The 144,179-nt window shown below is 43.6% G+C and overlaps 1 protein-coding gene across 1 annotated transcript; it reads right to left on the bottom strand.

Moving 5' to 3' along the window:
* Window positions 1-73,548: 73,548 nt before the first annotated feature.
* On the bottom strand, window positions 73,549-129,646 carry adamts18 (ADAM metallopeptidase with thrombospondin type 1 motif, 18; the record flags this gene model as incomplete). Its single annotated transcript, XM_079217263.1, has 24 exons — window positions 73,549-73,664; window positions 76,314-76,509; window positions 78,272-78,437; window positions 78,582-78,652; window positions 80,111-80,305; window positions 82,592-82,796; window positions 87,562-87,688; window positions 88,641-88,761; window positions 96,260-96,504; window positions 96,801-96,924; window positions 97,247-97,377; window positions 98,363-98,535; window positions 106,070-106,218; window positions 107,639-107,734; window positions 109,667-109,820; window positions 109,927-110,064; window positions 110,465-110,570; window positions 112,297-112,456; window positions 112,553-112,636; window positions 115,333-115,547; window positions 116,415-116,703; window positions 127,363-127,676; window positions 129,129-129,201; window positions 129,545-129,646. 24 exons carry the CDS (start codon window positions 129,644-129,646, stop codon window positions 73,549-73,551), a joined length of 3,750 nt encoding a protein of 1,249 aa, XP_079073389.1.
* Between the last annotated feature and the right edge of the window lie 14,533 nt (window positions 129,647-144,179).

Here is a 144,179-nt window from a genome sequence, read left to right as displayed (position 1 = left end):
ACTGAGTTCTGTCATTTGATGTGATGACAGACACATATTTCCTCTTTTTCACAGAAAGATTGACCTCTGGAAAATGGAATACATGTATATATATTTTATACATGTAAATATGAATATAAATATGTATAAAAGATACAAATATGTATTAAAAGTGATCAAAAGCTTGAGGTTTCATGGAACGGCGTGGAAGTGGTGTGACGACTATTTCATGTGGTTCGTGATCATGCAGCAAGCTGTTGTAACTCCACTGTACTTTCTCACAACTGTTCCAACGTTAACATGCTTTATGAGAGTAATGGCTTGAAGACTTCTGCATGCCAATATTAACTCATAGTCAAAGGACAGCTACGTGTTCTCTTGCTATTCTCAACATCTGCTGAAACGACAACAGGAGACGCTTTCGGCCGAAAGTCGCCAGTTAACATGGTCGCCTGTTTAACCGTAACACCGGGAGTTCCTGTCTGACCCGCGTGTATTGAACACGGCGCGTTCATCCAGACTGTCATGTGTGGACAGCAGAGCTCACTCTGCTATACGGCTGATTTCTTTGCACTATTACGGGCATGGAGGTCACACGGTGTGGACCGACCGCGGAGCTATTTTCACCGTATAAGCGCCAAAGCCCCCCGCGCCTATTCTCGAAAAAAAAAAAGTAAAAGTAGTGAAGAAGGAGTTTTTGTCTTTCTTTTTTCAGCGTAACATGACAAAACAATACATGAATAAAAAAAAACAGCACAACGCAACGCCACCGCAGATGAAACACAAAAAGCAACTCACCGGATGCTGTTCACTTAAAGACAAAGTCCATCCGCCTGTCCTTATTAACGACAAGTTCAGCAACACGGTTGTTCGGTTTACGGAGCTTCAGTTCCAGCAACAGGCGCCATGGACCGGTGAGGACAGCCGAGCCTCCCGACCGCGCCCCGGAAACCTCCACGCGTTCTAGGGCAGAACATATCCGCTCGACAGCAGCAGTCGACGCCCCAAATCCACCACCAAGTCCATTTAAGTCCACCGAGCACCAAAACACGCAAACAAAAAATACATGTCACAACTTCTCTAGCTTCCGCCTGAACCATTCCAGCTCCCACTGAGCTCCGCCCTGTAGACACACTGGCCAATCACAGCGCATGTTAATGGTCACGCTGGGCCACTGACCAATCACACGTCCACGCCACCTCGCAGGCCATGCACGTCAAAGAATCCGCCCAGCTTGTCAAACTAACGATCTGATTGGTTGAAGTTCATGACAATCAACCACAACGTCCACTCCCCGTGTACTTTAATCTGCAAAGGCCTGTTTAAACTGCCTTGCTGGCCTGGAGACACAGGAGAGAAAAAAATCTGATTGGATGAAAGCTTCTCCTTCAAACCAGCTGCAGTCTGATGGCTGAAGACTGCAGGCTGAGCAACAGAGCTGTACAATGTGAAAATAATCTGATAGGGAAAAATAATTATAATACATGTAGTGTATTTGTGAAAAACAATGAAATTATAAAATAGCTATAACTTTGTGATTCTGTTTAGGCCAGCAGAGAAGGCTTAGAAGGCCCTGACGGCCCACCACTGAGGACGAAAATGAAATTGGCCGACTCGTACGGTTTAGAGCATGGTCCCAAGAGAGTTAATTTTAAGTGTATATGTGGTACATACGCCTATCACATATTGTATATCTATGTTGAACGTACTGCGAGGGCTGCTTTGTTGAATTTAGTTGAATTTACCCCTAAGAAGTTAATGGGTCCTTTTCTTTTAAACACAAAGAGATACAAACAAGCTTTTGATATATTGTGATGAAATTGAACCCTTAATGATCCACAGAGAATTTCGTAAAAATCGAAGCCAGCGTTTAGGAAGATTAAAGGAAAAATATGTTTTTATCAAAATTCAAAATGGTGGAAATTCTAATGCCGTGTTCACACCAAAACAGTTGCGTAATATTCGCGCGTCCAGATTACATGTTAAGTCAATGCACAGCCGCGTTTGGTTGCGAAAAAGCAAATTTTTTGCTGGGCGTCGCGATAGAAGCGAAACGGCGTCGCAACGCCGCTTTTTCGCTTTTTCGCTTTTTCGCTGGCGTTCAAATATTTCAACTCCAGCGAATAATTTGCATGACGCGGAGTTGCGAAAGCCAATCAGCGTTGAGAAGCTCCGCCCGGCATCACCGCCGTTACTGAATGAAACTGCTGGTCCTGAAGGAGCGCTGGAAACGGCTTCACTCAGACACTCGTCCTGGAGGAGTCGGAGCTGTGTGTGACTACGGATTATGTCATGAACCCAGACACGGGGCGGTTGATGTTCCGACGTGTGTGGGACTTCCTCAACAAGTATAAAGCAGAACTAGAGGTTATTTCAATGCTGAATGGCGGAAATAGTAAATGTTTTCAAGACACAGAGATAAGCCCCGCCCCCTTTCCCCAGCGATGGTTGCGAACAAACGAATTAACCACACAGAGCGAATTTTTCACGAAGTGGCGTTGCGAAAATTCGCAACTGTTTTGGTGTGAACACGGCATAAGTCGGCGGACTTTAGTGCGACCGCGTACTTTTTTGTAGAGCAGACACAACCGGACATGTGTGCTAAATTCCAGGTCAATTGGTGATAGGGGGCAAAAACTGTGGGCTTTCACAACTCACAGGTTGTCAAAAAAAACATGTTTTTTTAGGGGGCGCTATCTGACTTCCTGTACGGTTTAGAGCATGGTCCCAAGAGAGTTATTTTTAAGTTTACATGTGTTACATATTCCTAGCAAGTTTCATACATGTAGGTCAACCGTAGCGCTGGGGCTGCTTAATTGAATATTTGTAGGGGGCGCTATCGAGCCAAAGTGCCATTCTGAGTCATTCAAATCACATCAGGTAACTACATCTTTGCCTTTAATTGTGTGTGCTAAGTTTAGTTACGTGTCGAGCATGCCTAGTCCCTCAAAAGTGACTTTGTTGTTGTTGTTGACTTTGTTGCCACGGCAACAGCGTTTCACGAAACATCAAAATCTTTGGGGGCTGGCGTCATGAAAATCTTATGTTTGTCTAGAAGTAATTTGATGTCGATCTGACTGACCTACTAAGAGAAGCAAGCCAAAGTATAGAAATGTTTACTTCCTGTTACCATTAGGTGGCGCTATGACTCTAATAAAAAATTAGACTGCACATGTCTTCAGGCCTGGAGGCTGATCAAACATGTGAAACCTGGAAAGGATCTTATCATGTGGAGTCGAGTTACATCGGTTTATTCGGTCATGGCGAAGGATCGAACTTCCGCGATGCTCCCACGCGACGCCGTTCAACGGATCCTTACAATCTTCAAGGTGATGCATTATCAATGTCTTAAGTCTCTTCCGACGCATTTTGAGAGGGATCTGAATAATCTGTGAGGCGCACGGTGTACAAGTTGAAAACATGTAACTTCCTGTTGCCTTTAGGTGGCGCTATGACTAGGATTAAAAATGATCATATGGATGTCTTCCGGGTCAGGAGGTCATGACATATGAGAAATATGGAGCAGATTACATTATGTACGGCCGAGTTAAAGCAACTTCCATTTTCATGGAAAATGGTGTCTCTTTGCCGCTGCTCTGCGCTCACATAGTTTGATATCTTGAAAATCCTTTGATAACTTTTCCCTGCAAAGGTCTCAACATCATTTTGCCCGAATGTGAAATCAGTCGTGTCTAATCTCTAGGAGGAGTTCGTCAGAATACAACGCCTGAAAACAAGGAAAATGCCAAAATTGAGCGGTTCACTGCAGCGCCCTCTAGTGTCTGAATATTATGAAACAATTTGAGTACGTTAAAAGGAAGGTCTCAGTCAAGAGACCTTTAAATGAATGTCAGGTCTATCTAAACTCAACGTGAGCTAGTTTCTGCTCTCCCGTGTTATGATGGTCATGAATAACTTCATCTGAATAACTATGAAATTAGATTTTATGTTTCCAGATTATTTCATCAAGCATTTGCTATGAGAATAGCAAAGGAGATAGTATAGAGCCCTTTACTACACCTTACATTGTGTCGTATTTTCCAGTGCTATGTTTTTGCCTGATTGATAAGAGAATATTGTTCTCGCAGAGAAATGGTTGACCAGTGTGAAAACTGCTTTTTCAAGAATTGTATTGAAAAAAAGCCAGTGGGGGTATGTTTCTTCATAAGTGGCCTGACAATTGCTATTTTAAGGGGGTCGGGAGAGGTGCCTGTTTGCAGGTTCAGTATTACAGGATGCTGGAGACACAGTCTATGACTTCATTGATGAAGACAGTAGGGATTGGATCTAAAGAGCATGTGGCTGTTTTCAGCCAAGTACCAATTTTCTTCAGTTCTGCTTCATCGAACGCAAGTCCTTTGCGTCATCTGATATTTTGACCAAATATTTAGAGAAGTAGCAGTGTCTTGCTGCCTGAACGGCATAATTGTAGAAATACTAATGAATATTTAGTCAGCTTCTCTGCCACCGACAATCAGGGTGCATTCATCTTTCCAGGCTGTCACTTAAGTATTAGACCTTTTATTATTTTCTTCCCGAGCCGCTGCATTAAGTTTCAATCTTAGATTAAAGTTGAATCCATCAACCATTTTGTGGATGCTATTAGGTTTATTTAGCAGATAATTACAGTCGTCCATGTAAAATCTCTGAAAAGGCTGCGTTTGAAGAGTTATTAAAATACTGTTCCCTTCCACTCCATTATCCGAACCTCTTATCCTATTCAGGGTTGCGGGGAGCTGGAGCCGATCCCAGCTGTCATTGGGCGAAGGCAGCGTTCGCCTGGACAGTTTGCCAGTTTATCTCAGGGCTCATATAGAGACAGACAACCTTTCACACCTACATTTAGAGTCTCCAATTTGCCTAAGCTGCATGTCTTTGGACTGTGGGAGGAAGCCAGAGAACCCAGAGGGAACCCACGCTGCCACAGAAGGACCGCCCGGGATCAGGGATCGAACACCGGCCCATCTTGCTTTGGGGTGAAGTGCTAGCCACTGCAAGTTAAACAAAATATGGAGCTGTGATCATGTGGCAGTTTCAGTAACGTGATTATTAAGAACCTAAGAGATCACTTTAAGGCTGTGTCCTTTAATGTGTGTGGGAACTGTAACGTGCTGAAGTAATTCAAAAGAAAGCAACATTATCTTGCCTCGTGTCCGTTGTTTTGCCAAGATAAGAGAATATGGTCTTAGTTTGTAAAGAAAGTAAAGATTAAAAGTATTTCATAGAATAAAGGGTTGAAGGTAATATTATATTCAGCAGCAGAATCAAACAGCTTACTCTTCCTTCTTTCTTTCTGCTTCTGGTCATATTTAAGGTTTAAAACGTCCTATGTGCAAGCTAATGTTGTAAAAGAGAATCTGTGGAGGAGCCAGGCTGTGAAATGTTTGGTTTTAAGAGTGCACAATGCAGCATGAAGCGACATGCAGTAATACTGATGTCAAATGATGAATGTTGAAGAGACATTATTAAACTCAAAAAAACTTATTTCAAAACTAACTAAAGAAACTATAAATCATATAAAGTAGTACCTGTTTGCAATGCTACTGGCTGAAAGAGAGTTTGCTAGCATCATTAGCCTGTTAGCTGTCAACAACCAGCACCCAGATCGGCAACCATGACAAGTAAAGTTGTGCTCCATTCACAGTTCACCACAGTCATACTGCAGAGGTCCACTCTGATGTCCTGCAAATTGCCAATTGCTTGAGCTAAGTTATTGCCAATTGCTACAGCTAAGTTATATCAACCTGAGGCAGACCACATGACTCGTGGGTGAAGAGTCGGCCATTGCAGAGCAGAACCACACTGACACTGAGTGGCAGAGGAGTCGGCCTGCTACAAGCGTTGAGGTTAGCCCTGTGACATTTTACACCTGCGGATAGGATGGAAGAAAAGTGTAGCACTGTTTGCAATATTCAAGCACTGTGTGAAATAAATGACGACTTATTGTTGGCATTTGGAGCTGGCTCCTGACAGGGTTGGGTAGTGTATGATTAAAAATTGTGTTAACTATATCAACCCAGATTACATTTGAACAAAATGTACAATTAGATTATAGTTCACATTGTCAAGGATAAATTCATTCCATTTTGATGACGTGTTTAAAATATGGCAATTTTTCAAACGTAACATAATTAACTCATGAAAGCGCTCCCGACATATGGAGCTTCTTCAACAAGTGCTTCGCTTTGTGCCGGCTATAAACGACCGTTATGGAGCCACAATTGAAGGAGCATGCGAATGCATTTCATTTGGACAGGAAATATTTTTAGATGTTTTAAACATATTTGTAGAAATTATAGGGGATACACACACTTTTATACACTTTTCTCAGACATGCATTAACATTTTCTCACATTTCTCTCTTATTTAAACACTCTCAAAGTTCAAACTTTTGCAGATTTAAAAAAAAAAGTATAATATTAGTGAATGAAACCAAAGATCAAAACCTGTTTTCAAGCCCAAACATTTTTAACAAATTTAATTTTAATGATCAATCTACGAGGTTTGACACATAAGAAATTATTACCAGTAACTCACGCGTATTTCACAGTTCCTCTGACGGTGCCTCTTTGTCCTGGCGCCGCTCCGCTGTAACGTCTTTTTCGCGTTCATACTGTACACTGTAAAAAAAAAACATGCAAAATTACACACAAAAATCTGCGAAACAGCGAGGCCGTGAAAGGTGAACCGCGTTATAGTGAGGGACTGTAATCCAATCGGATTTAGATGATATTAGATATTCTTTTTTTGTAATCCAAAGGATGATGTCATTCATTACAAAAGAATGAATGTCATGTCATTTGTATGTGTGAGCCTCTCCCTACACTGTAACCTGTGAATACATCGTCTCCACTGTCAGGACGCCACGTGCCTCCATCACCACAAGAAATAAAAGTCATACTTGATTTACCTGACAAGGGCTCTTTGAGCTCTCCTTGACTGAAAACGGTGGCGGAGCTGCCTCTGTAGCGAGACGCCGCATTGAAATGTTTCTACTTGCCCTCCCTTGAAAAACGTCCCCTTCCATTTTTTTTTTTTGCCAGAGATCTCCTCTCTATTCGGGCGGTGTCTCTGTGTTTGGCAGTTGTTCAGCTCGGCTTGGTGCTCAATCTTATTAGAGGGCGGAAGGTGGTTCAGAAGGTTTTCGGTGACACTGACGGACCCAAACCACTTACTTCCCCCCTCCGCCCCCTCCGCCCCCTCCTCACTCGGCTTCCTTTTTCTTTTTTTCCCGCTGCACACGCGACTGCACACTTCACATATCCACTGACAACGTAAACACACAGCTAACACGGCACACATGTAGAGTCAGGTTGATATTTCCCCAAGGTGTGCGTAATAATAACTGATTACATGCATATAGGGGAATCATAGTTGGCATGTTGCAGAAACATTTGTAGATCAGTCATCTGTAATGTAATTCACATCTATTACATCTGAACCCCCGTGGCTCCCGGGCCTGTGACCTTGGCTATATGCTCCTCCAGAGGCTCCCTTTCAAAACAAGTACTGTTGACTTGTTGGTCATTTGATTTGCTCAGAGCATTTGCCTTGAATGTGAATGCGAGCTGAAAAGCCGGCGGTGTTTTTCAAGGTTATTTTTTGTCTTTGGGCTTTTTATTTCCCCTCCAGATTTAAGCCATTTATTGAAAGAGCATAACAGCTATGTCATTCCAACGAGAGTAATACAGCACATTAGCACATTAACCATTACCAAAGCTCCGGGGTATCCGTAATCAATAGATAAATGAAAACAAAGGCTGGACTGTGGTAAATAATGAGGCACTGTGAGGAGGGCTTTACGCTGCTAATGCCACCAGTGAAGGCAGCACGGCCACGAGCAGCGACAGTCCAAACAGTCACATTTCTGCCCCCGTGGCTGTTCTATGTATTCAGCCTCGAACGCTTTAATCCACCATCTTCCTATCGCTCAAGAGCCAGCGATGGGTTGTCCAGCTATAATTGTGTTTTATCGATTCTGGCTTTGGTCTGACGCCTGGATATCTGCTGTAAATGGAGCTGCACAGATACAGTGAGTTTACCTGTATAAATATTTCAATAAAAAAGGCTTTGGGTATTCTTTTTTCCTTCTCCCAGGGGTTCCCGATCCTCCGACTCCCCCACACCTCTCTCCCCACGCCGGCACACTATTGATGAGGCCAACTCGCAGACGAAAGTGGACCCACGTTAACGCCTGCGCTCAGACAGGTTAAGAAAAGTTTGGCTCCAGTTGAAGTGAGGAGTAAAAATACACCGGCTTAGTGTTGATGTGTTTATTGAATTTTCCCTCTAAATATATTTCATACCCCAGGCTCCATGCTTAAGTGACAGACAGACGGGCTCTTATGCTAATTCTGGCGCCAAGTACAAAGGTCCTAAACAGGGATAATGTGATGAAATCTGCTTCCAAACAGCTCTGGATTTAATGGCGCGGTCCCAGCCGGTGTGTCAGAGAGGTGCAACGGCTGGCTGCCTTTGAACTACAAGTCCTCTGTTCCCCGGCTGACCGTAGAGATGGACAACAAAGCGAATCGTCCTCCAGTCCTCCTCTCCAGACATGAATTATAAAGGCTATCTCTTCTCTGCGCCTTTTTCTTTTTACACCTTTTATTTTCCCTCGAGTCTTCCGCCTCTCGGGCGGGGCGGGGCCTGCTGCTCGCCGGTGAGCGGGGCCTTCCCCCGTCTGTCAGCCTGTTGGCAGCACGGGGGCTTTGTGCATGAAATGAAGCGAGGAGTCGCCTTTCTCTGCCGGGTCCCAAGATTACTTTTGAACGCCGAGCCACCCACAATGCTCGCTATCGACATCTGCGGGGCATCTGCAAAGTGCCCTCTGCCCGGTGGGAGTGACAGAGAGTAATAAGAAAGGCGCTCAAGAGGCTGGCGCTCAGACGCTTTCATCGTTGTTGTCCGTGTGTACGTGCATGCCCGTCTCAGGTGATGTCTCAACAATGAAGTGAATGCACTTCGGTGACACTTCAGATTATTAATAATGAATTGAAGTTTGGGTTGTCGGACTCCGGTCGACGACCGAGACGGCTTTGCCCCAGAAACTCTCTCAACCACAAACATATTGGCCATCAGCTGCTGTTACCTTGTCTCCTCTCTCATCTTTCAAGAAGGAACAGTGGTGCAATGGAGTTGTGATCATCAATTAAACATGCTCATTCTGGTACAAAACAAAGATTATTCCGAGAGAATGAAACTCCCATTGTTGCTGGTGGGTTCATGGCTAATATTTTGATGCAATATACGTTCAATCTTTTGTCTTTGTTTTTTTTTGCCCGGTGTCATTTGTGTTTGCTTTTGTTTATCCACTCCTTTTGTTTTCCTCCTCATGGCTACATGATGCAAGTATTTCCACACTGATAATCATCTGTTACAGACGTGGCTGAGTTATCCCAGCCCTGCACTTTTGATATGTGTACAACTGCTGCCAAACATCTGTCAAAACCCCTTTTCATTATGTTTACTTTGCTTCGAGCCTGTTCCACCCCTTTTTTTCTCCCCCAGCAGGGATGCTCAGCTCATTTTGAAGAATGAAAATCGGCCTGCTTGGACAGAGGCGCAGCCCCCGCCGTGGGACACGCTGGGCCGGGGTCAGGCTGTGCAGTCAGGGGGAAAAGTGGTGCAGCAGCATAAATTAACACCTGAGCCCTGCGAGGCTGGAATGCACCGTGTCCCGCTGCATCGGGGGAAGAAACGCGCGGATAGCATCTGGCTGCTCAGTGCCCCGGCCATTAGCACACTGGGACAACACAGCAGCGCCTATGTGACTAGTGTGGGAGGCGCCGCACGCCGCATTCTCCATCCCAACGCCTCTCCATCCCAACGCCACCTTCATCTCATGAGGAGGCGTTTACAAATAGTGGACCCGCGTCACCCATCAGCCCCGTTGTGTTTGTTTGTCTGCTCGTTAGTTTTGTGGTTCTCTATTAGCCTCCTTTATGTGTTTCCCAGATTATTCATTTTTTTTCTTTTTTCATTATGCCCATTTTGATGCAACCGACTTGCATGATTCTCCTCTGAGTCATTTCGATGTGGATAATGTTACTCAGGGGTTCCCTCGTATCGACGCGGTGTGCTGGATAGAATTGGTGTTTGGCTAATAGACTATAGGAACACGGGGTAGGTTCTGCTGTTATCGAGTGTTTCATATTGGTAGGAGTAAAGTGCTGTAGGAAGTAATAGACTTGGTGGTTGTTATCGCTCCCTGGGGCTGCAGGAGGCAATCATCTAACTAAATGAGAGCGAGAGAGAGAGAGAGAGAGAGAGAGCGAGAGAGAGACGGGCATCCCTCTGGAAAGACTATTGATGGCTGACAAATCGCTGCTTTTGTTGTACTTTTCAAAGTGTGCCCTAACATCTACTTTCTTTTATTTATACACATTTATTTATTTATTGCATGGTTCTACTAGGACTTTGGATTGCTATCAGAGCTCGGAGAACCGAGCTGAACCCCAGGCCATTCGGAGCAGTGTGCCCGCCCGCCAGGCCTCGTCATTAGGCAGGAATATTTAGCGAGGGCCCGCTTGAGAACTAATTACCGAGCTGTCTCACTCGCGTGCCCCCACACCGATCGCCAAGGAAATGAGGGGCTTCGAGCAGAATGAGTGCGGATGGGAGAGAGTCGGCGGGGCTAAAGAGAGTGAAGTCGCCTTGACATGATAAACACAGAGACAGAGCGGAATTTATCAGACACGACAGGACTGCGTTGTAAATTGCAACGGGCCTCAGCCCATTTACATCGGGTGATTGAAGAAGGTGTCCTTCCCACACACATACAGCTGTCAGTGTGATGTGTGTGTGTGTGTGTGTGTGTGAATACAGTATGTGTGTGTGTGTGGACGGGCGTTATTGACCTGACACTCTCTCAGACACAGCTGACATGTAAAATCTACTCCATCACAGCCAGGAAGAGGAGAGAATAGCTGTTGTGTGTCTCTACTTGATTGTCTGCTACATGTACAGTGTTATATTAAGCAGCACATCTGTCGTCACATTAATGACGATGTTTGCAATATATCGTCCTGTCTATTTGTGTTGTGTTTTTCTTGAAGTCGCAGTGCTCAGGGCATCCACATATAAAATAATGGAGTAGTACAGATGCTGGTCTAGATCAGAAAGTCTATGTTCTGTGTGATACTTAATCAAACAGCCCAATAGCAGTCTAACTCTTGGGGAATAAGTGCTGCACTCACATTGAACATTTCAACAAGAGTAATGTGAATTGATTAAATCCCCACCGATTCCGTGTGTGTGTGTGTGTGTGTGTGTGTGTGTGTGTGTGTGTGTGTGTGTGTGTGTGTGTGTGTGTGTGTGTGTGTGTGTGTGTGGTTATAGGTAAACACCCTGAGTCATGAGACAGAAGAGTGAGAGGGCTGGTGCAGCTGGTCCACAGGCGTCCTTGTGGACGTAGAGGAATGGCTGAACATCAAATGGCCAGATATTATTCCCCAGCCCATTTATTACCCTGTCCGCCTTCCATCTCATCTATTATTCATTACACAATCATTTAACTAAGTGCAGTGATTACTTAAATGTTTAATGCTGCCATAATCAATATTGGCCTGAGCCTTTCAGGTGGACAGAGTTTCTCTAGCATTAAAGTCCCATCACCTATTGAGTCGATCATGTTAAATTGCACATGGTTACAGTAATCGCCCCCATTAAAAAAAGATCCTTTAATCAATGGCAGCGGAGACATGTGGTATGATAATTGTTCATTTCTGCCTTTGCCACTCGGGTTATCGAAGTCAACGTTCACACTGTTTCCACGAGGACGGCGCAACAGGATAATGTTTTGCAGTTGGATGGCAGTTCAACACTATTAATGGCTGCCAAGTCAGTCAAAGAAGAAACCCGTCGTCAGAGAAAGAAATGCCGCACTCCCACATAATGGCATAATGAACATTGCGGTGGTCTTATGAAAGCGATTTTTCATTTTGACGACGACTGTGTTGAGAAGAGGTCTATCAAAAAAGATGTAAAGTGAATTATCTTGATGCATCAACCCACGTATCGCCGGCTCTATCATCCTCCCCCCTGCCCCCCCCCCAAGATTTTTTGAGAATCAAATCAAGATAGCAACTGAGACACGCAGCCAGAGTGTGACATTCACATTCACACTGTGTTCACGTAGATACGGATGCCATAAACATGTGCTTGCCACCTGGATTGTGTGTCAGTGTCAAAGCCTGGCTTATAGCACCTAAATCACATCATCCATATGTAAGCAGTGCCGGCATTGTATTCCCTTTGCATCACTTACTCTCCCTGATAATCCGACCTCAATGAAGGAGCCGGTATGAAATACGGCTCCGTGTCGGCGTCTCGGGCTCGCTGCCGGCACGGATTTATCTCACAGGATTTATATTTCCCTCCCCTCACTCTCCAAAGGCTTTGAGACGGTTGTCGCGTGCCGCGTGTGTCAGCCCAACGCGATGCTGCAAATCAAGTGACGCCGTGGAGCTGGTTCCTCTGTTGGATTGTAATGTGTTGAACTTTGACCTACTGAATGAAGTTTTATGAAACATTTAAAAAGTCAGTCAGTTAGTTAGTCCATGGAAGAGCATGACATGTTGGGATTAAAAGGGTAAGATGTTTTCACAGCAATTCAGAACTACCGTAAAAGTCGGGTTACAAGCCGTTTCTATCTCCGGCGGGTGTCCCCGCTGTAGCAAGCTAGCGCTGCTGCTAGTTAGCGCTGCTGCTGCTACTGCCCGCGTCCCCTCTGCCCGAGTCGGGTGTCAAGTCGGGGCCGGTCCCGCTACCTTCGGTGGTTGTCAGAGAGCCAGCGGAGAGCCAGCGGAGTGCTAGCAGGAGCACTAGCTAGCCACAGCAGCGAGCTAACGGGGACACTGAATGAAGGTAGTAGCGGTTTGTAACCCGACTTTTACGGTACATGCTAGAAGCAGCTTTCACAGAACTGTGATGTGAGAAACCACAATGCAAAAACAAACAACGTAGTTCAGTCCACGTCGATGTGTCATTGGACGTTGGGTCTCACTTGACCCCAAATTGAATGGTCCGGTGCATGAATGGGTGTTAATGGGTGAATGTAGTGGGAAAAGCTCTATGATTTTTTTAAATTAATTTCTGAAAGGAGTATGGGGGTTCTCTCACCGGAAGAGGACTACATTGTTATAGTTTACTGTATTTGTGAAATTTATTAATTTATTAATCTGCTTCACCACACAGCCTTCAAGCTTCCTTGTTCTGTGTGCCAATATATCCAATCCCCCAATATACTTTATAGAAATGTCTAAAAAAATGGGTGTTAATGTGTGCACACTATAATATTAATATTAACGGAAAGACAGACTGCTGGATCTGCAGCTGCTGTTCCAGCATTGCAAACGCTGTGCAAATGTTTATATGAACGATGTCTAATTCATATACTTTTTCAGACCTTCTCCTCATCTACATGTTTACCAAGACGTGTTTATGTATTTAAAGACCACGTCCGTATTCATCCAACACAAACAATGTTTTAAATGCTGATGCTATCATTAAATACACAAATGTAAGATGGGATTTGGCGATTTCTGTTTCGAAAAGAAATGAAAAAGAAATGATGGTGCCAGCTGTGTGTGAGGTCAGAGCCTATGTTGACGAGTTGGCTGTGTAGATGAAAACATGCGTGAACATGACAGCTCAAAACACGTTAAGTTAACATGAATGTGTTTTGTTTTATACTTCATTTGCACTTCACTGTATTTATTTCCTCTGGCCGCCATGCACCCCTGGCTTAGTCTGCACTGGTCCATGGCTCTGAGCGTATAATTACGAAGAAAGAATAGATGACAGATGATGGATAAACAAATTATAGCATCATCACAGACACATTCTACACATAGTGGCATAATTACATTGTTAGTATAAAGTTACTCATACACATTTTTAGGTGAATAATGTGGTGCAGTAACGACTACTTTCCATATAAAAAAAATAAAATACTGCCCAACAATTGGACATGATGCACTATTTCACATTTCTCACGCAGTACCACTAGTGACAATCGGACTGAGCCGTGTTCTCCTCAGCGCTCTGTTAAACTGCTCAATTCCCCGTGTGTATCTGAGCCAGCCCAGTTCGCAGGGCAACCGCCAATCAGCCCCACTTGGCATCAAATAGCTGGCATCCTCTTTTACTGCTGAAGGCTTTGGGCAAGCGTGTTGTTGTCCCACTCTTGGGACACCTGACATTGCAGGCGTGGGACTATCCCCCCCGCCCCCACTCCATAGCGGCCTCTCGAGCCAAGCTTTTTTATGTCATGCATTCATTAAGAATTGATTTCCTTTCTAAGTTACTCAGCAGCACGAAAAAAACAACACTTGTTGTGCCCCAAACGACCCATTGCCTCTCAATGTAACCCGTGTTACGGAGAAGTACAAGGAGTTCAATGCCTGTGAATCCTCCCTGCTGCCTACAGTTGTATCTGTATTAAATGGGAAAAGGACAGGAGAGGAGCCAAAAGTGAAAATGGCATCATACTCGAAACACTTCAAACTAATCGAAACTGTTCTGACAGATTTGTCTGTGAGCTGAGGAGAAGGGAGAGACATCTTTTCATTAGAGGTTGTTTTGTAGCAGCAGGGAGCTTTTCAGAGAGGAAGCTTTTCAGAGAGGACCTGCGGGCACCTGTTGGCACGAGGCGCCGTGACTGTCAGTGTCTTCAAAAGCAATAATGACAAAGTACCTTCGTTTAAAAATCATCACAACTTTACACTGGTACAAATACACCACTTTTGCTTTGATTCAATCAGAGTGTTTGCATTTTTAGCACAAGGACGAATGAAAAGCATGTCCTGGGGCACTTTGCCTCCAGAAAAGCTCTTTGTCTGTTTTGTCACATTGACCACGCAATAATTTGAATGATTCAATCAGACAGCAACTCTTACAGCAAGCTGACTTGCGACCATAAACCCGGTGTGGGTTGAACAGAAGAACTGTGATGTTGGGAAAGGAAGAGAGACAGAAATAATGGCTTTGTGATGTAGACCCGAGCACCATCAGAAAACAGCAATAATTCCCAGTAGCATCTGCAGGCACAGCTGTATGTGCAAACCTCTGAGAGTGTCAACCCTTTATCAACATGACTACAAAATATGAATGTGAATGTGTTTGTGTGTCTGTGTGTGTGAGCATGTCTAGAGGAGTTTTCAGTGAGCCGGTAATGAATGTCTCTCTGGTGGATCAGCATGTAAACACTGGAGAAGAGTGAACTCTGGCAACAGCCATTCCCATTTGGCTCAATTAGGCCCGAAACTGAGACAATCAATGGTGCTGGCCTTTTCTACCGGCCCGCCTGTTGGCAGCGGCGCCGCACTCACTGAAACAAAATGGGAATAATCAAAGTCCATAATTAGTTGGCCTGAGAGGGTGCAGGAGTACGTTTTCACTCTGCTAAGACCGGGCGACAGCGGGCGGCGACTATGTTGGAGACAACATGGAGATGAATGCACACAGCCTGGAGGACTAAAAGGACAAAACAAAAACGCAGCGTAGCTATAGCTGCCCACTGCTGCGCCGAGAGAAGCCCCGCACTACACACAGGCATCGGCCCAAAACTCTGCTTGGCGGCAAATGAAACACCAAGGGAGATGTTGGAATATGATGAAAAACTAACAGTGGCGTATTTTTTTTTTTTTTTCATCAGCGGGATCACTCAGTTGGGCACAGGGACATATATAACAATCTGGGAGAGAAGAGAGAGACGGAGAGAAAGAAAAAGAGTCAAGATAAAGATGAGATGTAAAAGAGAAGAAAAAAAAAAATATATATATAGCAATGGTGTCCTTTAAAGTGCTGGTGGTCTGGGGATTTGACAGCTAACTGGGGAGGGAATGTTGGGAAAGTGGCCCAGATTCTCATGGAGCATATCTGAGAGGTCTGGACGAGGATGTGAGTCTGATGGATGGAGACCTGCAGAAAGATCCACCACTGGAGAGGAATTATAGCAGTCCTGAATATTGCTCTGCAAGTTGTAAGGGCTCACGTTGTTATAGACCCTAGCGTGTGCATCGTTTACTGTAAAACAGATGCAGACCTATATCCCGCCCATGCTGTCCGTCTGGTAGCTCTTTTCCTTGTCAAGTGCCACATAAGAAATTTTATGTTTTAAATTTGGCAGGATTAATAAGTTGTCAATATTAGCATGAAAAACATTGGGGAGAAAATCTAAAGACAAACCACTGTCCTGACAGATGATATAATTCAGTGTGAAGCACCACAGAAATGAGCCCTTTAGCACCAAAGATGGAGACTAAATAAGGCAAACACAGAAATAGAAATGAATCAGCTGCAGTAATATTCAATGTTTAGATGAATGAATAGCAAAACAAAGTTATCAATTACATAATGGTGAATAGTCTGCAGTAACATGATTGTCATCAGCATCATTTGTATTCTATCATGACCTAAATATGGTCCGAACAAATAGTTTCCAAAGTCGTTTCCCATCAGAACGTTTGCCCTGCCATAATCAAATGTTTTTTCATTTTATTTTGACTTGTCCTCATTCAGGTTGGGGTTGAACTTGGCAACTTCCTGTAAATCACTGTCAGCAAAATGCTTGCTGGGCACATTCTAGCAGAGGATGGCACTCGGTGAAACAATGACTATTGACTGGGTCGCGGCGGTGGAAGATGCGAGGGGAGGTGAGGCCGGGGTCACCCTGCCCGGTACTCTCACAGAGGGAGGCCGGCCTAATGATGAGGAAGATTGCCTCTGTGTAAAGCCTGCCAAGTTTAAGTTGGATAGGAGTGAGGTGTGTGTGTGTGTGTGTGTGTGTGTGTGTGTGTGTGTGTGTGTGTGTTTGTGTGTGTGTGTACGTCACTGGGTTGTTAGATGCCTTGGTATCTGGCCTCAGATCAGAGAGTCAGATTGCCAGACAACATCTGTCCAATCCATGCACTCCCACACATTCACACAACGGGCATGCAATTATGCGCACAAACATTCACATGCACACATAAACACACGTGCACACACATGCTATGAGTTGATTTTATCCATACAACTTACAGATAATTGGAAAGCTCTGCACACACTACATGGATGCATTTCGATTTTTGTTCTCATTTCTTTCTCGGATTCAGTTTACGTATATGAGGATAGTTTGAAGATAGGGAAGTTGCCCGAATGGATTATTACTTGCACCCAGTTGGCTATTATTTCTTGCATATCTCTAGCTCCAGCTGACGGTAAAATGACGAGTGATGGACTGTATATCAAGTGCAAGGAGAGCTTTTCAGATCTTAAAATAATGTCCGAATGTTGTTGCCTAAATCGTCTCCTTGTGCCAGCTCTGGTAAAATCTTCATGCAAAAACATAATGAAGTACACATTTTAAATGTAGCACAGGGATCACTGCCTATTTGTCCATTCAAATATACCCATGACCAAGACACACACACACACACACACACACACGCGCGCACACGTCTCTACTGTGCTTCATTACAAAGGTGCTGAAAGGAGAGGACTGCTGAAATCAAAGTCGACCAGCCTTGCATCCCAAGCATGGATCTGTGGGGATAATAGACCCACTGAATGCAGAGCAGCTAGCAATAAGGTGCTACGCCACATGAATAGAAATGTGTGCTCCATGGCCCACTCACGGAGAGGCTGATGTTTCGGTGGGAGTTGAAAAACTGATAATGTGAGATAATGTTGGAACACAGAAGTACTTTCTGCCAGTTCTAGACGCCGTTGAGCAGTGAAACAACACAAACACAACGCCGCGTGAAGCCACATCGATGTGTGAATTTGCCCTGACCTTGCCTCCAGTGTATCTGAGAGGACGCTTGCTTTATGAGAGGACCAGACAGATAAAGGACGTGTTGTTTTCCGTGCCGTCACGTTTGTCTCCCCGTTGGCATGAATAATAAAGGCCATTCACCTTGTTTATCTTTCAATTCAATATTTACTCCTTGTCAGATGCATTTGGGGGCTTTTCATCATCACTGTTCTTAATGTGCACTGTTTCCCTCTGTGGTATTCGTCCTCTCTCTTAATGTTTGATGAACAGCACAATGAAGGGTTGGAGGGGATTGGGGAGAGCTACCTGGGCCACACTTGTTTTTGTCTTCACTCTCTACTGATGTTTATAGCATCTTCCCCGACGTCACGCTTCCTCTCCAGGGACCCCTTCCCTTTCCGGGACTCCCTTTTCCTTCCCTCAAGGTAAATTTGGGCTAGATTGAATTAGGCAAGGGAAAGTAGGTCATTGGCTTTGATCAGTCTATTGCATTGTTACTGTGAAGGTTAAACCTGGCGCTGGTACATTCCCACCTGCAGCCTCAGCCGGTCACACGTTTTCTCTCTTCCTGTTTGTTTCCTACTCTTCACTTTGCTCTGTGAATTATTGTCTCCACCATGTCCTGTATTTTACACCCATGCACTCAAAAACACACATCGTTACTGTGTCTCCAGTTTAATTATGACTGAGATATTTTGACTTTTTTTTCATTTATATATTTCTTGAAATATTTTAGCAATAAATAGTTATATTATTATTATTATATATATATATATATATATATATATATATATATATATATATATATATATATATATATATATATATATATATATATATATATATATGGGAAAATGTCTCCAAATGTAAAGGATGTCAAGCAGTCAGAGCATTAATATAGCAGCAAACAACTATTACCGATATGAGGATACCTGGGCAGAGAATGAAGTCACTCTGCCTTTGTGTGTTTTAATCCCAGATTCTCATTGCTTTGTTGACATAACCAGGCCGGCTTTGCACGATGTTAGTGCACGTGACTGTACCCCGCTGGCGAGCTCATTGTGTGTGCCACGATGACGTAGTGGAAGTGCAGCGCCCATCCTCCGGTTCTCCATCAGGTAAACACTGTTAGCTCTGTCAGCACTGTTAGCGCTGTTAGCAGCTGCTCAGCCGTAGCCTTGTTGAGAGCCGTGGGAAGAGAGCCGAGGCTCTGAATTGCGCCTTTCATTTAGTGCAAATATAAAGGAAATAAATATATAAGAATTGGACTTGGAGATTGCGTCTGTCTAATCCTGGCACGACAAGGGATTTTGTCTTAAATACCTCACGGACATTCCTGACACATCTGCACCAGTGCTGTCAGAAACAATCCTGAGGAGGAGTTGAACATGTTTCGGTTATAATGAAGAGTGGTAAGATAAGACGGGAATAAATAGCACCGCTGTACATCAGCCTCGAGCAGGCCATTGGTGTGAGGAGGGGAACTGCTGGAACACCATCAACAAGCCTGTGGCAGGTCACACACATCCAGGGATTTACCAGGCCGTTACATGGCTGTAGAAAAAAAGAAACGCTATGAGTTTTTAAAATGTGTTTATGCATCATTGATGTAGACTGTTGGACGTGTTGGCGCAAGAAGAACCGAAATCACTCAAATGCATCGCGATGAGGACCTTTAATGTCTGCACTGCCTCTCAAGGAAACCCTCTCAACAGATGCTGCACGGTTTCTTTACGCTGGCTGTGCCTAACATCACTATTCCCCGCACGATAAACTAGTCACGCTGCAGTCCGTCCAACATTGAGATTTCAGACACCTTTGAATCCTCCTCATTGTGAACCTTCCACTAACAGTTTTGTTCCATTGTGGGAACCTTTAAAGGCAATATGCAGTTCACATATTCCACACTTTGAAAATCAAATGAAACAGCAGAGGGCAAATATAGTTCACTGAGTAGAAATGTGGAGGGATTGTGTTCTTTAGATGTTGGACAACACATATCATATCCTGTGGTTGCTAAGTGGCATCTCAGCAGAAGAATAACATTCTACAATGTCGCTAAATCAAACCGCAGCTAAATGGTTATTGTCAGTTTCTGACTGACCATCGACCCTGTACATAAGACCACGTCTCCTTTTATTGTCAACGCGGTCGTGAAAAAAAAGAAGAAGAGAGGACGGGGTGGGGAGCTTGGAGCAGCCACTCCACGGACATGTTGCACGCAATTAGCCAGCTGCAGAGGGACCGTATGGCTGTCATGTCTCCTGTTGTTCCGAGGTGAAGACGAGGCTGTTTCTGAAGGCAGAGTGCCTGGTAAACAGAGGTACCACCCCACCCCCCTCCACACACACACACACACACACACACACACACACACACACATACACACACACGCACACACACACACACACACACACCCTCCAGAGCCGCGCTCTGTTTAGCACATTCTAAGCCAAGACCGCTGCCCTTAAAGCTAAGCAGTCATTGGTCGGCCCCTTTTACTGTCCTGGTGTCAAGCCGTGTCACATTTACTGTGCGGTGGAACCGGGCTGGTTGGCCCACCCGCTAATTGGGTGAGATAGCAGCTTCATTTCATTTGGCCCGTGGCGGCTCAATCTCTCTGCACTTCTCTCCTCCATATGGAAATAACTGCAGAGGCTTTTATAAATATTGGAAAGCTACTGATGTATTGCATATTACAGCTAAACTAAACAATAGAATGCCTCCAGAGCATATTGTACTACCTCGGCTGTGTCGGAAATCGCTCCCCATTTGATACCCATAGCACTATATTTACTTCACGCCAATTTACTTGAGAAAATGTATGGACTATATTATGCCATTTAAAAATCACTCAATCACTCAATTTGTTTCAAATGCATGAAGACTTATTTCTGTGATATACAGTATATGAATCACATCATAGTTCTGATGTACAGATATTAACTTATCTGCACTGGCTTCCTTTAAAATCAAGAATTTGATTTGGTGAGGCACCATCATATCTTAAGGAGCTTATAGTACCATATTACCCGACTAGAGAGCTCATAGTGCCATATTCCCCCACTAGAGAGCTCATAGTGCCATATTACCCCACTAGAGAGCTCATAGTACCATATTACCCCACTAGAGAGCGTATAGTACTATATTACCCCACCAGAGAGTGTATAGTACCATATTACCCCACTAGAGAGTGTATAGTACCATATTACCCCACTAGAGAGCGTATAGTACCATATTACCCCAGTAGAGAGCGTATAGGACCATATTACCCCACTAGAGAGCTCATAGTACCATATTACCCCACTAGAGAGTGTATAGTACCATATTACCCCACGAGAGAGTGTATAGTACCATATCACCCCACTAGAGAGCTCATAGTACCATATTACCCCACTAGAGAGTGTATAGTACCATATTACCCCACTGGAGAGTGTATTGTACCATATTACCCCACTAGAGAGCTCATAGTACCATATTACCCCACTAGAGAGCTCATAGTACCATATTACCCCACTGGAGAGTGTATAGTACCATATTACCCCACTAGAGAGCTCATAGTACCATATTACCCCACTAGAGAGCATATAGTACCATATTACCCCACTAGATAGTGTATAGTACCATATTACCCCACTAGAGAGTGTATAGTACCATATTACCCCACTAGAGAGCTCATAGTACCATATTACCCCACTAGAGAGCTCATAGTACCATATTACCCCACTAGAGAGCGTATAGTACCATATCACCCCACTAGAGAGCTCATAGTACCATATTACCCCACTAGAGAGTGTATAGTACCATATTACCCCACTGGAGAGTGTATTGTACCGTATTACCCCACTAGAGAGTGTATAGTACCATATTACCCCACTAGAGAGTGTATAGTACCATATCACCCCACTAGAGAGCTCTTAGTGCCATATTACCCCACTAGAGAGTGTATAGTACCATATTACCCCACTGGAGAGTGTATAGTACCATATTACCCCACTAGAGAGTGTATAGTACCATATTACCCCACTAGAGAGCTCATAGTACCATATTACCCCACTGGAGAGTGTATAGTACCATATTACCACACTAGAGAGCATATAGTACCATATTACCCCACTAGAGAGTGTATAGTACCATATTACCCCACTAGAGAGCATATAGTACCATATTACCCCACTGGAGAGTGTATAGTACCATATTACCCCACTAGAGAGCTCATAGTACCATATTACCCCACTAGAGAGCGTATAGTACCATATTACCCCACTAGAGAGTGTATAGTACCATATTACCCCAGTAGAGAGCGTATAGGACCATATTACCCCACTAGAGAGCTCATAGTACCATATTACCCCACTAGAGAGTGTATAGTACCATATTACCCCACTAGAGAGCGTATAGTACCATATTACCCCACTAGAGAGCGTATAGTACCATATTACCCCAGTAGAGAGCGTATAGGACCATATTACCCCACTAGAGAGCTCATAGTACCATATTACCCCACTAGAGAGTGTATAGTACCATATTACCCCACGAGAGAGTGTATAGTACCATATCACCCCACTAGAGAGCTCATAGTACCATATTACCCCACTAGAGAGTGTATAGTACCATATTACCCCACTGGAGAGTGTATTGTACCATATTACCCCACTAGAGAGCTCATAGTACCATATTACCCCACTAGAGAGCTCATAGTACCATATTACCCCACTGGAGAGTGTATAGTACCATATTACCCCACTAGAGAGCTCATAGTACCATATTACCCCACTAGAGAGCATATAGTACCATATTACCCCACTAGATAGTGTATAGTACCATATTACCCCACTAGAGAGTGTATAGTACCATATTACCCCACTAGAGAGCTCATAGTACCATATTACCCCACTAGAGAGCTCATAGTACCATATTACCCCACTAGAGAGCGTATAGTACCATATCACCCCACTAGAGAGCTCATAGTACCATATTACCCCACTAGAGAGTGTATAGTACCATATTACCCCACTGGAGAGTGTATTGTACCGTATTACCCCACTAGAGAGTGTATAGTACCATATTACCCCACTAGAGAGTGTATAGTACCATATCACCCCACTAGAGAGCTCATAGTGCCATATTACCCCACTAGAGAGTGTATAGTACCATATTACCCCACTGGAGAGTGTATAGTACCATATTACCCCACTAGAGAGCTCATAGTACCATATTACCCCACTGGAGAGTGTATAGTACCATACTACCACACTAGAGAGCATATAGTACCATATTACCCCACTAGAGAGTGTATAGTACCATATTACCCCACTCGAGAGTGTATAGTACCATATTACCCCACTAGAGAGCATATAGTACCATATTACCCCACTGGAGAGTGTATAGTACCATATTACCCCACTAGAGAGCTCATAGTACCATATTACCCCACTAGAGAGTGTATAGTACCATATTACCCCACTAGAGAGCTCATAGTACCATATTACCCCACTAGAGAGCTCATAGTACCATATTGCCGCACTAGAGAGCATATAGTACCATATTACCCCACTGGAGAGTGTATAGTACCATATTACCACACAAGAGAGCGTATAGTACCATATTACCCCACTAGAGAGCTCATAGTACCATATTACCCCACTAGAGAGCTCATAGTACCATATTACCCCACTAGAGAGCGTATAGTACCATATTACCCCACTAGAGAGTGTATTGTACCATATCACCCCACTAGAGAGCTCATAGTACCCTATTACCCCACTAGAGAGTGTATAGTACCATACTACCCCACTGGAGAGTGTATTGTACCATATTACCCCACTAGAGAGCTCATAGTACCATATTACCCCACTGGAGAGTGTATAGTACCATATTACCACACTAGAGAGCATATAGTACCATATTACCCCACTAGAGAGTGTATAGTACCATATTACCCCACTAGAGAGCATATAGTACCATATTACCCCACTAGAGATCTCATAGTACCATATTACCCGACTAGAGAGCGTATAGTACCATATTACCCCACTAGAGAGCTCATAGTACCATATTACCCCACTAGATAGCTCATAGTACCATATTACCCGACTAGAGAGCGTATAGTACCATATTACCCCACTAGAGAGCTCATAGTACCAAATTACCCCACTAGATAGCTCATAGTACCATATTACCCGACTAGAGAGCATATAGTACCATATTACCCCACTAGAGAGCGTATAGTACCATATTACCCCACTAGAGAGTGTATTGTACCATATCACCCCACTAGAGAGCTCATAGTACCCTATTACCCCACTAGAGAGTGTATAGTACCATACTACCCCACTGGAGAGTGTATTGTACCATATTACCCCACTAGAGAGCTCATAGTACCATATTACCCCACTAGAGAGCTCATAGTACCATATTACCCCACTGGAGAGTGTATAGTACCATATTACCACACTAGAGAGCATATAGTACCATATTACCCCACTAGAGAGTGTATAGTACCATATTACCACACTAGAGAGCATATAGTACCATATTACCCCACTAGAGATCTCATAGTACCATATTACCCGACTAGAGAGCGTATAGTACCATATTACCCCACTAGAGAGCTCATAGTACCATATTACCCGACTAGAGAGCGTATAGTACCATATTACCCCACTAGAGAGCTCATAGTACCAAATTACCCCACTGGAGAGCTCATAGTACCATATTACCACACTAGAGAGCTGCACTCACTTTTTTCCCTGATCCGATGTGAGGTCCTGGGACAGGGATGTGTGTACATATTGTAAAGCCCTCCGAGGCAAATTTGTAATTTTGTGCAATACAAAATAAACTGAATTGAATTGAAGTCAAATGTAGGATGGAAGCCAGAGCTTTCAGTTATCAATCAACTCTTCTGTGGAATCAGCTTCCACTTTCAGTCTGGGGGGCAGACACAGTCACAACATTTAAGAGTAGACTTAAGACTTTCCTCTTTGATAGTGTTTATAGTTAGGGCTGGTTCAGGTTTATAGTTAGAGCTGGCTCAGGTTATAGTTAGGACTGGCTCAGGTTATAGTTAGGACTGGTTCAGGTCTATAGTTAGGACTGGTTCAGGTCTATAGTTAGGGCTGGTTCAGGTTTATAGCTAAGGCTGGCTCAGGTTTATAGTTAGGGCTGGTTCAGGTTTATAGTTAGGGCTGGCTCAGGTTTATAGTTAGGGCTGGCTCAGGTTTATAGTTAGGGCTGGCTCAGGTTCATAGTTAGGGCTGGCTCAGGTTTATAGTTAGGGCTGAGACAGAGGATGTCGTGTGTGTACAGATTGTAAGGGCATTTTAGGCAAATTTGTGATTTTGGGCTATACACAATAAATTGAATTGAATTGAAATATAGACACCAATAGTATTTCTTACATTTAAAATAGTTTTAGCCCCAGAAGAAGAAGAATTATATAAATGACCTTGAGTTGATGTTTCCAGTGTTGGAGACAGTGGAGAATGCGGTTGAAACCACATGTTCTGGTGTCATGCAGTGGCAGGGATTTCATCATAGATCGAGGAGACCTGTAAGAAGATAGAACAAAGAATGGAAAACAAAGTGCATATCTTAAAAGAAATGTACCAAAAAAGCATAGTTTTAGGGAACAACTCTTGTCTGGGACCTTAACCTTAATCATGCAACTGAATCTACACTCGAATGGCTTCTGACAACGAATATGAAAAGTCCTTGAGTCACCCAGCCAGAACTCAGCGTTAAATCCCTTTGAAAATCCCTTTGAATAACTTAAAGACAGACCGTCACAGACGCTCCTTATCCAACTTGAGTAAGCTTCAGCACATCTGCATCTCAAGATGGGAGAAAATCACAAAATTCTGATGTGCAGAGCTGGTGTAAATACTGAAACCCACGACGAGGAGGAAAAGTTGCAAATCGCGACCAAAGCTGCTCCAGCAAAACATTGACCTGAGACGTGAACGTGATCCTATAAAGTATTCATTTATTCATTTAATTTTGTACAAATATGTTTATCAGAACCTTTTTGTAGCAATTCAGAAATCTCAACTCAACATCATCTGGCAAGATTGCTTGTTATTCCAGCAGTGATAAAGGATTTAAAAAGTTACATGTGGAGAGTAAAGTCTCCATAGGAACAGATTATTCCATACAATTAGACAATATATAATGACTATCATCCTGGCTTAGTTAAAACTGGAACAGACGTATGAATGCCATTGTTTTCCTCTACATGTGCATTTGTATAGACATGGAATTTGAAATGGTTTCCTCTAAATGCTGCCAAAGTGGTTCTTATTATGCCATAAATAAATGCAGCCCAACATATAAATCCCCCCCCCCCCCCCCCCCCCCTTTCTCTTCCATCCCTTAGTTGAGATGTCAGCGCTATCTCCAAAGTGACTGTGGAGAAGCAATATGTGGTGTGACAGCCAGCCCGGGTCACAGCACCCTATTTCAGCAAATAGGCATGACTTATTTGCCGGGTTGGGGGCTGTGGGGAGTGCGGCTGGGATGATATTGACAGGATCATTTGCATGTCTGCCAAGTCGCAGGCAGGAGTGTGGCTGAAGGCGAGCTACAAGGGAGGAGATGGGATGCGATGGCTTCTCTAATCTCCCTCGGCCCGATCGTTCCGAGGTGCTGTGCAAAATGATCATCCGCTGGCTGAGGCTGGACGATCAGGCCGGACCAGGAGAGAGCGACGACTTGGACGAGCTCCGACGTGACGTCCCTGTCAACACATGGCAGAATTACTTTCCCTCCCGTGTTAACTCATTATCTGTTTGTGTGGAGAATTGGCAGGGCTCATCGCTCACAAAACAATAAACATTGCATTTTCGTCCGTGTTTTATTCTTTTTTTATTTTTTTTTTGTTGCCACACACAAACCCCAACGCCAATGAAAATAACAAAAGAAATGTTGCCTCCATCATTTGTTTTCATTTGGCACCGAGAATCGCTCAAAGTGTTTCCCAGACAAGAAAAAATGACTTTGTATGTGTGACAAAAGTTCTGGTATAAATTGGAAGCCACGGTTTGGCTTGTAGCCTGATCAGATAAGTATGACTGCACATACATTTGTTTTTCACAGTGTTTCCCTTTGATGCTGAGAGTCCTATCAAATCTATGCTTGTCATTTCTGATACACTTATAAAGCAACTTCATATTCCTGTGTTATGCTATTGCTGCCTTCTGTGACAACCTCTGAGAGATCATTTATTATTTTGTTATTTTTCATGCATTTTGTTTGTAAATTTAAAATTGATGCATGGTGGTTTTGTAAAGCCATTCCTTTTTTTTCTCTTTCCTTTCTCTTTTTTCTTCGGTGCGTACCAAACAGGGCTTGTATTTTATGGCGGCCGTGAGTTTGGCCTCATGCCCCTGAATAGATCCGGTGCCCTGCAGCTGCCGTGACCTTGATGCCCCGCATGAGCTGATCTGGCTGTTTTCTGCTCTTCCTCTTTCCTGTTTATACGGTTTTTAGAGTGTCTTTTGTTGAGACTCTGAATTCTCATTTCTCACCATCAACTGTAACGCTGCACACATAACAGAACATAACCAGATTTCGTACCTGGGGCCAGGCTATATATGACAAATCTTTTGACACAAATGTAATCCCATGTTTTCACCTGCTGCCATTCTGGAGGCCTCCAAAGACATAGACATCCGACTAGAACGTCTCTCCGCTCCGCTCTGATAAAAAATACCTGATTAGTCTACGCAGCTCGTATGTGATGTATGTATATATATATATATATATATATATATATATATATATATATATATATATATATATATATATATATATATAGTATACGAAATTGCCTAATTATGAGGAAAATGTATTTTTATTAACTAATCATTTACAATGGCATGCTTGGTACAACGACTGCTTTTTGCTGAGCAGCTCAAACTACATCCAGTGTGAAAGGCCCTTCAAACACAGCCACAATACAGTGTGGAGATATCTGTTGCTTTCTGACTCTCGGTACCTTCATCAATGATGATAACTATCAATATACTATATACTATTCCAATAGTTGTAATTCCTGAATCAAAAGTTCATGCACACTCAGCCTTATTCTGCACATTACTTAATTAACATCAGCCATAGTATGGCAGGTCTTTATGGCCTCTATATTCACATAGTAGTAGAACATACAGAGAGACAGCATAACCTGCACCTACTCAGTTGTTTATTGTGGACGTCAGTTGGAGTAGAACTCTCAGCTCAACTCTAAATACATCACAACAAAAGGAGGCACCAATTAAATTAATTAAATAAAAAATGTATTCCATGGACTTGATGGCCATGCATTTTAACTTTGTGCCCTCAAAAAAAACAGCAAAGGCAGAGTAAGTACTAAAATGATAAAATAACAGGTCTGGTACCAAATATGAGGAGTATCTAAATTATGACTGAACTCATTTCTAGAACTAATCAGCATTTCCAACAGATGTTGCATAACAATACCCCAAACCACCTCAAAATACCAAGAGTGGGTTGCCTCCAAAAAGCTTATGTCTTATGTTCATCAGTCCCTTAAAACCTTTTATAATACGGGTAGATCAAATCAAGCATTCTGATTGGTTGAGAGTGAGTCACGGGGTGTACTTTATTCAGCCATAAAGTACTGTACAGCCTGTTTACATTTAGAGTGTTCCAAATCAGTGCGCACCAAAATAACAGGCAGATTTAAATTGCGCGACCGTTAGTTGTCATTTCAAGCTTGACAGTTACCTAACATGTTTCGTGTAAACTTTGATATTTTGGGGGGAATGACTTTTGATGAGATGTCAGCGGTGAATAATGTATTTGTGGTCCCTGTTCCTGCTGTACAGTCAAACGTTGATACGGCTCACCATCAGGAGAGAAGAGCAGATAACGCTCTGAGAGAGACTAGTTAGCGGGGAGCGAGTGCATACAACCGGAAACTAAGATGAGGAATGAAAAGGGTTTGATAACAAAATCGTGATAATATCCAGTGAGAGATAATTGCGTCGGAAATTTCCCGACGTGAGGCAAGTTCTCTAAACATCATGGAGGAGAAAAATTACGGAGAAAAGACGGACAGAAGCAACGAGAGCACTTCTTTACATCGGTGGCTGAGTGTCATCCTCCACCCTGCTTCCAACCGACAAACAAGGGTTTGCCGGCCCTCCGCTGAGCGTCGGGCCTAACAACTCCCTTGAACAGTACATTATTGACGATACAGTACTGCCTCTCGTACCTTATTGCTTAATTAAAAACCCTTTCGAGCAGAGGGTTTTGATGTGGTTAAATTGGGCCTTAAAAATGAAGCTGTCTGTTTTTCTTGTCTGTTTTTTACCCACACATTCCTTGAAACTACTGTGCTGTGACTCAGTGAGACGAGATAGCAGCAAGATTGCTGTCAACTGTGTGAAGAAGTTGCTAACTGAGTCCTGCCATGAAGTAAAACAGAGTCTCTTGTATGTCAAACATGTCCCAATAGAGTCATATAGACCTTTGGCTTTCAAACAAGGGTATATTATGGGTATATTCACGAATGTAAAAATATTGATTTACTGAGACTTCTACTGTGCATTGTATGGAAATGAAATTGTTTGTATAGTTTTTAGTTCTGAAAGAGCATAGGAATCCATATGTACTTAACACTTACGAAACTTGCAGCGCGGATCTGCGTTTTACAATGTTTAGGTTTTGTATATATTCATATTTTCGCGATAAAACTGCACAGAAATAAGATTTAAATGTTGTGTCGAGCTTCGCCTTTCACCGTTATTTGTCAATTCAGGTGTCCGTCGACATTTTGTGTGAAACTACCCAATGAACACTCAGGAAATCCCGAAGGACCTACCCACCCACCTCCGCTGCAAAAATACACTGGTTTTCAGTTAGATAGACAACACACTACCCACCTGAAAACCTGTGTTTTCTTGCAGTGTACTGCAGAACAAAAGAGTACATAGTACATATATATATATATATATATATATATATATATATATATATATATATATATATATATATATATATATATATATATATATATATACAGAGTACATGTGTTGTTCTTTTTCTGAAAACTGTTCTTGAAATAAGAAACTGAAATATGCACATGTTGTAAACATTGTAAATAGTTTGTTTTTCTATATAATACAAATAGTACTCAAGGTATTTGAAAACAAAAACAGTTGTAACATAAACTTTTCATTTGCACACCCCGTGAAGCTTGGTCTGTAGTGTGAAGTCATTCTTCAGTCCCATTTTATCTCAGTCACTCTCTCATTTTGATGAAAGTAGTGACAGACAACACTTCTACTCAAAAACCAATAATACAAAATTTGGTATTAGACATTTATTTACACTTATCTATCATTGTATTTATTTATTCCACTGCTTTTGTGAACCTAAGACCTTTGGTAAACCAATTCCCATCACCAAAACAGTTCGTCCACATGAGTGAAGTTATGTTTTCACAAGAGATATGAAGAATTTCAAAATTTGAGCTTCAATTGTTTCAGCTTTAGGGCCAAATTATCACTTTACACTTGTGCCTTAGGACAATGGTGCCTCATTATATAGAGAGCTGAGATTGTTCTGCAATTTTTGATGTAACACAAGGTATGTATCTCATATGCAAGTGCCTTTAAAAGGTGAATTTAAGAAATTATGTAAAATCGAGAAAATGACCTCAGTCCCCAGCGGGTTCAACTGCAATGACCCTTGATTTAGTGCTGCATGAGTAACCACAAATTATTCATATCATATTTACTGGGTGACTTCTGCTGCATCGTCATATTGCCTTGTGACCACAGGCATTTGAGTGCTGATGAAAAGAGCCGGTGTTAATACTGAGGACGCTCTCGAGTACTGCCAGGAAGCGGAAGACGCTCCTCAACAGCTCCTTCGGCACATGGAGAGCTAAACCCTGACCAGTTGAAGGGTCAAGTGCCACAGCGGATGAAGGATGGAATTTGCTTTCACCATCAACACCTGTGTGTGATTTTGACCTTTCACACTCTACAGGACACGCACCCAAAGGATGGCCTGCCTTTTAATGGTTAATCAATGGAGCCAAGAGTCCCTTGACTGTGTGTCTCGATATTTGGGGGCTGAACCAAAATAATAAGCCAGCATCTATCTGCAGGGCCTGACAAGGAAAAGTCGATGCTTTTGCACTTGGCCTCCAGATCGATGGCAGCTGACCAGCAATTAGGTGGTGGGCTTTTTGGGCAAAACAGAAAGAGGCAAAAGAGAAAGAAAAGGGCATGAAGACCGGGACAAAAAGAGATGTTAACATGTTCAGCTCGCCTGCTAAAGAGCTCAGTCTCTGGAGTGTGATATGTGGCAGATAGATTCAATCACACTGCAAAAAACAAAGTGGCCCCTTTACAATTCCTCCCACTGCTCTGCTTTTTGCTCCATCTTGTTTTTTTTCTCTTCTATAATACTGCAGGTTTATCCACTTTATCTCTCACCTTTCTATATTTATCTGTACAGGGCTTCAGTTCCTTTAATGGAGGTCACCTGCTTATCCACAGTGGAGCATATTTTAAAGGGAAAGTCGAAGCTTGCTGTGTCTCTTGTTTTATAGGCTTAAAATTCCCTTTGTTCTTTTTTTGTCAGGAAATATGAACTATAATGATACTACAGCTTCATATATTTTTCAAAAGATGATGGATGTTTTTGAGGAAATTGGGTCTAAGCTGCAGGTGTCTGAGTGGGTGTTTATATGTAGTATGCCGTAAAAAAGTATGAACATATCATAGTATACTATAGCATAAAAATGTAGTTAAGACTGCCATAAATGTCATGCGGCCATAAAAAAAGTAAATGTCATGAAAAAAAAGTCAACCTATAGTTGGCCTTAAAAAAGATAATTATGTAGCATGTCAAACATGTATCATAGTGCCATAAAACAATTTAATTCAATATTTCATTGTATGGTATGCCATAAAAAAAGTGTCATAAAAATGCTCAAAATATGTCACTACCGTATGCCATAAAGGTTTCAATAAACATGTCATAATATAGTATGTCATAAAACATAATAGTATAGTATGCTTTTAGTGTTATACAATCAGAATCAGAAACCGTTTATTGCCAGGAATGTTTACACAAACGAGAAATTTTGCTAGGCGGAAAGTGCATACATTAGACGAGACAAACAACATTCAACAGTCAACGACAGCAACAGTGCAATGATATTTAAGGTAATAGTGAGAATATATAAGATGGTATGGCATCAGAATAAAAGGGGGAATAAAAGGTCATGTTATAGTTTGTCATAAAACTAATAAAATATGATATAGAAGGCCATAGTTAATAATACAACTTTTTTTTTAATTGATAGTATAGTATGCCAGGAACATGACATGAAAATGTCATGGTATATCCATCCATCCATTATCAGCCGCTCATCCAGCAGGTCCAGCAGGCCGACCAGGCTTCCCTCTCACCCGCAACACTTTCCAGCTCCTTCTGGGGGACCCCGAGGCGTCCCAAGGCCAGCCGGGAGATATAATCCCTCCAGCGTGTCCTGGGTCTAAGAAAAATGATAGCATAGTTACTATGCTATCAATAAAAATACATTCAAAATAGTATAGTATGGCATGGCATGAAAAATTTGAATGTCGTAAAAAACTATTTTCTTGTGCGACCTCATTCATATGCCGGCTCCCTGAATTGGTGCTCAGTCATCAACTCTTTGATCGGACAGAATATCGGGACAATAGTATATATTGTTCAAACTATTAACATGCGTAGTTCTTTAGCACAATAGTGAAGTAAACGTACCTCAAAAGTTACTTACTCCTAAAGTTTTGAGGAAGCAAGTTCTTCCCTCAAGGAAATTTGATAGCAATCTAGTTCCATTACATTACATAATTTAGCTGATGCTTTTATCCAAAGCAACTTTGAAAAAGTAAGAATCATGCAAGCAAATATGCTGAACGGCTCTAAGTGCTGCATTTAGAAATAATAAGAGACAGACGGATTGACCGAGTTGCAGTCAGAACACACGAGTCTCCGCTCTGCAATAGAAGGTCTGTTGAGTTCCTATATCAATGGGGAGCCCAAGTTGCAGCAATAATTACAATAATAACGTCCTTTATTTATATCATACTTTTTTATGAGTTTTTATTTTTTTAAATGTCAGTGTAGTGGTCATCTGTCCGGTGAAATCAAAGAAAATAAATATAAATCAAAGAAAATAAACCGAAATCCAAAAGCCAGTGATGCACCGTATGTTTGTAGTTTAGGCAGCTAAAAAGAATGCAGGGTCCATGCGGGAGTCCGTTTTTTCGAAAATGTATTGTAACTTAGCAAAACAAGCAAACAAACAAAAGAACAAAGAAACCATGCTGACTCCCCGCTGAGCTGATCTGATGCTGGTAAAAAATCATAGGCCCACCCAGGTGCATCCCAGTCCTGGACCCGCCTACAGGTGTCCACAGCATTACCCAATTAACAAACCAACTAAAAACATAGCCTACATAAGCAAACAACTAGAATTAAACAATACTACTTGGGAATAAAAATAACTTAGACTATTAATAAATAGCTCCTACAATCAGAGAACCGATCAAATCAAAAGTAAGAATGAAACAAAACTAGAATAAAATACAAACAGTCTGGTTTCTATAGGTAGACCGTCCACAGGCTGATGGCTGATGGTGCGGTGAAGGTCCCAAAACCAGAATTACAGATCACATGTACAAAAGTCCAAGTGTTATGGTGGCTTGGTTGTTAAGTTCCCGCTCAGTATCGAACCAGTGTTCAGAGCTCCACCACCGAGGTGGGCAAGGGAGTACGAGACGTGCATCTTCTCCTGTTGTTGCGGAGAGATAAAAGGAGGTAGTAATGCAACAGAAAACCACAACTGAATATGTTATTAATTGAAAAGCGGCGGATATGATTCCCTCAAAGTGCATTCATACAGTAGAAGAAGGAGGAGTAAGTGAGTGAAGAAGCTCTGCCATCCTCAATGGTCCAGAAATGTTTACATCTATATGTGACTACTACTAAAATAATGACTACAATGCTTACTAAGTTTTGTTGACAGGCAACATCCACACGAATACATTTTCATTTTAAACAATAACGATCTTCGTCCACACGGGCCAATTTCTATCCATACTATCAAGTCACAGTGAGTTATCCCTGAATGTCCAAGTCTGTTACAAACCATATACTATAATTTCATGAATTTTGAAAGAGTTCATAACAGTCTACTGAATTGAAAATATGTTGTCCTCTTTAATATTTAAGACATTTAAAGACATCCCTCTCAGGATGGTCAGGCCTACATCCTTGATTTTCACCAACACAGTTTTCCAGTGACTCAGATGTTCCTCCAAAGAGGTACTGTATACAACAGTATCATCAAGGTAAGTGGCTGCACATGTTTCCATACACACTCTGAAAGGTGGTAGGAGCCCCATGGAGACCAAAAGGCATGTTGGTAACCTGCCAGTCCTTGAGGCGTCCTTAAAGCAGCTCCAGGCTTGACAGCTTCAGATAAGGGCAACCGCCACTCGCCTTCGCAAAGGTCCAGGATGGCAAAGAACATTGGTTGGCCGACCCGATCCATGAGGTGCTCCAGTCTTGGCAGAAGGTACTCATCAGTCAGATTGTGCAAAAGTTAATGCAAAACTGGATGCTTCCATCTTTCTTGACAGGCCATTGCTTCATTCACTGTTGGAGGCTCGATGACGCCCAGCTCCAACATGACACTAATGTCCTCTTCCAACACTGGCACCAACTTCTGTGGAATGCGATACATTCCCTGCCTCATGAGGGCGAATCTCATGATCTTCTAGGTGTGTTGCCCCTGGTCTCCCCTGGAACACATCATGGAGGAACAATGGCCGGCAACCCTTGACGTTGAGTTAGGGGGCTTTGAGAGAAATCAAGTGAACTCGCCCAAAACATCATCTTCCTCGTCCACCGTCCAAACTAATGAATGCTGTTGCAGTGGAATTTCCTGGGATGTCGACTCCTTCAGCAGATTAATTTGGGATGTCTGTTTCTGATTCCTCTTCTCTGGCCTCCCAACCTGATTGGTGGCTGGATCCAACAGTGTGATGGGCACTACCACTTTGGCCATTTAGTTTTCGTCCTGAATCATCCGGGTAAATTGACCTCTGGGCCACTTGTTTATTCCACAGATGGTAGCGACAGACACAGCGTCCATGTGTCTGTATACGAGCGTGATGAGCATGTACGCGGAGGTGAGTGAATGAGAAGGAAACAAAACGATGACAATGCGAGAGTACGGATGGGTGACAAACTAAACCCCGCTGAGGTTGGTGATGAAGTAGTACTCTAATTACACTTTTTTTGAAAACTCTGGAACGGTCAAGAAGCTCAGTTAAAAGTGCCTCTCCTCTGTCGCCTTTGAGGCTTTCCCATGTTGGACTCTGGTGCGTTTGTGACCCTTTTAGAAACTTTGTAATCCAGTATGGAACTTCATTGTTTTGGAATACAGAAAACTTATAAATCCAAAAATGAATGTCTTCTTTGAATAGTTATCCATTTATCCCTGTTGAAAGGAGTTGTTGTTATTGTTGTTGTTGTTGTTGTTGTTGTTGTTGTTCTTGAAGGCTACTGAGGGCAAGCTGTAACCCATGATGCATTGGGTCAGTCAGAGGTATGTTGCATCACTGCTCTCTTTCCAGTCAAATTATCTTTACGAAGCTAAAGAACCAATTCTTCTTTTGAACACTTTCTCCACATTCTAATATACATATATATATATATATATATATATATATATATATATATATATATATATATATATATATATATATATATATGTAACATCATCCTCTAGCCGCACCATATTTAGTTTTTTATTGTGTCATCATTTATTGTATTTAATGTGTACATTTCCTACAAAATATAATCTGGTTCGAGTCAGTTAAAAAAGCAGAGAGGCTGTCTAGCGCTGTAAATCCTGGTTTTATAACCATAATAACTGAAGAAGTTATCTATAAATTCCTGTTCTCTGCATTGAGACACGTTGTTTGTTGTTTTACAAATATCTTATAAAAGGACGTTTTTGGTGAGAAACTTGCATATCTACAGTTGTTTGAAGGTGATGTTTTCAGCAACATAAGTAGATATTAGAGATAATTATCATCTTATTAACTTCCTCACACCAGCTCTAAGCAGCTCATAATACATAGCTCAAATTACTAATCTTAAGTTTTTTTTATCAATAAGAATACCCTCTTTTATTTTCTAATCACTTGAATTGTGTGTGTTTGTTGCGTATGATTCCACTTTACCGTCCCCTTCCGTTGACATGACAGTTTCTAACAGCACGTTATTAATAACTAAAGTAAAAATGCGTCATTTATTCAAAGTAGAAAGCATTATTTTTTTGAAGCTTTGCTCTTGAGTTGAAAAACCCAGCACAGTGGCTTCTATATGTGCAGCAGATGTTGTATTGATATTGTATTGTCATGACGAGCTATCCGTTAGCTGCCGTGAGAGGCTGCTGACTCTTCCACACTCTCAATGTGATCTCTCTTTAGAGAGGGCCTTATCTCCCTGGCTTGATGCTCATCCAGACACTTACATTCGCATTGCAGCCAATAGCAATGTCATTCAGCAGCAATATGGACCACATGCTCTCTGTGCAGAGCCGCTGAAGACATGTTCAAAGGACAGGATTGTCAGTAAGTGGACGAAATAATGGACTCATTTGACTAAATTCTTTTAATGCCCATTTATCCGAGAAAATGAGAAAGCAGGAGTAGATTTACACTTAAAGAATTGCATGTTGGTCCTTTTTTTGATATGCCATTCTATTTATTTTTTTCTATTTTTTTTACAGCCATATGAGGGTCGCAAGGGATTTGAGGCGTGTTGTCCTCATTTTCAACAAACGATGCAGCTGCATGAACAAAAGGAAGAAGCTGAAATTATCAATGCAAAGTAACATGAGACAATGGTGCTTACGTATCACTCCAAACACAATTGAGGCACATGTGCACCCACATAAATACTATGTCCGCGCACACGTACACATACATGCGCTCAATGAGATTCACAGCACTCCAGTCTACACACACACACACACACACACACACACACACACACACACACACACTTAGCAAAGCCATTGTTTCTAAGTCAGGCAAGTTGTCCAATCAATAAGACCACACACAACTCTTTGCAGCACATTATTAGGATTGAAAGACGCTACCAGCAGCTTTTGTATGCTTCAGCCGCTACCTCTTTCTCTTCAAAGTCCAAACAAAAAGCCTTGAATGTGTCCAGGAGCCGCGGTCTGTCCCTCTGGAACAAAAGAAACCAAGGCGGTACACTGCCATCTTGTGAGAGAAAGAAAGGCAGACTAACAAGCAGCAGTTACAGGCAAATAATGGAAGCCTCGCCTGCCTAATGACCACTGCAAGTAGCTGTGAACAGTTAAACATGTTTGTCTTTTAATCTTTATAGCAATGTCTCTGCCACTGCTAAGTGGCTCAAATGTAGCCTCATTTATTGTGACTGTGAAACAACCTGAGCATGGCACACACACTCACACACACACTGAGAATGCAAAGATCCACACACCCGTGCACGCAGACATGCTCACAGGTGAGTCAGAAATATATTATCTGTGCACTTTCCTCCGCAATAGAGGGCTTAAAGCCGGATGAAAGGGCCGCTCTGAACTCTTTCGATTTGCATTAGCATGCTAATAGCTCGCTCCCTTTGTTACCCCTCTCATCTGCGAGAATGTCAAGGCTAATCTGTGCGATCCCTAATGACGGCAATGGGGCGATAAACACTGCGCACCGTGCTCGCCCTTAAGTCTGTAGTGATGGCGGCGGAGGCGGCACTGCTTGGGAGGATATTCGCTTATCAGATTTCTGAATGGCCTGACGCTGAGAAGAGAGAGAGCATTTTTCACTGCGCCCTTGTGTGGATTGCTTCTGTTTTTTTGTTGTTTGTCTCTCTATTCTTATTTATTTTTCTCTCTCTCTGTACTGTCCATTCCTCTATGGTGAGTTATGGCATCGGCTTTATCATTCTCACTATTTCCTCCCGAAGATTTCCTCCTCTATCCTCACCTTGCTCTCCATCCTCTCGCTTCCTACGTCTGTTTTTGAGAGGAAAACCAATTCATCCCACTCCATCCCTGAAGGTTGCAAATTATCTCTTAACCAAATCAAATCAAGTGTCTCAGGGTCGTCTCGCCCTTGTAAAGAACACATGTGTGTAGCATTTACTGCGCAGAACACAAAACACCTCAAATAGTGCAAACTCACCGAAAGGGTGATGAAATCGGTGGCTGGTGCCAGAGCATGTCTTTCCCCCGACGAGCGTTACTGCCTTCACGTATCTGAAAATCACATTTAATGAGAAAATAAGAATCAATACAGAAACAGCATGAATACTACCTCCACACTAAGCCAGATACATCTGGAACCTTTTAATCTGTACATTGTGGCCTTCCATTCTCTGTGAGCTGTTTGGAGGCGTCTCCACTGGGGATACATCTGAACACAGCACCCTTGCATTTTAGTGTGGCCAAGGTAAACCGAGCATTTAGATGACTATATGTTGACATACTGTTGGCCATATACTCTCATATCTCTGTATGCTGGGGTATTATTCCAGTCTACTGTGACAGCAGTAGAGTGAAGCTCAGGCCAATCTCCACACAGTCACTGCACATCACTGATCCTGTATCTCTGTATGCCGTTCATGTCATAACACACCTCTCCGTTGTATTACTCCACTATCGAGTCTCATGAGTTGAGTCAATTGCACTTTCATATTGAGGCGACAGGAGAACATGTTCATGTGTGTAATCTGTTTGGTTTCATCTAACGTTTCCTTAGAGCTCGGACTGGATTTCTTTTGATCAACATGAAGCTTTATGAGTTCTGAATTACAGGTGCCTCCACTCGACAGAAACAACTAAACAGGTCTTTGTTTTCAATATTATCTCCATATATTGATATCCATTGATACACATTTTCTGCTTTCTTATGCTGAATTCACACCAAACGGCGCACACATTTTTTGCATTGTGTTACATCGCGTGGTTATTCGCGTCATTTGCTTTATGGTGCCGGAGAGAGGGAGTGGCTTATCTCCAAACTGAGCCATTTATTCCTGCCGTTCACCATGGAAGACATAACCACTAGTTCTGCTTTGTACGTGTTGTGGAAGTCCCACCAACGTCGGAACATCAAACGCTCTCGTGTCTGGATTCATAGCATCGTTCGTAGGCGCTCACAGACATTTGTTTATTAAATTAAACATGACCCCTGCTTGTGAACAGAGCTGTAATTTTGACATTTTTAGTTGAGCTTTCCTCCAGGGCTTCCCACCAATGCGCTCCATCTCAGCTCCACCTCTTCTTTTGCTCTCGTTCCCTCTTTCACCAGCTGTCCATGTTTTCTCCCCACTGTGCAGAGACCCAACCATCAGGTTAGAAGAAGCCGGCGCCTCAATAGGCTGGACAACTGAGACAAGATCTGGAGCGATGACTTTTAATAAAAAATTTGAGAAACGTTAATAAAAAGCTCTACTTATAAGCATGTGCTTCAGAACTCATCACCAGATTATGAAACTAGGGATCTGATGGATGTCTCTGATTACGTCACTGAGACATCATAAACGCTACCTTGAGCTAAACTGGTAGCATGTTTGTTTCTTTCCTTTTGTTTTTGTTGACAACAGAAGCAGAAAATATGTAAATTGCGACTAAATCGTTAGTTTAGCTGAATTAAAACGCAGTCTGGGTGAAGATAGAGAGCCAGAGGAGGCTCCTCTCCTTGCCACATGTTGACTCTGAGTGTTGTAGTTTGCCGACTGAAACAGGAGGAAATAGAAGAGATTTGGTCATGTCCCTATAGTTTAAGTCAGAATCAGAAACGGTTTATTGCAAAGTCAGTCACACATACAAGGACTTTGTGTGCAATCCAAAGGTAAATAAGCTGTACACACTTTGCACACACGTAAAGGCTGATGGCGTAACAATACCACCACTCACAAAACTACACAGCTCCGCCTCTCTCACATGAGCCTGAGACACAGACCTGGGATCAGCTTGTTGCTGTCCTGCTGTCCAAGAAGAGGAGAGACGATGAACTGCTTTAACCCTTGGAACACTGAGGTCATTTTCACTCGATTTTCTCGATGTTACATTTCTTAAATTCACCTTTTTAAGCCACTTGCATATAAGATACATACCCATGTTTTACATCATAAATTGCAGAACAATCACATCTATCTATATAATGAGGCACCATTGTCATAAGGCAAAAGTGTACAGAGAAAAACGTTACAATATGACACTAAAGCTGAAAAATGGAATCTCGATTTTTGGAAATTCTTCATATTGCTTGTGAAAACCTAGCTTTACTCAGGTGGTAACTCAGTTTTGGTGATGGAAACTGGTTTACCAAAGGTTTTAGGTTCACAAAAGCAGGGAAATATATGAATACAATGGTAGATACATGTAAATAAATGTCTAAAACTAAATTTGTTATTATCGTTTTTTGAGCAGAAATGCCATCCAGGTTCTCACGAAAAGCACTGGATCAAATTGATCCGAAGGGGAATAATGAAAACTGTTGTGCGTTAGTAAGCTTTAAGAATACATTTTAGTGTCAATGGCAAGTAACACATACCTGCCTTGACCCCTGACATGTTGCTATTGAGGTGGTCAGGTGGCCTCAGACCCACCAGGACCCCCCTCTGTATTTGTGAACAGCCTTTACAAAACTCATCATTTTTGTCCATTTATAGTGTTTTTTAGATCTAGATGAGTAAAGGTAGGTTAATTATATCCTCCAGAGCAGACATGGAGCAGCTGTTTACACTGAGTATACACCCAGTGTAGCCTACTGTCTGCATTACATAATGTATTACATACATACATAATGTACATAATGTATTACATACAGGAGGCAAACACATACCACCTCTGTGCAAATGATCTGCACCGCTATACATGTTGGGTTTCATTTCGGGTCGTATTAGTAACAATTGGTGCTTAATCCATATCAGTGAATATTACTGACGATACATCACAGAATAGCATAGTGTACGAGTGCACTGAGGACGTGTGTGAATGTGTGATCAATATCTGTAAGAGTTATCAGTCGGCCCTAAAGTCTTTGCCGTGTTGTGGCGATAACTGTCTTTGTGCGATAATGTCACGCGTCACTTTTTTTCTTCAACTGGAGCCAACAAACAATATCATTTAGATTTTGCATGCATGTCAGCTTTAATCACACCTAACAGACACAGTCCAACCTGACAGGGGCTCCTTTAAAGATCCCATCCAGATCTGCCAGTAAATCAATTCAGTTCATTCATTTCGCAAATGAATGATTGATATGTGAATTGACGTGTGACCGCTGTCTGCTGTCTGTTTCCTCCCTGAGGCCGCGGTCTGTCGGTGTATCGGGGCAGAAGCCATCAAGTTAATGCGCTCTATCAACACCTTATTATCAGATGCGGCCATGCTCCCCGCAGCAGATGAGAACTATTCCAGTTGTGCCTAATGCCTGTGAGTGGAGGCTATCTGCATGGCCAGACAGGCTTAACGGGGACAGGTAGCATTTAACACCCAGCCCACACAAACATTACAGCCCTGCTCTTTATGGCTACATGCTGCCGCATTACGAGCCAAAGAGCGCCGATTGGATCGAAAATTAAAAACCCTTTCAACCCCAGCAGATGGAGCTGGGGACAAAATGAGAGGGGGTGGGGGTTGCTGGGAAAACGACAAAACACAAGCTAGCATTGTCAGTGTGTGTGTGTGTGTGTGTGTGTGTTTGTGTGTGTGTAGACGGGTGAAGTGGGGGGTTTCGCCCACTACCCATCCGCCACCACTTTGAATTTAAGGCCAATAAAGGCGTTGCGGCCTGGAGCGCACACAAAGCCAAGGTTAACACAAAGATGAAGGGGGCCGATACGGTCGCTCACGCTCGGCTGAAAGGGAACCCTGATGACTTTTCATTTCCAGTGTTCATCGTGTTATCTGTAATTGTCAAAGGATGGGGCGCCGCTGGTCGCAGACCGGTGGAAGTGGAATGGCACGGCAGGCGTGTGTCTGTGTCGGATGTGGGAAGCTGTCTTTTCACACCCTGAGGTATAACATACGTTGTGTTGACGCTGTTATTAAAATAGTCCTGCTTTTCTTTCTTTAATGCCGCTGATTGAAGTGAAGATAACGGCTTCACATGGAGGCAGCGAGGGCACGGCTCAGACAACATGTGCACACATGTGTGCGTGTACACAAACTAGGGAATGAAAAGAATATTGATTTAGGAATTTACTCGCGCGTTTGCAGCCTGCCCATTAATATCGTTATTGCAGATGAGCAGCATGGCCAAATGCTATTAACATGAATCTCCAGGGATGTTACCTGCCGGCGCATTATTCATTATTAACAGGTCGGATTGAGTCAGTACAATTTAGCAATATCACTGAAATAGTTTGGTTTGGCTCCGACCTTGAATCAGCAGTCTGGTCCTTGTGTGTAAACCTCACTTTTCCAAATGTGTCGAGCACAACATTCAACACAGATGTGTATCTATAGGAAGTGGGACACTCTGCTTTGCTTGTCTTCATTCAAGGTTATGGAGGACCTGAGAAAGTACTTGATACTTTTGAAGCATCATCATCACTGAACCACCAGTTCAGTTTATTTAGTTGTGAAGTGAAGGGTAATTACATTTTGTGGTGTGTACCAACTTATCCTTAACCTGTCTTGTCGACCTCTATTTAATGATATCCTCCATTTACCAGAATATCGTGTTATACCTGCTCAAAAATAGATGTCAACTTGGTGCATGAAAGGGAAGAGAATGTTAGAAACTAAAGAAAGAAGTGGCAGATTTGTTTTATTTTTTATGAGACACAGAGATAGCTTTACCCATTATGGTTAGGATTATGAAAGAGTCATGCTAGCAGCTATGCTCCATGCAATCCTTGTTACCAGCAGTAGACCTATTAGTGGGGCAGATAGTAGAATAATCGTGCAAATTATGATACAAGCATGACATTTGGTGGAGTTGTTCTCCAGAGGTATTTGGTCAAATCTGCCCCACTAATACGTCCGTGCACATGACAGCTAATGTGCATGCACGTACGCACACAATGAAAGAAAAACAGTTTGTAAGCTAGGCCGTCATCACACGTATAACGCAATGACATAAAATACACATTACATTGTGTGCATGTTGTGGTCCTGGTGTCTCCATTGTCTCTGCAGAATGGCACACATGGTTTAGGTGTTGGCATCTTAAGACCATGACTAAACTTCTACATCAGGCTCATATCTGTCAAAGAAATAAAAACTGAAAGGCCGAATAACTGAGCTATTCAGTCTTACGGCCTTTACCCTCCGGCGGGCGTTGCAATTCATTTTTAATAAAAGGTTGGAATGGAAACGCGCAGACAGAGGACCAACTACCAAGATCATATTGACCCACAGCAGCAAACTGCCAGTCGGTCTGAGGTAAAACGTTGGCCAGCCAAAGCTGCTGCAATCTATTTTATTGAAATTCCTTTTAGCGAAATGCTGTGAGTGAATTGTAGTTACCTAGTGATGTCTAGAGCTTTCACCGTGAGAAAGAACGGAAGGTGTGAATCTGGTGAGCGCTGCAGAAGTAATAAAGTGTGCGGTAGTGATTCGGACCACGAAGCCCCCATTGTATCGTAAACTGCAGAGCACATTTTGAACGTGTCGGTTCTGCTTGACGCCTTTATTCGCGATGCGAAAGCTCAGAAATATCAACGTCGCACACAAATGATTAGTGTTCTTTGTGATATTGATGATATTGACAGTCTCCCAGTATGTGAAGGCCTTAAGGAGAATACGATGTGATGGCAATCCATTCAATAGTTGTATTCCAGCCTGAAAAGTGACAAAAGGCTGACCGATCAACAGACATGGCCGTCACGAGTGCAGCTGGCATGATTAAACACACACAGTGGCAGACAGCAGTGCAAGCTGTTATGCATGAGCGGAAACCAACATGTATACGGCTGCACTGATCTGCACCAGGACCGCCTCATTTGTCTGCACACAAGAGCAAAAAGGTTTTACTTTCATAAGAACTCGGCACGGCTTGCTTATGTTCCATTCTGGTCTAATTGAGGGTCTTCTGGGATGGATTTATCCCCGTATGATGGAATAACCCTTTGCCAAACTTCTTTATTCTATGATGAACATAATTTTGTCTACAGTTTGTTTAATAACCAACCAGTTATTACACCAAATGGACCCAGATGACTGTATATTCACAAGCAAAGTTTAATATTTTCAAAATGGTCTCATCACCACACACCACAGATGTGCGAACCATCTCATATCTCCTTTGATACAGAACATGCATGCTTTCAAGATTTTAATTCAGTCAGAATTCATTGCCTTCCCAGAAGGTCTTTAAGATATGCTATTATTGTAATGACAAACGATTTGCTCGCTCACAATGACTCACCCATGCAGAGAAAAAGGCAGAGTAGACATTACATTCCTGATGTCCCATCTCAGCTCTGGTGAGGTTTAACCACTGCAATGTCTTTATACACAGGCCATTTGCTGGGAGTGTGTCTGAGTGCTGTGAAGAGAGGAAGTGAGCAGGATGAGCCTCCCCTGGTCTCAGCTGTGACAGAGGTAGCCCTGTGAAGGGAAAGGTGGCTCAGCAGTGACACGCCAGCCGCAAAAGGTCTCAAAACGGGATGGAAGTGGCGGTGAGAAAGAGTGGGAACGTGTGTGTGTGTGTGTGTGTGTGTGTGCATGGAGGGACACAGATGTTGAGACTGCAAGCCAAAGAAAATCGTCTCATCAAAAAGGAAAAATCAAATCTACAGGAATAATTCAGTACCTGGAGATTCACTTTGCTTTTGTGGATTAGCGCAGTCTTCCACACTCAAGTGTCGCTTTGAGTCTTTGATACATCACAGAGGAGATTTGATTTAATCACTCCCACCCTTTGGAAATGTAGAAAGAAAAGTAGCAAACAGGACCTTTTTACTTTTAATTCAGCGTTCGAGGGATCTGGGATTTAGTTCTAAAAACATTATCTGAAGGGAAAGTTTTTATTATTTATTCATGTGAAAACTTCACATCAAGTAAAAAACGACATAGGGCAAAGGAGAACAAAGAGAACATTTTGTAAAGAAATTAGTAATTCCAACAGTAGTAGATTATAAAAGAGACTGTATGGCTGTGAATATTCTTTCCATGAATCTTTCCTAAATACCACGACATGGGGATGTACTGTATACTGGCTGTTGGAGACCTTGGAACATGTTAACATTAGTATGCCTTTCAGCATGCAGATGTTCTCTTCTATTGTTTAGTCCAGGGGTGTCAAACATACGGATAATTGTTAAAATTGCAGGAAAAAAAAAAATGCTGAGCTGGGGCTCGAACCACTGATCCACTGATTGAAAAATGGGCATGCTAACCATTGACCCAGAGTCAGAATTGATTAGACCACTGACATTACTACACATATTGCTCAACTGCGAGGGAATCTGCAGAGGAGAGCCCAGGCAGGTAGACAGTGGGCTGATGTCTGAATTGTTGGTTTTATGTTTCTAGTTTATTGTAGAAAGACATTAAAATAGGGTTCATCATCCAAAAACCTAAAGAAATATTGTCATTTTGTATGCATTATTATGCTATGATTTTACTGGTTCGGCCCACTTGAGATCAAAATGGGCAGCATGCGGCCCCTTCACTAACATGAGTTTGACAGCCCTGGTCTAGTTTATGATAATTGTATTTATGTCGAGGTCCAATAACTGCAGGACACATGTCACGCTCTTCGTTTAGGGAGCATGGACTCATAATATGACATGTGATCTATTTATCACATGTGATCTATTTATCACAATCAACACTTCCTTCAGTGCTTTGACAAACATGAGAAGATGTAGATATGAGGAAATAAGATATGCTGATATTGACTTTTTGTTCATGTCAGATTCTGAATTATTGCATATAATAAATCCAAATTTGCGATCAGCCGAGCTGTTTTGCATTTTTGCTCACAGCTGTTACAAAAAAAGTAATTGAACAAATTATGGATGGAATTTTAAATTGAAGAAATTAGTTAAAAAATAAATGAATAAATATGCAGGACTTTACTTTCTGATCACATCTTAATGTAAGTGAAAGTCGCCGTATGATGGAACCATTTCATGACATTATGTAATCCACTTTCATGATAATGTCATCATTGGTCATCATTGGTGAAAAAGATTGAGGCTTATTCCATATTGATGAGATTGTGTTTTTTTTTTTTTAAATGTATTGAAGAAAGAACAATGTGGATGTTGCAGGGGAAGTCTTTGTATCTGATTGGCTAATTCTGTCCTTAGCAAGCATGATGTCATCATGTGGTCACTTAAAAGTTACTTTTCCTCTTCACTGTAAGTAGAAGAAGTCGCTTTATTCTTCACGTTTCAAACATATTTTTGGCATTGCTCTCTTGCTGCTGTATGGTGACATCCCCTCCAGGTGAACGGGGGTACTGCTGCTCACCAAAATATAAACAATGAACAAAAATATGTTTTTTTCTTATCACACATCTGAGCTATGTAACTCTTAACATGATCTACATGAAATACCAGATACATAAAGAGGGTATGACAACAGAAAAGAGCATCTTCTTACCAAGCCGGCATGGATCCAGCTCCGGTCACATTCAGGCTGTAACGTTTCAAATCGCCACTCAAATGTTCCCGGATGAACAAATACGTTGTTTTTCCTGTGAGTGAATAACATTTGAGCTACTGAAACACCACATTGAATGGTGGTCCCAATGTTCTCCTCTACGATGTGAGAGTATTGCAGTGATTGACCACAAGCTGGAACGATACCACTCTGGTACAGTCGGAGCGTTGCAGGTTTTCAGAGCTTGTGTTGCTGCATGGACTCTTTTTTTTAGCTTACTGACAAAAATAAAGCTGGTCAGGTAATATTAAATACTGGTGATATTTGCTCCACCTGAGACGATAGGGTTTCATCTCCATTCACGTCCAGTTCGGCGTGGTATCAGACCCATTAAATCCCATTTTGTAAAGTTTTTTTACATCAAAGGGAAAACTACCTTTATCGTTGACCTAGTTTGTTGCTGTAGTTTGCCTCCTGTGCACATCAACCCTCCAACTTCAGCGGAGCTGCATTTGTATATTAAGTCTTTTGACCTGGAGCCGCCAGCTTGTTGTCCTAGAAAACTACTTCTCTGCATTGAAAATCACTACGCTTGACATTTGTTTACATATAAACCGTGCGGCTTTCTGTCTAAGCTCCCGGGCTAGAAAACAATCCTACCCGGTTAAAAGTGTGAGTTTGTTGCCCTTTAGCATATAGCACATTTTATGAACCACGTCTTTAGAAATAAGTCTTTTTTAATTTTCTGTTGGAGCGGCGCTACATTTATCTGGCATTAAAACAGAGTGATTTACCAGCACACCAGTGTTGTTAACAATTGACTTTTGGTGGGTTGCTCTTTTGGAAGAAGCCGCTATGCTGAAACATTAAGATGTACACGTTCGGCGAGCTTCTCCAGCGGCAATCATGAAGTACTTTTGGCAAGAATCCAGAAAAAGCAAGCATGGAGGGAACGGCAGGGTCTCACTGATGTATTTTAAAGCTTGTGTGTGTGTGTGTGTGTGTGAGAGAGAGCGACACTATAATATTAGACCTCCAAATTGAGAAGTCAGTAAGCAGCTGTGCTCTTTCTATTCTCTCCTTCACTTTGGGAGCTTCTAGTTCAGTTCATGAATAGAAAACAGATCATTTCTGATGCGGCTCTTTCTTCTAAATGATCCTCAAAAAACACTTAACTTTTCTACCCCAGTGAATGAGGATATATATTTCTCTCTATATCTGTATTTTTGCGTCTTTAGCCCCTTCTCTCACACTCTGAACCAATTGTTAGACGGAGTGTGTGTGTGTGTGTGTGTGTGTGTGTGTGTGTGTGTGTGTGTGTGTGTGTGTGTGTGTGTGTGCGTGCCGTACGTTTCTCTCCCACTGTGACAAAGTGGTGTGACAGGCCATGTCACATGGTGGACAAGAGGTGGATGGGAGCTAACCAACACACGATAAAGACTGTCAATCTCTGAGGCGTCTGGCGCCAGATGTGTGGCCTGCTAACGGACAGACGGGCAGAAACACGCACACAAACACCGACACCTGTCTTAACCCCCGCATCAACCCCCGCTTGTTTTTCTTTTAGCTTGCGAGGCCTCCTCACGCCGGACTTGGAGGTTCCCCAAACACGCTCAGCTGACATTTCTTTTTCAGCCTCCTTTCCTTCACTTACGTACACGACTATTTTTAATGAAAGCTACAACAAGATAGGAAAAGGACTCAACGACCGACAATGTGCGAGGCACACAATGTGAAAGTCAGAAATTGGATAGTTTAAATGGCAAAGAAATATGTTCCCCCGGAGGATGAATTATGATAACTGTGATGATCCCTTAGGCTTAGCTGTTCATCGAGCGTCGCCATCGGGTCAAAGCTCTAATTTGCCAAATACTTTTTTTTTCATCACCCAATACAAATGTTAGCACGCTACATGAAGACGGTACACAACATACCTGCTAAACAGCGCACTGACATTAGCATTTAGCTTAAAGGACAGCTAGCACGTTCTTAAAGGACATTAACATTTAGCTTAAAGGACAGCTAGCACGTTCTTAAAGGACATTAGCATTTAGCTTAAAGGACAGCTAGCACGTTCTTAAAGGACATTAGCATTTAGCTTAAAGGACAGCTAGCACGTTCTTAAAAAATGGGAAATACTTTCAACCCGTTCGTACAAGTGAGACTGCGTAACTTTTGATAGAAGAAATAACACATCCTCCAACTTGCAGCGGAAAGACATCTTGAGCAGACGGACAAAAAGTTAAGTCAGTCGGTCGTTAATGTTTTCCAATTTATTCATCAGTACTTGATATTTCTGCTGATTCAGTTTAACTTGACCCTCAACATCTTTTCTCCACTCCTGCTCCTCAGCCTTGACTGTTTAGCTGTGATTGTTGCTGAACGTTGGGTAAAGGCTACATCGGCCGCTTCCCTGTTGTAAGGTCGTTGTCGGGGGATGTTGACGTTGAGGCAGCTGCCTGCATGACCACTTGGACTTAGCTCGATAGCTGACATGTCAGAGGTAGCCCTGTGATCTGAAAGTGAGTTTGTTTGAGGTGAAACATGTAGATTCTGGTTGAAGTGAACAAATGAAGAAACTTCCTTTCCTCTGACTGCCAGTGAAATGCCTCCGGGCAGCGGGGCGGCCAGGAGGAGCAGACTGGGGCAGCTCCCCGTCTAGATATGTGCAGCAGTTTGAAGTCGAAGGTTGCTGAAGAAGAGCTCTCTCAGTCAAATTTCTCTGCATAAATTGTCTTTTTTAAGCGGTCAAAACCTGAGCCCTCTCTTCTCTCTTCCCCTCTCCTCACCCTTCCTCTGCTCTTGCTCTTTTATTCCTTCCTCCGTTGTGCTCAAAGGCAGCAGCGCGCCCATTAACATTTAACTATACACAGTTAATGATGCCGTCCTCCTGTAAGTTTAATCTTCTGCGTGTTTCATGGGCAAGTCGTCTGGCGACTGATCTGCGACGCAACAGACTTTGAGGAGGAAACTCACACACACGCACACAAAACACACAGTTTTGACAAGAGTCTTATTAAACAGGCTTGTAAAATTATCTCTAAACCCTCCCTGTCCTGCATTCAAACTGCTTCCATTCAGTGAATCTCAACAACTGAGGAAATAAGGAGGGTGAGAAGTGAGAAAGCGTTTTATGTCTACACTTAGTCTTAATTCATTAGGTCTGTGAATGCACTGTGAATGTCGGTCACTGCACTATAATTGCCGGCGTAATTGGGACAAATAAAGCAATCCTGAATCATGAAACACGCACACGCACACCATGGGCACACTAAACGCACACCAGTGCGGGCTCCCTGCTGACAGACACTCGAGGCCATTTAATATTCTCAGAAGAAAACAGACAACAAGGACGGCGGCGAGGATGAGAGGTGCGAGGGAGGCAGGAGGGAAGTGTGAGACGAGAGGGAGGCAAAGACAGAAACAAAAGCTCTGTAAAGGCAGACACAGAAGAGTGTCTGTGGCGGTGACTAGAAACACACACACACACACATAAACACACACTCACACACACACACACACACACATCGGCATGTTGGTTGGGTTGATGTGGTGATGACTTCTAATAGCAATAATAAGTCCTGCATTTAGAATTTGACTGAAGTAAAAGTACAGAAGCAATATATATATATATATTTAACAATATAGTCTGTTAAATAGGTGGGGGTCATTTGAAGTACTTTATGTACTGCTGGATAATCACATGTCATACTAATGCACCATTTATTTGCTAATTACAGTTTTGTGTGTTTAAAATCTGAATCTGTAACGGTCACCAGCTGTCAGCTATAAATGTAGTAGAATAACCAGCATAAGTGCACCAACAGAAGTGTGGTAGAAGTATATAGTTACATAACATGGAAGTAAAGTACCTAAAAACCAGCAGTCAAGTATAATAATTGGGTAAATGTACTTCAATGTAAATGTAAGTCAATACGCCCATTGAATACTTTTACTTTAAATATATATTTGATAAGAATTCAGATTTCCTGGTTGATTTGCTGACACCCGGGTTCACTGCTGGTAATAAGTTGTAGACACAGTTCACATTGAGGGCTCACTGCGTTTCCATTGGCTGCTTCACATGTTCACATCAGTAGAGGCCTCATACAGGGAGGCTGATATTAAGCAACAATTTCATGGGAATTCCAACTTCAGTCCAGCACGGGGATGGCAGACCCCGCCACTAACAACAGAAAACAAATGTACAGCGAGGTAATGCATTTACAGTTATTTATTCATATCACTGGCAAGGCTTTTATTGTGAAGCAATGACAGGAAGCACAATGTATTTGTCTAGATCAGCGCTGAACGTGATCGTTCATCAAAGTGTTTTCTCGGGGCTTGGGGCGACTCGCCTTTTTGCGTTCAATTTTGTTTTTCTGACTATACTTCCTGGCTTAATCCGACAGCTTTTTTATTTATTTTTTAAATAAGCAGACATCTTGTGAAACAATTTTCTAAACTTCTCCTCTCATCCTGAGTAAATTAGAGAGCCTATTTCTGTCTGCGCTTCAGGGTCTTTAATAGCAGCTGATATCTGCCGTCTTGTCAGCCTTTTGTCACACCATCGTTTTCTTTGTCGCTCCCAGTAATCCACATCAAAAAAGAAAGCCCTCCAAGCATCGTGTCATTACTCTGCTTGTCACGCACTGCTTCAGAATCCGTTTCTATTCTGCCGCGTCGCTCATTTGTACCATCCGTCGCTTGGCAGAATTGGACACTTCAATCCATTAGGCTGTTTACAAGTGTAACGTTTTTCTGTTTGCTTTAGTCAAAGTGGTGCCACAAATTGAATATATTTGACTCCATCAACCAGAAGAGGGGTGCTGACAGAATTATCAAGGAATTCAGTGAGAAAAGAGATCTTAAAAACACACCAATCAATGCTCCTCATTGACTCTTCAAAGAGGCGGGGGCAGTGTTGGATGGGGCCTGGAGACGGGGAAAGGAAAAGGAGGTTTGATGGGATGAATGTGACTTGGTTCATATTTATTTCGTGACAGCGAGGCAGGCACAAAATGTGATGATAAGGGCTTTGTAATGTGAGTGTGTGTGAATATAAATGCTTCTTGGTGTTGATGCTCGCTCCCTCGTGTTTCGTCCACAGTCCTCCTGCAGGTCCAGGCCGTCTGCGCCGCCACATCTCCACGTAATCTCTGCTTCCCTTTATTCTTGCCTTGCCCCCTCCCGTGTTTCTCTCCAGAGGGCCTGTGACAGCTGTAAAACCTTGTATCAAGGCGGTGACCTACGGCGTGCTGCCCCATCCTCCCCCTCATCCCTCCCTCACTGATTCACCCTTTTCGACACTTTGCTGAAGTGTAACCCCCCCTCACACACACACACACACACACACACACCCTCAGCTCCACTGGCCGGCTCTGCCACGGCAACGTAGCTATCTGCTGCTGATGCCGTGGAGCCGATAACGGTCTCTTTTATCTGCCGCTTAGCAGCACAAAGGATCTGGGCATTGATCAAATGCCAGCAGACTGATGGCTGCTCAACAGGCTGCTTTTTTTGTTCCCGCCCGCGACACTGCTTGGGGGACGGTGGGAGGAAAGCAGAAAGGGGAGGATTGAGCTCTACAAGGCCGAGCCTAATGAAGGGTAGGAAATAGCACGAGATGTGTTGGTGAGCGCTCTGCAAAATGAGAAGAGAACGATGGGAGATTGTCTGGTGGACGTCAGTCTGGTGGAGGTTTCATGGCTCTGACTCACACGAGTGCTGAGCAAACCCCATTTGCAGATGAAGACCAGGAGCTGTGGTTGAAAGCTCCGAGGAACATTTTACATATATAGATTCCATATTTAGGTCCTACCTGTCCTACCTGCCATCCAAAGTACGTGGTCTTAAATTAATTTGCTTGATTGCCCAACAAAAACTGAACAAATAAATACAAATAACAATAAATATTTATGGATATACAATTTATATACACTTTTTTCCCCCTTCCAATATTTTAATAAAGATTATATTAAGACATATGTTTGCATATTCTGATTTACCGCAAAGTACAATATCATTTTACGTCAGGTAAATTTCTGCCTTAGTTCAATACATCCTCAATGCGCTGCAAAGTGCTCATCCCGAGATTAAAAGGGGAACTCAAAGCGAGTCTCCTGTCAGCCATCGCTCATGAAACAGCGACTGAGAGCGGTTCTATTTGCCCTCGACGGACCTATGAAGGAAATTGTAGTTGCATGACATTTTTTCCAAAGTGATTGACCTGTGAAGGCAGTGCAAAGTGGCCATTTTGTGGCCACAAATCACTGTGAAAAACACATACTGTTTGGATCCAATAGATTTTGTTTTTTTCACCACAGCAATTATTTATTTTTCATTATTCCTGAACACATTTTTTTGAAGAGCGTGATTCAAATGGATTTACACTGAATCACAGACGACGAGAGTTTTACAAAACTAGAAAATGTTGCGTACTTGAAAGACCATAATTATAATAATTTGCACAACATGGTTCTGACTCATGCATCTATGGATCTGAAAACAAGGAAGTCATGAACATTTCCATGGCAACTACAAGCCACTTTATGGCATTTATCAGAGAACAAGCGTTAAGGAAACAGGAGCGGAAACCAATTAGAAACCAAGAATTGAATAAGTAGGCCGATAACCGAGGTCAACCTACCATAACTATACAGAATGTCACCGCAGTTAAAAAACACACTCACAATGATGGTTGAGGAAAGATATATAGTGGCTTGGCCAAACCATAACTAAATGGTAAAGCGACAAAACCCAGCTCCCAGTGTGCAAATTAATGTCAATCACTACGGAAGCTGCGCCCGCAATGGTTGGCCGCTTGAATGGATGTATTGCCAAGTACAGGGAGATGTTTTCCCCGACTTCCTTAATTACCACTGCACAATACACCAACAAGCATTATGCGCTACAACGCATAATTATCGGGTAGGATGGACAATTTTTTTAAACTTTTGGACTTTGAATGGCACTTGCAGCCCAGTTATTCTTTAGTTATTTTGCACTTTCAGAGGCTTGATTGCTATGTTGAGCTACCTTTAAAGCTTTATTTGTACTTTTTCTTTACTTTTAAAGCATATTTGCACTTTAATTTGTACTACTATTTAATTTATTTGTTATGATGATGTTCTGATGTTCAGATCTTGTTACTCAAATACATTTGAAGTTCAAATTCCAACATTTTGAGTTACTATTCTTAATTTGCTAGGGGAAATAGTCATTAGATTAGTCGATTAATCGAAAAAATAGTCGATAGATTAGTCGTTTATGAAAATAATCGTTAGTTGCAGCCCTAGAGTCAGCCTTTTCCCACATGAAAAAGATTAAGTCCAAACACCGTACCACCATGACTGATGACCATTTGGTCTGCCTGACGCTGACTACCAGCAGCTACTGTCCGGACTGTGCAACCCTGCTGGTTCCATGCAGTGAAGTCATCAGAGCAAAATGTAATGACCAAAAATGTACAGAATTGAATTGTGTCATAAGGGTTCATGCAGTTATGCAAGGTACGCCAATATTGTAAATATAAAGTATACTCTGTATATTTATACATTAATAATGCTTTATATATATATATATATATATATATATATATATATATATATATATATATATATATATATATATATATATACATTAATAATGCTTATATATATATATATATATATATATATATATATATATATATATATATATATATATATATAAGCATTATTAATGTAGTGCTTATATATATATAAGCATTATTAATGTAGTGCTTATATATATAAGCATATATATATATATATATATATATATATATATATATATATATATATATATATATATATATAAGCATTATTAATGTATATATATATATATATATATATATATATATATATATATATATATATATATATATATATATATAAGCATTATTAATGTAGGTAGATCTTTTTGACTTGGTCATTTTAAAAGTAGCTTGTGAGCCAAAAAAGTGTGGGCACCCCTGCTCTAGGGGGTGCGCGAGAGGAAAAATGTAATGGTGGTCTAATGGTGTAAAAATTAATATTAAAGATAATAAAAAAATATTAAGTAGGATTTTTTTAATTATAAAATGTCCCTGTAAGATTTAAATTTAAAATTAAAAATGTACAATTTAATAAATAGATGCACTTTCGGTCCGGCCGCCAGACTGTCTTTTACTACACACTAGCTAGCCTAGCTTGTGCACCTAACGTCATTTCATTCATTCAGCAACATCCATGAAAATATGTTAAACTGGCTGAAATCGGGGAAGCTGTCAGGTGGGACATCTGAAGCTATCAGTAATACAAGAGGAGAGGGACAGAGAGAGAGGGAGGAACCGGAGGGAGAGAAACGGAGAGGTGCGTTGGGGAGAGACCGGGAGAAGAAATCGACCCGGAGTCAGAGAAAGAGGAGACGAGAGTGAACATCAGACTGGGAAAAAAAAGAGGAAATATGATGACAATTATCTGGGTCTGGGCTTCACTTGGATTGGCAATGCAGATTGCCCGAAGCCAGTGCGTGTTGTGCAGTGAGGTTCTGGCTAACAGCTGTCTGAAGCCTCTTATTTGCGCCGCCACCTGAACGCCAAGCATGCCAGTGCAAGTCAGAAGCCCCTTACATTTTTTAGATCAAAATTGGAAGAGTTACAAAACAGCCAAAAACAATTGCAGTCTCATTCATGTGAGTCTCTCAAAGTGAGAGACTCACGTCTCTCACTTTCTCCCTCTCCCTCTCTATCTTTCTTGCTGCAGGCTGAGCCACCTGCGCTTCATGTGAAAATCCTCATATGGACTCCTCCTTTTTTATTTATATCTGTTTCTGAGCCTATGTGCCACTCATTGTTCTTTACGTGGCTTACTGTGTTTAAGTAAATAAATGTGAAATGCAATCTGCCTCTGAGCCTGTGCGTGTGTCCTCGCCATCCAGGGAGCTGTGCGACTGAGCTGTGCGACTGAGCTGTGCGACTGAGCTGTGCGACGCCGCGGAAGGCGCTTAAAGTTGAGAATATTTAAACTTTTAAGCGCGCCGAAAAAACGCTCGAAAAACGCGTCGCGCGGCATTTAAAAAGCGCGCATGAAAGGCGCGCCGTACCATAGGAAAACAATGGTTTTGCTAGCGACGCGTTTTTGAGAGTCGCGTCTGGTGTGAACGGCCCCTTATTGCTCTTTAAAAGTGACGCCTTGTGTCACTGAAATTTATACAGCGGACTAAATCTTATAACAAACGCCACGCGCGAGCAAACAGTTCTCGCATTGGTCCGATTTTATGCGGCTATAAATAGGCTCTGTTGCGGGTTTTTTTTTTAAGGTGTGGGGGATTGGGGGTGCGTGAACCCGGTCGGGATGTAGAAGGGGGTGCGTGGCCTAAAAAGTTTGGGAACCGCTGGTCTAAGGTAATTACCCACAATGCATAGCAATGTGACTTTAAACGCGGGGCCACTTGTGGAAGCCTGAGACGTAAACACGGCTGAAGCCTGGCATGTCAATAATAGTCTAAAACATGAAGGATTCAAGATTGGAAATAAAAACACATGAAATCAGAGGAATGCAAGCCGACATGATATTACACAGATGTATTCATCAAACGCTTAATTTTGTCATTGAAGCTGTTTTGACAAAAAAAACTAGTAAATAGATTATTTGACAATTAGCTCTCATCTCGTTCGGTTCAATACGGCCCAGTGGAGCCACGGTTTGGAACGCTTGCAACGCAGCAGAGAAGTAGAAATACCAGATAAATGTCCTTGATTCTAAAATATTTTGATTTATTAAAACTAACATCAGAAAGTTACTTTTGAGTTTAAACAATAACGCATTAATTTGTGTATAGAAAGCTGCAGAAAGTCTGACACATGGGCTGTGAAAGAAGGTCACGATCTCTCTGATCTTCGCTGGGCGGCCACAGAGCCGCTGCGCTGCCGGGGCTTCTGCAATGCTGGATGGATGACAGGGGCCAAGCATCCTCTCCGTGGCCCTCGTCCAGCAGCTCCAGCAGCATTAATAGATTCCTGGCATTGTCCGTAGTCACAGGAATAGTTACATTAGCTCGCTCCAACTTCCATCACTGCTGTCGTCTCTTGGGCCAAATCCTCTCTGGTGAGACTCTCAAGGGGGCGTGTCTGAAGAACGTGGCTCTGCCTCTCCCAGTCGGTGGTGAGGTCATGTGACAGTCAGGTAGCTTTGTGTAGCCCTTAAAGTCCAACCGTCTGTCAGAACAGCAGCGGGTGCATCAGACGTTTGATTCCCGATTTGGGCACAGAACATTAAGCATGTTCGTAACGCCCGCGTTTTCCATGAAGGAGTAGCGTCTCATATCCGCGGCTTTAAACCAATCACGATGGCGATTGCCCCTTTAAAAACCCTGTGTTTGAGTCATCGTACTGTGTCATCAATACTTGTGTTTATTGTATGTATTTGTTCAGCAAAGTCTTGAGGAAAAAATGTATATCTGCAAAAAAAATCACGTTTAAAAGATATTTTGATCATAACTATGAACATCCAGCATGATATGAGCAAGATTTCCCAAAAATGCCTCCTTGAGCGGTCACCGAGTTTCTCAAACTGTATTATGGTGCCTTAACAACAGCCCACATACTAATAAGACACCTTTTTGGAAATATTAGGACCTAAAGAATCAGAAACTGCAACATTAGTATAATGGAACACAGCACTTGGGTGTTAAAAGGAGTTTCAGTCAAAAAACTGTGTCGTTCGGTTCAAAAATGGAGTTTACATAAGTACTTAAACTTAACGGTTACTTTAATTATGTTTCACACCAGATGTATCTTCTCACAAGGGTTGCGGTATTGTAGCAATTTAAATGAAGTTGAACAATGATGTGGTTCCGAAATAATATGTTGTTGTTTTTTGTCTGATAATAGGAGCGGGGGGATTTTCACACACTGTTTTTAAATTGAAATGGCTGACAAAAAAAAGAAAGTCTTCCAACCACTCAAAGCGCTTTAACACTACTTTACTATACCCATTCATACACTGATGGCCGTGGCTAACCGCCGATCCTCTGATTGGAGGACGACCTCGCTCACCACTGAGCCACAGTGTGCTGCTCTTGGTTTCCCAGGTGAGCTAGCTTAGTGCAGCTAACGTTGCCTGTTAAGCCTCGTGGGTTCCCTTTTAGCGCAGTGGCTCCACCGAGAACATCATGTTTCACACAATTTAAGCTGTATTTTGTTTTGCAGATGCAATAGTATTATTAACGGATTGTTCAGTTTGTGATGCGTGCCGAACCGAAAGCCTCGTACCAAACAGCTCAGTACAAACACGTGTAGTGTTCCACCCATACTTGGGAGGCCAGAGCCTGGAAGACGTTCAAATAAGTTTAAAAAAAAAAGACACAAAGGACTAACGTAACAATTGCACGTGTGACCCTACAATGTAGAAATGTGTGCTCAACATCTCAACAGTGTGAGGTTGAAAGCAGACAAACTGTGTGTTAATTGTTTGGGTTTTAGCTGACGTGTAGCAAATGGAACGAGCCTGTGCAGGAAGAGCTAATGAGGCGAGAGCGAGTGCATTGGAACAGTAATAACATGTGTGACTGTGGCTATCACAGTATTCATAAAAGCTCCATCTCCAGACACGTTGTGAGTTACACACAAATATGGCTTTTATGTTATTAATCCTCACTGCGACATCTGCATACCTGGCTGTTATCTTGTCTCGCTCTCCTGTTCACAGCTCTGAGCATCATTACGGGGCGGCGCCTTGCTTGTGCACTCGCCCGTGTGTCAGTAGACTCCGCGAACACGGTATTAAAATCCGGTTGGAACGGGTGTCATGCGGCACATTAGTTCCTCTTTGGGATCTACATGAAATTGTGAACTTTTTTGAAACCACAAGCCACTTCTCTGAACAAAGCCAGACATGTGGGAGATCCCTGCAGCAGTCTCAGCTAAGAATAGAGACACATAATGACATTTTAATTTGGTGCTGCTAACAAACCCGCTGCTTCCATCCTCTCTCTTTTGTGCGAACTACCAAAGACTCGACATGGCTGCTTTCAGGATTAAACAGAGGGTGTCAAGCGGGGGGGGAGTGAGAGTGGCATTACTTTGTGGCGCCACAGTGACAAGAGCCACCTTTGGATTGTTTTCAGGCTGGTGCTCTAGAAGACTCATGTCAGCTTTTAATTATGGTGGAATGGAGGCACTTCATTTGTTTCTTAATGTATCTTTCTGTGGATGAGGCAGCCTCGAGTATTCAGACATTATTCTGACAGTTTGGACTAATCGTGGAGTCTTTAAAGGCTGACTTCATCCAAACCTGTACGGCCATGCAGATGAGTGCTCTCTGAGTATTATGCCGCCACCCCTCCGATACAATGGTGGGGAAATTGAATCAAAAGGATTATTTTTTTCAAAGCTCTGAGCAGCTAAAGCAAAATCCCATTCACCTCAATCAGGGTGGCGGCAGAAGTCAGGATTGGATTTCACAAAACCCAAACTGAATAGCTATCACAAGATAAAGGTGTCAGGGTATTTTGCTCCATTTCATGTTCGACCTGAGTCTTGAAAAGAATACGTCACCCAAAGAAGGACCATTTGTATCAATTACTCACCCTGGGTTACCTTGACTTCTTGAAGAAAATGTACGTTTCCTTGCATGCCTCCAAACAACACAGCAAGTCCTGTTCATCCAGCTCGGTACTTCCCAAACAAGTATCTTTGCTAAAACTACTTTTTGGTTTGGGAAAGGATTTTTCATCCTGTTTTTGATTCGTTGCGAGTTTTCAAGAATTCAACGTAAAACTGGGTGATTCATTAATTGTCATTTTGTGGGTGAAGTATTACTTTAAAGCTGCTTTAATCAATGTTTTAATATTGATAATAAATGAAAGGAATATGTAAAAGGGATTAATGAAAGGCGTCGCTCATAGTGACAAGTATCAGGTGACTCGGCAGTTTCCCGCAGTTGTGCAGAACATTTGAGCTCATTGTTTTGGTTTTACTGCCCACAACCTGAGTGTTATTGGTTCTCTCTCCCTGCTCTCAGAGCGTCGTTCAGCTGCTGACGGGGGAGCGTTCAACAGTTTAAGAGCCAAATATTTCCAATATCGAACCAAAAGCAAAGTGAATATTGGATTCTAGGCGAACACACAAATCACTCTAATCCAAATGAAAGTTTAGACCCCAGGATTGGGTAAAGAAGCAGTTTGCCAACACGTTTCCCTTTCAACTTTAGGAGATGGTAATATGTCAGTGTGCGAGCAGAAAATCAATTCATCAAGGGATAAGAATCTATTTTGTCTTAAACTAAGCCCTCTGGTGGGTTTAGATCCACGGATCCACAAATGAACTCACTCATATAATAACTTATTCATTCACTCACTCATATAATAACTTATTCATTCACTCACTCATATAATAACTTATTCATTCACTCACTCAGAGTTAGCCCGTCCTGTCCATGTGTGTCCATGTTGCATTGTGACACTATCTGTCGCTCTCACTCACTGTGGTGTGACTGGTGTGCTCTACCTGGACATCACCTGTCAATCAAATAGCTGTTGGCCAGTACCGTGACCTCCAGTCTGTCCTTGGGCTCTTACAGAATGTGTAAATGTTAAATGGTGCTCTGTTCCACTTTACAATACTTCTATTGAAGTATGTAGTTATATACTGTGTGTATATATATATATATATATATATATATATATATATATATATATATATATATATATATATATATATATATATATATATATATATATATATATATACAAAGGTATATATGTACATACACACAGTATATACCTACATACATCTATTGAAGTATGTAGTTATATACTGTATATATATATATATATATATATATATATATATATATATATATATATATATATATATATATATATATATATATATATATATATACAAAGGTATATATGTACATACACACAGTATATACCTACATACATCTATTGAAGTATGTAGTTATATACTGTATATATGTAGATTGTAAAACCCTCCGAGGCAAATTTGTATTTGTGATTTTGGGCTATACAAAATAAACTGAATTGAACTGAATGTATATACATATATATGCGTGTGTGTGTATATATGCGTGTATATATACTGTATACACATACTGTGTGTGAGTAGTTATGTGTGTATATACAGTATATATGTGTATATGTAGACATATATATGTGCATGTATATACATAGCTAAAATGAAGAATACATATGAAGTTGAAGTAAAAATATTTCATTCCATCTCATTTGTGGTTTCATGCAGTTAGTTATTTGCGACTAGACACTGCACACACCCTCACAATAAATCACTGTATGTGCTCCTGCCTGTGATTCAGTCACACAGCAGCTGTGACTGTTTCTCTTGCTCTTTCCTCTCCACCACTCATCTGTCATGGTGGTAATAATTCACACATTCATGCAGACATGTCCTATACACACGGTCACACACTCCACATGTATGTGCACATAAACCCTACATTATTTTCTCTGACATGAATGAAAACATGCCAATATGCGTTTAATCAGGGGTCAGCAGGTTCCGGAGAAGCTCAAACAAAATGCTCTATTGACCTGGTTGGGCATCGACACTCCCTCTTCTCATCCTGACTGCTCTCTCCTCCCTCCCTCCTTTCTTCATCATTATATCTTTTGATGTCCCCTTCCTTTTTTTCTTCAAAAGTGACAATGGGCCCCGTTTGTCATACCATCATTGACACCACTGTAAATCTAAGCTCTGAGAAGATTGGGAAAAACTTGTCTCCGCTGATTTATGAAACCTCCCTAACTATTGATACAAGTGCAAAATCCGATGTGAAAGGTGGCCTCGTGACATTTGTCAGAGCCCTGCAGTGGATACAGTCTGCACGTCGTTTCCCAGTCAAAGAGAAATAGGCCATCTTTGTTGTTTGTGAGGCTCAGGCTGAGCCTCTCCTTTGAAATAGTTTAGTTAATTCACCGAGGGCTATTCTATTCAAAGGGGGATATGCGGCGTGACAGGGAAATACTACCTCCAAATACAAATGTGTGATGCTGAAGGTTGCCATTTCCTGCAGAAAGACAAGGTTCAGCTGCTATTTAGCTTCATATCCTGCTAATATTTTCTATAATTCAGATTTAATTTAAGGTCGGACGCTGACAGTAGCAGCAGAATTGGTTCATTTTGTGGTTCCTCCCTCTCCCTCTTCTCTGAAATAAAAAGGTAAAAATAACACAAGGAGATGTGTACCCACTTGCCTCCCTGAGTATTCAGCTATCATTGCTAATTCCAGAATATTGCAGGCACTTCAGCCCGCCGCGGCTCCAATGCCACAAGTGGCTCTCGTGGGCTTTTTTCATGGAAATTCAAGGAGGGTTTTCTGGCTTTTCGGTATCACACAGGTGCAAAGACAAAGAGCAATTATTCCAACCTTTTTCACAAAAAGCCACGCGGAGCCGTGGGTTGTGGAAACAGGCGGTGTCATTCTCTACCCTCCCAAATAAAGAATGCATATCAAACCATCAGTTAGCTGGAGGCCTACAAGTGTAGGTTCAGATGCAATGCTCTCCCGTGCCCATCCACAATGGAATATATAATATAACACACACGGCTGTAAGTATTCACTTCTATGACCCTTTTGGTTTCGTTTTTCAGAGGAACGGTAGGTTGAAATGTTTTTTTTAAATATATTGTAGGATATTTTTTTGCCTTTTTCTGTCTAATGTGCAACAAGGAAGTTGCTAAAAACAGATTCAGTTTTTCAGTATGAAGTTCATAATAAATCATTAATAGTGACTACAAACTAATGTTGGATCAGCATTGCTTTAATCTAAAGTTGTATTTAAAGCTGGCTGAAAAGAATGTTTGCAGCCCAGTTGTTTACGTCGTAATAGCAGCAAATCTCCCCGAGATGTCTGGGAGCAAGTTAGCAGAACGCTTGAGCGCCTGATTGACCCATTCCACTGCAATGCAAACCGCTGTGGGTCTGCCGCTGCTATCGAACAGTTGATTGACTTCAAAACTGATCGAACGTGACAAGGAGTTTTGGTTTGGAGCAAGAGGCAATTACTCAAAGGTGACACGGTGCATTTTCAAACGTGGTTTCCAAGTCAAAGTACCTTTCCAGGCTCGACGCGAGAGACGAGATTCGATGTTCAATCCCGACTGCGTCCGTCGTTTTGGCACCGCGGTGCCGCCATGACATGCAAGCACAGCGGGCTCATTAGACGTGGGGTTCAGATGAGCATCAGCTTCAACAGAATGCACGGTATTAGTGATGCTTGTAAAGCAAAATGGAAACATTTCCAATGGTAAAGTAGCTGGGGTTGCAAATGTATTCAGTGCAAAAAATGGGGGCCCTGGGCCCGAAAAGGTTGGGAACTGATCTGCATTTGGCATGCTAGCAAACGGAGCAGCAACTACACCAGCACCCAAAGTCTAAATTCCTGTGAGGCTTCTTTTAACATTTGTGGCGAGAAACAAACAGTGAGCAAAGTTACTATTTTCTTTTTCACATCTGGTACAATGAGGAGAAGTCTGTCTTAAACTAACTGCATTGACTCCAGGGAATATGCGCATATGGAGTGTGCAAGCTACGTCTAGTTGTGTGTTATAGTAGACTGTAGGATAAAGACCTTGATAATTATTTGAAAGAAGAAAAACAAGCTTGAATTCAATTCGATCTAGGCCATAGCTTCAATTTAAAGAGCACATCTATGTAGCATATGCATACTTACAATGCAACCTTAGACAATTAGTCCAAATGTAGGAGGGAAGAAGATTCTATTCTCCAAAAAGTCTGTTGTCTGTTTTTTCAGCCTTGGACAAACTGTAACAAAAGCGAAGCCTCCAAACAAAACTTCCCTCACAGCTGTGCCGTCGACCGTTCTGCACGAGAACAAAGACACGACTCTCCTCTCCCTCGACTGGTTGGAGGCAGCAGGATGAGAAAATGGAGAGAGAGAGAACGAAAAAACAAGAAATGACAGCGACACTTGTAGCTCTGCGCTATTGTACCAGCTGAATAACTAATCTGCATCTGCCTGCTGATTTCAACAAGGCTACATCCCTGACACCCCAAACAGGGCCGAGGCGGTGCTGGGCTGGGGGAAGAGAGACTCGCATGGCAATCAGTCCCCGGCAGCACGCGGAGAGCCGCTGTAATTAAGGAGCAGTGTCCCCCATGAATCGCATCCGTAAAGCAGGACTTTAATTCTCCACTAATTGAGGCCGACGCGGGGAGGGCTGAAGGTATTTGAGGCTCCTGCCGGGCGGACCGACCACTGAGTTAGATGATTAGCTGAGGTGTAGCAAAGGTAACGAGGAAACTGAACCTCGCCAGCACAGCCAGACACACCTGCCCACCTCTCCCTGCTTCCCTGCTCACACCCCACTGCTCTCCCAAGGAAACCCGACCCGGAGTGGAGGCAAAACTTTCCCATTTTTAGCTCCACTTTAACGGCAGCTGTGTTCTCTGCTGGTGGGAAGAGGAGGGAGGAGGAGGAGGAAGAGGAGCAGGCGGTTTGATTGATTTGCTTCATTTGGATTCGTAGCTAGTTGCTGTTGTGATTGCTGGCGACGGAGGTTCATGCAAACTCCTGAGAGAAGCAAAGAGAGGTGGGTATATATTTAGAGAATGCTCCAGTTGCTAAAAGTGCTACAACTAATGAAGGGAATCATTTGTAAATATGGGATCTAATCATTGTGCTGTTATCAAGAGTTGCATGGACATTTTTTCAGAACATAATTGCACTGTTTAAGTTCACTGCAAACAAACTAAAACGAAGGTGAGGTGAGCCGTCAAATCCGCTGACTCTGGCTCCGGGTGACAGTTGTTTTGTATCAGTAATGGAGCCGCTCACCGGCTCGGCTCCACGCGACGCCTCCTCCGCTTTCATGTGAGCACTTCACCAGAGGCGGCGGGTAAAACAACACTGAGGAAGTGGCTGTGAGGCACATTGTCACAGAAACCCGTCAGACTCTGTCTATATATATATTTACATTTCAGAGCAGTTTCTGACAGCTGACTGAGATACACTTGCAATTGAATTACTATGAATTTATGCCCCATCAATGCACATATCGAACGTTGCTCCTTCTCTGGATTTCAGGTTTACATGATGGTGGTTTGATCTGGACCCCTCCTGCCACTATTATTATGATTATTAGTATTATTATTAGTAGTAGTAGTAGTATTGCCGATGCCATTCATGCTTTTAATATCATTATTATTCTACTATATCCACTGCCGCTGTTATTTTTGGTAGTTGTGACTTTTTCATCATTATATTCATGTAATGTGTTGTAACTCTGTTACCTTGTTCATTCTGGTCACATGACATCTATTGCTTCTGTCCATCCTGATAGAGGGATCCTCCTCTGTTGCTCTCCTCAAGGTTTCTTCCCTTTTTCCTGAACCGATCTGAGGTCAAAGGTCAGAGGATGTCGTATGTGTACAGATTGTAAAGACCTCTGAGGCAAATTTGTAATTTATGATTTTGGGCTGTACAACATTTAATTTAATTTAATTGTCACTGTCTTAGTAAAGGATGAACTCAAGCGTGCACACACACACACACACACACACAGTGTGAACGGCAGTACAGTGCTTCTGCTCGTGCCATAGGAGACGTCACGAAACACCAGCGTCAATGCTTTTTTGTTGTTGCTAATTTAAAGATGCAAGCTTTAATGTACACCAGACAGAATACAGATGGACTCCTTTGGCGCCTTGTTGTAACCGATGTTCTGAAGCGTCCTGTAAACACTGTAGATTTTCTTTTTTTGATTTGAAAGGCCCGATGCGGAGCCAAGTCAGTCAGGAAATGTGAGGCAGAGGTAGGATAAAAACACAGCGCCAAATTTGACTTTATCTAAACTTGCATCGGCTCGTGGGATGACTTTGAGATTGTTATCAAGTTATTCTGATCCATTAAGCTGATCCGAGCTGTGGAAAGATCAACTTCACGCCGCCGCGCTGGAGAATGTGTCCTTTCACAACGATTCAGAACATCTTCCTGTTGAGTTGAAATAGCAGCAGATAAAGCGAATCTCCCTCTGAAACGACTTCAGAGGCATTTTGTTCAAGCACGGGGCCTTTCACTTTCAAAATGCAATCTGTTCATTCTCATAAAGGCCTCAATTAGATGAAGGCTACCCTGATGTGTGGGGGCTCTTCATCCGCTATGTGTGCCACTCAATGCAACAGAACGTACGTAGGTCAAGTAATGGGGAGAGCAGCCAGTCATTATGGACGAGGACGACGGCAACTAAAGTGTGTCTGAAAATAATGCGCTGTAATGTGACCACTGCTGTGTCCTTGTTTGGAGTGCGGGCTTCACACACACTTCTTTTGCCTGCCTTGCACACACACGCAAAGTAGTAGTTAAGTGGTCAAATGTTCTGACCTTGTTTCTCTCCATCTGAGGATGTTTCCCCCTGATTATTGTAATTCAGCTCACTTCATTTACTTAGGAAATCACTGGTGGTCGACAAAATCAAGCCTGGATGTTTTTTTTTTATTATCCGCAAGGGGTGAAAATGAAGGATTGGCTCCCAAATTCAGCTGGCATCGCGGACCCAAAAGTCTGAAAAATTGATAGGTTTTGGAATTTACATATCTGTTGTGCAATTGCATTCCCCGTGGCCAACGTGAGTGCGCAGTTCATCAATAAAATATGACTGTCTGAGAAACAAATATTGAAATCACGCCTGTCAAAATGAAGTTTGGGAGTGTGCATACAGTGATAATGTTTAACTTGGTGACAGAGGTCAAAGCAGTCAATGCTTTTTGTTTAGGGAGAAGTGGCAATCAAAGGGAATTCATTTGCATACATCTAGCATAGGTGTAAGAGTATGATTTATTTTGCTGTTGTTGTTCTTGGTTTATGTTGTTGTTCATCATTTGCATTTAAAATGTGGAGGAAGAGGGAGATGAAAGTACATTATCATGTATTTATTGAGTAAGCATTGCCCTCTGCTGGGCAGGCAAGGAACTGATCTTGTTTCGACAGAAGCTCCCTCAGAGTGTGTGTGTGTGTGTGTGTGTGTGTGTGTGTGTGTGTAGTTCCATTGTCAAACACAGCCGGATGCCATTTCAAAGGTAGCCAGTGTGCACATTCCTATGTGTGTGTACATATATATCCACTCTTTATGGATCTATATGAATAAACTGATGTCAAGCAGAGCAACACGTCTCCGGGGAAGAGGAGGAGGAGGAGGCGGGACAAACATCAAGTCCTCTGAGCATGAAATGGATGAGCCCTCTGCTTTACATTGATTAATTTGCATACAAACACACGCTCGACAACCCCAACGAGAGCAAGTCTGAACTGCACAAAGACAAGAAGGGCAGAGAGAGATGCGAGCGGCTACTTGGAGGCTGTTTCCTCAAGGTCGGAGGGTTAACAGGCAGGTGGGCATCGCTGCAGCTGCTGCCTCCGGGGCCCCGAGGATCCTAATCATACATTTCAGGGGGAAAATGATGAGAAAGCGGCTGCTCGAAGGAAGACGTATGTGAGAGGGTTGCCGCAAAACCACAGATCAATAATATTCATAGCCTCAAGGAGAAAATATGTTAAGCAAAAGCGTTCTCCTCGATGGATGTTAGCGGGGATGCTCAGTGACACAGCTGCTATGCTCTGGAGAGGTCAACCTGACCCACAGGTGGGACGCAGGATGTATTCTGAGATCAAGAAATAAATGTGTAGAAAATCTGCCATTGTCTTTTATATGTGCAGTACAGCTTTCAGTCACACAAGGTAGCCTTCGTCTCTTCTTCTCGCCTCCTCCCGCCTCCTCCCGCCTTTGTCTCGCCTTCGTCTCCGGCTTTGTCTTCAATTCAATTACATTGAATCTAATGTCAACGACTAGTGTTGGTTGAGTGCGAGAAAATGAAAAGAATGACTGTTAACTCAGCCTAAATGCATTTATTTGATCTCATTCATAAAGTGCGTATGTTTTCAAGAAGAACGCACGCATAAAACAAAGTTGTGATTTATCATACGTTTAGCCTATTCAAAACAAATTCGCTCTCCTCACGATTATTAGATAAGTCTTTTTGTGAATTGGGTGAAGTGATGATTTGTGATTTGTAACACTGCTCTAGAGCGATTGTATGAGCCAAAATAAAGACATTGTTTATTGTCAAGGTTCCTAAACATACTTAACACAGAAGAATGTTGGTTGGTTTATTTGTACGTGCATTGGGTCGATAACGTCACACAACACAGCAACACGGGAAGTAAGAAGCAGGAAGTGACTGTTCGATCAGATTAGTGGGGTCAAAGATGTTCCTTTTTATAGAAAAACAAAGTTTTGCTTCAGCATATAGATAAGCTCCAGAAGAAGGAGAGGCTTTCCCTTTAAACCTGCATTTGAAGACTGGCATCGACACCAGCTGTGGCTGACTCCCAGATGACACCCACTGCAGACAGACAACACACAGCAGGTGGGGTCATAAAGTGATTTGGGTGCTCCGCAAGCCAAACACTGAAAACTTTCAGAGTTTACAAAAGCAAGGGTAATGAGATGAAAGGAGTGAGAGAAAGGTGATGAAGGCGATGAGGGGTTGGGGAAATCGATGCGGCGGAGGATGATGAGGAGGAGGAGGCACTGCAGAGGAGAGGAGTAGAGAGGTGAAGAAGATGTAAAACAAGACAAACACGTGGAGATGGATGGAGGAGGAGGCTAACGAGAGGCAAGCTGGGAGTGTGTGATGGGCAGAGGGTTCAGGAGAGCAGGGGAGGTTTAGCCAGATATCCACGGGTCTTTACCCGACTCTTAAATCACCCAGCGTGACAGACACACAAGGCCCGGTTTGACGCGCCGCTGTCATTCGTCTTCTAAGCCGTTAATCACGGAGATCTGCGAGGGGCAGATCTCTTAACGGCGGAGGAGTCGCCTGGCAGTAACAAACGAGCCCCACACTGCGACTCCCACGCAGCCGCACACCTCCAAAGCCCCGCCGATGCCGTGATCCACCTGCAATCACCCTGCAGCAAGTACCAGGCTCTCTCCTGTGCAGTGTGTGTGCGAGAGAGAGAGGGATGAAGGGATGAGAGACAGCCAGAGGTGGGGTGTGTGTCTGTTATCTTTCTGTATGTGTGGGCACGAGCTCGGTGAACTCTGGAGGGATGAGACGGGTGAGGTGGCGTTGAAATATGACAGCTCTCACTTGTTCTGAAGCGTGCCCTCAGAGTAAGCCCTGCAAGAAATAGAGAGATCAGTCTCACTTTCTCTCCGACCGCACACACACTTTCACACTGACACACTCACACGCGCACTAAGAAGGAACTCTGTTAAGATGTGATTAGGCTGACTGTCAGTTGTGAGAGGGTCCTATCAGGGTTCACCGCACGCCAAGCGCACACAAATGGCCGTCTTAGCCGGCCTGCCTGACAGTCGGCTAGTAGAGGGATGTCGAAGCTGGAAATAACAGCCGGCCCTGACTTACAGCTGGACCGACAACCGTTGGTGCTTTGCCAACTAGAAAAAAAAGACTGACCTGGAGAGATTGTTGAAAACAGGAAGAAAAAAAGCCCTGCATCGATCAGCCCGGGCTGGGGAGGTATTAAGAGAGACAGGCCTATTTTGGAGTTGACAGAGCAGGGCTTCTGCTTTGGCTCGGCGTGCACACTGTGTACCCTCGCTCCACAAAGGGTGAATTGGTGCACTTATTTTTGCTTCAGACAAGCTTGTCTCGTCGAAGAGGCTCGTTACATTTTTCATGACAAAAAGAAAGCGATGAAATTGGAATTTTGAGACAAGACAAAGGGCTGCTCCGTGAGGGAGAGTGCTCCAGCACGGCAGGGGTTTCAGCTGAATGCTAACGCCGGCATGCTAACGTGCTCACAATGACAATGCTAACGGGCTTGTGTGTTAGCATAGTGGTGGTTTGTAAGTGGCGCTAAAAGTACAGCTGGATTGATATTGGTTTGCAGGAATTCTAAAGTATTGGACAAATGACAGAATGTGAGCTGATGGTGCTGAAGGGGAAACATGAATATCTGTCAGGAACGTTCTGGCGTTCTGTTGCTGTAGACACATTTCACTAAAAAAAACAATGTCAAGGGATTTCCTGAAGGCAATTTCATGGTAATCCATGCAACAGTTAAAATAATCTGTCAGGACCAAAGTGCTACTTCCGTGCTTTTCAGTACCGATACTGAAACAATACATTTTGCGACAGCTCACATTGAGGAATATTACTGTTTGTCGATAAAAGCCTTTTTTCTATTCAACAACTTTTCATCAGTGAATCAACAGCAGTAAAAAAATAAATCATCAACATAAATAAAGCTGTGATTGATCCTGATTCAAGTAGAATGATCTGTTCAAAGACCAAGTTAACAAAGAGTGTTCAATCGATTGCAACAAACACATTTCTGGTCGGGACTAAAAATAGCGATGGGGTCCACCGCCCGGCCCGACACGTGGGAACAGATCCAAGTTCAGAGAGAATTCAGCGAGAATCACCCCTCAGTTCCTGTCTCTTTATTCCAGCCTTGATCTCTTTATTTCTCTGCTGCAGTAAAGCTCAGGGTGGATGTGGCTCCCCGTGCAAAGATAATCAAAATGTGTCATTATGAACAAATATGGACGAGGGATATTGAGTCCCATCTGGAAATGAAAGCAGGGTGGAGAAATAGAAAATCCTCACATCAGCTCAGCAGTCAAATTGCTGCCCCACTGAGAGGGGAACATCATAAGCTGGGTTGTGGGGACATCCATATGTATTGTACACACACACACTCTCCCTTTAACACACACACACACACACACACACACAGACTAAATGCATGAATTCAACCAGCAAACAGGCGTGCACCCGGGGAAGCATGCCAAACATGCGTTGCGCGCACACACACACACACACACACACACACACACACACACACACACACACACACCTCCACAGCCAGCCCGGCGCTCAATGAACACGTTGTGTTTGTGCGTGCTAGCCGAGCCGCACACATTTGCGTGCGCGGGCCCCAGCTTGTGGCGTCTGGCTCGCAGCACGCCGGTAAACAGCGTGCAGCCGAGGCGATGTGGGGACCCCGGGCGCCGTGATTCATGCAGACGGGTTGATTAAAGAGCAATCGATGCCCCCGCGGTGCGCGAAAGGGTGGCGCAATCATTGTTAGAAAACACTGTTTGGCGGCATAAATCTCTGCACGCTTTCCAGTTCTGAAAGTTTCGAGGAGTTGGCGATAAAAAAGTTGTCAGATGTCTGCAGTTGCCAAAGCGGCCAATGATAGTACAAGTGGGTTCCCACTGAGTGGCCGGAGAGCAGCAGTGGGCCTCACAGGGTATGATAATCACTGTGCACAGTTTAGCATACAAGGAATCACTGATGCCATACACAACTTTGAAGCTGCTCTATCAATATGTTCTCATATCACCAGTGGATGCGTCATGTGAAAGATCTTTTGCAGCGATGAGTCAACAGCAGACTTCAGCTCCACGGAGCATTTTAACGTCTTTAAGCTGGTTGTTTTTGTTGTATAGCAACTGAACCGCTTTGATTCCCTCTCACTTCTCTGGTTAGTGCTTTCTGCCACAGCGGGGAGCAACATCTTTACAGAAGCATCAGGACTTATTGGGTGCAATGGTTGGAACTCGCGTGATTGGAATTATTTGGGATTTTTTGGAGAGCTGGTTGATGGAAAAGGTGGCGGATAAAACGCTGCTCCGGTTGCCAAACGATGTGAAAGAATTATTTTGGGAGCGAAGCACAAAAAGTTTATTTCACTTCAGCCCAGGAGACATCAGTGACGTCGTCATTTCACATTTCACACAAAACCCTTTGAATGAGTATCAATTTGTGTCAGCTCTGGGTTACTACTTTGAAACAATGATGGCATATATTTGTTCTATTTGGTATCTTTCAGGGAATTTCACTCATCACAGCTTTATTCCATCCCTTTTTTTCACAATTTACCATCATTCCATCCTGTTTAAATAAGGGTTGAATATAAGTAAAAGGTGGAATTATTTGCTCATCCCAGGAGGCGTGCAACAGGTAAAAAAAAACAAACATTGTAAGAGTGAAATTGTATGATATAAACTTAATTACATGTATTAGTTATGACCACTAGTCGGCGCTGTTCGGGGGTCTGGAGGTGAGAGGGTAAAGTGAGGGGAAGAAGAAGAGTGAGGGGAAAGGGAAAACGGCTTGACAGTCCAGCTGGAATGTGGAGTTGGTTGACTAAAGTTATGAGGAAAACCCAGAACGTGTTGGACTGATTTATTCCTACTGATAAACCCACGTCGCTTACAACATCTGATGTGGACATTTCTTTTGACAATTAGGTTAAATAGACCCGACCTACCTGCCAGAAGAAATGTTGGCATTGTACACTTCTGCAAATCACTGGATACACCAAGGCTTCTGAGCCAAAAATACTGTTTATGAAAACGTCTCATATCAGCCTCGTATCACGGTTGCAGAAATGCACATGACACATGGTTAACACTGTGAAATGATTGGTTAGCTTTAGCAAAGAAAACTGCTTGGTAAAGGTTTGAGGAAAGATTATGGTCTGTGTTCAAATAATTCCGTCACAACGTAACTAAACTGTAACAGCATATAACTAGCGGTAGTAAATAGAAACGGAGGACTTTCATGTGACAAGTGTAACAACGTTAAGTAACAAGAGTCATGTGACATGAACAGCTGTTTGTTTGACCCCTCTGGACTGCCTTGCTCATTGTTATTATGCCACATGACTTTTAATAACGTAGCAGACCAATGTCCAATGTCAACCCACATTTTTATTTTGTCTTTTGACCTTCAAATCACTGCTTAGTGGGAGAGCTTGGCTTGGTACCAAATATGGATGTATATGGATGCGTGGAGCATGAAGAATAACCTAAAATGATTTATTATAAGGAGCAATGTGCAAATAAAGCCATATTTTTTCTGAATCCGGCGTCACATTGCTCAGAGTGGCTGCTTCACACAAACTGAATGTGACTGCGTCGTAACTCATCTGAAGTCCTCCAACCAAACCCCGGCCTCATCGGTGCATTTAGACCAGACGTCTGTGGGGAACACACCCACACTGTGAACAAAAGCTGTGATGCTACATGCTACATGCTACGTAGACCGTACCCACGTTCACCCTGCAATCACCCTCTTCTCTTCCTCTTCACCCTCCTCTGCTCCAGACCCCGCAGACAATGCAGCACATTATTCCCTCCCATTGTGGCTGTAATCGATAGAGAGAATGCAGGAAAAAAAAGAAAAGAAAGACGGATGTGTGATCGAGTTGTATTACCATAACCGTACAGGAGAGCGACCACTTACAACGTGACTGGATAAAATGTTTTACGTACACAGACAGGCATGTTTTCATAGCGTGACCGGAATGCACAGGGGACACGTGTTCCAGCTTGTTCCCAAAAGGATTCAGCGGCATTAAACACAACAAGCGGAGAGTGTGTGAAGGAGGAGGTGTAGGAGGCATCTGACCACTGATTACTAATGCCTCATATAAAAAAACAAAAGTGGATCCAAGGGTGACTGGCACAATCCTCTGGTATATCCAAACATAGAAATAACATGTCACAGATCCACTGTACACCTGACAAAATGGAAAATCATATATTACGAACCATAATAACTTAAGAAAAAAGGCGTATGGAGCCAGACGCCTTTAAAAACACGACATATAAGCAAACTGAAACGCTGTTGTCCTTTCCTGTTCTCCTGATGGCTTGTAGCTTTCGAGGTTTCAAAAGGAAAACGCTCAACAAAATGACAACATGTATATATATATATATATATATACGTATATATATATACGTATATATATATATATATATATATATATATATATATATATATATATATATATATATATATGTATATATATACATATTACATCAACATGTCCCTTGTGATGTGCATCGTCTTTCCAGTTACAATGTAGTTGATGAGAGGAGGACTTTAGCGCTTTGGCAGATGAACATCAGCAGCCACACTGCCTTCTTCAACAAGAGGAGTCTATGGTTTCTCTTTTTCACTTCTTTAAAAAAAAATAATTAGTCAAGTACTCCAGGAGGGAAACACACACGTGTGGAGCAGAGTTCTGTGCGTTGTGAGCGATAGCCGGCGACCGGCTGCTGTGTTGTTGCATCCACAGACTCAAGGGCATGCAAGCTCTACTGCCTCTTGCTGGAGCAGGACTTGCAGCACTGCTGTCCGTAGAACTTGTGGTTACAAACGCCGTGCTGGGGAACCAGGTGACACCAGCTGAAATGGTCCATGCAGTGTTCATCTGCAGAGGAAACAAAACCAAATACATAAGGCGCATGCTGAGCAGCAGTTCAACGTGGCTCAAGCGCTCGCTGGTGGAGTTGTGTTGTTTAATAGCACTGGGAACTGACGACAAAGTCTTCCATTAAAGAAGGAACAGAACAGGAACAACGTGGAGAGACAAGGAGACAGGAAATGGTCAAACAAACACATATGATTGGTCGATGCTTCGCCGAGTGTGGGGCGTCAGTTTGTAGCTTCCTGTCCCCGCTGCCACTGATGCTCTGTCACTGGTAGTGTGAACTCTCACGATTACATCAATTCATTGTTCTGTTGAGCAATATTATGCCGTGTTCACACCGGACGCGGCGCGAATTTGCGGCGTGACCAGATTACATGTAAAGTCAATCCACAGACGCGATGCGAAGCGAATGGCGATTTATTCGCGCCGTGGCGAGATAGATGCGTTGGAGGCGGCGCGAACAGAACGTTTGACCTGGGGCGAACAAAGCGAAGGACGCGGCGCGAATTCGCCTGAGTTGAATTCTCCCAACTCTGGCGGAGAAATCGCGTGACGCAAAGTTGCGGCAGCCAATCAGCGTTGAGAATCAGCGTTGAGCAGCTCCGCCCGTCACCACCGCCGTCTCCCCGTGAACACCCTTGTTTCACTCGCATGAGTAAACTTCCGCGGTGGACGCGGCTCGAAAATTCCGGTGTGAACACGGCATTACTATTGCTCGGCAGAACAATGAATTGATGTAATCGTGAATAGCCATCATGTTTTCCAGAAACCACCAACCGAAAGTCTAGAACCCAATTATAATCAATTTACCATGATTTTTTCTTTTTAAGTATCAAATTCAAGAAGTCAGAAGCAGGAATGTTTGGGGCACTTGATAATGGAAGAATAGTATGGAGCTAAATCCAGGCCATATGTTTTGTTCATTTGAAAAAAAAGATTTGAACTTCAAAAATGTTGTTGAACTTTGAGAAATTCAACAATGTATTCAAAATAAAAATAAGTGAATGAAAAGTTGTTTGGGTTGATTTAGTTTAAATAAAATATATTTTTTCATTTTTCAGTAACAGATTTTATATTTTCAACTTTCACTTCTTTTTCAGGTTCAAATCTTTTTTTCAGATTCAGACTTTTGGCCTGGATCGGGCTTGGGGGGCGTGGTTTCAACTGCAGGGGCGTGGCCTCATGAGTGACAGCTTAACAATGAAGGCTGAGGACCACCTCAACCACGTTGCCTTCAGGTAACGTGGTTTATGACTAATTATGACTCAATTCTTTTTAATACAGCATATTCACATGATTGGCAGTAGACACCAGTGACAAAGTTATGTTTAGCAAGCTGTTTTAGACCATACTTGGCATGAATCGCAGTATAAGAGCAATAAACTATGCCGGGTTGTGCTGTTTAAAAGCCACACTATAATATCTGACGTTTCCCTGCGATGCCGTCCGGTGTGTGAGATGAACTGGTTTTGAATCAACTTGAATGAACACATTACTTTTAAAGACTATAAACAGTCGGTTTGCTGTAAACCTCACTTCCCGTTCGTGAGGCTGTCCTTGAGACGCCGACGACACGTAGCGAGGACATGAGTGAAAGTTGGTGGTACGGCACAATGCCTATTCAATAAATCCGTCAATACATCCTTTACAAAACGCTGTTGTCCGTCATATATGTCTATTATATATAAATATTTATTAATCTGATGTCAAGTTGATGCCTGTGCATTCATACACCGGTGAGAGAAATATACTCAAACACCGCGTAGAGATGACTGTCAGCTGTGGAAACTCAGATTCTCACAGATTAACGTGTGATACAACACTGTGCTGTTTCACATCGCTAATGTTTTATATTAAAGACTACGGACTTTCATCTCTATCATCATAACGATATTCTACCCTGTGCAGCACGAGTTAAGTCAGATTAAACATGACTTAACTCTCATTGTGTTACTATAAGGACCCACATGCAATAACTACACAGGAGTTAGTGTGTCTTTTGAAACACTACGATGGAGCGGCATCCTTCTTTGTTAAGCTGTCACTCATGAGGCCACGCCCCTGCATTGAAACGCAACCTGAAAAAAAACGATCTGAACCTAAAAAAAAGATCTGAACCCTAATTTTAAAATTGAAAATATAAAATCTGTTATCGAAAACTGAAAAGAATATTGTAAAAAAAACTAAACTAAATTAAATTGATATTTAACCACCCAAAAAATGTCATACACTTATTTTAATTTAGAATACATTGTTGACTTTTTCAAAACTTGTTTTTTCAGGTTCAAATCTATCAAATCTACATATAACCTGGATTTAGCGCCATTTAAATTTTTTAAATGTTATATTTTTCATTAGATCAAATGATCATTCAAACTGTATATATTGAAATATAAAACAAGACTAATATCAAGCAGCTCTGTATTCATGCAGTGCAGAAGTCATTTGAGCTAAATGCTAATATCATGTTCACAATGCTAACACAGATTTTTCTGCAGGTTTATTGTTTACTCAGGTAATGTTAGTTTGGCCTGTTGCAAATTAGCAATTCGCAACATAATGTTGGCGATAGGAAGATTGCATCAAGAAGAGCAGAAACCCCACTAAAAACAGGGAATGCAAACTTAGATTTTTTATTTTCAACTTTACCGTTCAGCGTTGGTCCAGCAGCTGTGACCCGGCCGGGGCGTTGTACCGGAGCCGGCGGAGCAGCGGGGCAGAAGTGTGTGTTGCACGCCCTGGAAGTGACCGGCCTCTGATGGGACAGGCAGCTGGCTGCGGGGCGACCTTGCCGGAGACACTGGATGGACCGAGTCTGGACTCCTCCCCCACAGGACACAGAGCACTGAGACAGAGCGACAGAAACAAATGGAAACGCGGGATGAGATGGAGGGAAGTGAGAGAGAAAAAGCTCAGAGATATAAATAGGAGAAGGAAATGAAACGTCGAAGCGCACGGAGAAAGGAGCAGAAGAGGGATGGAGCCAAAGTACGGAGACAAAGAACAGATGAAGAAAACAAACATCCCATCCAGCATGTACTTGCCCTCCAGCGAGCTGTCAGCAGATATCTTCTCTGGTGGAAACAAGCTTGAGATCAAGCAGAATAGCACACTGTGCTATAAGAGTTTGCCCTCAAGACTTTGCATAATAGATGATATAACACGTAGCCTACACAACCTGCCCCGATAGGCTCTGCATCAGAGCAGAGCTTTTTGGATTGCATCTGAGGCCCATTCCACATACAAGAACTCTGCTGTGTCTGCAAACTACCACCACCTACACTGCACAGTTTGTTTTTGGGGAAACAGATATATGAACACCCATGGTCATATATTATGAAGTGATTGATTGTTTTGGCCCTGGCGCTGTGTTGCCTTCCTCCTCTTGCCAGGGCCCCGCAGAAAAAGATGCCCGGCAAACAAAAATCAATGAAGCGAGCGATGGTGAGGTGGAAAACAAGAATCTGACGAACCCTTTTCACTAGATTTGTTAGTTTAGAAGCAACCGAACAAACAATTGTGAGGATTTTGCTACTTTTAAAGAATGCGGATCCTATTGACAGCAGAGTTATACTACGCACCTGACACACTTCCTGACTTCAGTTTGATCCATTTAATTCTACAGTCACATTCCGATCCCACTATTTATTTAGTTTGTCATTTGGCCGTTCTATAAGTCTTAGTTGCTGTTTCCTGAGCCTGTCAAACTTTCCCTTCTTAGCACTTAACCCTTTAAGTTTGTAGTAATATCTGGCGGCTATCTCTGATTCTGAATACGGAAGTGCCTCAAACCTGCATTCTTTCTAATGGCCATCAGGGGGCGACTTCTCTGCTTTGCAAAAAGAAGTCGGACTGTATAGATGTCTATCAGAAAATTACCCTGCTTCTGACTTGATTTATAAAAATGAAAACAGTAGATTATTGTCTCAATCGTCAGAGCCACGTCTTATTAAATACAGCAGGATGTCCATATGGTTCATTATAGTCCCATAGAGAGTAAAACCGACATTAAAGCTACATTGTGATTGACAGGGTGCTACCTTAGTCGTCACATCTACATCACTCCTCTACAGACCAAACATGGTCACTACCACTCACTGGTTGCAAAAAAAACAAGATGGCGACGGCCAAAATGCCAAAGGCTTCAAAAGTGCAGTCCACAAACCAATGGGTGATGTCACGATGATTGTGTTCACGTCTTATATACAGTCTATAAGTAATATTTGAAACATATATATATTGTGTCCTTGATATCAGACAGAGGTAGCCACTGATTTCCACTGTTGCTAGCCAGTTGAAAAGCTAATATTAGCTTCAGTCATTGGTGGGAAATCCTGTCCCTGGCTGATTTTTTATGTTTTCAGCTCGCATGGTTTGAAACCATGAAAGTCCCTGTCCAGGGGACCGATGTGAGACTTAAGTTTTATCATGGCTATGATGGCAAATTCTCGTTAGAGCATCCAGTCATGCGCTACCTGTCACGGGAATTTTCGACCAAGTATCTGTGTAGTGCCACGTGTAGTGCCACGTCCAGATCGGAGGACAGTCAGCTGGCACTAAAGATCTCTCATGAAGACAGATTATGAGCAAAGCCTGAGCAAATGTACCTGTTGCCAGGGAGAGGAGTACCAGCCTAAGGACACAGCACCGGAGCCGGTTCTTCCCGGGTCGGCTCGAGGGAGCTCCGGGCACGGACCTCTGTTGCAGCCCTGCTGGAGATCCAGCAAAGGTTTCGCCATGTTCCTGCACCTCCGTATGGGGAACTCCACATACCTGTGGAGAATACAGGTTGTCGGCCTTAAAATGACTTTTCTCACAGAGTGTCCAATTTTGATAACATTCAGACTCAGAGAGTAGTAGACAGATGACACAGTGGGCTCTGTTAAAGTGTGTTGGTGTGCAGTTGAAGGCACATACCCTCCCTGGGAGTCTCTCTCCCCGCAGCGAAGCTCTCTCTTCTGGATGCCTGAGCCACAAGACCTGGAGCACTGAAACGAGAGCGCAGCCAGGAGGGACAATTTCACAAAATGAACTCTCTGATTGTGTGTCCCCATGGCAGCAGACACCACAAGGTCGCCTATCATTGTAGTAATGGAGCCAAAATCCTGTGTGTTTTTTCTCAGTCATTTTATTTGATGAGCAGAGCAGCGTATGCATGTATATACACACACATATATATGTGTGTGTGTGTGTGTGCGTGAGAGAGAGTGTAAATGCATGCGGCTCTTTCCCAAAAGAAAAGCACCGTTGTGGGAACTTCTGTGTTTTTTATCTCGGTCGTCTCGCTCTGCAGACCTGACCCTCATGCAGACCTGACCCTCACGCAGACCTGACCCTCACGCAGACCTGACCCTCATGCAGACCTGACCCTCACGCAGACCTGACCCTCACGCAGACCTGACCCTCATGCAGACCTGACCCTCACGCAGACCTGACCCTCATGCAGACCTGACCCTCACGCAGACCTGACCCTCACGCAGACCTGACCCTCATGCAGACCTGACCCTCACGCAGACCTGACCCTCATGCAGACCTGACCCTCACGCTGACCTGACCCTCACGCAGACCTGACCCTCACGCAGACCTGACCCTCACGCTGACCTCCTCTATTCCATATTCAGCAGCGTGAACTCACTGAGCGCCTCTCGCTCACTCACACTACCGCACTTAACAAAAAAGAGGAGAAAGACAGATTTACAGTACCAAGTCAGGTAGGAGTTCACAAATCGTTGGCACTTAAAACACGAAAGGAATATGTTCTCTGAAATTCATGATTAAATAACGGGCGACAGGGTGAGGCCGCCACTTACTTATGTTAGACCTTGTACAGATTCATTCAAACATTCACTTCCCAGATATAGAAATACTTCTTTGCCAAACAGAAGCAACACCTCGCAGTCGTTTCGTGGGCAGTTTGCATTAGTTTTGGAGACGGTTAGTGAATCCTCGGTGGAGTATATCACCTGGCAGCATACTGTGTTGCCATGGCAGCCTTTATAATCCCACAAGTAAACTGGCAGGACTGCAGAGTAGCGATGGACGTATAATGTGGATGTGTCAGCAGAGGGGAAGCAGACAGGTGGTTGTAAAAAGGATATGCCGATCACGCTTTGTCAACCAGCAGTTCAAAAGTGCTGATAGTTCAGTCCAGATGAAGCAGTCTTGATATTGCACTGCATTCTGGTCTATGGAGGCTCCTGGATTTCTCAATGTGTGACTGTTGAATATTTTTGAAAAATGAGAGCTTTTGTTTTCTAAATTCTGGATGAATAATGTTTTGAATGATGATGAGGTGCATGTTCTGCCACCAGGCAACAGAGTGGACTCACACAGCAATGTGCTTCATCTGGAGCTGTTTGTTTCCTATAACATGTGTGTTTTAGGAGGTTTATCCCCCTCAAAATGACTTCCATCCCTCCTCAGCTTCCTGTCTCTTTTGTTCCTACCTCTCCCCAGGCAGTAGTGATCCACTGCAGCCTCTCGTTCTTTGGGCAGCGCCGCAGGACACAGGTCTCCTGGGCTTTGGGCCGGTGGTGCTGTCTGCACATGCTGTCGGGCACCACCACGGCCTTGGCCCCGGGGTCGGCGCTGCGGCAGAACACGCTCCGCTTCCTCAGTCCGCGGCCGCAGGTCTTGGAGCACTGTGAGAGGAACACGGACGAGTCAAAGAAGTCACAAAGGAACACAGACGTGCGTGTCCTCAGCAGAGTAGTGATTCAATAAGCAAAAGTCAAATACTCATACACATATTAAATCATACATGCACGCACTGTACTTTCTAATATTGCTTTAACCTTCAGCTTTCATCGCATTTAGCAAAGGTTAAATCCTTGGCACGGACACTGTTAATGCTTTTGCGATGCCCCACATGGTGTACGAGCAAACAGAAGGTCACCGCTTTTGACGACAGTCCATTACGGCCTAACATTAAATATAATACACCAATAACTCGCAGATGACTGTGACCCCGACCCGTCAAAGTATCCACCGACGGCAGACAGCGCTGCTGTCGACTCCGACGGGAGAAAGCAGAGGTGGACAACAGTGTTAAACTGCTCTGCCGGGACAGGAAACCACAGCCGCCGGGGCAGTTAATGTGACAGCGTCACATCAATCAATGAGACAAAAGACTCACACACATCTGTGCATAAATGTGCGGTTGTCCTTTTGTCACTGAAAGTCCAGATTGATGTTTTCACGGACACTGGCTTGCATCCGCCTGACCGCCGACTGAACTCGGACCGGTGTGACAAAGTAGTCCCACAACCTGCATCCTGAAGAACGGCTGACTGGCAGCTGTGTGTCCAACTGTGCAGGTCACACCAGCCAATCAGCAGCAGATAGCTGGCAGGCTATTCATATTGTATACAGTTCAATGAGCAAATAAAAGACCTGTCGAGTGGCTGCAGATGCCAAAACCTTCAGGTTTTTCTTTCATACTTGGTTATTAGCCATCGGATTAAAAAGCCTAATCAAAGGCGTGTTTGGTTCCTACCTTCAGCTATTTAATTGCGATGCAGCCGTTCAAAATAAGAAGGACAAGGGGAGAAGAGAACATATTTCTTTGAGGTTGAAAAAACCAAAAAGGTTTAGCAGTTAATTTTTTTTTTTTTTTAAATGTAGATGTCTGAGGATAAAAGTTGTCCCAACAACAAGCTGTTCAGTTCTGTAGTTTGTGTTCAGTGTTGTTCCCATGACCAACAGAGGGCAGCAGAGTGTTTGTTTAAGCGTGCGTGAAACCTCTGACAGCTCGCTAGTGTGTGTGTGTGTGTGTGTGTGTGTGTGTGTGTGTGTGTGTGTGTGTGTGTGTGTGTGTCATGCAGATGTCTAAACATGCAACTTATTTAAAAACCTGTCGATAGACGATGATCACTTTTAGCCGGCAGATGAATTATGACAGGTGGCACACGTAACCTGTAAACCCTGACAGCTAAATGAATGATTTCACATCCAACAAAGCGGAAACAGCGGAAGAGTATCATCATCATCAACAGGAATGAAAATGTTTCACTTTGAAACTGACAGTCAGCACGTCACTCTACCGTTCTGATTGAACAGCGAGGAGAAAGGTAACTACTGGCCTTTTTTCACATCGTCGCAGTCGGAAAAGCACACGTGTAAAGAGTCAAATTAACAATGGATGCATTATATTCAGCTGCTCCAGTTGCAGGGTTCTAGCACTGTGCCCAGAGGCCCCTCTCCCTCAGCACCAGCATGACTCAACCTGCACAAACCAGTCACGAGTCATTTGAATACAATAGTGCAGCAACAATCACTCAGGACAGCAGTTTCATTTACAATAATCATTGCAAGCCCACAGAATTCTGTATCATACAAGTATGATGTACAAGTATGACACAGACATTACATCAATATGCCAGTAGTCATCGCTGTCACTCACACACACACACACACACAGAGGGAGGGAGAGAGAGAGTCAAAGGAGATCACTCACTCACTCTCCCAGAGGACCGGTCCTCAGGCTACAGCTGTGAGCTGAGCAGCATCTCTTTTTTAACCCAGATCCTCCGTTCCGTTCCGTCAGGAATGCAAAACAAAAGTCAAGCATGATTCTTCTGTTTTTTATCCTTGCCAATTAAATTCTGAGCTAAATGCTAACGGCAGCATTCTCACGTGGTGTATTTAGCGTGGTAGCATGCTAACCTTCGCTAAATGCCACTTAACACAAAGATCGACTGAGGCTTATTGTCCTTAGTTTTACAGTTCTTTGAAAAATATACTGAATCAAAACCAATAGGTATTTTTGACCCGGCATGCTGGATAAAAAGCTACAGGGGAGACCAACGTTTTTACGGTTCATCCCGTGGGGAACATGAACAACTGTACAAAACATCAACGAAATTTCACCGATATGTCAGGCTCTCAGATTGCACACATGAAAGAGTTAAATGCTGCCAGGAACCCACCTGTGACCAGGATCCGGTGCTCCACTCGGGCGGGCAGGCCTGGGTGTGGCAGGGCTGGACCTGGGCCGGAGAGACCACGGGGCAGAGGGCGTGCACCGCCACCTCTTCCCTCTGATACGTCACCTTCCTCAGGCAGCGCAGGGCCCTGGTCTGCTGACCTCCTCCACACGAGCGGCTGCAGGAGCCCCAGTCTCCCGTCGCCCAGCTGTGGCGGGACACCAAGAGGGAGGATGCATGAGCGGGCAGATGCCACATCGTACATGCACAGCAACCACATTACTGAGCTAATCAGGACAGCCAACCACGGGTTCTGCTGCACTTATTTTGGGCCCTCCCCCCCCCACACACACACACACACACACAGAAAAAACACAATTTCACCCTAAATTAGCAGTGACTATTACACCAAAGACTGAAGGAAACCACTTATTATTAGGCGGTTAAAAGCCGCTTTCTTGCTTTTCCTAAATGTTATGAGTCATAAAACACTTCTTTTAAAATACTCACAACAGATTTCACACATTGATCTTTGTCAGAGCACAGATTGGTAGTAGACAGACAAAGAAAATACACAGGCCAAAATATATATCCATAGCCATCGAGGCCTTGGGAGAGCTTTGCCAGCTCTCCCAAGGCTAACCGCACGCAGTATACCACACATACGGCTACGGGCAGATGAGGACTCCCTCCTCTCTTCCCTCTTTTAATTCCTCTATCTCTCTTTTCTCTTCGGGTCTCATGATTTCCAATCTCCTCTCTTTTTGTCCAGTGTGTTTTTTTTTTGCCTCTTTCTCCTTTTCTTTGAAATCCTGCTTCGCCACTGATGAAAGCCAACTGCTGCTTCTAAAATAGCTCCTGTCTTGGCTGAAGGGGCAGATTACAGCGAATGAGTGGTCTGACAACCGCAGGCTTAGAGGAGGGAGATGGAGAGATGGGCAGATGGCTCAGTCCGGTTCTGAGCCCACGTGCTGCCGCAAAGGCTGCGCCGCCGCCGCCGCCGCCGCCGACCTGCTTCAGAGGAAGGAAAACGCTTTCATTCTCCGTCAAGCGCCACTGGATGACGAAGCAGCGGGGACCGAACTGCAATTTGAAAGCGGGGCCCGAAAGCATTGGTTAGGGATGTTTGGTGGCTGTTTTCTTTTTCTTTTTCCTCCTCTGTTTTGCCTGGCTGATGAATAAGAATATATCACTGGGGAAAAGCGGCTCAAGTGGCTGCAAACCACCACTGACCTCGCTGTAATTTGTATCACTGAAATGTTTCAAAAACTGACATATTTTGAGGTAGAAGAGTGCGATACTGGAGGGAAGGCTCTTAGAAGCACCAGCTACTGAATGAATATGTATTCTATATCTAATATTGAGTTAAGTTTTTCTGCATAATTATATACAAAATGACCATTTCTGCCCAACTTACTATATTCATATTAGCAGGACTCTGAACAAAGATTTATTTTTTCCTTTAAACCCGGGTTTGTACATATTTACATTTGTGTGGTTTGGTGTACTTTGGTGATATTTCCCATCTGCACTCATTTTGCTTGTATAAACATCTTTTCCATCTCGGCCCTTGTGTTGTTTTCTTTTCTCAGTATTTCACGCGGTCGTTCCGTGGCTCGGGCAGGCGCTGACATTTACAATGTTGGCATTTGGCAATGTTGCTGTAGCACTTATTGAAAGTTTGCCTGCATATAAATGGACTGAAATAGGTCATTTTGACTGAAGACATGTTGAAATAAAATAATGCAAACAGGCACAGGAGTAAATAATGAATTAAGGATGGCTGGATTCCATTTCGCTGCTTCAGGGTCCTTTGACATGACTGGCTTACTGTTGCACTACCATACCAGACATTTACTCGAACACTCAAATGCAACATTTATTCTTAAGAATAAAAGCTAAATATCAAATGTATCTTGCGCTCCGAACACATATTTAATAGAATTCTTTGCTTTTATTTTTCCATTTTATTTCATAATTAAAGCTGCCACTTATTTTGTTTTCATTTATTCTTCATTCAGTCATTCACTAAGTTATGTAACTCAGGACTATGATTACATGACCTTCACCAAAATTCCTATTATTTAATTAATTAGTTCTATATATACCTTATACATCCTGTGATCAATTTCCATGTAAACTGGAGATATTCATTTCAGTGAAATGAAAACAACTCTTTCAGAATCGTGTGCATATATTGCCCCGTACATCTTTACTGGCACAGGTAGGACATGTCTCTCTTTGATCCATCTACACACAGCCTGCCGCCCTATGATGCGCTGAGCAGTATCCCAACCGCTGATCTCTAAGTGACTCGACAGATGGTCTCTGCCAAAAGAAAGAGCAAAGGAACTTGAAGCAGCAGACGCAGAACAGCGGAGGAAGGCAAGGTAGGAGGAGATGGGGACGAGCTGCGCTGTGGAAAAAGAAAACCTTTTAAGTAAATCTATGATATATGAGCGTATCTCTTCCTAACTGCACGCTGGGCCGGAAGATTGAACTGGCTTCTTAAAATTCTCCTTGCATCTCTCTTATGTCCAGAAAACTGCTGCTACGCCACAGCCGACAATTCCCGCTTTGGGTGACAGGCTAACAGCAGCATGGAGAGTGACGGTTTAAAGCAACAGGGGGTCGATGGGAGTGGGGGCAGTTTGACTGGCTCTGCACGGCTAGACTGGCCTGGCCCCGTGGGAACCCTGCCGTCTCTGCACAATAAAACATGGATAGGCCTGTCAGCACCCGAGATACACGCTGCAGAGATAAGCAGGCACTTCTACACTCCCCCTCCTGTCAGACACACAGACCCACACACACATGCATCCCGCCTCACTGTCAATTTATCTTTTCCTCTGCCGGGCTCTTGAATGTGCGCCCGTACATCCTGGGGATCTTAATGCAGTCATTAAAGCTTTCATGCTGCTCACTCAACTCTACTTTCTTCCTGCGTAGTGCCCATAAATTGGGCCATACACACAACCAGCTGAGAAAACGGTGTCACCTACTGCATAATAAGATCCACGGGTGTTTAACACTGCTTTGTGTTCCTGAATGAACAGCTACACTGATGTTATTTATCCAGGCCATACCATTCTCTTTACTCAAACAAAGGGGGGAGGTCGGGACACACGCAACGGGGCTGTTTAATACCTTTGGCCAAGATAAGAGATACGCCATGCCCGAGAGTAGGGGCAGGAAATGCCCTCTCGGATGGTGGGAAACTTAGTGAGAAGCAGGGGCTGTTTGCTGGAGGTGTAACCGATAGCTGTCTGGCTTGTTCAACCCCTGACGCTGGAGGAAGTTGAGTTTGGACTTCTTGCGGCATGGCTAATGGCGGACGGAATGACAACATCGCTAACATCGGACAGAAGCAGCATGTCTTTCTAAATCGCCCCACGGTTTGGACCCGAAGTCCATATCCCAAGCGTCATACAGTACATTCGGAAAATGTGTGTGAATATGAACTGTTATTGTGCATGCCGCCCTGCGCGCGCGCGTGTGTGTGTGTGTGTGTGTGTGTGTGTGTGTGTGTGTGTGTGTGTGTGTGTGTGTGTGTGTGTGTGTGTGTGTACTCTCTCTGAACCCAAGACACGGTTCCCTGCCTGTTCTTTGGAGCAGCGCTGTAAATCAGGGTAGCTCCACATCGGAGGGAGGCCATTTATTTAGTGCAGTTTCAACTTGTTGCTGCACTTTAGCCTGGTTTCCTTCCTCCTTTGCTCGCTGCGCCGGTCCCCGAATGCACAGTCTCCTTTAAAAATGCATGCCATTAAGCACAACGTCTAGACAAGAGCTGAGATAAAACGTGGGCATGATTTCGCCTCGGAGAAAGTCAGGACGCCCTGGGCTGAGCGCTGTTTGAGAGCGATGATGCGCACTGAAAGCAACAATCACTCCGAGTCGGCGTCCATGTCTCCCTCCCTCTCTCCCGCATCTCTCTTTCTCATTCTCAAGTGTACGCTATAGTGAAAAGGTCCATTACAGACTTACAGAAACATACCGGTGAATTTACTACACGACAAAATGTTATTTTGTTCGACTGGAATAAGATAAGGGCTGTAGCCAGGTTTTAGAAATACCAAATTCTCAGACAGAACCCCACCCACCTTAAAGTTTGACGAGCCAACAACTCAGCACTGTAACAGCTCCAAGTTTAAAATGAGACGGAGAGCCGAGCAGCTCTGTGAGGTCGTATTGAGGCCCTGCTTTGAGAGCTACATGCTAATGTTAGCCACGATGCTAACAGGCCAATGTTTAGCACGTAAGCCGTTATTACCACATTCACATCTTAGTTTTCCGTGTTAGTATGCTAACATTTGCTGATGGGAAAGTCTGAGGACAAACATTTGATATTTTATTCATCAATTTCACTGATAAATGTAATTATGTTTGCCTTATCTTAGAAAGATAATAGGACATTGTTCAAGGAACCTGTTGTCATCGAGTGGTAAGACGAACCTCAACATCACAGATTACATGTCTAAGGGATTCAAATCTGCCGGACATGCAGCTGGAGAAAACGCTGCATTGGAGTAAGTAAAGAGTGTTGCAAAAAGGCAGCAGATAGGGAGAGCTTTCATGGATCTCTCACGTAGGAAAATGGAAATAAACTCCCCAAAGAAAATTAGAGAGCGGGCAGAGAAGGGAGGAGGAGGAGAACACAGGCTGAGCAAAAGTGGTGGTTGGCCACAGCAAATGGACCACAGGCAACCTTAAGACTGCTCAACCACTGTGTGTGTGTGTGTGTGTGTGTGTGTGTGTGTGTGTGTGTGTGTGTGTGTGTGTGTGTGTGTGTGTGTGTGTGTGTGTGTGTGTGTGTGTGTAATAAAAACAAAACCAAAGATTCCTGCAAATTTGGCAACATGAAGACCCATGCCACATATCCCACAGCCAACTGTACACGACGCAATGCCCTGAGCCACACACACACACACACACACACACACACACACACACACACACACTCTCGCAGCACTTACTATGCTGGGCAGGGCTGCATGTTGCAAAGGTGGGAGCCCAGTGTCGGTCTGGTGTGGGGATTACACATGGTGGAGTTCACCTGGACCTTCTGGTCCTGCAGACACATCGTCTTGGTCGAGATACGACCTGATGGAGAGAAAGAGAGAGATGGAGCGAGAGAGAGATAGAGAGAGGGAGAGAGAGAGAGAGAGAGAGAGAGAGAGATGGGTTAGAGTTATTGTGAACAATTGGACGACTTCAACATGCCATCAACCTGGAAACCTGTAAGTTACACACACACACACACACACACACACATACACACACACACACACACACACACACACACACACACACACACACACACACACACACACACACACACACACACACACAGAGCTATCCACTGTCAAGAGAGCAGGGGGTTGGAGTCTTTTGGGACAAAAATATACTTAATTCTTCTTGTTTCGAGTTTTAATAGCTGTAGCTAGTTAGCGTATATTTTCATGCTCCATAACTTGTTTAAAAGTGCTTTTTTTCAGAAGAAACCTTGTAAAAGGGGTCTTAAATATGCACTTGATAGAGACTGAGGCAGAAGCTGCAGGTCTCGGGTAAAGAGTCAGCATTTATAACGATTAAAGAAACCACATTGTTCATTATCATAAGGGAATAATTGACAATCATACTTGCATACTTGCAACCTGTTTGGCCACTTAGCTAGTATACATGTACATGTTTGTATTTTCACTTGGAACATTACAAGAGAAAAAGGTTTTAAAGATGAGGAATAGCAGATGTGTTTGGCAAATGTAACTCTATCTCGAGTAACCCTGGCGAAACGCCAAACTCTTTATATCCTATGTTTTCTCTCTTTCTGCACCCCGATGCTCGCTGCTTCAGCATGTGGAGACTTCACTGGCCTGCTGGGCCGAGACTCTACGCTGTGGAGTTGGAAAACTGCTGTCCAAGTGAACTGTACACAACACGTGAACAGAGGACAGAGTTCTTTCAGTTTCATCTATCAGACACATTCGGGTCCACACACACACACACACACACACACACACACACACACACACACACACACACACAACCTCACCTCCAGCACACGGAGCGGAGCAGTCCGAGCGCACCACGCCCCAGCTGTAGTCGGGTTTCCTCTCAGTGCGAGGCAGGGTGTACTCCCACACTACACCCGGATTCTTCCCCTGTAGAAGGATCTGTCAGGCGAGAGCACAGCACATCAGAAAAGTGTCCCATGTGTGAATATAGGATGTCTTTTTAACCAATCCCAGAACATTTGGGGAGCGGAACAATAACGTTGGTTTTTAGTCAGAAAAACAGGGTTTTTAAATCAGGGGAAAGTTTTGGGGAAAACGTTCGAGGAACCTTTTTGGAACATTCTGGGAGCATAACAATAACTTTGGTTGTTAATCAGAATAACTTATGGGAACATTATGGGTAAATGTTCAAGGAACCTTTAAAATAACCTTGCAATAACTTTCTGTGGACGATAACGGTGTATTTAAGTCAGAGGAGCATAACATTTAGGGAACATTAAAGTGACTTTTTTGGAACATTTAACTAAACCTCCCAGAACATTATGAGACTGTCTGTTAATATGTCGAGAACGTGATGAGGAAAACGTTAAAGTCCCTTTCTTGGAAAATTATACGAACATTAGTATAATTCTAAAGTTGGTTTTAAATCAGAAAACCTTGTTGTTTAAACATCGAGGGAACACTATGGGTAAACGATCAAGTAAATATTTAGGAACATTCAAATAATCTTGCAATCATTTTCTGGAGACGGAATGATCAGAAAAGCATGATGTTTTAACATCGAGGGAACATTACGCTGAGTAACTTTCTAAGAACATTCAACTAACCTTTCCATAACATTCTGGTTGGTTTAAAGTCAGATAACCTCCCAAATAAAGTTCAAATAACCTCCCAAATACTTGTAATACTATCAATAACATAATGTAACGATAAAGCTATTAAATTAAGGAAAGCATGGTGTTTTAACATCTTGGTTTTTCTGTAAATGGCCCACAATCAATAACGTTTGTCCAGCTCTGCAATGTGACATCTCTAAAAAGCTTGTGTTGACTGGCTGGCTTATTTAAAATTTAAAATTTTCACATTTGAGAGGTGGTAAACTGCACATTTTTGCCAATAAATAATGATTTTTTTTTCAGCACTCGACCCACATATTCTTTGATGTCCAGACTTATCTATTGTACTATAATTTCAAACAAACCAGGTTCACAGCAACCAACCATAACATGTCTTCATACCCTTGCTCTGAGTCAATGTATAAAACAGTATCAGTATTTTATTATGCATTGGTAGAAATCCAAGAATATACACAATAGACCCCACACTGTCTGAACCAAAATGTGCATATGCAGTGAAAGAAGAGCAGACACAGGTCCATCTGTTATGGATTCCACCGCAAGAAACTAAAGGTAAACCCACTGACAACGTGGCAGCCTGCTTCAGCCACCGAGGCCCCACTGAGCTGGTAGATACCCACCAAGCTGCAGGAACATGAAGGAGCATGATGTTCCCTCTCTAGTCCAAACGGGCTCACCACACTATTACAAGGTCTTTTTGTTTAGACAGCAGAGTGCACAATTGAGGGACAATTTCCATTCTCTTAGGGCAGTTAGCTCTTTTTTTGTACCACATCCTTTACACGGGCTGGTGAGTCTGAGTTACCTTTTTTTATTCGCAAGATTTATTTGGACATTCCAGTCAAGCAGAGTCTACCAGATGAACGAAAGCAGACGTACCCATTACAGGAGAAGCATCAGGCTATCATTAAAGCAACCCCATGAGGAGTCACTGCCATGGTGAGGAATTTAGTTTGAGGCTCATTTAAATAGTCAGCTGAGTCATTTTGACTCATTTCAAAACACTGCACTGGTCTTTGTTCAGCATAATCATGTTTTTTTTTAAAGCCCACCTCAATTTAGTTTAGGTTGGGTGGGTATTAATCCCTAATCCATTTGGCAAATTGTATTAAAGCCAACTGTCAACAGCCCTAAGTCTATCAATATCTGCAATAATTAGTTTTGACAAGTGTATTTTCTTTGGGGTAGATTCTAACGTACGGGGAATCTACCATGAGGCATCCAACTTAGAAAGCCAAGCATCTTCTGGGTTTGATCCACATGCAACAGTCCTGGGGCACATCCAGGGACTGGACCAATCACCTCCTTCTGCATGTAAACTCTTCCATGTGTTTGCTTGGCCCCGCTCCAGACAGGAGGCAAAAAGAGATATGTTTATGTAGCAAGAATCACAGAGCTGTCCATTGTCAGACGCACACATCTACATATGTTGGTACAGTGTTCACAGACTTGTGAACAGCTGGAGGGGCAGCCAGGCCGACACATTCACATACGAACCACATCCCCGCTAAGAGCGGAGGGAGAGCTGTGAGGCGTGACACTGCGTGAGATGCAGGTGCATGGCAGTGTTTTAGATATAAGATAGAGTGAATCTATGGGCAACACCATTACACTTCCTGTTAACAACCCCAGAAGTATCAGAGGAACTGTACTTTTGGAGTGGGCTGAAACAAGCTAGTCCACTTCTGTTATCTGTTTTCTGTAAGGTAGTCATTTAAAACCTCGACAAAGCTTCAGTTTGATCCGACTGATTCAGACTTGCATGCTGAAGCCTGCTGTGCATATTATTCTGATGCTACCACCCAACCAAACCAAAACCCACTGCCATGAAACAATGTCCACCACGAGCCTCACCAGGTATTCATGCTTATCCAAGCAAACCAACTCTTTCTGCTTCTTCCCCAAACAACCACCAATGATGTGAACCAGCAGCTATGAAAACAACATTCAGCTGGATTTTGATATAATCCATTTAATAGAGGACTTACACATCATTGAAGCCTTGATGCTTTATAAATAACTGATCAGTCTTTCTTAGTCGAATAACCTACACCCAACCAACCACAGCATTAACGTTGTCTTAGAGGAGAGAGAGATGCTCACTTTTAATTAAGAATGTCAGACATGTCCAAACCTGTATTCTCTCTAGTTCTTAGTCTGGGACATCTGCTGGCAAAAATCATCAACTGACACCAAAACTCCCAAAAAACAAAGAAAAACATTCCCTATACTACAAAGCAAAATCCAATTAACCTGCTGCAAATCCATCACAATAGCAGCAGTGACTTCACGCTCGTTATCACTTCATGGACACAAACTACCACTGCAATTTCATAATCTGGTTGAACAGATTCAGAACATCATCGGCACCCATCTACCAAGCATCTGTGATATTGGTGAGGAGAGGCTCCTGCTTCCTTGGGCTCCTTGGATGTTTCGTGCTACAATGCATCTTGGAAGTACCAAAGCTCAGCAAACATGCCTGTCTGCATAAATATGTACATTATTATACTGTTGTGAATTAACAGGATCAGGTGTATCAGTTAAAAAAAGTTGAACAAAAGTGCTAACAGTAAATACATAACGTCTTTATGCATGTATTCACTATAAGTATATGATAAAGCTATAGTGAACCAACATGATAAGATGTTTTAGTTGAAATGAGGCATTGCATTAATAACTACAGTAAATGCATGTGCAGTAAAAACAGTAGCCTACATTCATGTTGTCCAGGCTGGGAGGAAGAGGGGAAATTGAATAAAACGTGAAGATAAAGCTACTTCACATTCACAGAGCTGCATTTAATTTATGGTAATATAGTATCTAACTGCACATGGCGATTATAGGCTTAAAGATGGCACACTAAACATGTATTGTGTTACTTTGTAGACATTACAATCCATTTGGCAATGAAAGCAACGCTGTTGGACTTGGGTTTTTGGGTTGGTTCTAATTGGCCATTGAGTTGGTTTTGTCACACAGGCCTTTAATATCTTCAACTTTGTTTCATCAAAGAACCAGATATAAATGTTTAATGCATGTACATCCAAGCTGTAGAAACTATGAGTCACATAGTTCGTCAGGGGAAAGAAAATGAAGAGGACATTTTCTCCTCGAGTACCGTTTAGTGGGCATAAATACAGACAAGAAGGAGTCGCCGTGCAGCAGACTAGCAGGTTGGAAGCAAAGGGAATGAGCTGCAAATTGTTAAAAATCTAAATATTTTCACTAAAGAAACTAAAAGGTTTTTCAGAGTAAAAAAAAAAAACTTCTCTGCCACCTAATGTTCTATCAGTTCAAATACACTGTCCTAAAAACAACTTAAATGAATTAAAACTGGAATCCTTTGCTTCATAGAAAAACAACATATATTGAAAGAAACGTTCATTTCTTAGAGAATAATTGGGACGAACGTGTCTGCCAAGTTCACGATGCGATGATCGATGGGAGCCTGTCGACCGACAGTACAACATCTTGCTTTTCACAACCCAGCCGCCACACATGTCATCAACTCAGATGAGAGGATGATGAATTAGAATGTGGCAGAAGACAGATATCAATCTCACTTGTGGGCCCACAATGCTTTGCCTGGACTGGCATGACGTCGGCCTCGCCATACCACAAGAATGTCAACTCAGAGGGAATAATCCTTCCCTGTTTCCTCTGAGACCTCAGCCATATGTTCCCGTGCTCTTGTTAGCCCCACCAGCTGAGCAGCTGTACAGATGTGAACACCTTGTCACAGTTTGCGCTTACACTCCTCAATATTTTTTCCCCTTTGCCGAGTTTGGATCTGAGTAAGGGTCTGCGAGTGATTGTGCACACCCTCCCCCACGTACTCTCTCAGTTTTCTTGTGACAGCGCCAGTTAAGTAGAATGTGTGAAACAGATGAAGATCAGCGGTGAAAAAAAAAACTACTCCCTTTCCTTCATTTGGCTCTTTCCATTTGCAGTTAAAGTCCCCGTGCCCTGACCTTAACTTCTCACATCCAAAGAGTTCAATTCTTAATCTTTTAATCTCACTCTCCCTCCTCTCTTCATCCTTCTCACTCTATCAACCCTGTTTCTCCGTTTTGTAATTACAGGACATACTTATAGAGATTATGCTCGTGTCATCGGCAGAGCCGCAGCAGATGTATGACTGGGACACACGGGCAAGCAGGAGGAGCTCTGTCGGTCTGAGCCAAGTCTCTTCTTCAAGGAATATTTAGGGTTATTACAAATGGGGTCTTGGGTGATTGTTGCTATTGGTTATGATGACGCTGGTTATGATGGCATTGCTACCTCATGGTCAGACGATCAGATGTAAGCGCAACAATAGTTGAGCACGATTATCTGAACCTGTTTACTTTGGAGGTAAAGCCAAAAGGGAGTGCAGCCTAACTGTCCCTATCCATCTCTCATTGCACAGGAAACCTGAGTGCATTCACAACTACGTGCACGTCCAGGAGGTTGGTCCACAAACTCCCAGACAGTTATACAATTTCCTTTTGGATTCTCATTCCAAATATTTGACTGACCTGGAAGCTTCTTAGAAAACACTTCTCTTGCATTACTGTGGGGTCTGTGAGAATATACTGGTACTAATTCCCCATGTTATCCATCTGTCTTTAGCATTTGTTAGCATGCTACTGCTCGCTAATCAACATTACTCCACAAAGTAAAGCCAAGGCTGACAGGAATGGCATTAGTTTGTCCCAACTTTGTGCTAATCCATCACGTAGATGTTGAGATATATTTTGGCAGAAGTGAAACGTCAGTCGTTTAAATTGACATCCATATAAAAGCAGTTCTGATATTTTAGTCTGGACCAACAAACTGTACCACATACGGACATATTTCCATTCCTAAAACCACATGGCAGAAAGCAAAAATAAACACAACTGAATCATCTCTCGCTCATCCAATGCATGATTGTGATATCGCAGAATGCAGAAATGGCTGAAGCTGAATTTTTTCGCGAAAGTTTCTCAGAACTGCTCTTTTGGGAATGACATTTCTAGATTGTTGTTACTAGTCTGCAACTCTTGCAGGACACAACAATAGGCTGTTCCAGTGCCAACTACAGCAGCTGCTCCTCTAAACTGCCCACAAACTAAAGTCTCTCTTCTAAAATAGCTACAACAAAACACTCAGACATTTCCTGATGAACAAACAAGTGACCAGTAAGGACTTTGGACATTTCACACTGGTGTTCCTCCTTGATTCCCAGGCCAATCGTTCCCGCTTTAACCGCAGTATTTCAGTAGCCCAGGGGACCGAGGGCGACCACTTCACCCGTGTATGGAGTTAGACGTAAAACCCACATGTCTACCCTTTAGCCGGTTTCCACTTCTGTTTCCACGCCTAGGGTTCAGAGTTCAAAAGAAAATAAATGCTTTCGCTGACAAAGTTATGTGAGAAGAACATCCCACACATCACCAGCGTTTCACTTCAGCCCTACAGTCTTAAGGATAATGACTCAAGCACTTGTCGAATAATAGTTCTCTCTCTGGAGGATAGACCTGTCCAGCAGCAGCACATGCTGCTGCTGGACAGGTCTATCAACTCTTAAACATTCGCACACCATGCAGAACATCTCACTCAAAGCAACCATCTCATTTCATACTTTTCATCGCTGACTCTAACGGGGCAGTTGATTTAGGGATTTTACTCGCTCTATTAGCCATGAATCACATGGCTGCAACAAAGCACTTTTGAGATCGATGGCTTTGAGTGTGTGAGTGTGTGTGTGTACGTGGGCAATCACGTGATTGTGTGACGCTGGAGCCGGCAGTACCAAGTAACTGCACTGCATATAAACAAGGGGCCGGCTTCTGCCATGTGAGACGGAGCTGAAGGCTGAAAGTGGCACAAAGGCCACATCCCTCTGTCTCTGGTAATCCGCTAACTTCCGCCAGCTCCCCGAAAACCACTGAAGGTAGCGGGACCAGGCTCGACACCCGACTTGGGCAGAGGGGACGCGGGCAGTAGCAGCAGCAGTGGCCGGTAGCAGCAACCGCTAGCCAGCGCTGCTCCTAGCTTGCTACAGCGGGGGCACTAACCGGAGGTAGGAGCGGCTTGTAACCCAACTTTTACGGTAACCCATCCTTTGCAATTTAGGAGCAGTGGGCTGCTGTGAGGTGCCCAGGGAGCAACTGGGTTCAGTGTCTTGCTCAAGGACACTTTGACATGCAAACTATGAGGAGACTGAGGATTGAACCAGCTACCTTACAGGACAACCACTCTCCCCATGAGCTACTGCTATCCCCAAACAGCAGTGAAATATTGAAACGGTGTTCAGACAGACTGCAGGGGATTTTAAAAGTGATTGTGTTTAATGGACAAAGATTGAGGGGAGGAGGTGATTGTTGAGATGTCTGTCTTAAATTCACTTGGACAGTTTGTTCTGGATGAACCGACCATTTAAACTGTTGACTTTGATGTTAATTAATCCTTGACATGTCACGAACCTTCTTGTCTTCTTCTCCTTCCACTTTTTTGCCTTATAGTCTCTTTCTTTCCCCCACAAAAGGGGCAGCTCTGCACAAGACGGGCGGTTTGAACCCCCCAATTTATCTGATTAAAGCCTTCCACTCCACCCACCCATCCCCAGATCATCCCTGACGTAACCAATCACCGAACACAATTAGCACCGCACAGAGGCACTGCAGACGGTTACAACCACCCCGCTTCTCCCTACCACCGCAAACTTCTTTTTTCATCTCAGCCTATTCATATCCAGACGTATAAAAAAAAAAAAGGCGCTGTCACTGTCGATTGCCCCAAACGGACATCACCCGGCGGCGGCGGCGGCTTACTTCAAACACCAGCGTCTCATTAGTAGGACCGGCAGCATAAAGGCTCTCCGGCTTGTTGAAAGAGCGCTGGTAGTCGAACACGGCCCCGCCAAAGTGGAACTTCCCCGGCCAGTCCACGGTCCAGTCCCCAGTCAGGTAGTACTTCCTCTTCAGGGAGCGGGCGGCCAGGTAGCTGGTGGAGACCTCCATCTCCTGAACACGAATGCTTCGCGCTCCCGCCGGGACTGCAACCATCGAGTAGTACTCTGGAGGAATGGAAGGAAAGTCAAGGCTGAATCTTAATAATAATTCTTTATTGCTGTTCTCTCCCTCTCATGTCATGTTTCATCACACAATCCTGCTACCCAGACACACACACACACACGCACCACCCTGCTCTAACCCATTATCTGTGTCCATGTGTGTTACTGGTCCATTATGACGAGGGATCATATGCATTGGTCTGTGCATGTCTTTCTCCATGTCTCTGTATCTGCTTCAGTCTCCCTTGAAGTGTATGCTAGCTGACGCACAGACTCACTACAAACAAAGACAGGCCTACCGTTAGCCCTGTGCTGAAGGGTGTATTGGCCCCTGAAGAACTTGCAAGTGGAGTTGTCCCCCTTACAGGCTCCGCATGCATCCAGAGAGGCCTTGGAGCCCAGGATCTGGTCACAGCCGACGGCCTGCACACACACAAAAACACACACAAACCATGAATGTGGACAGACAGAGAATTAAGAGGAATGAACAAATGTATTGTAACAATCCAGGGGGAAATAATTATATCTGTGTTGACATCAGGTTTCCTGTAACCACTGCAGCTGACATCTGGTTTATTATTAAGGGCGATATAGATGATGCAGTATTACCTTAAAGATTGAGTGCAGAGAAAAGACGAATATGCAATAAATTTGGAGACAAAATACGGAAACAATTGAGGGATTTTCTCTCGTTACAGGTTTGTAACACCTGCTTACACGCCTAACCCTAACTCAGACAGTGTACCTCACACACTCCATCGATGCAGACGTCTCCTTTGTGCTCCGAGCAGGAGGTGCCGTCTTTCACTTTGCCGGACATGGCGAAGAAAAAGTCGTAGTCTTCCGCGATGCAGTACAGCTTACAGATGTCCTCATCTGTACACAGAGCATACAGACACACCCAGTAATACTTATTAAAAAAAAGAAACCTTTGGGTGGAATAGCCCTTCATTTTAATGGTTAACATGTTCCTTTATGACTTGACCTAAAGTGTGGCTACTGTGCTGCAACCTGTTCCACACGCAGTATGCACAGATCCTGATGAAGCTGAATTGGAAAAGACAGGAACTGAATATGAATGCACCCAGGGGTATTCAGCTTTTATGAGGTGGTTCAGATCAGTTATCACAGACAAGTCTCTACAGCCGTCTTTGATTAAAATAAATGACGGTGAAGGTGACTTGGCCCAAGGTCCCAGAAGGCAGTTCAGAATCTGTTCCTCTCGACATCACCTCCCATTCATCAGCAGCTTAAACAGGCCTGGGATGGCGGCCAAACGACTGCTCCCCTTCACTGCACTCTCTCCCTCGCTCTGTGTAACAAAGCTGGCCCGTAGGCTTCCTTTTTAAATCCATCCCCACTGTGTCAGAGGGTGCAGGTGGCTACATGTCTCCCATGCACATTACACAGAGTGATAGTTTCCTCCAGCTTTTTGGCCCTAATCATTGCAACAGTAAATAGAGGTTGGCATTACAGGAACACTTTATGAAAAAAAAGATTAAGGCCTCGCCGAGTACAGCAAGGTTCAGAGTGAAAGGATCTACGGAATTAAGACGAGAAAAAGCTTGCTCCGAGAGATTTGAAATCCTCTGTGTATTTAGCAGCGCCGTGTTCTTTGAACAATGAGGTTTCTTTTCTCGCGCATTATGTGCCAAGAATACAGTGGAGATGTCTTCATAATCCTTGGATAATGTGTCGTTTTACAATAGAGAAAATAAATGATACAAAAAGATCTCTCAATAATGGTAGAAGAGAGAGGAAAAATAACAACCAAAACAACCTCCGGGCAAATGATGCAAATCAACCACAAGACAGAAGAGGCTTTGTGCTCGTTGGCTCTTATATAAACTGATCACCTTACCGTCCACTTTGGTGTAGGGCTTCCACTTGTAGTACCAGCCCCTGAAGGGCTTGCTGTTGTACTCGGCGCACTGCTGGGCCCGAAAGTCCACAGAGTTAAGAGGGCACAGCCGAGTGTTACACAGCTGGTTGAGACGGCTGGAGCCGGGGCAGAATTTACCATTGTTCTGTGGCCTGGGTGGAAAACAGGACAAGACAGAGAAGGAGGAGAAGGAGGAGGAGAAGAAGAAGAAGTTTGGAGGGCTGTTGATCATAACCATACTCATACAATGCATCAATAAGCCAATCACAGATCAGTACAGCTACAGCACTGATCAAAGATTCTGATACTGACTGCTGCGCAGACAAGATGAAGCCAAACCCAGAATGCACATGTGACTGTGATGCATTGTACTCATTAGTACACATACTTCTCAGGGCTCCACTTTCCAGATACAGGTGTACACTTAAAGGTACCCTGTGGAGGTTTTGACAACTAGTAGTGTTGCTTATTTACAATTGGTTTGCATCTTGACACAGACTTGAGGAACGTATGTGTCAAGAGTTTAAAAAAGCCAACGAGAGAGCATTAGAACTAGATAATCTTCGCCCAAACGGTTGTGTCAGTCATTTGTGCCAGTAGCTTGTTACACTAGTGGCAGAGGAAGTTAAAAGGAATCAAAGGAGAAAGTCAGGTGACGTAGTATAAGGAGCGAAAAAGTTTGCATAGTGAGGAGATTGGGGTGAATGGCTGGGTGATACAAACACAGGACTTTAACCCAGGAGAGTCTCCCTTGTGAAGTCAACGTTGGATTATTTTAACTTTCATGTGTATGGTAACTTAACCCTTAGATGCACGAGTGACTGGACCCTACACTCTTCCATAAGTGGGTCAAAAATGACCCATAATAGAATCTATGTGTTTTTATGCCATTTTTTTGTCATTTTGGTTAAGAATAATCACTAATATAATATTTAGTATTATATTTAGGACCACAGAAGAATGATTTCATGTTTGAAATATCTTTATTTTACACTTAACATTTTTGAAAAAGAAAATTAACCATAGCGGATGGCTGCCATATGGTCTGTTTCCAGTCGGAAGGCTCTGATCCTCTTATCATCAAAGCGCATGGTACGGCGAATGTCTTCAAATCTTCCAATAGCCATAGTGGCCTTGTACATGGGATTATGTAGAGGAATCTCAAACAGCTCACGGACTGATACATCCCAGTTCTTCTCACTTCCTGCAAGCAGGGTCAATCCAATGAAGGCTATGAATTCATCTTTGGTGACATTTTTCCATTATTTTCCTCTAGCTGTTGCTACTCTCCGTCCTTCCTAGTTTGTGCACTTCACCACCTCTTGCATTATATCATCAGTGATAAAGAGCTCCCATGTATCTTTTGGTGAGACAGTGGTGCTAAGCCCTATGCAGGCCCTGACCGACTTCTGAGGATATTGTGGCTCTGTTTTCTGCCCTGGGTGGGAGGTAACTCGCTCCAGTAAGAGCCCTTCCGACTCATTCTGTTGGACATGATTTGGACACGTTCTTCTTCAGAGGACACAGAAGAGGAATCTTCTGAGTCAGATTGATCCTGTCCAGTTGGATTTCCAGGTGGATGACTGCCACTGCCACCTGGACAATAGTCGGGGTCCCCATCATCCTGAAATGTCAGACTCGGAGTCCAACCCTGTTACTGCCTCTCCATCATCATCATCATCATCATCATCATCATCATCATCATCATCATCATCATCATCATCATCATCATTCATCAGCATCTGTAGGACCATTTCAGTTGTGTATCTAGCAGCCATGACACCTTGGATGAGGAAACATAATAGTAATGTTTTCAATCGATCAATATGTAGCTATATAAATAAATACATGCACACACACACACACACACTACATATAGTAATGTTCGCTAACTTAGTTAGTTAGTTAGTTATAAACTAGGCTAATTTGTTGAGAAATAATAACATACTCTTTCGCACAACAATCATGAATGACACGCGCACACACACATTACATATAGTAATAGTAATGTTAGCTAACTTAGTTATAAAGTAGGCTAATTTGTTGAGAAATAATAATAACAACTGTCATGAAAGACACACACAATATTATATGAAGATAATACTTACACGTATCAGCTCTTGCTGTGTAAAATAATCTTCCTGAGGGGTGACACTTCTGATATAGTCTGTGTGGTCCACAGTCAAATGTATTCCTGACAGCCACAGTTGATAAGAATCAAAGGTTCCCATTGGATTCCATAGAAAATGCATGCGGGTCATTTTTGACCCACTTATGGAAGCTTGGGGTAGCAGTACAAAAACTACAATTTCTTAAAATGTATAACAGGTTAGTTAAAAATGTAAATGGAATTATATCAAAAACATGTTTTTTGAGGAATACCAGGAATATGAAATGACAACAATTTTTCATTACGAAGATATTTCAAGAAAACAACCTCATCGGGTCATTTTTGACCCACTTATGCATCTAAGGGTTAACTAAGGGTCATATATGTTGTTTTGGGAGTCTTTGGCAATTGATCTATTCTATCGTTTAGGTATGTGTTGCCCAGAACATTTGCTGAATATTTGTATTCGCAAATGTTTTTTGGGAGTTAGAACACTTTAACACCTTTCTAAGAGCTCAAGGGGACAGTCCATTTGTTTAAGTGAGAAACACTGAATGTGAACTTTTAGACTAAAAAGAAGGCTTTAGGAGGCAACTTTGCACTGGCATTCCTAATCATTGTCACTGACGAGCCAAGACAAAGTCTTTCAGAGCATAATACAATCCAAGGTGGTATCATTTATAAGTTTCTCTCTTACATTTCCTTTGATCCATAACAAATATGCTCACTAAAAGGATTCCATCTCATCCATCGATGTAGTGTCCGTATATTAAAGTTTTAAGCAGGACGAAATAGGACTGTCAAAGAGAACTTAGCGTTCTGTTTCAGATGTTTCCACACCATATCAAATCAACGCTTCTTTAACACATGGGAATAGCTGCCACAGATAATGGAGCTTTAATATGCCATTAAAAATGATAAAGCAATCACCACTTTGAGTGAAAAAAAACAAGCAGAGTCTTGACATTTAGTGACTCTAAAGACGCCACGCCTGACTTCTCAGGCGTTTGAGACTCATGCCGAGCATTCCAACTCGACCACCCGCAGAGAAAATTGAGTTTAGCTATTTACCAAAGTGGTCAGCACACACACAGAGAGACTGAAGAACCATGCTGATCAAACGCGCCCAATAAAAACAATCCATTAAGTGTAACAGTGTAATGAACCACTTTGGAAAAGGAACTGAAAAGACGATAAACGGTGAGCACCAGCAGGAAAATGCAGCTGGAGGCCTATTTCTTTTGGAGTTCCTTCCCCAATGCAACAGCACTGAACATGTCTGAATCAAACCAACGTCAGTAACAATCAGAAGCAAAACGGTATGTTGTTTCACTGCATCTTCAGTCAACTCCAACCGTTCATCCCCCGCATTCAGACCTGGACTCAATCAAACAGGTTCCTAGCTGCCAAGATTGATGGAGGTCCTCAAGGTGCGTGCGTGTGTGTGTGTGTGTCTAAATCTGCTCGGTGCCAATCTCACTTTCCTTGGTGAGGGGGGATTTTGCCCAGGTTTCCGTAGGCCTGATCCTATTAAGACTTAGCTGCAGACAAATGCAGCCCATATGGTAATGTGCTCACGGCAGGCCAGTGGGGGACTACCCTGCATACTGCATCAGTCGGGGCCTTCTGATCAGAGCATGGACGAGGGTGAGTTTACTTGAAAAAGTTGAATGCTTCACAACCCTCCTAGTCTCTCAAGCTCTTTTTCCTTCCTCGTCTTTCTCCGCTCTTCTCCTCTCCTTAGATCATCCAGCATCATTGCAACTGTAAATATACTTCCAACAACAAGACAGAAACCAGATATGTCAAATTACATTTTTTGGCGTTTCAGTCATTCCTCTACTGTCTTCCAAATCCAGCACAGCCCTCAGGGCTCTTAGGGATACCTAAATGCCTAGGGAGGCCGGTAAATCTGCCCAGCGACAGAAGCTGAGACTGAACTCCTGTAGGTCAGAGGTCATCATGTCTAGTCTTGTCTTCTCCTCGAATCACCTCCCCCCCACTCCCCTGCCTCTCTCATGACTTCCTAAATATGTATTCTGCTGTTCTGTAACAAGCCAAGCAAATCCCCTTTACAAGTCTACAGAGAGACTACCCCGACCATCGGCCCCTCGCCATACACCCCCACTCCCTTCAAACGGAGTGTGCGACAAAATGTGCTCCCAACAAAACCAGGTCAAGATTGTGAACCTAATCTCCGAGGCTTGTTGGTGAGGATTAGGTTGACTGTGTTTGATCTGGCAGGTGGTCTACAGGGAAGTGGAGGGATGGACAGGGAACAGATTCATTTTCTGTCTGGGAGAAACTCCTCGATGGGTCGGCTTTAATCGGCTGATCCAATGTCCGTTCCAAACAACGTATAATTTTGTCTACAATTCGAGACTTGCATTCTCAGACACATCATTTATACGTTTGTGCAAATGACGTGAGATCGATGTTTTAAACAGAAACCATATAATTAAATAGTGTCATTGAGGAATATCACCCATCGTGTCCAGACAGTTGCATTTGGGGTTGAAGATTCGGGCTAATCCTTCTTGTTCTGCTCAGATTAAGAGCCCTGCCAAAATAATCACAGAGATTACTGGGGACAAACGCTCAGGGACTAAAACGTGACTCAGGGTTCCATGACGCAGTCGCGATACGAGTTTCTGTTGTGTTGAGGATGGTGACAGAGGTGAAGAGATGCCCTGAGTCAGACACCAGACTAGATCTGTTGTCTTCACGTTAGAGGTCAAAGGGACCTGACAACTAGCTGACCCGCTCTATGGTTTAGAAAATGGCATCATGACTTGGCATTGTTGGATTTATTATTTATCCCCGTCTTTCCATCCCCTCTCTGTCCCACTGAACCCGTAACTCGCACCCACCCAGCTGCTGCTACAAAGCACTCTTTAGTGCCGCGGGAATGATAAATGAACCTGACAGCTAACCTGGTTTAAAGGACTCTGTGGCCCTTTTTAGTCTGCCAGTTCTGGTGTATAATGTGTATCATATGAGGGCCGGTCTGCCTCTGAACCCTTTTGGTCTTTGATCCCTCACGAGGATTAAGAGATGAGTCGGCTGTGACGGGCGGAATATCTACATCAGTGTCTGTCCGGCTGTTAAGTAAGCAGTGATGAAGCCGGTGAAAGACCGTCCAAACAGTTTTTACATTTGAAATAGCTGAAACACCGAAGGATTGAAGCCCTCGTTGAAGTGGCAGTCAATTTACAATCACCAAAATAAGTTGAAAGAGTGGAAGTGATAAAAGAAGGTGGAGGTGAGTGCCTCATGAAGTTGAAGTGACAATAGAAATGTAAGCCCTGAGTAAAGTTGAAGTATCAGTTGAGGTGAAAGTGCTGAAAGGAGTTGAAGATTCAAATGAAGATAAAGCACAGAAGGGAGTTGGATGTGAAATGATGAATTGACCTGGAGTCCTGAAAGAAATTAGTGAAAGTTCAAACGTAAAAACTGAAAGATGACGTCAGTTAAAGTGTCAGCTGAAGTGTAAACACTGAGAGCAGTTAAAGTAATCTGTGTATAAACATTGGAAGTTAGCCTTAGAAAAGCTGAAACATTTCTTTTTCCAACGGTGAAGACCTGAGACTTGAAAGGTGCTTTGAAGTATTAAACAGAGTTCAGATGTCAGTTGAAATGAAATCACAGAAAGCACCAGAACTAAGATAAGGACTAGGAAATAAAAAGCAGAGAAGCTATCAGTTTTGCAAGCGTTGAAAGAGAATTGGTAAGTAATGGTCCTATTTAAATAATGTATAGTGCATGCTCTGAAGTGCCTGGTGTAAGTAGTCAAGGAACGTCCAACTCCACTTTCACGAGTCAAATGGCCCAGAATGTGGCCACAAAGTGAGGCACAAGGGCCACAAGGGTTGTATTTAGCCTCCTAGTGTGTGACAGAGGAATGTGTGTTCACCTTAACATTAATAAAAACGTTTCCACAATTAAATGGTGCATACAAATTCCCCTAAGGAAATGAAATGTTTGACGCATCTTACTATCTGAATAATGTGCCTTTTAAATATAAAAAATACTGCACCAAAGAAGTTAGACCAGGTTTTTATTCGTCAATGACATAATCGCTTTCTGCTGCCTCAAGATAGCAAAGCGCCGACAATGCGCCTGACCACTTTAAGACCAACAGGGGGCACAGGAAAGTACATTTGCTACGAACACAAAGTGGGCCGCTGGGCTTAAGAGTGACAACTGCGTCGGCCTGAGACTAGCAACCACAGTTGTGCCACTTTGTGCCCGTTATATAAGATAGAGCCCTATAATGTATAACCACCGAAAGCAGTCAAATTGTCAGTTGAAGAGTTAAAGATCAAAGCAGTGGAAGTGAACTCTAATTTCTTGGGGATGACGATTGAAGAGCATTGTATTGTTCGGGTCTCCTATGTGTTTGATTGACAACCATTGGAGGCTGTGTAGATGAAAAGATGACGGTATGAAGTCATTCTAATATTCAGCTCACATGTGCAGACTCTACTTGGCTAAAAGACAATATGCAGGGGCAGCAGTAATTAAGGGGTCCATCATGTGTCTCTTGAGTCCTTGTCATCACCTAGGGGCAGACATGGAGGGATTGGATGTGACGTGCCACTGTGATCTAACCGGCCATGACTCATTCCCAAATGATGACAATCATAACAGCACAAACCTAACAGCAGATTTTTTTGAGATGTTTCCACTAATCAAGGTGGTGCAGTGGATGTAAGCCACCAGTCACGCTCCGTATTAGTGCGGTATGAGAGCCCGGTTGTACCGGATGTGTAGAGGTGTGTGCTCATTCATTCAATACGAGTTCTGCGTTTGTGGCAATGCTGTTTCCTTTCATTGTTGAAGAGCAACAGGTTGTTCTCATAGTCCTCAGGGTGCACAGGGGGACATGAAATATCAGTGAATTGGTTTCCCCATCTCCACCATGACTCTCCCTGAGTAACAGTGCGGAGGAAATGACTAGTGTAAACACACCTTCTTCAAGGAAAACAGCAACATAATGTCAGCATGCTCTGTGAGACGAACGATGGATTACACATGCTACGCAGGAAAAAGACAGAAGGGGCTGAAACGGCATGAATGATCTGGAAATGAATCCTTTCTCTCAATATCCCATTGCAGACATTCCTCATATTACATTTAAAGGGCCAGTGTTGTCGGCGCTGGCTGGCTTCTGCCGGCCAAGACAATCAATCAGTTGTGCATAGCATTGTGACAGAAAACATCTTTTATTTCATATTTCTAATAAATCTAGAAACCCGTTGTCTGAAAGTGAAATAGAGGCTGTAAGAAACAGCGAATAAATCTGCAGATTGTTGTGCGGGATTGCAACAAGGGATTTAGGAAACAGTGTCTGAGGATTTCTCCCCGTGCCTGTAGCGACACGCACAGAGCGCTTTGCTAACAAAGAGATATTCACTGTGGGATCTGGGTCTGCAGATTTATGTTTGTGTGAGTGAGCAGCAGAAAGGGGACGTTTGCTGACATGAATCACTTTGTCACTGTTCGGTTAGTTGATGGCATTAAGAAGGAGTCGATGAATACTGTGATCGCGTGAGTGTGTGCAAGCGTGTGTGTACCTTGGGCTTGTGCAGGAGCGCTCCCTGTACATGACCCCGCCTCCACAGGTTCTGGAGCAGTCGGACCACTGAGACCAGGCCGACCACTGGCCGTGGACCGCCCTGGGGCCGTGCTCCCCGTATTTAACACACTGACCCCTCCGGCACCACTGGAGGAAAAGGGAGAGAGAAGGGGGATGGAATGAAGAGGGAAAAGATGCACAGAAATATAGCTCTCTTATCAGAACTTCAGAGTTGGCCCGGGCTTCTTGCCTGAGTTTCCTGGTTTGGACAAATGCCCGGCACCACACCTGGATACCCACACTTTCTAGCAGCAGCCAAAACACACACACACACACACACATGCACCACACCCGGGCCGATCCAAGCCAATCCCAGCACTCACACACATCAGCACCTCTCCGTCTAAATATAATCTTTCGATTACGTGAAAAGGCCGTTCTCCGTCCAGCTGGGAGACGCAAAAATGCTTCTGCAGGTACATGCACGTACGAAAGCTTAAGCCAAGATTTACTTTGGCTCAAGGGAACACTTTTAACTTAAAGGATGATTGCAATTCATTACAACGTGGCTGTCATACTCACAGCCATTACGTCTAACAGTTATGATAACCTTTCATTCTCTGAAGTAGGAGCTGTGATGGGGGAACACCATGACATCTCAAAAACAAGGGCTGATGTATCTAAGCCACCCGAGATGTCAGTAATAATCTGCCGTTACACAGGAAAAGTGTTTGGACCCGCAGCTGCAACCAAAGAACGTCACATCAACGCTGAGTCAGCAAGTCTGTAAACTGTGAAGAATGTTTTCAACCGATAGTTTGGAAATAAATTGAAGGTTTGCCCTCAATTTCTTTTCTATAATTAGTATTAACTGGAAATTAGATTGAAGCAATAGTTAAGCCTTTGGGGAAATAAGGTCTCGCCAAGAGGTAGATGAACCTGGAAAGCATGGAGTTATCATTACCAATAGTCCAAAACAATTGTACTAAAAGTATCATTGTTGGATGTTTTATCCATTTATTTTTGTAGTTGGTCTGAAAATGTTTTAATTCATGCTGTTGAAAGTATAAATGGGATATTGTAAGTAATAAGTAAACCTTCGCAGCACGGGCAAAAAAGGGAAAACAAAAGGAGACTTCTCATGTTTTATCTAATCTCATTTTCTCCACTGCAAGGGCCTCAAAGAAGCCACTTCATCTTGTTAGATAGATAGATAGATAGATAGATAGATAGATAGATAGATAGATAGATAGATAGATAGATAGATAGATAGATAGATAGATGGATAGATACTTTATTAATCCCTAAGGGGAAATTTGTTGTCGTAGTAGCACCTTACAATTTACAGATACAAATAAACACACAAGATAAAATATATAAAAAAAAGCAACATGGATGAAAGATATATACAAAATTAAATTAAAATAAAGTAATATATATATATATATATATATATATATATATATATATATATATATATATGTTTTGTGAAGTTTCTTTATTTCTGTATGTATGTTTTATGTCATCAATAAAAAATTCATCATAAAAAAAGAAGACACTTCCTCACCATGTCAGGTCCACAGCTGGTGCCTTCTGCAGCAGGCATGAACTTGGTCTCGCACCGGTGCCCTGTGCGATGACACCACAGCGACTTGCAGATGTCCTGTCAAACAAACACACACACACACACACACACACACACACACACACACACACACACACACACACACACACAGTATGAGGTGTCTATCAGATACAGCCTTTTTTTTTTGTACTATCATCGGTTTTCTTTCTGCCCGTACAGTGCACTGACAGCCTTTTGGCATCATCTTCCTCGCCTCTCTCTTCTTCCTTGACCCGCCAGCACCTGCTTCCTGCCAGGACCACCATCACGCTGGTCAATAAGCCCCCTCCGGGGATAAGCTTCTCCACAAAGCCCTGGTGTCAAATCGAATCACTGTACTTCTTTAATGAAACGGGCTATAATTGCATGTGTCATCTGACCCAACAATACGGAGACAGAGCGAGCGAGTGAGCACAGAGGGAGAGCCGGGGTCGAAAGACAGGTGGTAGAGTCTGGCAACCCGCCCAACTGCAACTGACAACAAGAGAGAACCCAGAACGGAGGGAACGGGAGAGGCCGCTCCGGTGTGTGTTTGAGTCTTTGTCCTCGTTCTCTGACACCGAGCAGGTGATTGACAGCCATACCAGCGTGCTGAAAATCATTCTACATGAGCCTATCAGGGACAAAAAAAACACAACTGTGAACGGCAGTAAATCTGCTAATCAGCGTGTAGGTTAATTTACCACCCACTGACCTGTGCCCAAATGCAGATGCAGTATTTGATCTTCTGTTAGGGAAACATAACAGGGATTTGGAGAAATCCTGAACAGCCAAGGCGATGACATGTGTGCTAATCCGTCATCTATACGATTTGGCAAAGTCGATTTCCCAGCAATTACAGCCCTGGAGAGGATCCCCCCCATAGTATTTTGAACAGCATTTACATGTGAATAAACACCACTGAATGCATCCAACATAAAGGCTCATACCGCAGGGCTTCGGAGGGGGAAGTGGGGGTAAAGGCTGAGGATTCCCTTTCAATTTATAGAATGCATTTATAAAGGTGGGTCAAATGTGGGGGGATCGAGGTTGTTGTGCAAAGATCACGCTAATTAATAAAGTGCCAATTATGCACTGCACCATTAGCGCTGCAAAGCAGACAATCGCAGCCACTGTGTGATCCGGGTGCTCCATCGCATTGCCGAAGGCTCATCTAGTGAGTCTTAGCTCAGGCAAAGGGACACATGAATGATGCTTGATTTAGGAATGTTGGGGTCCATGTAAAAACAGGACGATTCACATACACTGCTATAGAGTTGGTTCTTTGTAACTGCAGAATACAGGGTTAGTTTAATGATCCGCTTTTATGTATTAATTCTTCCTCTTCTCCTTACTCCTCTTGCTCTGGTGTATAGTGTCTTTGTTGGATCGTATAACATGCTGCCGAACTCAACTCTCAAAAAGGACCATAGATCGTGTCTGGAGAAAACCCTGGGTAAGCCTGCAAGAACGTATTCTTTGGAAACAGCAGCAGAAAACGTCCAACATATCATCACCTTTTCAGTTGACATGTTTGATTGATTGCCAATAACCAGTTGGCATTTGACACGTCCAGAGGGTATGGAACAAAACTAGCATTTTGAGTTTTTTGGCAGTTTGAGTATTTGTGAATGTCCAATATTCTTTTTTGTTAAACTCCTGAGAGAAATATCTGGCTTTAGCTGTGAAATGCTCCACTCTGATCACCAGCCAGTCTCTAACTTTGTCTCTGATATTTGGTGCTGGGGAGGCGGCATATAGTGATATATATTTAACATTTTTTGCTGAAAAACTATTTTGCGCTGCAGGGGAAAATATCCCTGATGCGAGCGGTGAGAGTGAACCAAAAATCTAAATTGTGGGCAGTAAAACCAAAGCCATGAGCTTCAATATGCTGTCCATAGAATCAGATGATAATTCTCTGTGGGTTTGTCAAGTGTCAAAAACATGTTATAGCAGCCATGCTAGCAACGCATGAAGTGAAGATCTCACCTTGACAAAATCAAGGCCGCACAGTTTGGCCTTGGAACCAAACTGCCACTTGCACTGCGTGTCTGCGTCATACAGCTGCCCAGGAAGCTGCTCAGGGTACTTGTACTGGCCGATCTGCTTGGGCTCGTCCACCAAACAGGACGCCTGGGCTGTTCTGGTGAACACAGCAAACCAATGGTGTCAGCCGGGGAGGAAGCAACGACCACGGGACTGGCAAAGTTGAAAGTACTTGTGCACTTGCACTCGGCGATGAAGCCTACCCAAGGAAGCGGCTGAGGTACTGCCGACTGCAGGTGGACCAGAAGAAGACCCCGTTGTTCCCAGCCAGAGTTGGAGACATAATGTTGCCTTCTGTCTTGCGACAAGGGTTCCCCTCACCATCATGGATCATCCCAAAACTAGATTTAAAAAAATGAAAGGAAGCACGTAACTTTACAGTTCATGTGGTTCCATGTGGTTCCTTTAGTGCAAGTTCCTCGTGAGTTGAGAGTTAAGGCTTAAGAATGATCAAGCTGATGTCATTGTGTATCCGCACAAAATAATAAAATAAAGATATTGCTTCTTGCAGTCATCAGAAAGTCACACATGTTTGCGACATGTTCCATCTTTGTTAATTTATCCATAATGAATAGATAATTAATAAATATCCATTACCACCGCTTACAGCATAGTATAGTGACTGGTATACTTTACCACTCTAAAATGACACTACGGTCTGACACATTTCATCTGTGTCGTCTGATGTGATGAAACTAAACTAAAATGTGTTTAGATTGGTGCAGATTGTGTTCAACATACTTGTGTCCGGACTCGTGAGCGATGGTGAAGGCCAAGCCCAGCCCTGTATCCTCATTGATGGTACAACTCCTGTACTTGCTGCACATTCCACTGATAGGGGCAAAACCTGCATTGAGAAAATAAGGATTTGGGATTATGAGACACTTAGGCTCTGTCCACACGTAAACAGATATGTCTTTCAACTGATATTGTCCTCTACGTATTAAAAATAAAATCGTATCTACACGACCTTGGTTTAAAAAAATATCTCCGTCCATACTTGAACGCAAAAATGGCCTTTAAGACAAAGACTCCTGCCAAGGAAGACTCTGAAGGTTGGGAAATGGGCCCGCGTAATTAGCTAGTTGACGTCATTGTCTGTCCACACAGGTACCAAGTCAAATCTACACCATAGAGGCCGTTTTCCAAAATATCTATTCAAGTAACTTAAAACGTGTGGACGAGAATCCCAAAAGTAGAAGAAAATATCAGTTTGAAAAAACATCTGTATACGTGTAGACATGGACTTAGTTATTACGGACGGCATGAAAAGCTGAGGGGTATCGAAATCAAACATTGAGCCATAAAATCCATCTGTCTTTTTCCCTTTGGTGTAACTGAGCACATTCTTTCTGTTAGAACGTCAGACAGATTTGGCAGACAACCGACGTCTGTCATATTTGCATATAGCGTACATGAATGCATGGCGGGGGATTTCACACCAGCTGCAACCTCACAAGCCCCGGCCAGCTGAACTGAAGTTTGTTCCTAGACTTTGAAAGCCACTCGGTTCAGAGAAGGACCAGTACTGACGGTGGACCAGACAAGCGGTCATAGACGTGGGATTTACTGGAAAAAACAAGCTGATGAAAATACGTAGTGGTCACTGTCTTCTCTGGCAGAAGTTTCTTCCAATGGACCCAACAACATGGACAACATATGGTTGATGAATATTACTTAAATAGCCAGATAACTTTAACAATATACAGTTAAAAAATCATTCTAATCATGAGTTTAACAACATACAGTTAATAAATAATTCTAATCATGAGTCACCTTTCAACTTTTTATTTTTTCAGCCTCATGCAGTTTAATGTGCTCTGAGATTACTAACAATTAGTGGTGTGAAAGCAATATGATTATGGTATTAGTCAAGCTCAGCTGGCTGCGTTGATGTTGTTACAGCTGCCTTTTGTTCCTACAGGCGGTAAGATTTATGCATAAACTGAACATAAGCTCATCCTAAAGTGCAACGCCGGTCACTTCAAGCATTGAGGCATGATTCTTGGTCAACATTTGTCTTCACCTTTGCTCATCCAGGTATTTTGCATGTTTGGTTGTTTTTCACACAGATTTGATGAACCACCACGGCAGGCTACGTTTTAAAGAGCCCTATTCCTCATAAGGTGATGTTTGCATTTCTGGCAGAGGACCTTTGTTGCATGTTATGCCCCCTTTCATGTTTATTGTCTGCATCTACACTGTCACTATCTAAAATCCTGCATGCTTGGGTTTACGACAGTGTTTGAAAACTCCCAATAAAATGTAGCTTTTGGTCACCGAGACAAATGAGTGCCTTTCTTCAATCTCCTCTACTTGCACCTGTCAGACTTCCTTCACTTCGTGTTGTAATGGTTACACCCACAGTATCACCTCTACCGCTGTCTACATAGCCAGAATTACAACATAACTCATGCAAGGGATTGTGGTTAGTTGTCACTGCAAGACAGCTGAAAACCGTTGAAGACGGCTACAACATCCCAGAACTCTGTCATATATCCATACTGTCAACTGATGCTTCCCACTTGGCTCAAGAAGTAGGATGCTGGGCGTGTTCTAGATAGCTGTCTTACCCAGGGTGTCACAGGGCTCATTCTTCCAGGAACAGATGTCCAATCCAGTGAGGAGAACAGCGTGGTCGTGCCGTTTACCACCTTTCCCCACCAGACCGGACTGCCACTGACAGAAACTGTTGAGGGACTGGTCAGCATGGTGATTGATGGTCAAGCCCAGCTGGGAAGAAAAGATACAAGAGCAAGAGTGAAATAATCAATAACCAGAACAACAAAACAACACATTTCTGCAGAATTGCAGTATCAATCAACTCACCGGGTCCTGTTCCAGTAGCAACAAGCTGACCACCACAATGTTGATGTCCGTCCCAATGGTGCCATCTTTGAAAAGGCTGGAGACCTGCAAACGAGTAGAACAAAAAATCATTCATGGTTTTCTAATTGTCCCGTGCACTCATCTTATTATTAGAAATACAGTGTTCATGTTCAGCCTTAAGTAAGATGCATGCAGTACTTCCTATATCATGAAAATGTCTTGTTTGACTTGAGGGTCAAACTCCTTACGTACTTGCAACAATTTGGAAGACAGACTGAAGACATCAGTAGGCTACTTTTAAAGAGCCTTAGTTTGTCTGCTTGTTTTGTAGACGATGGTCAATAGTGAACAACACAACTGTCGTAGGAAAGTTAACAAAACTCTGTTCGGCAAAAAGGAAAATGCATTAAAGCTAGCTGATCAACCTGTTTCGTTGTTCTTTCACTGACAATTTAGTTTTCAATGTTTAAATTGAAAACAGAAACAAACTTGAAACAGATTTGTAGCACGCCAACTTCCCCCCAAATGTGGCATTTTATCCACAAGGAATATTCATTCAAATGTAACTTCAAGGTAATCCGATTCTTTAAAAACATATTTTAATAAGCTAGCCTATGTAATGTTTGCGAACTAGCAGCCATTTTGGCAAAAAGTACCGATTAGAATAGGAAGCTCACGTAGAGAGGGGTCAAAGTCCCGCAACAGACATTAGTCACTAAACTATTGCAGAGAAGATAATGCAATAGCAGCAAAACCCTTCACAGAACACACAGCTACCAACACAGAGCTACCAACTCTCACGCAGAGCTACTAACAAACGCAGAGCTACCAACGGGTTCGCCGCGCTTTTGCATGTTTTCACACGTACTCACGCCACCCAACCAATTTCTCACGGCAAAACAAAATTCTGATTTTGGGCCGAGGCGCGTTCGTTCCTTTTCAAACTCCCCGACGATAGATGGCGCTAAGGAGCGCATCTGTAAACCTATTCGCTGCATAGACATCCTATTTACCCCAAAGAGTCCCGAAGTTAGCAATAGAAGAAGATTTTCAAACAGACACAACCGCTGGAGAAACTCAGGAGGAGCAGAGAATGCAATACAAACGGCACTGCTTTTACTTTGAAAGCGATTTATTTATGTGTGCGCACGCGCGCGCATACGCAGCCTCACTACGGGCAGTGTAGCCGACTTGGAGACAGAAGTGAAAGCGTATTGTTATGCAGTTTCTGTCGTGAGACCCCCGCCTCCCAAGGAGCCTCGCGCTTTAGTCTCCGCCTCCAGATTGAAAATTAATCGCGCAAAGCCGCCGCGGATCTATGGCAGAGCACTTTAAGTCAGGATCTTCACTCTTCTCTCAAAGAGGAGAACGTTCCTCACATGAGGAAAGATGCTCAGAAGATGTTGGTTCTCTTTGGATCTACCTACATGAGAACAACCATTCTAGTGATGAAGTTCAACAGATCAGATCCTCTCTCTCTGATACCTGTCAGCTGTCCTTCATCTCCACCTCATTCAACCAGACTTCATGCTTGTTCAAGCAACACAGACTGGACTTTTCTTACTGAGTAAGAACAACTGAACTGGAAAACATCAAAAGCACTTATTGCTTTTGTTTAAAGTTAATACATTGCTGGTCTTTAATATACATATTTAAGGTACGGTTTCAATTTTTTTTAACTTATTTTCATAGCCTTATTGTAACACGTATTCTTACCAGTAGCAGCTCAAAACAATATAATTTACAGTTTTTTAATAAAGTAATAACATTCATATTGAGTTCATTGAATTAAGTTCAGACTATTGGTTCGGCCCTCCACAACTGTCCAAATTTCTCATGTGGCCCCTTAGGAAAATTAATTGCCCACCCCTGGACTAAGGTATGTTAATGACATGTGGTTCCCAAGCGCTCTTTTTGATTTTGATTACATTACTGTCATCTGTCCATCATCGTATAAAGCCCGCCCTGACAATTTGATTGGTCCGAACAATTTTCGATTTTGGAAAATTTCTCCCCAACGGAGCAGTGCCAGACCGAACTTCCAGACCTCAAATGTTGTGGGCGGGGCTAAGTTCGGCTGGTACCAGGCTAGATCTTTAGCATACCACCCAAAAATCCACTAGAATGCATGAAATAACATCTACTTAAACCAAAATGTCCTGGGGGTGGACCATCAGCTATGTCTTTGCTTCACAGAATGTAACCAATGTTGTCCATCTCCAGTAGGCCGCCCCTATCAACGACTTTGGGCCCCACAAACCACCAGAATGCAGGGTACAACATGGAGACAACGCCAAATTAATTCCAATTTCCTGATATTTGAGCCACCAACGTGTGTGGTTGCGTGCGTGGCAACATTTTGGTCACCCCCGACAAAATCTCACTCCAAGGTTTTTTGAAAAGTTGGCAGCTCTGGTGAACATGCTATTTCTCCTTTTAAAAGTTACATCACCGCACCTTAAATGTAAATTACTTATATCTATATTCCGGCTGATGACGAAGACTGCAGAATGTCTGCTTAGGAAAAGAAACTATGCCAGCAGATTAGCTTGCTAGCATTAAAGCTAGCTCGGCTAACGCTGTCAGTCACGTGGCTCTTGCCTTGCAGGTCTTACTGCTCTGTTGAATCCTCCATGTTCAATAAATGAACAAGTCCTGAGCAATACAACTAATTTCCCGTGCGTCTTCTAACCACCTATCTATATTTTGTGTGTCACCTCATCCCTATCCCTCCTCCCTTTCCCTTCTCCCTTTCCCTCCTCCCTTCTCCCACCGCTCACCATGTTCATGACGGTGAGGATGTAGGTGGTGACGTTGTCCCTGCCGTGTTTCTCCAGCATCTTCCTGTCCGCCACCACCAGGGTCTCCACATTCAGGCCCCCCACCCTGTTGGAGTTAATGGCCGATCTCTTCGCCCTCTCTGGTCCTGCCGCCTCAGGTACCTCAAACTCGTCATCCATGATGAAACTGTCCTCAGCGGGGGGCTTGGGAGCGTCTAGGAGGGCAAAACAGGAAAGGACGGAAGGGAGGAGAGACAGAGAGAGTATGAGGGAGAGAGAGAACTTGGCAAGTATTGTTCCTCGCTCGTGCCGGGTGATCAGGGTACAGGCCTCATGTTGAAAGGACAGGAAACTCACTCCCCACACTGCTTCCTACCTCTCACCACGAGAAGGGAAGATAAAACTGTAAAGTAGCCTGTGGGCTGAGTAGACTCAGGCTCATGTAGCCCTATTACAATGGACGCAATTCACTCCGAAGCATTTAACACAGACATTAATCTTCATTATGAATGTGGACATAGCAAGAGACTGCAGCAGTTTAGGGTTATCCGCTTTCTAAAATATTTAAAATGTGGTGATAATAATGTTAATAATGGTCTAACTGCTTTTTCTGTGGCTTTTCTTCCCTGGCAAAATATAATTCAAATTGTTGGTATAGGGATGGTGAAATAATGTTAAATTAAAGATCACAAAAATCCATGGCAAGTCAAAACATATTGCATTGTGGGATCCTACACTGTATTCCACATATCACAATGCTGTGTTAGAATGTTTGTCCAGTGCAGAATTGCATCCTATCCACAAAGGAGTCTGTCCCATATTCACATATGATTATTATCTTTTTAATACATTGTTGCTGTGATAGATTACTTCACAAAGTCACAATTCTTTTACCAAAGTTGTCTTCGCCAGTTTTTTTCCTGCATCCCCAGAGGTATCAACTGCCACAACCCAAACAGTACCCCATCAGCTCAGCTGACACCCAACAGTCTTGGGACAAATTACTTGTGGGTACGTAACATTTGTATGAAGGGTGCACGTAATAAAAAAAGCTATGAGGAATATAAGGTTCCCTTACATACATTGCTTGCGGCGTCCGCAGAAGTGTTGCCTCTGCAGTGTTCCATGCTGGTAGTCATGGTGATGATTCTGCGGCTGAGGATGCTGATGGTGAAGGTACGGGTTGTCGGGCGTTGAAGAACCGGTGCTCGCTGAGCCGCTGGATCTTCTGTGCACGATGTGTTCCGCTGAGCGCTTGTAGACCACATGCGGGTGGTGACCATCGGGGGCGCTGTAGCTGTGTTGTTCAGCCAGATGTTGGGGCAGAGGGGCAATTAAATACTCCTCCTGAGACACGCGGATCAAACCTGACTGGAAGACACACACACAAAAGACATAGACAATGGAACTCCTTCTGTTTGGCCATCACCTGTGTCTTGATGAAATGCTTCTAAAGAAAACAAGGAGCTGCTGAATGAAGCCAACAGTCATGTATATTCAATACAGAGAGGGCTAACACACATTTCACTTCCAAACCATTACGCCTCACCCCTACACTTAACTATATCCATCCAACTCTATCCCAACATATGCAGATGTGCACTGTGCAAGAACATACAGATGTTGAGTGGAGATGTCTTAATTAGCTGGAATACATAATAGTTGAGTTTAGTTTTGAATTGATTTTTACAACATCTAAATAATTTATGCAACAAGAATGGTTTCAATCCAATCAAGGACTTTATTTCAGAACATGATTAATTTATACAAACAACAGACAACTTTCTGACAGAAGATTAAATAGGATGGTAAAGACTACTTTTATTCAGATGTTGCAACAGTATAAAGACATAATGAATAAATAATACAAATGAATAGAGAAGTAAAATATCCTCCTCGAATTGTTAATCTGGGATCTAAATATAGAAGAAAAGTATCATTCACTGCGTCATCTATTACCTGACACTAATCACACATTATTATTAATGTGGATATGCATATATGGCTGCATTCATTTTGTTCTACATCTTTCACCGATGACATCAACAACCAATTTGACTCAGCTGCTGTAGAAATGGGACAAATATAAATGAACATGTCCAGCTCCCTACCACGCTGTGGGAGCAGCAGCTCCGTGTCTTGGGTCTCTGTTGGAGTCCAGTGGCCTGAGCTGCCCTCTCCACTGAGAAACCGAGCTACTGAACCTTAAACATTCCGTCTGACCACGGAATTCTACCTAATTCACTCCACAACCCACCGAATGCACACAACATAGCTGTGCAATCAATCAGACACACTCACACACACTCACACACACACACACACACACACACACACACACACACACTCACACACACACACACACACACTCACACACACTCATCCGCACACGCTCACAGACTTTATCAAAAACATACACATGCACCCTTTGACCCAATAACTTTTGACCTCTATGTGTATGTGTGTGTTTTGTATCATCTGCTTCCCCACCTACTGTGTGTGTGTGTGTGTGTATGTGTGTGTGTGTGTGTGTGTGTGTGTGTGTGTGTGTGTGTGTGTGTGTGTGTGTGTGTGTGTGTGTGTGTGTGTGTGTGTGTGTGCATATTAGTGTGTGTTTGACAGGACCGTGCTGCTGTTGAGCTGACCCCATTGCCCCCAGAGTAGCAGGTGGCAAAATAAACAGAGGCAAGACAAAAGGGAAGCCATGGCGAGGCTCTTGTTGTGAAAACAGTGCCTGGATACATGGCAGACAGCCACCATCAGCCCATCCCTCTCTCTATATATCTATCTATCTATCATCTATCTATCTATCCATCTATCCATCTCTATCTAAGCATCCATCGACCCATCCATCTCTATCCAAGTATCTATCTATCTATCTATCTATCTATCTATCTATCTATCTATCTATCTATCTATCTATCTATCTATCTATCTATCTATCTATCCATCCATCTATCCATCTATCTATCTATCTATCTATCTATCCATCCATCTATCATCTATCCATCAACCCATCAATCTATTCATTCATCCGTGTCCATATACCAATCTCTAACCAAGCTCCATCCTTCACCCATCCATCCCTCTAACCGTTCAGCAGCCAGCACATCTTTCATCTGTTCATGATTCGTATTCCATCCATCCATCTTCCATGGTGCGATGGGAACTTTTACAGGAAGTAAGTTGTCATACTTCATTATTATATGTGTCAGGTCCACACGGTCCAATGGTTGGGAATGTTTTGTTCTGCTGTGTCAATGGTTTGAAACTCAGAACATCAATATCTGCCAAAACATCCTTGAGCTCAGTACTTAACAGCTAGAAGCTCAACCTGCAACAGAATGTCCCCCTGGGCAACGGACTAAATGTATCGAATCGATCACTGGAATTAAAAAGAGAAGGTCCTTGACAAAAATGATGCAGCTTCCCAAAATAGATTAGTATTCAAAGCAGAGCTCGAGGAGGTCAAACATACACCTCATCAAGTACTCTTTTTTTAAAAAGAAAAGCTTTTCTGACAGCTCCATCTGACAAACAATATCAAAGTAATCATCCCGCAACACTGGGAGATAACTTCATATTGTTTTCTTCCATCAACTTGCATGTTTAGAACATCTCACTGAGCTTATTAAAATAACATGAATATTAGATTATATAAACATTACATTTAGCTGACGCTTACATCCAAAGCGACTTACAGTTTTTGCTCTATACACCGCAGACACAGCAACGCGGAGCAGTGTCTTGCTCAAGGGCACAACAACATGGACTTAGGGCTTGAACCACCGATCCTCTAATTGTAAGACGGGCAGGCTAACCACTGAGCCACAGTCGCCCAATAAAATATGAGATTATCCCGTATTTCATTATTTTTTCTAAACGCATATAATGTAATTTGTCATGATACACAGGTGGTGTAAATGGTGACTAACATCCAAAAAATAAATCTATGAAAGGGCCAACCAACAGAAGTTTTTTAACTTTAACTAAAAACTTGCATCTCTCTCTCTCTCTCTCTCTCTCTCTCTCTCTCTCTCTCTCTCTCTCTCTCTCTCTCTCTCTCTCTTTCTCTCTCTCTCTCTCTCGATGTATCGTCACATCTGCAAGCTCTCCAAAACATTTAATAATGGCCGATGCAAAAGACATATGAGCCGCAAAGAGTTCCTCAGTGTTTGCACGCTCCCTCCCGCAGACACCAGAGAAGGGCCAGCTGTAGGGTTATTGCAGCAGACCTCTAGTTATCTCCCTACATTAACACTTGGCTAAATGAAAGGGATGCACCCTCTTTAACTTCCTACCGTACATACAGACCCACACGTTTCTCTGACTCTCACACACAGATTCACACAGTCCAGATTATAGGTTGAACCAGGCCACAACCAAGAAGCTATTTTCTACATTGAGAAAAACGATGGTAAAGCCAAACCAAGCCGCTCCAACCAACAGCTCCCTCCCTCCATCCCTCTTTTTGGCAACACAACGGTTAATGTCAGGGAGACGGAATCTTTAGCTTGTCTCTGTATAAACTGTACTCTCTTTTAAGGTTTCCGACCATGATATTATAAGGCAAATGAGTAAGTGCTTACATGCTGTTAAAGACTAGTGCCGAGCGGCGAGAAGCCCCAAGCTGGTGATTACTGAGCTCTAAAGCACATCTGCACTCCAGCTCAGCAGAAGATCGTGTGTGTGTGTGTGTGTGTGTGTGTGTGGTAAAGGGGGGATCATACAGGAGCAGAGAGGAGCAGAGAGGCCCCTCAGGCATCAAACTTATTCAACAGCATCACAATCTGAGTAATTACAGTTTGCTCAAGTGAATTATGTGTCTTTAAAATGGGGTTAGAACTGGGTCGAGGAGAGATGGTAATTTTGGATCTTGGATCAGACGGAGATGGCACAGCAGACATGAGCCGGGCGGCAATGACAGGGTTGAGCCCTGTGACAGGGTTATGCCCTGTCATTGCATCAGTTGAATTTCTCCTCCTTTGACTTCAAATGTATTTTCGAATGCACGGTGGCATTCAACCAGGCCGACTGCAGCCTCTCCATTAGTGGTAGTGTGTTTAGGTAACGCTCTTCATGTATGACTGATTAGGATCTGAATAGCCCCGGGCCTTGCGGCCCTCGTTTGGGCTCACTAATTGTCTTTGAACAACCTACTGACACTCTCTGAGCATGTCTGGGAACAAAGCAGAGGTGGGCACACACAAAGAGAAAGTAATGCTGTTGGATGAGTCTTTTGTCGTTTGGAGCCGTTGGGCACGGTCCCACTCGCCGTCCCGTGTGGACACAGTAGGGAACAGGAGGACTACTCCCACACCAGCCCATACATATGGAAATGTCCTTCCTCAAAAGTGCTGTTAATTGTTTTTTAACTGGGTTGCAGTGCAGCCCTAACACTTCTACTGACGTAGGGCTGCTGTGATGCGAATCACGTGAGCGTTCCATTTGAATGAGCTGAAAGAAATGCTGTAAATTGTGCGAGACATATTTACATTTTCCAGCCACAGCGATGGGTGCTGGAGAGGTAGAGGATACAGAGATGGGAAGTGTGCTATCTCTACCTGTCTGCCTGTCACACCTAACACCCAGAGGAGCTGAATGAAGCGACGGTTGTCGAGGAAAAAGATTCACTAATTGGAAAAAGGAACAGTAGGCATCATGCTCAGTGAAGATAAAATGGTATATCCAAAGATATATATCATTCAGTCACTGATTTTGCATTCTTCACAAAATTCCAGGACTGAAAGAATATGGATGCAATATACTCAGAATGAAGAATATTAACGTAATACTTAAAAATAAACAAGCCCTTCAAGCTTCGGCCCCCCAAAAAGGTGAGAATGGGTCAGCCTCCCAGTTACACCCAGCAATCCCATCTCACCCCCTAACATTTTTGGATCAAGTAATAAACAACAGATGCAACACACTGATAGATGCTTTCATATGTTACCTTCGCAGTTGCTGTAACGCAACTATTTACTGCTCTGTCGCCAGTTTTATTGACCTCTTGTATTATGACACAGATCGTCCAACCTCGCCCTGAAGGACCATATATCCACCTTTACGATCAGCAACCTTTCATTTGCCCTCTGACCCGAGGAAACCACCACGGCTGTGTCACTTTACCAGGCTCTTGCTACCGTTACAGACACATTTGGTCACATAATAGCAAGAATAGCAGTCAAGAGATTCCAGAAGAGAAAGGAGCCTGTGTCGTCAATTGTTGACGCCGTCCTGCTCATCACAACCATGTTAAGAACTCATTACTGACTCGAGGCGCCACAGAAACAGCCCTCCGCTCCTTCATGACCCCTGGTGCCAAACACTCCATTCAGGAACTGAAATGCAGACCAAATAGATTATAAATGTAATATTTCGGGCTAAAAGGTTGCTTTTCGACCAGTTGAGGACTCGGGCTTCAATATTCAAAAGCATTGTGCTTTATTCTGAACTTTCCTTGCCAACAAAGACTTAACAACGAGGACAAGAAACACACCGGCACGCCTCATCAAGCGGGCAGCACTTGGTACTTTACTGTACGCCTGGACTGTTTTACCACAGCGCCCGTGAATCTGGCAGTGGTGACAATACTAGGTCAGATTTGATGTATGGGCCTGTTTGTGGAAGTTGCAGCATCCACTTGAAGACCTCAACACCAGCCATTAGTCTTGTGTGAGTAAGACCTTGCACAGACTAGAAAGGACGTACACACAGTTTTTTTTCTGTCCCTTTTACACACACACAACATCCCACGCCCATGCTGAGAGCCTGACCCCCCTCCCCTGCTGGCATCTAACAGTGGGCACTACATCACTGTCAGCATTCAGACCACCAGGGAACGGCTCCGGGCCACTCTCCTCTTCTAGCGCCAGGCTCTGAGCTCCTCTGTGGCCCAGCCCAGTCGCTGAATTATGGCCAAGCCAGAGAGGCATATTGTAGTGGAGAGACGTTCCAATTTGTTGGCCTTTTACAGAAAACCGACAGGTACAAATGGCCCGGGCGCTGGCTGGAGATCGGTCCTTCACGTTTCATTTTAACTGTGCTAAAGGCCTGAGGGATTTGGAGCGCTCTGACAAACACATCGTATGTTGTCTCGGTTCCGAGCCCAACGGAGGAGTAATCATATATTGTCTGAGCTCCACGAGGAGTCTGATGGGATTACCATCTACACATGTGAAATATTCAAACAGAACAAGCGAGTGCTTAAATGTATGCCTTTTGGCCCAAATAGTTGTATTTTCCAGACGTAGTTTACGGATCCTTTTGTCAGATATTTGAATGTCATTTCAAAATCCCATACAGCCGTTTTGGAGTGGAACTGACTTTTAAATCATCAATTGTTCCTGTAATACATATTCCATTTTACAACCCAACCAGAAAACTAAAGAGGCTTTGGTGCCAGAAACAGTTTTGCAAGAGAGGGTGTCACATTTTCCCAAACAAGTAATGGAACTCAACCCTGTCATAGATGCATACATGGCGATGGCTTCTACAACCACGAGCACCTCCAGAGGCCACGATGCATGCAGCCCAAGAAAAGAGCAAAGGCATTCTTCACACCACAGGGAGTCCCCATGCCAGGCAGAGACAGACAGAGGTCGTAGGTTGAGCTCCCCTCTTACAACAGTCACCGGTGGCTGCAGCAACACACGGCACCGTGTCAACGACGGCCGTCAGACGGGGCTTGATCTGAGCTGCCTGAAAAGATGAAGGACAGTAAAGAGGAGGTGTGTGTTGACACTTTCTCTGGTGTTTTTTTTTTCTCTCTCACACATGGGTGTGCAAACACACATTTAAGCTGTAAACTGCGATACCTCGGGGTCGCTGGATCGTTTGGGCCAACTCCCAACACCAACCCAAGAAGTCTCCCGGCTTATCCGAAACCACAGAGAAAGAAACAAATGTTACCTCATGCGCGTTTGATTTGTTTTAATTGCTTTGTAATGTGCCTGAAAAGAGGAAACTGACCAGGAAAGGGAACTGGGACACTTCCAAACACACAAGTCAGTCATACAATGTGAGTCCAGACTGTGTAGGCAGATTCTGATGCATCTTCTGACTCTTAACAGTCAGCTGACTCATTATAAATGTGGCCTCTGTTGTTTGAATTAGTTCCTCTGCTCATTTTCCCTTAAGATGGACGTATTTCATAAAAGTGTCATTGTTTCTTTTATTCTTTTATTCACAACTGGATACCATGCACTGAAAAGTCATCCAATGGCACCAGACATGGGGTATCAACCCGAGGAAAAGTGATCCCATGAATGCACCTATTGGTCAGTCTGACCGAGGTCAGCTTCCATGCAGCCCAACCTGTCTCTGACCTGCCTGAAGGGGCTTGGGAAAGGTCACAGTGTCGGTCACGGTCGGCTCGGCCACAACGAGACGGGCCAGCCTGTCTCGGGGTGAATTCAATGCTCAAATGTTTCAGTGATGAAGACCTGCCATGTGAGTAACGACCTCGGGTGTTATTTATAGCAGTCACACAGGGAAACTTAAAAAAAAACTTGCATCTTCTCCTATACAACACTTGTACGCGCAAATTACAACGTCTTAGATGTAGCTTCATAGCCAACAGACAACGACATAAAAATCCCAAATTGAGATGCTGACATCTGCAGGAAAAAGTAGTTCCAACTTCACCCATAGGAAGAGTTGCTTCTTTTTCTCTGTTATATGAGTGTCAACTGATCTTCAGGTTTAGGACTATTGGTCCCACAGATATTGCAATTTGAAGATGCAATCTTTTTGAACTGCAATCAAATAAATCAAAAAATATTGATCAATATAAAAATCTATATTTTGCCCATTTGTCTGTCTACTGCACTTTATTATTCTGTTGCGAGCTGCAAACAGGTGTCAACATGCTGATGACATTCTGAGGCTCTATAGGACTATTTTTCTCAGACCTGCCCTCGTCACCCCAGGGAGAAGAAACCTATCCTGGGAAGGGGGCTTGGAGGACAGAGGGGATCAGTAAATCACTTCCCTCCTCTGCATTCACACGAGTGGCAAGGAGCTCTGAACCTTCACTACATGCTAAGAACCTGTGAGAGTCCCGGTCAACACCACCCGCACACCCCCAATATCCACGAGCAGAGAGGATTGGGGTCAACGAGCAAAGCAACCCTCAAAAGAAGAAAGAGAGAGGACTCCCACCCGCCTCCATTCCTCTTACGAATCAGTGCGCATTACATGTGAAACACCCCGTCCATGCTAAAGAGACAACACATGAGTGTGGCGCTTCAACGAGGACACGGAGAGAGTAATTACAAAGCAGCAAATAACACCATGTTCAATTAATGAGGGTTTAAAGTAGAAAATCCCTCTCTGCCAGTCATCCGTTCGGCCCTGCTCTTAATACCATCCCACTCTGGTCTTCATCTAAACAGCTGAATCCCGTCCATCTGCGTGGCCGGGGCCAGGGTGCATGTTAAAAAGAAGAAGAAGAAGAAGGCTTGATCCAGTAGCCGGTGCTGAAACCTTTAGCCGGTGCCGCTATTAACGAGTGGGGTCAAGTCCAAAAAAGAACAAAACTATTTCAGACACTTTCCTTTCCCTTTTCTCCTCTTTTCTTCTGCTCTGTTGAAAGGAGACAATGACATGAAGTAAGAGGAAGCTTTTTTCCCTTCTCCCGCTCTCACCCCATTTCTCCTCCAAAGCCCTTTGATATAAACAGTCCATCTCTCCAAGTCTCTATAAAGAGACCATCCAGCCTCCCTGGGAGTTTCCACCCCAGACAATGAATTCACATTATTCTTGCACAACACTTTCTATCTGTAACACTGCACTCACAGTCATTCAGTATTTCACCCTCTTTGCAATTCTCTCTCTCTGGTGTTGTCCTGCATGTCCCTTGTCTTCTTCCTCTTCACCATTATTTTTAATCCCACCTTAATCTCTTTCTCGAGCCCACCATTGCATCGGGTAGGCTTGAATGGCTCTTTCCTCATTTGTACTTAATCCAAATATTCTGTGTGGAAGCCTAGATGAAAAGCGAGGGTCAACTGCTTTCGTTGTTCTAAGCCTCACAGCAGTCCAACCGCGCAAACACAGAGGGATGCACTGAGAAACAGAGAGAAGAGGGGAAAGGCCCAGAAAATCTGTCATCTTTCATTTTCCTCACAATGTTGCTCATCTGCCAGCGATACAACAACATGAGTCCGCCTAACGGGCCGAGCGAACGTCCGACCGACCGACAAAAAAGTAGGCAAAAGCTTGTGAGAAGTAAAAAATAGATCAAAGTGTTCCCATTCAAATGCAATCATGACCCAATCACATTGTGTTCTCACAGCGCTTTTAAGAGGACGGGTCAGCGGTGTTTTGTTGTGAGTGGGAGCTAGCCTAATGAAAGGGACAATGTGAAGATTAGCAGTGCCGGCGAGGCGGCTCAAACTTCGCCCCGGCTTTAATTGCTGCAACAAGAGGCGATGGAGAGGCAGGGCAAACGGAGGACAAGCGAGCCGGGCAGAGCCCAGGCGGAGGAGGCAAGAGGAGCCATGATGAATGGAGGTATGGCTTTTATGGAGGTGTAGTGTGTCCATCTGGTCCAGGCTGGTGTGGGATGTGTCAGAGAATGTGTGTGCGTGTGTGTGTGTGTGTGTGTGTGTGTGTGTGTGTGTGTGTGTGTGTGTGTGTGTGTGTGTCAGAGGGTCCAGGCCCCTCATAAACCACCAATGAAAGCACAGAATATTGTAATTATAAAGTCCTGGTGGAGTTGAACATGAATCAATCAAAGTTCACAACTGAAGTCCCAATATTGCATCACTGATATTCTGTGATTTTTTGTCAGTAAAAGCGTTGGGAATCCTTCTTGTTTTTAGTCAGACACAAAACCCTGATATCAACCTCACGTCTGGGCGTAAGGAAGCTAGACTCACGACGTGTTTAGCTTAGTTACCGTACAGACTGGAGGCAGAAGAACAGTGCTAGCTAGCTAGCGCCGTTCATGGAGAGAACAACTAGAGTGCAGGTGTAGCAGTTAATATCATAGCCAGTGACGTAGAGCGGGCTTTACCCAGCATGTGTAACTACATGTAGACACTACTACTACAAGTAGACACGTTGGTTTGTGGACTGCCGTTTGGAAGCCTTGAGTTTTTCATTTTGGCAGTCGCCATCTTGGTTTTTGGAAGCCGAAGTGACACGAGACATTACAAGACATTTTAAGGGATCAGAACACCTGTGGGTGTGGTGACTGAGGAAATCTAGAAATAGCAGTAATCAAACCTTTGCACGGATTCACGAACGTTGGCAATGACATGGAAAAATGCCACGAGGCCAGTCGACCAGTTCTGCACTTATAGGCAAACATACAATAGTGCTGGTGTGAACAGCTGGACAGCGAGACTGTTCACCATGTCCCATCCAAAGCCTTCCAAAGATCAATGTTCTTTCCATAGACATTGCCCTGTCTGCAACAAACTATTGAAGGAGCTCCTGCAGGAATGTGGCCAATCTCCTCTTCCTCAGACTGTCTTCCGATCAATACGCCGGGTGTTCTCCCTCATGTGTGCTGCACCGTCTGCAGAGTAACATTTCTCTCCTCTCCTGCTCTCCTCTTTTCATTCTTCCATTCTCTTCCTCCCCCCCTTCCAACCTCCCGATGTTCAAAGAGGTGCATCACAAAGCACGAGAAACTGATGCTTACACTCTTGGGTATTGATGTCATGTTAGCGTTCGCCCATATTACCACGGCCTGCACTGTGCAGACAATGATACAGCAAAACCACCGGGTCGTTACAGGACAGGCGGCTTTCAGGGCACGAAGGAGCTTGATGTGAGGGTGGAGCACAAAATGTGTTGGGTGAGAGACTTTTATGTCCAAAATGTCCTCTAAACCTTTCAGCGAATGAAAAACATTCTCATTAGCACATTCGTTAAAAAATAGTTTGGAAAAGTTTCATCAAGGGGCGAAACCGCGTGATCCCCTCGAGGAGATAACCACGTCATAAAAGTAATACAACAAGTTTTTTCACGCAACACAAAAGTTTGCGATTCCTCGAGACCCGAGAAGCAGACACTCACCAGTCCGGAGCAAGTGGAGATGGCGGCAGAGGAGCTCGACAGGTTCCGGACAACTCCCTGATACAGACAGTTGTGAGACCCGCCGTCATCCATCGCGGTGGCAATGCCGTCCGAGCCGAGCGTCTGCACGGTGAAGCCCGGGCCCACCACGGGGGACGGATGCAGGTCCAGGTGCATGTCCTGCCCGAAGGCCGAGAGCCGGTAGTGCAGCGAGGAAGAGAGGGACCTCCTGCTGCGGTGGCTTCGCCGGGTCACATCGTGGCTCAGGTATCCGCCCTCAGAGTCCACCTCCACAGGGGTCGCAAACACGTAGTCTGAAAGAGAGAGGGACGGGAAGGAGAGCGACATGAGAGAGAGACAACATCTCACACTCAGAGCTCACACTCACTGCTTCATCTCTTTGAGCTTCAGTCGGTCACTTCCAACATGTTCCAGAATAACAAAGGACGGAAATGCAAATTACTTACTTGGTCGCTGTGAGACGCTGTTAGGTTTTGCTGCACGTTAATTACTGTTGACATTTTCGGACGTCGATCAGAAAGAGAAAGAAAAGCGTTTAGCCAGGAACACCGAGCATCACCGAGGTGACAGGCGCGTGTCGGGAGGGAGAGGGCCAGCGCCTCACACGGGTCACAGGGGACTTTTAACGGAAGCCGGAGCTCCGACATCCTTTCCTGTCAGATATTTGGGGTCAATAGTTCAGAGCCAGAGGCTGTGATTAAATCTTGCCATTTTCACGGTGTTCCAGACAAATTAAACGCTATTTATGAACTATATGTCGATAAAACAGAAGCGTTGAGAGATCCCACAGTAAGAGCAGAAATGTACAACAAACTCCATCAGGTGGTTTAACTGTTTCCTCTCTCAGTATCTGAGTTTCTGTCAGTTCTTCAAGTAAACCGTTCCATGGAGTGAGTGGATGAACACCTTCTCCCCTATAGACCAAATTACGGGGAGCAAGTCATCTTCACTTGTTGCCTTCGTCTCTCTGGGTCAAAGCAGCCCACAGGGAATCCCCGCTCTCTCACGGGACTGTGCCTCACAGACACTAATAAGCACACCAATTAAAAATGGCTTTTTAATATTCCTAATTGCTTCATTGGAGACCGTCTTCTTGAACCACAGGTCCCATCACTGGGACCTATTACTGGTCCGGTTACTGGTTGCATCACTGGTCCCGTCACTGGTCCCGTCACCGGTCCCGTCACTTGTTCCATCACTGGTCCCATCACTGGTTCCATCACTAGTCCCATCACTGGTCCCGTCACTAGTCCCATCACTGGTCCCGTCACTGGTCCCGTCACTGGTCCCGTCACTTATTCCATCACTGGTCCCATCACTGGTCCCGTCACTAGTCCCGTCACTTATTCCATCACTGGTCCCATCACTGGTCCCATCACTGGTCCCATCACTGGTTCCATCACTAGTCCCATCACTGGTCCCGTCACTAGTCCCATCACTGGTCCCGTCACTAGTCCCGTCACTGTTCCCATCACTGTTCCCATCACAGGTCCAATCACTGGTCCCCTTGTCCCGTCACTAGTTCCATCACTGGTCCCATCACTGGTCCCATCACTGGTCCCGTCAGTGTTCCCGTCACTGGTTCCGTCACTGGTCCCATCACTGGTCCCGTCACTAGTCCCATCACTGGTCCCATCACAGGTCCCATCACTGGTCCCATCACTGCCACATCTCATTCTACTCTCATTCTACTCACAAACGTGGGCGCGTGCCAGCTGGAAGAGAAACGCTCAGAGAGCACTCACCGTGATTTAATCCGTGTCTGTCGCTGGAGGAGTAGCCGGCCGCGGCGCTGTGTGAGCAGTAAATGTGCAGCGTCTGCAAAAGAAAAAAAAGCATTAGAAAAATGAATTCTCTAGACGGGACAGGTAGCAACAGGTTACGCGCGTTGAGAGAAGTGGAAGCCGAAAACCCAAAGATGTTGAACGGAGTTCCTCAGCTGAAGCACGAGGTTTGCGCTCGGCTTTCATTTGGGGATGACAGTCACTTGTCTTACTTTTCACCCGCAATCAAGAGAGGGAGCGCGCGGCCGTGCGTGCGCCGCTGCGCCGCGGACACAAATCACGCTGAAAAGAGACAAGTGCTTGTTTGCTCTGGTCGCAGCCCAGACCGGTGCACGTGCTGCGCTATTCAACAGTGTATGTATGCGTTCGCCACATGCCTTGATAATATTCCAGGACAACAGGGTGGACAGGAGCCGGACTGAGCTGCAGCCGACCAGCGGGATGGGTAAAGTCCAGATCAGAAGAAAAAGGCAGTCCATGGTGATGGCATGCGAGCTCCTAGCTGCGCCGCTACCTCCTAAAAGAGCGCAAAAGTGGTAATAACCTGCGGTGTCGCATAATGCAATATGCGCGCATTGTTTAGTGGCTCTGCGCCACACACACACCCACACCCTACGCGTTGCTCGTCCAGGTGAAAGTCGGCAGGTTGCAGCAACCGGTGGTGCGCACGGGCGCAGCGCGCACTCATGAGTGAGCGTGTGTGTGTATGTGCGTGTGTGTGTGTGTGTGTATGTGCGTGTGCGTGTACGTGTGAGGAGGAGCGGTGCGTCGCGGTGCCGGGGATCACCGGGAGGAGCGCGCGGACTGAGCGCTCAGTCCCGGCTCTGCGAGGAGTCGACCCGCAGGATGGAGCGCAAGTCAGCGGCCAAGCGGCCAATCAGCGCGCAGCATCATTTTTACACGCGCAGATTAAAAAGAAAAGAAAAAGAGATTCTCCTCTTGGCAGCAGCGAGGCTGTTGCTGCCTTCAGAGCCGCTCGTAAATCTCGACTTTGACAGCTTTGTGGGCATTAATATGTTGTTGTTGTTGTTGTTGATGATTTAAAGAGCGATGTAGGTTTTTCAAAAAAGTGTTCTACCAAATACCTGCACAGACAACAGACAATTTATAATTCTTGTCTCTCCTGGTTCGCTTTGGTGAAAACTAGTAATGTTGGAAAGTAAATCAGTTGAAGTAACTTTCACTTTACTTCAGTATTTATTTCACTACTTGATATTGTACTCCACTGCATTTATCTGACAGATAAAAGCCCTCCCTCCCCCTCCCCCTCCCCCACACACACACCCTTTTTCGACAACAACAATATCCAGACCATTGACCAGATGGTGGTGCTCTAACAAGGAAAATGTTGTGTTTCACCCCAGAGGTCTTGACTCTAAACTTGCAATGCTTACATTTGCCCTTTAAGACAAATTGGGGAGTTGTGGATAAATATTGGGCTTTATGAATAAAAATGAAAAAAGACATCATGATAAATGGACTTGCATTCATATCGCGGCTTTTCCAGTCTTCCAATTACTCAAAGCGCTGCACAAAACATGTCAACATTCACCCATTCACACACACACAAAGCTCAAGGTCCCGTCTTCCAACGCACATTCTGTAGCAGCATGTTGTGGTTCTTTGACATGTGGACCGGAGGAGCGAGGGATCGATCAAACCACTGAGGACGACCTGCGTTGCCTCTGAGCAACACCTGCAACAAACACAAGGAGGAAAAGCGCCTGTCCAGGTGTTCGTCGGGATAATCACTGGTCGGAACTGAAAGACAGAAGAATCCAGCGCACTTCAAAGCCGTGAAGAGGTACAGATGCCGTCACTGAATCCTGGCTGCAGACCACCGTGTTTCAAGTGGAAAGTCCTCTAAGGTCACACCCGCTATATGTGCAAAGGCAACTTTAGTTTTTATTGTCCTACAACTCTGCCTCAGTATCCTCTATTTCATTCCAGTCCTCTTCGTATGGCAGAATTGTTACTTGTAACTTGCAGTTGAACTTTAACCACAATCTAAGCTCCACAAACTGCACAAGCAAGAAATGATGCAGATATATTGGATGCGGCCTGAGGCTTCATACTTACGCATTCACCTGCAGGATTCCCTGAGCTGAGTCGACACTAGGCACTGTTGCATCTGCAAGTGTGGAATGTCAGCAGGTTACAAGTAGCATTGTGCTTCCATCATACTCTGTCAATATACCATTAAAAACAAGTTTAAGTTGAGTACCCGTCAGGAATTGTTCCGCTTTTCTGTATGCATGGACTTTCCGGGGTCACTCACCTTACTATAGTGTACTTCTGACGGCGTTTCAAGCCGAGCAGCTTTACTCACGTCTTCCCACTCGTCCCAGTGGCTCCAGTCTAGCTCAGTCAATAAACTGGCACACGGTTTGAGGGAGCTCAGTTAGAGTCTCATAATGCAATCTGTCATGTTGAGGTGAGTGAAGGTCACGCACGCTTGACTGGCTCGTATCGTCAGACCCGCGTGTTGGGAACAGGTGGTCCTGCCGTCGCCGTTTCCATTCCGGCGAACACCTGGACAGGTTCGCTGTAATGCACCGACAGATACACAGCCGGCTCTCTGCGCCGATATTCACACTCCGCCGAGCTCAATAAGGCTTCTCACAGCTCCTGCCAGCTTTTCTGGCAGGGCACAAAAACGCAGCCCGAATACAAGGCCACCTTAATAACCCCCCGGTATTCTCATGGGGCTTATTAATGGTCGCCTACTTAGGCGTGTGTTTGGAGCGTACTGACCAGATTCACCATTCATGGTGTCTTTTTCATCACTCACTTAGTGCTACAATATTAGGACAGGTGCCGCGACACTTTGCTGTGACAGCTTTAAAGGTTACTGCAAAAATGTAATAGTTTCATGGGGAAAAACTATAAATGTGTTGATCCTGATAAAGATTTTATTCAAATGCAATCCCCATTACACGTAGATGAGATGATCACCAAACACATGCCTCTTTAAGGTGTCAAACAAAGCCTTGCAGAGAATCCCATATTGCTCAAATACCCGGTGCACATTTAAACGAGCCTGTACTTGTGTAGCGCTTTTCTAGTCTTCTGAACCATTCAAAGTCCTTCCACACTACTCGTCATCATTCACACCCTGATGGGGGGGGGGGGGGGGGGCAAGGTTCCACCTGCCCATCAGGAGTAGCATCCATACACACAGTAGGGACAGCTACAGGAGCAATTTGGGGTTAAGTGTCTTTTGGTTTAAATTGACGGATGAGTGAGCTAAAACGTGTACGCTGTCTCCGCATTCAAGCCGTCACCCCCAGTCCACAGTACATTGAAATACATTTTACAGTTCAAATATACTTGATAGAGAGCAAAAGGTGAGAGGAAATGGTCGGAAAATATCTGTTCCAAATATTGGAGCAGGATGCCGCCGAGTGCACCAAGTAATTGTGTGAAATTGTGGGGAAGAACCCAGTTTAATATGGTCAAAACAAAGGAGATCGTGGTGGCTTCCAGGAAGAGTAAGGCTGCGCCCTCTCCCGTTCACATCAGCGGGAGCGAAGTGGAGATCGTCACGCCGTCGTCCGACTGTACCAACAGTCCAACTGAACGACAAACTGGATCCGCTGATGTAACGTCCTGAGAGGTCTCAGGTCCCACAAGTACTGCCACGGGGTGCTGCACGTGTTTCATCGCTCCGTTGTTGTGGGCGCCATCTTCCCTGCTGCGGTGTGCCGGGGCGAGAGGCCGGGTCATTGGATCCAAGCTGGTCACACTGGAGGAGGTGGCAGAGGAGGACAGAATACTGGCAAAACTGCTGGCTGGCCCTGCTCACGGATCACACCTCCCACACACACACACACACACACACACACACACACACACACACACACACACACACACACACACACACGCACACACACACACACCATGACAGATCGCTGTAGAGCAACTTTAGTAACAGATTTATTCAACCCTGGGGTGTAAAGGAGCGACAGAGGAGATTCCTGCCAGGTGCTCTCAGACTTCACGACTCTGCTCTTTGCACATTCACATCATGTCAAAACACTTGGATCATTTGGAAAAACGGTCAAGCATCCACATCTAACTGTCCATAATAAAAGGTCTGCTCGTCGGTTCAGAGCTGTTGTCAGATGAGACGTTCCGTTAGCGAGCCGCTCTGCATTGCTCTGAGAGTGGGACCCACTCGACCCCGAAAGGAGCTGCTCTGCATATCATTGTAATAAGAGGCAAGCGGTTGCTGTGAGCGCCTGACAAGAACTTTGCATTCCGTGCAGCATGCCAAAGCATGCAATATACAATACATAAGAGCAACGTTTCTGGCAGCAGTGTTTGTGCAAGTTGAACAAAAAGCCTGAATTATGCTTATTACGTGACGGGTAAACCATCTACTTGGAGGTACTCTGTCGTTGTGGTCTTCTACCTCATCCATAATCAACATGAAGCTAGGTTTGATTTTAGGAGCTACTTCTGCAACCTTTCAACCATCCTGAAAAACTGGGGAAAGCTGAAGAGGACGAGGCTGTAATAAATGTCCCTTTCTCTTTAGTCCACTGTTAAGCATGTGCAATAGTAGTAAAGCATGCTAAGGGAATGGAAAATGCAGCATTAACTTGAAGGTGCGGCTAAGGCGTAACTAACCGTTGGAGCGCATTATCGGCTGAAGGCAGTGTGAGAAGGAATTGACTATCCATTACAATATATAATGAGTTTCTTAATAGTAAGCCTTCAATAACTAGTTGAAGGCTAGGTGTCACATTATGGAACCGATCTCTTCATAGGAACCGGCACCCTTGTGATGATATTATACCTCATTGGCTCATAACAGCGTCTACTTGTCGCTAAGATCTAAGAGGCAATTTTGGTGGCCCTGTACTTGGCCTAAGTGTGATTTGAGGTAGCTGGGAAATTCCCGGCTCTGTACTTTGGAGGCTAATTGCACTGTCATCTGCACAGTGTGATGTAGAGTCAGTGAGGAAACACAACCGCACGGCCTCCGCGGGTTCTCGGTGAAGGTTCCTGAGTTGTTGACACTCCGGCTAATTGATCTCTGTGATCCAGCTATCTGTGAGCGTGTCCAGAGCCTGGAAAGAGGGTCTGATTCCTAATGTGGCCGATGTGGTTCCTGCCCTTTCTTTTTTGTTGCTATCTCCTCTCCTTCTGTCGTCGCGTTTCTCCCAGCGGATGCTTATCCTTCTCTCCCTCTGAGAATGTAGTTTGCATTGCCGGTGGTGGCTACAGATGTTTGTAAATCTGAACAGTGCTACACCCGGCACGCCGCTGCTCGCCGCCCCGTGCCACTGTGTTGACAGACGATGTGTTTATTTACAGGCCGCTAAACCAACTGTCTGGAGCCCTAAGCAGTCTCTCCCTTTCTCATAAGCCCCCTCGCCCTCCCAGATGGGTTGTTGAGTTACTGGGCCTGTCAGGCTAGTCTGTTGTTTGTACCTCAAAAGGAATACAACATATCTGGTTGCAACGTGAAGTCTAAGCAGTTGATTTTTCTGGCTAAGGATGGGAATAGATTGTACGATTTAGAGACCACACTAAGACGAGGTCAATCCCCCGAGCCTTCTGTCCTGGGAACCCGACGTGAGAGGAACCAGAGTCAAATCCCCTTTGACAAGTTAATGGTATCGAAGTAGTAGACTGCAAACATATACCGACCCGGCACATCGGAACTCAGGGTAACACAAATACTCACTTTCAAGGTGGCTCTCAAAGCTCTTTATCGTGATGGTGAACATGACTCTATTTGAGCGCTATTTAACTGTAAATGCAGAATGACACATTTTCAATCTTGAGCTATACTCTAAATGTGATCATTTAAACCAAATTTAAATATATGATTAAGAATACATGATTAAAGTTTCCCAATAAGAAATTCTGAGGAAATCTATGTTCCTCCACGTGGTTGAGCGGCTAAGCTAACGGTGCAAGTAGTGGCAACTGACATTACTCCACTATAAATGAACTATAAATTAGCTTTTTCCAGATGTATGGATGCTCTGAACATTATATAGCGAACCTTTAACTAAGTGGTAATGCAGCACCTTTAATGTTTCTATTTTTCTGGAGGCCCCTTGAAGCAGCAGGTTGACCCCAGACCATGAGGGAGTCCTTGGTTTAGGGCACAGGCTGGGCTGCTCTGGTCCGGAAAAAAAACACTCATCACCACGAACACGTTTCAACCTTCTGAGCCCCAGAGCCCCCAAACATGGGGCCTAAAAGCCTTCTGTACCTCTTGTTCCCCGTGTTGCAACAAAAATCCAACAAAGCATTGGCATGTTAGGAAGGATATTGGATATAAAAACTGTGTTGTTTGGTTCAAGAATTGAAAAAGTACTTATTTTATGCCAAAACAGTGTCTGATTCAGGCATACTGGGTATTGAAATGTTCAGCAGCTTCTGCATGTGCCGTATGACGCGGGACCAGGGAGGCCTCAGGACTCATAAACGTCCGGCGAAGAAGAAAAAAAAGAGACTTTGGCCGTTTTGTGACTGTACAGGTACTAATAGAGGGTTTATAAGGATTGTTATCGCTTTGTTAGACTCCCACAAGCTTGTGCGGTTACAGGGATGTGTCTGGTAGTGAAATCCGTTGTAAGGGGTACTTATCAAGGGTTTAGTGAAACGTTATGGTCACTGCGACAAGCTTACGTAAGTACTTCTTAACGGTTACTTTAAAAAACTTAAAAAAAACACCAGTCTCTTCTCACAAGGGTTACGGTGCTGTAGCAATGCAAATGTTTATCAACCCTGTGGTTGCGGAGATAATTAAGTTTCTGTTTTTAAAAACAAGATTTTATTTTTTGTGAAAAAGAGGCGCTGGGGGGCTTGGGCCATTAAATTAATCGTCTACACTTTTACACAGGAACCTTCAAGGTTAGGTGTAGAGCTGGCTGAGAAAGTGAATGTGCTCTGTTTCTATTCAGACGCAGGGCCCAATGTCAACATGCAAATGGTATAAATGGACTTGTACAGCGCTTTCCTTGTCTTCCGAGCACTCAAAGCGCTTTCAACACTACATGTCAACATGTACACCATGCAGGACTGTCTTATCATCCAGACCCCTTTATACACCATGCAGCCACAGACTGTGGGAGAAAGTTGGGGTAACTGTCATCGCCATGGAGTGAAGGACCACTGATCAACAGCCGCCCCTCAACACTACACCGAAGCCTTAAGAGGAGCAAGCTGTTACCTCAGGAATATGTCAGCTTCTTTCCCACTTTCACTCTGCTTTTGTTTGTTTGTGTTGCCTGTCATTGTGGCATTGCTTTTTCCAGCAGCGGGCTCCAGACGTGCCTCCTCTCTCCTGTCCTGTGCTCTTGTCCCGTATCTGGTCCTCGTTTCAGACCTCATAATTACCCTGCTGCTTGTATCTGTGGAACTTTTTTTTGGGGTGAATTTCTGCCGGTTCCTCCAGGATTATTTTTGGCTGTGTCAGCGGTTGCCACAGCGGCAGGCATCTGCTCGCCTGTCAGTCACATCTCGTCCTTTGTGGCCCTGCGTGATCTCCTCCTGCACGCGGATAGAAATAGATCCCGTGTGGACCGACCACACAGGATCACGTGTGTGTGTGTGTGTGTGTGTGTGTGTGTGTGTGTGTAGGGATGTGATAGCTTGGAAAAACAACATGAAATTCCATCAAATTGGTGAAATTAGCTTTTGAAAATGTCCAAAGGAAAAGAGACAAGAACAGAACTTAATATTAGTTTGAGAGCCACGCTTGTGATGGTTGTGTGTGCATGTACCGTCCCTGTGAGTGTGTTTCACTGTTCGTTAGGAACACTGACACTCATCAGAGTAGCTCCTCTGCGTCAGGCCTCCTGGCATCTGTCTCTACCCCCCACTAGCATCAAAGACGTGAAATGCTAGAGTTTAGCTCACAGATGGTCCATCAAGAATACTGAAACAGCATCTGTGATATCAGTCATCCAGAGTTTAGGAGAACGCTACAGTTAAGGTTATAAGGCTTCACAGTGGATGTCTGACCTCAGCTTACAGATGTAGGAAAATGATTTTAGACTTCTCTCTCTCTCTCTCGCTCTCTCTGTCTCTCTCTCGTCAAAAGGAGAATGACAATTCTCCGAAGGTATATCTTTTTTTTAGTGAACTGTGAATCATGCCAACTGGCTGTTTGCGTAACCCCTACCCCAAAGGAAGACCGACCAATCATTGCTTAGCAATGCACAGCGGGATTTCTCCACATGCGACTGTAGCAGGAATACTATGTTCTAACTGCACTTTAAGAGTTTGAAGGGTGGCGTCTATACTTTTCTAGCTTTCCTGAGCCATAAGACACAATGTGAGGGATGAGTTTAACAGTGTGAAGGCTGACATGCTGAGCATGCCCTGCTGCCCACAGTAATACCTGAGTGTACTGCTAAGACAAGCAGCACATTGTTGACTCACTACATGTTATGCTGCACTTCTACTTTTTTCTACGTTTTAGTTTTGTGACAGCTGTAGTTACATTGCAGAGATTTGGATAAAAGCGTCAGCTAAATGAAATGTAATGTCATGAGTTGAAGATAAACTACCAAATATGAAATAGTCCAATTAAGCTCTACCTTGACAAGTAAAATGTCACTTAAATTGATAGTTCAGCTGTTTTGAAATTAGGCTGTATGACGTACTTATCCATACTCCTTGTATCACCCAGAGTAGATGGTGGTCCGCACGTCCTTGTTTGGAGAAATGAGATAGGAGCACCCTCCTAAAAAAACAACAACATTTGAATGCAACTTCATATCGAGAATAGTATCTTGCCCTTACACAGCCCTCCAGTAAACAAACTACCCGTATGGAAGTATTATTGACAGGCCCTCGGGGTGCAGACTGTTTTTACAGTGACTCACTATTAGCCTCTCGTGGAACAAGTGGTATTGCAGGACGGGCCAGGGCTAGTTGGTTAGCATGCTAATTTCAGTAGATACCTCTTTAATGCAACACATATTTTTTAAATCTTTGAAGCTATCCTTCTGGCTTGATTTTAAACATTGCACCTTTAAATAATGATAGTAAATAGACTTGTATAGTGCCTTCCTGGTCTACCGACCACTCAAAGGACTCAAACACTACACCCGCCCCCTAGTTATACACTCATTTGTTTTGAAATGTCTCCGGTTTCACATAAAGTAATCATAATATCATCAGACACGCATGTATTGGAGAGTAGTCTGACATCTAAAGAATATTTACCAAAAGGAAAACCAGCTATAATCATCTCACACCTTCCCACTTGGAAGAAAAATAGATGAATACCTACAAAAATGTGTGTGTGTGTGTGTGTGTGTGTGTGTGTGTGTGTGTGTGTGTGTGTGTGTGTGTGTGTGTGTGTGTGTGTGTGTGTGTGTGTGAGGTGGGATTCCCCTACTCTCACTTTGAAGTCAAGGGGATCAGTACATGAAAAGGGAGATGTCATCAGTTGTCAGCCAGGTGCCGGGAGCGGGGGGAGAGCCAGAGAAACCATTTCCTATCCCATCAGCACCTGGGACTTCTGTCTTTGATGACATCACACAGGCAATGCCGGTGGAGGTGCCAACTGCCCGGTGTGTGTGTGTGTGTGTGTGTTTGTGTGTGTTTGATGTGTCTCAGTGTTTGTTGCCGGGCAGAATAAAAACCTGCTGCTCCTGTGGCACCGGTCCAGAATGTTCTCAGATTAACGTCTGTGCGTCAAATAAAAAACAAGAATATTGACCCATCTCCATCGTCTTCGTATGGCTCTGCTGCTCCAGTATTGATCCATCCAGGTTTTATTGCCCAGCTAATGAGGAATGTTGCTGGAGCGGTGTCACTCCCATCTGACTATGTATTTGTAACAATGTTGTGACCAAAGCTCAATCTTTAGGTTAATGTTTTTCATGTCATAAAAGTAAGAAAGAGTAAATCAATGACCAGGTTGACGTGTTAAATAACTGTTATCTCCATTTGTATCAAGGAGGAACAATTATAAAAATGTTTAACCTGAGGAAAATCTGAATTGAATGAGAGGATTTCTTTTTTTTTGTATTTGTATTTATCCACTTTGTAGAATAAATAAATGATTTACTGAACGTAGTTTCCTAAATCCATTCATCTAAACTGCACCAATGTCGGGTATTACATTATATTTTGAAATAAGCTTTAAGCCGTATGTACACTGTCATCCAACAAGTCAAATGTGATCCAGTGGCGAGAAAAGAAAGTCTGGGTGGTCACGCTAAGGGATGAACATAATCCTGCTCTGCAGGGTGTGTTTGATTCCTCATACACTGCGAGGGAAGGGGTTTGCACTTCATTGAAAATGTCAGCAGCATGCTAAGTCAAAGTATTGTTTTTCATATTTTCCAGTTTTTCTGAAATGCTATGGTACCTGTATGTCAACGTAATGATGATGCCGGTATAGAGTGACTACCACTCTGAGTTTACTGCTGGCACACTGCGACAGTTTTATTCAAGATTCAATACAAGACGTTATATATTCTCTCTCTCAACTTCTTAATTTCGTCTCTTTTCTATTTTGGCACATTTTTCTGAATTTAAGCAGCCTCTAAGTTTATGCAGCTGGAGCTCGGATAGTTACATAGGAAGTTTCCAACTGTTGTGACGAGGCTGGGCAAAAAGATGACTGGGTCGATGTTTTAATACACTGTTTAATTCCCATTAGACACGGTCTGGTGCTGCCCTGGGGTTCCACTGTATATGGCAGGCTTCCCACACACACACACACACACACACACACACACACACACACACACACACACACACACACACACACACACACACACACACACACCCTCTCTGTTGCCTCCTTTTACAGATCTGATGCTATGCTATTGTCGGATAATCTCCCGGATCTGCATCAAAGGGGTTCCTCCCTGAAGGGCTGTTGTGACGAGGTATGAGCGCAGTTATCAGCCTGCAGCAACACCACAACACAGACCAGACACTTGTTCCATTTACAGGGGAGGAAAGCCTTAATGCCAACACAATACACTCAAGTTGCTGAAGAATTTAGTGTGTTAATGTGTGTGGATGGCCGCCTTTGTTCTACAATACAATGCACAATACCAATAATGAGGGAGTAATAGAGTAGTAGTATCGCAGTATTCAAATGTACAAACACACCATATTTTCTTCCTGTAGCAGAATAGAAAACGACTCTGCATCTATGTCAGGAGACTTTAGGTTCTATAGAGCAATGTTGTTATGATTGTGTCCCTGTTTTGTTTGTATCGCGCACACACACACACACACACACACACACACACACACACACACACACACACACACACACACACACACACCCACATAGTGCACATGTCCCTGCTGCCACTCCTGCTATTGATTTCAAGCCCTGCCCCTGATTGATGTATGTTCAGTGTAGTGAATGTAGCAATACGCCAACAGAGGCAGAAAAGAAGACGACCACCAGCTGGTAAACGTGGATTTAAACAATAAAAGGATTTTTAATTAAAAAAAAAAAAATAGTTTTGCAAATGTTTTATAGAAACACATTGGATTTGGGGTCTAAAAAACATTTTTTTTTAAAAGAATCACTCAATGCTTTTTGGAAAGAGACACTGAATGCAAACAGAACTTTTCTTTACAAGGAAACCCACAGGGTTTTTGTAACTTTCTGAAACAATTCAACAGCCGTGTCCACACCTGTAGCAATGTGCCAGATGCAAGGAGGTGTGAATATTGAACTTAGCAAAGGGTGTATCCACCACTTCACAGAAAATACTGTAATAAGTTATCTGTCTCTGTGGTTAACTGATGATCAACTGTTCATTTACATACAAAGCTAGAGAGAGGGTAAAAGTTCCCGCAGGCCCCAAATCACTACATCCGCCCTAAAAAGCACATCCAAGACTTTGATGCTCACGGTCTGAAATAGGTGTGATAGTCGTTGTAAAAGTGAACTGCAGAGTTCCCGCTGCAGACAACATGCTGGACTCCACCTGTTTGCTTGTTTATTCAAAGTTTCCAAATTGCATCAAACTTATCAAAGCACTCCCTGTCAAGTGTCAAGGAGATGAGCAGATTCTCTAGATATATAAACACTTTCTCCCTCAGACTTTGATTCAAGCATACTGAGCACAAACATTTTTGATGCTTAGTTAAAATTCTCATGACTTCCTGACAGCAATCAATGAATCAAATGATCCGACAAAAAAAGACAACAGTCACAGGACTGTACTAAGCCCATCCAACCATTTCATTTGGCCCAAATTAAATGGTTGGATGGGCTACCAGCCACCTGCGCTATTCTACCTGTGCCCATTGCTCGACACCGGAGTCTTCCACAAGCTATGATATGATATGTTGACAATCATAATGATAATTTTCGGGGGAGGCCTTAAGGGACGGGCTGTCAATGTTGCCAACTTGGTGACCTTCTTGCAACTACAAGCAACCTTTTGAGCTAACGCTGCTAGCAACTGTCATTTGGAAAGTGTCTTTCCGTTGGATAATTGTCTTTCAATCACGTTTACCCTTGCTAGTCTTTTTTCACACATTCACTTCAACCCTGAACTTTACCCGGAGGAGCAGTAAGTGAGAACGCAAATGTCCTAAACAGTCGGAGTGGACATTAAACAGATTTTCTCCTGACAGCAACCAAGAACAAAGTCTGTGTGATGTGTGAATGAAGAATCAACACCGCTCAGGTGGCCGCGTTGATGACGTTTGCATGCGAAGAAAAAAACATCCAATAGTGAAGAAGAGGGATCATTTACGCCAAAGATGCCAACAAACACGTCTCGATGAGAGTTGGGTATTCCGTCGGCGAGGGCAGACGCCAACATCGTCAGACACCTCCAGGGATCGGCGAGAGTCTTGTTTGTTTATAACCAGATTGCGAGCCGACTACGTGACTGGCGTTTTTTGCCGTGATGATGGCTTATTTTAAAGCCTTACTTTGAAAGGCAGCTTGAGGTTTGCTTCTCTTTCAGGAAAGGATTAAACCACATCTGTTGTTTTAGCAATGCCTTCTTACACACCATGTTTTTAATCCGTTCTCCAGTTGCACCCTGCTGTCATTAATACCGTATACAGAGGATGAAGTCTGTATCACATTTAAAAGGTTTGTGATATTCTACTCAGCCACAAAACCTCTTACTGACTCACTATTTTCCACTGGAGAAAGAAATCATCCCTGGAATGATGTTTAGAAAGTCATTTGATGCGTATCAAATGAAGGCTGGTTGCATTTGATTCGCAATATATCTGCATGGGCACAGCTTTCTGCAGCTAACAACATTTGCAATTTCTTTAAATGTAAAACGAAGGTGTCTTTGCAGTGAATCAAAAATCTGATCTTTGCCTGTACAAGATCCCAGAGACACAAACACAGATATCTCCTCAAACAGGAAGTTGGCAGACACTGTCGAGAGATGACTCAATAGTGAAGTTGGCCAAGTATTATGTCAGTGATGAATAGGATGATGGTGAAAGGTATAAACTGTGCCAATGAAAGGAAATCCAAGCAGCTGTCAACCCCTCCCCTTATCCGCGCTCTAAAAGGAAGCCCTTAATAAACCTTTATTGGACCATATATTTACACGGCTGACTACAGTGGTAATCCGTTGATATCTTAATGCTCCTCAAGAAGAGGGCGAGTCTGAGCTGGAGGTAAGAGGAGGCTGAGATGTGGCGCTGCAGTTAAGCACAGACTCACTGTGCAGAGTCTGTCCCAGAAGGAACTCCGACCACAGTTTGTATGGTACCTGGTGAAATGTTACCGCTCATTCTTTGAGCCTTTTCCTTCAGAAGCAGCACGACGCAAAGCATACAAAATAACTTGGGACCAGCCTGACGTGGGACAGGTGACCTACTCTGTTTATCCATCTGACAATAAAGGATTACGACCTGTGTGTGCATGTTTGTGTTCACATACGTGCAAAGAAAGTGTGTGTGTGTGTCTGTAGGTGTGTGTGTGTGAAAGACAGAGAGCAGTTATCTGCATGTGCACATATCATGTAAGCGGAGCAGCATTACCTCACTTCATTTCCCGCAGGAACTGCAGGTAAAGAATGACAGAGGGCGTTTGTTTTGTGTCACACGGCGCCCTGGCGGCCTCAGATATCTGCTTAATGGCTTTATACAGACAGAGACACAGGCGTCAGGTGACAGGTGATAAAAAGAGTCAGTGTTTGGCAGAACCTCCCAGTCAGCACTATTCTATTCATTTCTAGGTCTTTTCAGGAGACTGTTTTCCCTTTTTTTCTTCTTACTTGCCTCCTGTTAAAGCCTTCAGGTCACAGCAACACCGTACTTGTCTGAGCATCGCTCAGGACAGCTCGGCTTGTGGGAGCTCACAGACGCAGACGTCCACCAAAGAGGAAATGAAATAAAATGTCTTGCCTTGAGTCAGGAACGCGTGTTATTAGTCTTTCAATCTGGAACGTTTTCTCTCCGGTTCTTCACTCATCTTGATGAGGTGTCTTTTGAATAACATTGATGTTCTCTCCAAGACGATGTTTGGGTCACAGTGAGCATAGAAGTGAACGGCTGAGTGGGAGGTTTGCTCGGTTTGATAGACTTCAAGCTGACCACAGCTGGTGTTAACTAGCTGGAGAAGAAATCTGTCAAATAATTTTGACAGCCAACATCCAAGCTAACATTAATACTCAAAGAACTAAAAAAGAACATGTTGTATCACTTTAATATAAAGGACAGGGCACTTTATGTCCTGTACCTGCAACACTAATTACACTCCCATCAGCCTTAGCTGCATTTTGTGTTCAAACATACTAATTAGCATATTATAGTATGTTAACTAAGGCAGAGAAGATATAGCTGCTAAACATGAGCAAGTTTGCATTATCATTTAAACTCTAGTATTCAGTGTCATTTATCAAACTTATTAAACTTCCCAGTCAGTGAAGTGTTGACATGTTACAAGTTGTTGGTTTCCACCTGGCATGTCTTTCCAATATCCAGACTGCGACTGGATATAATAAAACAAACATATCCTCCTCCAACAGTTCATGTGATATTTTACAATAACATTTCTCTTTTTTCAACTAC

The sequence above is a fragment of the Taurulus bubalis genome (genome assembly GCF_910589615.1).
Source record: "Taurulus bubalis genome assembly, chromosome: 4".
NCBI classification, from domain to species: Eukaryota; Metazoa; Chordata; class Actinopteri; order Perciformes; family Cottidae; genus Taurulus; species Taurulus bubalis.
This window is presented reverse-complemented; position numbering and strand designations above follow the sequence as displayed.